We start from the raw sequence: 121,896 nt of genomic DNA on the forward strand, positions 1-121,896 counted from the left end.
TAGTCAAAAATATTTTATCATCTTCAATCATGACTTTGTCTTCAATAGCTTTCTTCTTCTATTCAATCACCTCACATAGCAGTATAGCTTGTGACTCTTGCTCTAACATGAGAATTCTAATTTCTTTAGCTTGGGCTCTATTCTTATCCATGAGATCTACAATGTTGCATCAAATTCATTTTAGTCTCCATCTGCAAATAACTTATTAATGTCTATCTCTTTGTATTGTGTGTCATTATCCTCAATAGCAATTTCCTTCCTTCTCTTCAAAGAATACTTTAGGTCTTCTCTTACTTGATTTAGTTGATGTAGAATGAGATTTATTTCAATCTCCTAGTTCTCAATAGTCTTTCCCAGCTTGTAGACTTCCATTTAAAGATCTTTCCTCAAAGTTTCAAAGTTTCTCTTTTAGAGAATAAGGCTCTGATACCAATTGTTGGAATTACAATAGGAAAGGTAAACTTCTGAGAGGTGAGAAGTGGGGGTGAATTAGTAGTTTAAACTTGGACCCATAAAACTTTTACCACATATCCATCTCATGCATTCAATTAGTAAATTGAAATAACATCTAAATCATGTAAACATATAAGCAATCACACACATATGACACCAGATATGATTAATTAGAAACCCTCCAATGAGAAGGTAAAATTGGGGTGGGGATGACACCCACAAATCTTCACTACTACAGTAATAAAGTGTATCCAATTAAGGTTACAATGTTTTGACCATGAGACATGATCTACCCTATGAAAGGTCTACCCTGTTAAAGGATTACAAATGCTATTAGATCTCACCCTATTAAAGGATTTCAACACCCTATTAGAAGCATGCCTTGTTAAAGGACTAACTCACAATTAAGTAAGCACCTTGTTAGATGATTTCATACAGCCTGTTAGGACTACTCTAGTAAGAGATTTTTACTAAAATCACCTATTAGAATGTCTCAACATTGATCCTGTGATTAGCACTTGCTTTCTTGATAATAGATCACCTCTAAATTGATGTTTCTTCAATCCTTCTTGATCAAATGTCTATTTTCTATATACTCTTCTCTTTCCTTTATTTTTCTCTAACTGATTTTGCACTGTAGTCTCAGATCATAACTCCTTAGCCACCATGAATGCTCTATTTGCACATGCAAACTACTCTCTTCACTCCTTCAACATTCATAAAACTTTTAGTGTTCGTCATCCTTAAGAAGACTTAGGTGACTTAGGCTTAGGTATGAATCAACAGTTGTGATTCATCCATTTTGCTACTTAAACCTTCCCTTTTCTTATTGGTTGCATGTAATTGCATAGGGATCCAACTTCAAATTTGACCTTATCTCCAAAATATCATAATTCAATCTTAAGTTGGCTCGAAAATGGCTTGCATAGTTGTTTGTGCCATTACAAACAAGTATGTCAAAACTGTCTTACTCGACATATGAAGTCTCTAATGCTTGACATATAGTAATCTTTCTACTGTAACTTAGCATCTGTATCACTTGGCATCTATTGTTTACTCAGCTCCTGAATCACTTGGCATACACTATCTACTCGGCACATGAGTGGCTCAAAACTCACTATGAACTTGGCATGCTCTATATATACATGTTGTGCTTGACATGTACTACTTGTTTGGCATGAGCTAAGTAAATAATTTAAGTGTATTGACACTCACTTGTCAAAACCAATATGAGATCAACAAAGTAGATCATGATATTTTAACATTGCAAGTATTTCGTATGATATTTCTTAGAAAGGAAAATTTAATTGAAAATTAATTAATATGCAAACTAAATGTTGAATTCAATTATGTAATTGATCTGTTGTACATATATATTTTTTATATGATTTTTCCTTGGACTATTGATGCTCGAGTTTAGTGTGGAGGGAATCAAACATTGAATTTAATTGGAGAACCAAGGCCTAAACTTATGTAAACATAGTAAAGCCAAGGTTGAATCTATTAGAAAGATTCAAACCTCCTTATTATGTACTTTATTTTGTAAACATGAATTGTATGTGTGTATTAGATTAAATCTATTTTGTAACTAGAGACATGTGCCTCAAAGTGTCACTTGACACTTGTAATGTCCATGTGTGGATGACATGTAAATTAGGGTTTTGGAAAGAAGTCATTTAACCTAAAAGTAACTCCAATGAAGTACCTAATATAACCCCACTTGAAAGAGCTGTTAGGAGAAGTCTCCATCAAGTTGAATTTCGAATTCAAACTTCCTAGTGAGTTTAGAGGACTTAAAAGTGGTCCTAAGGTGTCATTTTAGTAAAAATTAGGTACCCATATGATAGTACTATAAGTTAGGGGTCTAATTTTCACCATTATAAGGTCTATATAACTTTGGAGACCCTCCAAATAAGACATTTTCTTAGAATTGCGAAAATGGAGTTGTCCCCATGACATTTCCCTCACCCTCACACTTGGCCAAGCTTACATTTTTGGAGGGGACAATAGTGTAAGAGAAAAGGGTCTTATGTTATTGCCATATTGAGATAATAGGTGGGTTAAAGGTTTTAGAGGCCTTTTTAGAGGATCTTGGGTAACTTAGTTGATGTTCATCCACTCTCTAATTTTAGAGACACCTGGGGTTTTGGAAGATTGGAAGCTAAGGGAAAGGATAGATCTGCTCAAAAATTTATTTCCATTTTGCATAGGACCAAGGTTTGTGCTTCTTTCCACAAAATTTTATCTTCATTTGAATCTTGTATAATGGTGTTGCAAATATCAACATGTAGGAATGTGATTTCATATTATAAGTAGATTTGTTGTTATGTTGTGTTGAGATGAGTATGAAGGATTGTTAAAGAAAATTATGTTTCCTGGTTTTATTTTTGGATTTGAGTGTTGTTTTGGGTGTGAAGGCTTCACTTGCCCTTGGGAGAGAAGAGAAGCCTTGGGCGAAGGGGTTAGTTGGGCTTGACAATGTAGTTACGAGTGTCTTCTCATAGAGAAGAGAGGAATTTTATGGAGTATGGGCTCGATGAAGCCATGGTTATTGACATTGTGTTTTTGGGGTGATAAGGAAAGTTATTATGGAGAGAAAGATGTGTTATGTAAGCCTTGTAGAGGCATGGTAATTTTCATGTTATGTTATTTGTAATAGTATGGAAAATCTCCTTTTAAAAAGCCTACCCTCACCCTTTGTTCATGGTTCCATTTGTGATCCATTGTGAAGTCAAGGTTGGGGATGTTAAATGTTAGAATTGTGATGTTTATGCATTTATAAACTTGTATGTTTGTAATCCGTTTGAGCCTTGGTTCTTCTACCTTGGTGGGTGGCCTCATTAAGGCCTAGGTTGGGAGGTGAGCCTCCATGGTTTTGTTCTTAAAGGATCAATAGGAGAAGTTTTGATTTGGTAATCACATTGGTGTAGTGTGAAAGAAAAAGAGACTTGATATGTTGCATTGTATATTGCAATGGATAACTCTCCATTTTTTTCATCTTTTTGTATTGCATGATTGCAAAGTAGAAGTGAAATATTGTATAAAAAATTTGTATGTTTTGTATCATCATTGCATTGAATTGCAATTGTATATCAATAAATTGAAGTATTTTAGTATCATGATAGGAGAACTTGTAATGTTTTTAATGTTCAAGTATCAGTTCAAAGAGTTAATTAATTGTACTCAATATCCATTGTAGACAAATAAGTGTGTGTTTGAGTTGTTTCAACATTGATTTATGAAATGTTAAGAGAAATTGCATCCCAGATATGCTTGAAATAGTGAGTGGATTATCAATGTAATTTGATTCAATATGTAAATATATATATATATATATATATATATATATATATATATATATATATATATAGTTTCATTTGTATTTGTGATGAAATGAACAAATTTATTGCACAAATTGTACTTGTTAATGGGCAAGTATTATATAGATTTCTTAGTCCCTAAGTAGATAGTGTTGGAAATTTGTTCAGTGCTCCCCTTGAGATTTGTGACAAGGGCTTAACTGCCTCCTGTGTACTATAAGTTGAGTGGTTGTATCGAGAATTGATAGATCAATCTTTTAGTACAATGGTAACCCCACTCTAACAAGTGGTATCAGAGCTTGGTCATAGATTCAAATCCTTAGACCCTTTGGTAACACTGAGGGGGAGACTGTTGAATATTTGTTCAGCGATCCCCTTAGAATTTGTGACAAGGGCTTAACTGCCTCTTGTGTACTATAAGTTGAGTGGTTGTATCAGGAATTGATAGATTAGTCTTTGAGTGTAATGATGGCTAACCAAATCAAAAGCATAACCATAACAACATTATAGAAGTTAGTTATTTCATAAAACTAAGGCCTTATTTATTTAGATCGTGAATATAATATATACATTAGATGTCAATCTGAGGCATATAGAAAATAAAATGGTTGAGAAAAAAGGGAATTAGAACGATGGCACTCTCCAAAAAATGTATGAAGAGTGAGATTCAATTTCACTGTCAAATCTCCAATACAATCCTATTACAATAATCCTAGAGAATATTCCTAGAAATTCTCCTACACAGAAGACAAATAATATAAACTAATCAATTAATCTAATATGAAAATATAGAGAGCCCAAGAAGGTCATGTGACTATGTTTGACATTTACTAGGATTCCTTATAACAAAACAAACAAACATGTATATATATATATATAATCTCTACCATCCTAAGTACCTATCATAGGAGAAAACAAGGGTATACTATGCCTATCATGAAGAAACTTAAAAAAAATAAGTGATTAGTGATAAGAGTGGGCCCCTTTAGGTCAGAGTTCCCACTCATCTCTCCCACCATCAACGGCTTCACTCCTCCCCATGTACTGCTCCACACCTTCCAACCCATGGCATGCATACATAAAAGGGATGCCAAGGCATGGTTGCCACCTTGGAGCTCTGACTGACACCCTTCTTGACCACACAAGTATGGGAAGGGGATTGGTGGATGGGTAAGGGGAAGGGTGTAGAAAATTTTAGGGTTCAGGTGTAGGGAGATTAGGTAGGGAGTAAAACCATAGGGTTAAAAATAAAGGATTAGTAGTTAGTGAAAATAAGTTACTTAATTAGTTAGTTAGGGGAGATTAGTAGAGAGATAGGTGGTGAGGGTAGGAGAAAGTAAGGGGTGGATAGTGTAGGTTAGGTTAAATATTATTTTTGTTATATTTTATAATTTATTAGATATATTAAATAATATTCATAGTACAGTTTAATTGTTTATTATGTATAATTTATTTTAATTTAATTTATTACATATATTAATAATAGTTTTATATATATATATATATATATATATAATATTTAAGATTTAGTAATTAGTATGTGTATATGTTATATATTATAAAATACAAAATCGTACCTAAGGCTTAGATTTATGTATATATCAATGTCAACCTAGTAATATATATATATATATATATAGAGTACATTCTAGAAATATTGCTTCAAGCCTTACATTTTAAGCTACCCTTGCCCTTATATATACCATTAGATATACAAAGAAAAAAATAGAGTATTAACACTCTAATAGTACTAGCACCCACCCATACATTATCCAATCTTTATAGAAAAAAGAAGTGCCACCACCTCCTCTGTCAGCTACTCCTTGAACTAGTTTGCCACTTCCTTGTGAGTAAATTTTGGGGTTGCATGATCATCCTCCATTGATAATTCTTGACCCATCCTGTGGTGCTTTCCACTATCTTTTCCCTCCTCTAGAAGCAAAGAAGAATCGACCCACATTCCTTCTATTATGGGTGCCCCCTCCTTTAGCTAATGTTTCTACACAATATAATGGTTAAGTTGTTGTCCAGGGGCCAAGGTGCTCTTCCTTAGTGTAGCCTTCATAAACTCTTGCCCCTCCTCCTTCGTCAATCAAATGTTCTTAGCTAGGTATTCCATAATTATTTTTCATCCCTATTCAAATTTGGGGACGTGAACGCCCTGTGAATTTGAAGATGTCCACACCACCAATAGTTGAATGGAGGATTCCCCACCACCAATTAGCCGCCAAGGTTTAGTACCCATTTCAATTCGCTCACCCAAAATAGCTCTCTCAATGATTTCATCCAGTCCCAAGAGCCATTTTATGTTGATTCTTGCAGCCACAACCCATCAAACCTCATCTTTTGATCCCCCCACCATCAAACCAAGTGCTGCAAACAACAATGTTACATCCAAATATGACCTTCTCTTCCAGAAATCATCTAGATACTCTAGCTTGAATAATTGTTGAACTCCTTTCAGAAAGCTTGGGTCATTGATAACAAAAATGTGCTTTAGGAACCATGTAGATATTTGGCCTTCATAGGTCTGTATTTGCCAATCTGAACCAAGAGCAAAATTTGCCTCCATTTCTATCTTTGAGAAAAACAATGACCTTTCCCTACCTTCCACCTAAATTTAACATCCTTAGAACTCTTTGGAATAAGGTACCAAAGCAAACCAAACACTCCTTTGACATGCACGAGGGATACCTTGGTATCATGGAAATCTCTGCTTACCCTAGGATGATTAATGTCCTCATGAGTCAAAATCATAATGCCATTACTTTTAGACTTCAAATTGAGGTACCATGAGTGGATTATTAAATATAATGGCCATCAAATTTCCTCTATTTATTTACTCTCCAAGGTGACAAAAGTCCTCAAAATTTTCATATTAAGGACCCAATGTTGAATTGGCTAGTTGATCTGCCACTCTATTTGCTTCCCTGAAGCAATGTGAAATTTTGAAATCCTTGAAGTCCAAAAGCAACTCCTTGATTTTTCATATACTTTGGTCCAAATGGCATGCCTCCATCTTTCCTTTCTTAATACCATTGATAATGATTTCTAAGTCTCCTTCCAAATGTATATGTTGACATCCAATTGTAAGTCTTAACCCCAAAGCTTCCTTGGCAGAAATTTTTTTTGTAATGTTATTTGTACCATACAAAAATCATTTGGTTGTAAATGAAATTATATTGCCTTTGTGATCTCTTCCCACACATCCACACCTTGATACACTTAGGTTACCCCTTGTCATCGAGTCGTCAAAATTAATTTTGATCCATCCCTCCTCTAGAGGTATCCATAATGTCTTTTCCCTTTTCGAGATTGGATTAATCCCAATACACCCATGAAAGGGCACCTATGAATATATTATCTATAAGTGCATGTTTCTTATTAATTTGAATAGAGAGTAGGTTGGTATGAAGAAGCTTGAGTAGATATAATATAATTTTGTAAGAAGGGAATATTTTAACTAACATTATAAATGAAGTAAAATAAACCTATGCATATTGGTGTCTTAGTAAACATAATATTGAACTTGGCTAGGATATGTATCCTATGTAGTAAGACTTATTAGCAAACTAGGATTGTGATAAAGGCTAGGTTACTGAACTTGTTGGGTATTAACAATCTAGTGTAAAGAGAGATAATAAATAAGCTATTTACTAAAGAGAGAATGTTAATTAGTATAATATAATATTAAGGTGGTGCCTTCATAATGACATTAGAGAGAAATGAAATTAGATTCATAAACGTTAAGAAAAATTGATTAGGAGGCTAGCACAGTCATTAACGAAGTCTACCCTAGCTTATTATTTAAACACCACATTTGAAAATTTTATAAAACCTTCAACCCCTTTGTTAAGGTGCAAGCATGAAGACATTTTTTCTCACTTAAAAAATTTCACAATTACCTTAGAGACCGTGAGTATGCACATATTGAACATTCAACTTAATAACAACCTAATTACAAAATGATGATTTCAATGTGTAAATAACCTACTTATTTTTAAAAACCAATTGTTTGTGTGTTTTGCCCCTGGATTTTGGGCGTGACATTCTAGTATCAAAGCTTAGTTTCAACACTAGGAGCCTAAACCATTACGTTTCAGCTTATGCAAACTTCAACTTTGTGTAGGATACCTATCATCACCCACAATGATCATCGAAGGGATAGAGGAGTTGCATGTGTAGTGCATGTAGAGGTAGAATAAGAAGTTGAGGCACCACAACCTAATCAACCTTATAAACTTAACTAGGATATCTTGAATGTTATTCAAAACCTCATTGGGGTAGTCCAGTAGAGGCTACCACCTATAGCCCCACAATTAGAGCAATAGGATTTAAAGGGGCATATGAATTTTATTAGAGAGAGGAGTAGTAGTCCCCCACCCAGTCATGTAGAGGATTAGGATGATCATGAGGTAGCATTAGTGCACCAAATGAAGCCACCACCTATTCTAGAGCCATGACCAGTGGGGAAAGCACCCAAAGGCATAGGAGATGAGATTAGGGAGTTATTCCAACTCCAACAACCCATATTCACAAGAGCTATATATGGTACATAGGCAGAGGCATGGTTGTAGAGCTTAAAATGATGTTTTGGATTGTGCCCCTATGGGAGAAATCTAAAGGCATGACTTTACATCCACCTATTATGTGATAATGCTTCTAACTGGTGGCATTAGGAGGAGGCCATAGGTGGAGTGGGTGTACACACACTAACTTAGGAGGTATCCATGGGAAGATTTAGAGATAGGTACCTCTCAAATAATTTTAGGTAGTGACAGATAGAGGAGTTCCATAATCTCCAACATAGAGGTCTTACGATGGCATAGTACGAGTACAGGTTTCTTGAGCTCCTTCCCTATGTTGATTACATGAAGGACAAGAAACTATGTATTCATCATTTCATCAAGGGTCTTAATATGTCTCTTCAGGGAATAGTTTTCTTAACATTTCCTACCACATTTAGAGAGGTAGTTGAGATGACATTGGTTGTTGAAGATATTCCTAGCAGACAAGAGTCCTAGGATCGATCTCAGAACCAAAACCCCTCTCATCAATCAAGGCAGTAGAGACCCTCTTGGAAGGGGAATCAAGGACACTCAACAAGGTCCTTCAAGGCCCTACAAACACAACAAAGATCTCAATAGGACACTAGATAGAGCTTTTCACAAGGCTACTAGGCTCTAAGCCCAAGCTATGGTAGTCATAGGGTTCTAGGTGTGATCAAATGGTATAGACCCCATATGCATAACCAACTAGGACTCAACAATCCTCTAGGGAGGGATAAAGTGGATCTAGTAGGAATAGAAGTCAGTTTTAGTCTAGACCACATGGGGTTCAAATTCAAACTCATGGGTCATGTTATACTTGAGGTGGTATGGGCCACATAGCAAGAGAGTGCCCATAGGGTCCAACAACAAGTAGCTAGTGTGGGACACTTCAAAGCCCCTAGTGGGAGATATGGGTAGGTCCTACAGAGTATTTACAATAGTTGATAACCACCAAGAAGAGAATCAGGCCAAAGTTATTGAGGCCACAAGTATGATCTGAGGTAGTAGTGTTACCATTATGTTTGATTCTAGAGCTAAAAATTCCTTTATATCCCCTTTTGTAGTGGAGCGTTGTAGGTTAGTGGTAGCTAGACAAAATGTTGATTGGGAGGTTGAGTTAGCCCCAAGGGCTAGGATGTTAGTTAATTCCTTGGTCCATAGTTTTCATATTCATATTGGAGACATGATCACAATATCTAACATACACATTACCCCTCTAGGTTCTTATGATGTAGTTCTTGGCATGGATTGGTAATGTGCCCACAATGCCAAGATGGGTTATTGATAGAGGAGGGTAGAGTGTATATAGATGAGCATGGTACTCCTATGGTGATATTAGGGGTATAGAGACTTTTATCTCTTCATATGATTTCAGCTATGCAACTTAAGCAGTACAAGCAAAAGGGGTGTTAGTTGTTTGTCATCACCATTAGTGATAGAGAGGATGATGCAAAGAGGGAGCCTTCTCTCGATGATTTTCCAATATTGTAGGAGTTTGTAGATGTTTTTTCCTTAGACCTTCCTAGTATGCTATCACTTAGGGTAGTTGACTTCCACATAGACCTGGTACCAAGAGTTGAGCCTATATCTAAAGCACCTTATAGGATGACTACACATGATCTTAGTGAGCTCAAGATTCAGTTAGAGGAGCTTAGAGAGAAAAGATGCATCCATCCTAGTGTGTCACCATGGTGAGCACCAGTGATATTTGTGAAGAAGAAGGATGGATCACTCAGATTGTGCATTGATTATCAACAGTTGAATAAAGTAATTATTAATAACTAATACCGGCTTCCTAGGATTAATGACCTATTTGATCAACTACAGGGTGCCCAAGTATTATCAAAGATAGATATGAAGTCAAGGTATCATCAGTTGCAAATTATGGAGAGCGATATTCATAAGACCATATTTTGTACGAAGTATGGCCACTATGAGTTCATTGTGGTACCATTTAGCCTCGCAAATTCTCTAGTTGTATTCATGAGTTTTATGAAAGGAGTATTTTGTACATTTTTGGATAATTTTGTGGTAGTTTCCCTTGATGACATATTGATATATTCTCGTGATGAGAAGAAACATGAGGAGCACTTGAGATAGGTTTTGTAGTGCTTGAGGGAGAATTAGTTATATGGAAGCTTATCAAAGTGTGCTTTCTTTAGGTGTGAGGTACATTAATTAGGTCATGTTATATTAGGAGATGGGATCTCAATGGACCCATCCAAGATTAGAGCCATCATGTATTGGCTAGCACCCACGAGTGTCACATAGGTACAAAGTTTCATAGGATTGGTAGGATATTACATATGATTTGTGGGAGGATTCTCTAGAGTAGCTTATCCTATCACATACCTTCAGAGAAAGAAAAATAAGTTTGAATGTACAGAGAAGTGTGAGATGTATTTTTAGGAGCTCGAGAGAGCACTCACTAGTACACCAATATTGGTAATACCAGACCCTACATAAAATTTTGTGGTATGCATAGATGCTTCATTTGAGTTTTATGTGCATTACTTCAAAGGGAAAGAGAACATAGTTACAAATGCCTTGAGTAGGAGACATTATGAGATTTCATCTATGACCATAGGTATAGACTTGAGAGAGAATATTTTACACCATCTACCAAAGGATGGATTTTATGCAGAGGTTTGTCAGTTAGTCTATTCCCAGAGATCCCTTGAGGGAAGATTCTTTAATTATTCATTAGATTTCAATGGACTATTACACCAAAAGGGGTGCATCTATGTACCCTCAACTAATCATTTGCATGATTTTAGTGTTCTAGAGGATCACAAAGCACCCTGTGCGGTACATCTAGGAGTCAAGAAGCAACATGCCAACTTGAAACAGTTATATCATTGGTCAGGCATGAGGTTACAGATTGCAAATGTGGTTTCTAAATTCTTAGAGTGTCAAAGGGTGAAGGTGGAACACATACATCTAGGTGGACTCTTGTAGCCACATGAGATAACTGAGTGGAAGTGGAAAATTATCTCCATGGACTTCATTGTTGGTCTCCCAATGTCTTCTCACTGCCATGATGTCATCATGGCAATAATTGACACATTAACCAAAGTCACCCACTTCTCAACCATTCATACCACCTAGTTAATTAGTTAGTTGGGGGAGATTAGTAGAGAGATAAGCGATGAGGGTAGGAGAAAGTAAGGGTCGGTAGTGTAGATTAGGTTAAATATTAATTTTGTTATATTTAATAATTTATCACATATATTAAATAAGTTTTGTAGTAAAGTTTAATTATTAATTATGTATAATTTATTTTTATTTAAATTATTATATATAAATAATAATTTATATATATATATAGATATAATATTTAAGATTTAGTGATTAGTATGTATATAATGTTATATATTATAAAACTTAAAATCAATATAACCTTTAAATGTATATAGAATACCTAAGGCTTGGTTATATATATACATACATATATATATATATATATATATACATATATATATATATATATATATATATATACATACATACATATATATATATATATACATATATATATATATATATACATATATATATATATACATATATATATATATATACATATATATATATATACATATATATATATATATACATATATATATATATATACATATATATATATATATACATATATATATATATATATATATATATATATATATATATATATATATATATATATATATATAGTTAGTTAGTTGGGGGAGATTAGTAGAGAGATAAGCGATGAGGGTAGGAGAAAGTAAGGGTCGGTAGTGTAGATTAGGTTAAATATTAATTTTGTTATATTTAATAATTTATCACATATATTAAATAAGTTTTGTAGTAAAGTTTAATTATTAATTGTGTATAATTTATTTTTATTTAAATTATTATATATAAATAATAATTTATTTTTATTTAAATTATTATATATAAATAATTATTTATATATATATATATATATATATATATATATATATATATATATATATATATATATATATATATATATATATATATATATATATATATATATATATATATATATATATATATATATATATAATATTTAAGATTTAGTGATTAGTATGTGTATAATGTTATATATTATAAAACTTAAAATCAATATAACCTTTAAATGTATATAGAATACCTAAGGCTTGGTGATATATATATATATATATATATATCAATGTCAACCTAGGAATATATTATTATTATAAGTGCACGTTTCCTATGAATTTTAATAGAGAGCAATTTGGTATGAAGAAGCATGAGTAGATATACTATAAGTTTGTAAGAAGGGAATATTTTAACTAATATTATCAATGAAGTTGAATAAACCTAGGCATATTATTGTCTTAGTAAACATAATATTGAACATGGCTAGGATATTGATGCAAGAGCATCCTAGGATAGTCGGCTATCCTACATGATTAGGGGATTTTGGTGGGGTTAAGTGGACCTATTTGGGTCTTAGGTAGTTAATTTTGATGTATTTAATTAGTGTTGTAAGCCTTTAAAGGCATTTGGTATTTAATTCCTGTTAGAGGCTGACTTGTGGCTCTTCAAGTAGTTAATGTAAGGGATATTTAATATGTAGCATATTGGGCTGACTTGTGGCTTAGATTGGTATAAGTAGGGGTTGTGCTGAAGCCTTTAGTCATTATTCATCCATCTTGGAGAAGAGGAGGTGGGAGAGGAAGAAATTTTTTGAGAAGGCTAATAGCTGTGATTTAGAAACAAGGAGATTGCTCGGTGGGCTTGCGAGTACCTGTTGGATCTTCCTTAGAGGTTTCTACCAGAGTGTGGATCTAGACTAGCTATGGTTTGGATTGGATCTTGAGGGATCTTGTAGAACTATTACTTTTTTTTTATTTGGTTGTAACTAGGAAGACCTTACAGCTTGGCACATCGCATGAAATCAGTTATATCTATGAACAAATTATTATGATTTGGCTTCAAATCTTGCATTGTTTTTTATCTTCCATTGTATAGTTATTTTCTAGGGGCTAGGACATGTTCTTTGGGGATTCTCCTACCTTGCACTACATCAAGTGGTACCAGAGAGAAGGTTTTTCTTGAGTGTGTAGACCAAGCGCCGAAGTTGAGGCAGTTTGCACCAGGGTTTTGTGAAGTGGATTTATTAGGGTTTGTAAAAAAAAATTCTTGGAAGATGCCTCCAAGAAGATTGGAACCTAGGGTGATTGATGATTTTAGTGATGCTATGGAAGAAAGGATCTCAGAGAGGGTTAAAGTAGATTTTAGGTCTGAAATAAAGGAGGTTAAAGCCACTTTTAGATTTGAGATGGCATTGATGAAGAGTGATATGATCATTGAGATCATATGTACCATAGGTGGTGCACCTCAGCATATGGGTACTAAAGATGGTTATGAGGAAGTTGTTGAAGACTTTGAATTTTTTGGATCAAGTGGTGAGGCCAAAATTGATCATGTGGAGAGACCTATAGGAAATAGGGTTGGCCAATTTGCTAGACCTAGATCTCAGTTGAAGTTGAAGTATACAATGGAGGTTTCTAATTTCTTAGGCACTTTTAATCCTAAAGACTTGATTGATTGAATTGGTGAATTGGAAAACTATTTGAGCTTAAGGATATTAAGGATCCACTCAGAGTGAGGTTGGCACAAACTAAGCTAAAGGGACATGCTACTCTTTGGTGGAAGGAACTATAAAGAGACAGAGAAGAGGAAGGTGAAATGAAGATCACTAGATGGAGATTGATGGTGACTAAGTTGAAGGCTAAGTTCATTCCTACTAATTATCGACTTGAGTTGTTTAAGAGGTTACAGAATCTAAAGTAGGAGGATATGGTTGTGAAATATTATACTGAGGGGTTCTACAAGTTGACTATTTAGTCTGGGCATAGAGAATTGTCAAAGGAGAAGGTAGCATGGTACATTAATGGTTTGAGATTTAATATTCAGGATGAGGTTGGTATGTTGAATATTTCTTTGGTTGAGGATGCTTCTCAGTATGCTTTGAGAGTGGAGGAGAAGTTGAAGAGGAAGAATCAAGGTAGTTCTTGAGGGAAAGAGATGCAATACTACTCGACAAAGGGTAAACCAAGTATAGAAGATTAACCTAAACCTATTGATCAGAAGACAAGGATAGGTAGAGGTGAGTTTAAGGGTACTTGTTTTAGATGTCATGAAGAAGGACATAGATCTTATGAATGTATGCAAAAGACTAGTGATAAAAGAACTATTGTTGTGAATGAAGTTGAAGACCATGAACCTAAGCAAGGGGAGAGTTTATTGGCTTGGTGAGTACTAGTCATTTGGAGGACACTGGAATCTTGTCAATGGAGTAATTTGTTTAGGACTCATTGTAAGTTTGATGGTAAAATCTGCAATGTGATTGTGGATGGTGGTAGTATTGATAACCTTGTTGCTGAGGAGATGGTTCAAAAACTTGGTTTGAAAAGAGTGAGACATACTTATCCTTATAAGATTGGCTAGTTGTGAGGTGAGCATGCTTTGGAATTGAAGGAGAAATGCCTTATTGATTTCCAGATTGGGCAGTATAAGGATCAAGAGTTGTGTGATATTGTGGACATGAATAGTTGTCATGTGTTTCCTGGTAGACCTTGGCAGTATGATTGCAAGGCTATGCATGATTGTGTCAAGAATATGTTTACAATTGAGAAAGGTGATAGGAAGCATTCCCTAATTCCTTTATAGAATGAAGATGTTGGTAGAAGGAACTTGAGTATTGACAGTTGAGTTGAGTTGGTAGATTCTGGAAGGGTTAACAATCACCATAAACAGAAAACCTATGGAACACCAAGGATGGAGGTGAAGAAATAGAAGAAGAGCAAAGGAAAGATTTTACAAGTTGAATACTTTAAGGACATGTATGTGAAGAACCAATTTGGGATTTGTGTGTTGGATCTCGAAAGATGTTCTTCCAGCTACTAAGAACATCTTTTTCACACTTGGGGAGTTTGATGTAGGAGCATCCTGGGGTAGTTGGCTATCCTACATGATTAATGGATTTTTGTGGGGTTGAGTGAACCTATTTGGGTCTTAGGTAGTTATTTTTGATGTATTTGATAAGTGTTGTAAGCCTTTAAAGGTATTTGGTATTTAATTCTTATTAGAGCCTGACTTGTGGCTCTTCAAGTAGTTAGTGTAAGGGATATTTAATTTGTATCATATTGGGCCTACTTGTGGCTTAGATTGGTATAAGTAGGGGTTTCACTAAAGCCTTTAATAATTATTCATTCATCTTGGAGAAGAGGAGGTGATTAGAGGAAGCAAAATTTGGAGAAGGCTAGTAGTTGCAATTTAGAAACAAGGAGATTGCTTGGTGGGCTTGTGAGTACCAGTTGGATCTTCCTTGGAGGTTTCTATCAGAGTGTGGATTTGGACTAGATAGGGTTTGGATTAGATCATGAGGGATCTTGTAGAACTATTACTTTCTTTTTATTTGGTTGTAATTGGGAAAGCCTTACAACCCAACACATTGCATGTAATTAGTTATATCTATAAATAAATTATTGTGACTTGGTTTCAAATCTTGTGTTGTCATTTATCTTCCATTATGTAGTTATTTGCTAGGGGGTAGGACATATCCTTTGGGGATTCTCCTACCTTGCACTACATCAGATATGTATCTTATGTAGTAAGAATTATTGACGGACTAGGATTGTGATAAATACTAGGTTATTGAACTTGTTGGCTATTAACATTCTAGTGTTAAGAAAGATAACCAATAAGGTATTTAATAAAGAGAGAATGTTAATTAATATAATATAATATTAAGGTGGTTCCTTAAAATAAGATAATGACATTAGAGAGAAATGAAATTAGATTCATAAATGTTAAGACAATGTGATTAGGAGGCTAGCATAGTCATTAATGAAGTCTACCCTGGCATAATAATTAAATAACACATTTGGAAACATTAGCAAACCTTCAACCTCTTTGTTAAGGTTTAAGCATCAAGAGATTTTTTTCCACTTAATGAAATTCATAATTACCTCAGAGATCGTGAGTATGCACATCTTGAACACTCAACTTACCAACAACCTAATTACAAAATGTTGATGTCAATGTGTAAATAACCTAAGTTTCCTTTTTTTTTTTAATACTTTGTGTGTTTTGCCCCTAGATTTTAGGCATGAAAAGTGAGAAAATTCTCATGGAAAGCATTTTTCTCAACCACAAGGTAGTTAGAAGTAACAACAGTGCATTCCTTCAAAGCATGAACTTGCTCCTGTGATTGATCCTGGGCAGTGAAAACCTTTTCATAATGGTGAACAAAGGCTTGAAGAATGTTAGGAAGGGAATAAATAATCTAGTACCCTTCCTTAATTTTTTTAATCCCAACCAAAGTATGTCAAACTTTGAGAGCTTGAAATAATTCCTTCAAGGCTTGGTTGCCAACCTCAAGTTAGTGGATATGGGCTTTGATATGGCTCCCCTGGTGACATAATTTTTAGTAACCTACTTCTAATGGTAGAGGTTGGAAAGCCAAAGTTGTAGATCTGGATCAAATAGATTCAAGGCTAAAGCCTTTGAAGCTACACACATAGCTTTGGTGGTGGTGTCATAGGATGACTTGCAATAAAGAGCAAGTTACCTATCATAGATCTGAAACAATATTTTTGTGTGGGTGATGGAATCATTCCACCATTTAATCCAGCCAAAATGAGCGTGGAGCCAATGCTATAAATTCTAAACATGCAATATGTGAGCCATAGTGGGTTCATGACTCAGCAACGATGTGTTGAGAAAAAAATGATTTTTGGAAGGATGCAACTAAGCTATTTACCAAGTGACAGTAAAGAGAATGGGAAAATGATATGACAAAGTCACATCTGGTGGAGGAATGATAGGCAATTCTCTTTCTTCAGAAAAAGAGAAAAAACATTGTGCAGATATCATCACACGATCAAGTTTGTTAAAAACCTTGTCAAAGCTAATGCTAAAATTAGACCAAGTATGCTAATTCCCTCCAAAATGACGATGATGGGAATTGAGATAAAAAGGCCTAATTTATTACACATGTAGTACCCAACTTCTCTCTCTCCAGCTATCCACTGGAATAGTAGAATACCTTCTTCACTAGAGGCCAAATCAATCATATTGAAGTCCCCACAAACAACCCAAGTGACAGGTGGAAAAGAAGTTGTCATCCAATGCCACAGCTGGGATCACTCAACAACATCATTGGGAGAATAAACATAACTATCCCAAAAGAATGATTATGAAAGGACAAAAAAATCCACAAAATCTTGTGCATGGGGTCAAATTCATGAGAAATAATAGAAGAAGATAAATGAGGTGAAATGAGAGTGACTACACCACCTTGACCAGCTTCATGTTGGGAAGAAAAACCACACTGTCTGGCCAAATAACATAGCAAAGTAGCATTGAGCAAAAATCTTGAAATATTAACTTCCTATAGACAAAGGATGTCTAGGATACCAAGATGATGTCTAGTATCTTGCACATAATATCTGTGAGGGAGGTATGTGAGACCCCATACATTCCATGAGAGAAAATTCATGGAAATAGTTCTTGCATGTCATCCTAATCCCTAAGAGAGGAGAAACTATTATGCAAAAATGAACCAGAGGTGAAAGTAAGAGAAGAGTCACCACTAGAGATAATTCTTCTCTTCTCCAAACTACTATCATGATTTTCTCCATGACCATCTAGGCTATGAGATCATTGTATGAGCTAAGACCCAAGTGGGACCACCATAGATGTTTCCTAGAGAGTTCAAAAAAATGAAAGACAAAAAGCACTCATAGACAAAGTCATCCCCTAGTGAATAGGGTTTGAAATGGGTGGTGAAATCACTAGTGTGATTGGAATCATGGTAGAAGTAACAAGGACAATATCTAGTGAAGGCTAGGTGGAGGAGGACCCTTATTTCTTGGATGACAAAGAAATCTTACCCTTGTGCACTACAGTTGTCCATTCATCTATCTTGACATTTTTAGTAGGCTTGATCTAGGTCTCTTTGACAAGATCCAAATTGTGAAAGACAACCAAAGGGTAGTCCTCGATCTTGTGTTTAGCCAATTGACATCGATAACAGTTGTTTAGTAGGTTCAAATATAATGCCTTTTGAGTGAAGTTGTGTGCCTTGACCTAAATGACAATGGTTTCTTTGAGATTCCAAGAGAGGATCACTTCAATGCAAACCCTCCTTTGAGGACGTTCATTGAAGAACTTCTCCAGTTCCATACAAACCACTTTTCCAAGTGTTTGAGAAATAGCATGGATAAACTTCCAACAAGGTACAAGGAGACACAAAAAATAGATCCTGATAGGGACTTTTAGTTTCTTATCATCTGAGATAGAGAAATCTTGAGACCGCTGTTGGAAAACCAACAACGAAGACATAAATGACCAGGCTCATGGATGTAGACTGTGTTAGCCTAGGAAGGATTAGAAAAACAAAATTTAAAAAAAAATTCCTTAGTAAGGCTTTAGATGCCCTTGAGTTGTACTCCATGAGGAGTCCAGTTCTTGGAAACCCATTCTTTGAGCATGCTTTTAGGAGGAGACTGACCCACAAAGTATGCTTCCCTAACTAACTACATGCATCATCAAACTCCTAAATATTATCAATAATATCAAGGGAGGGCTTGTTGGAAATATAAGGTAGGCTAGGTTATTCAGAGGGGAGGGGTGAATCAAGAACCAATAAAACTTTAAACTTACTTCACCAATTAATCCTTCATATATTATTTTGTTCTAAATGCATGAAAGAATGAAATAAATAACATTCATAACACCTTGACACAAGATATGGTGATCCATAAACCTTCCAAATAGAAAATAAAATTGGGGTGGGGATGATACCCACAAGCTTTAGTACTACAATATAAAGTTGGCTTGTTAAGGCTTACAATTGACCACTTCTAGTGATCTGCCCTGTTAGGAGTAATAAGGACTATTAGGTCCACTTGTTAAAGGATTTACAGATATACAGTGAAGTATGCACTTTGTTAGGAGATTTAGAAAAAGACTATTAAGTCCACCTAGTTAAAGGATTTGATTGATGCACCTATTAGGATGAATTGATGGCTGATCTCGGATCTGCAACTTTGATTTTCTGAATGAGATTTATTGAACTATAATGATCACCTAACTGTGATAGATAAGTCTACTATACCATATATTTCTTGTAGCCTTCTTCAATTCACACTCATCTGCTTCTTCCTTCTTCACATACTCATACTTTATTACATTTGGATATGATACATTACATTACATATATATCAATTCAATTAATTACCTTCTGGAATCAGCTACAATACCAAATTCATCATAATTCACAAAGTTGGCCCATTTTTATAACTCAAGTTCTAAAGATAAACTCGGTGAGGTTCTTACACTGGGAAAACACTGTCAACACTCAAAAAACTCTAGCACTCAGTTGAAGTTAAAGCTTGGTCCATACTAATCACTTCGAGTAGCATGAACTCAGTTGGCACTATATGACTCAATGAACATTGAGAAACTTAGTAGATATCAAATCACTTAGTTGACACTGCATGACTCAATCAACACTAAATTCTTTTTGTTAACACTATGATCTTGGTAGACACTGATATACTTGGTTAACACTACAGAGCTTCGTTAACACTAAGATCTTCATTGCTTTTACTGGAAAGATCTATAGACTATGCTACACTCAGCCAATACTATAAATTGTCTAAGATGCTTGGTCGATATTATAGAACTCGACAAGAACTTTAATCTAATTGTTTATCTTGGTAGCAACTAAAACACTTGGTTATCACAGCTAGATGAATGATAAGATTGGTAACAACTATAGAGCTTAGTACCAATGAAACCAACTGACTAAGTGTTAAGTCACTAAGACAAATTGGTCCCTTAATGTCAACAATCTCCCCCTTTGGCATTAGTGACAAAAACACTTATCATACCAAAATTTTGATTTCTCAAAACTTTCCTTATCAACAATTTGGATCTTCAACTTGGTTCTTATTGTTGTCTATCATTGTAGCTTGGTTACCTATTACTTTGTTTTGCACTATTTTTTTATTTATCAAAATTACTTTTGTAAATATATTTTATGCTTATCTATACATCTTCTTATTTGTACATATTACTACTCCCCCATACATAAATCTAGAGTATGATAATCTTCTCCCCCTATATCAATTATAACCTCCCCCTTTTGACATAAATGCCAAAGGTGTAAAAATTTTAAAAGTTAATACCAAAATGTGAGAAGAAACTATGTACCTTCAAAATTATTGTCATGGTCTTACCCCAATTCTCTTGCAATACCTTAGATGCATGCAAGGCTATTTGTACCTCTATTGAAAGTTCCATTATATGGTCAGCTATGGAGAAGTTATTGTCATGGATGAGTGTCTTTGCATGTACAATGTACTTTTGCAATGCATCCATGTTTGGAAGAATTATACCTTAGATTTTTCCAAGTGTGGTCCTAATCCTAGTTTCTTCCCTTAGTAATTCTACTTGGAGATATGTCGAGTACTTGATCTTTGTAAAATGTGAAGAACTACAACTAGGATCAAGTGACAATTGTTGTACACTTGCCTTCAAGTCCTCATCTATCTTGGATAGTTTATCTTTATTCTCCTTAGTAAAGATAGATGTGTCACACAACTTAACAAATAAAAAACAACATTATTTACATATATTTCCAATGTAGCAAGAATATTAGATGATTCTACTTGATCTATAGCTATCTTTTGTGCTACTTTCTCCAAAACTTTGTTTTCAAATTTTATCTCTATCTTTTGTAGAAGTTTTTCTTCTCCATTTAGCTCTTTATTGTATTTGTGGAAAATTTCAACCAATTGATCCAAAATAGGTTGTTTCTCATCAACCTCAATATTCAAAGCATCAAAAAATATGCTCTTTATGTCTTCAAGTACTTGGTTTTTTTCTTTTTCCTTTCCTCTCTGAGCTTTTGTTGTCTTGCTCTCTTCTTCCAAAGTTCTCCAAGGGTATCCATCTCTTTAAGAGTGAGGTTTGAGGTATCCCAATTTGGAATAACAATGTCCTCATCTAGATTAATTTCTTCCTCTTTACTCTTATCTATTGGAATAATAAATAAAACAATTTCTTTTCCCTTTTTCAAAACTTCAATGCTCAATTTAGATTGAGTCTCAACTATCATTGCACTAGCCATGTTGGAAACAACAATGGAAATAGTAGAAACATAAAAAAATATAGTAATAGTATAAATAACACTAACAATAGAAATACCTTTTTGTTTCTCGATCAAGCTTGATGCTAGAATATTCAGAGCTTGTTGCTTGATAGATGAAGTGTTAAACACTTCACTCGTTCAAGTACTCAGCAAAGTGACTCCAAATATTGGTTGGGCACTTGTTGATCCAATTTTAACCTCAACCAACTCAATAGAAGATTTCTCAGATCTAGAGTTCACTAAGGCTTTTCTTGGAGAATGAGGAAGGGAAGTCATAATCTCTGCTGCTATCTTTTATGCATTAGTGTCCTCAATATTCTAAATATCTGGAAGACTTCCTCTAGTAGCTTCTTGTTCTTCTTCCTCATCAACATCATTAATGTCCACATTTTCTATTTCCTCATCTTCTATTTCTACATGTTCATTATCTTTTGCCACATCTTCTTCTTCACCATCCTTATCATCTATTTGCACAACATTATCACTAGGTTTGTGCAGCCCATAGATGTTTTTCCATGCAATACTATTAGACTTCACCATATATTCTATATCCTTAGATAGGATCAATAATGTATTGAACTTTGGTGTCAATTTTGTTTCATTCTCTTTAATGGTTTCTTCACATCTTTTTCACTAAGACTCGACATGGATTGTCTCAAGGTCCATTCTCTAAAGTGTATAGCAACATTTTCTACATTTTCACATATTGGTGAAACTGCCTCAAGAATTGCATCAGGAACTCATTTTACTAGTTCATTAGGAGAATACTTCTATTTTTCCATCTATGTGACTAGGGCATCTTCAATCTATTTCTTCTCTGTTGCACTCCCATTGTCATACTTAAGTGTTTTGAAGGATTCCACACCTCCTCCTTCTTTTAGTCTTTTTAGCCTCTCTTCAAAAGTAGGAGCAATCTTCTGAAATTTGATCTGCTCAGCTTAATTTTCTTCATCACCCAATTTTAGTTTCCTTCTAGATTTGGTGGATCTCCTTATGAACACATCAGGGGAAGACTTTGTAGGTTTTATTATTATAACCTTCATTTTATTCTTATGATGCTCATCTTCATCAGGTTCTTCCTCTTCATTCTCCTCTTCATCTTCATCTATGTCATTTCCTTTACCTTCACTAAGCATGAGAGGAGAGCTTGATAATTTGGTGTTCTTCATGATTTTCTCTATCCTCTTTCTTCCTCTTCTTACTGCCTAGGGAAAATTGATTTCAAGTTCATTCCTAGCTTTTGCCTCCTCATATGTTCCAAATTATGTTTCCTTGGGATCCATAGGATCATTCAGGAGAACCTCAATTATATATTTGGTGTCATCAATGTTCACCTCATAACCCAAAGGTTTTACCCATGCCACTCTTGGCTTGACTACTTGGATGTGAACTTTATCACAATCTACTAGAAAAAAAATGTCCTTCTCATAGTCTTCTATTAATTTCTTAAGAATCCTATACCTTCTTTGCATCTTCCATTTGAATATTTCAAAGTATACATCCGTTATACTCTTAAATTTTTCTCCCATTTTAGCTATGAAATCATTAATTTGATATGTACAGGTACATCTTTCCTCCATACCACAGTTCCTTCAAAAGGGAAAAACTTTTGAACATAGAAGAATAAATAGGTTAAAAGGGAACCAAACTTGCATGGATCGTTCTTGGAGACTCTGACACTCTCCATGTTTTTTTCCCAATTTACTCAACAGTAGCTCGACAAGGTCAAAAGATAAATTAGTTCTCACCACCTTTAACACTAGGTCAATTGCTTCATAGGCAATGATGTTTTGCCTGCTCAAGCTATATATCTTGTGAGCAATCAAATGTATCCCAAACTTGATTTTCATGCTTGTCACACTATTAAGCTTCATTCCTCTTCCATCCTACTCGACAAGAGTTCTCTCGTTAGTTCAACCTGACCTAGGGTTTTTGTTCTCTTAGCTTTATTCAACATAGGAGACCTGGTAATCATGTGTATCATCTTCATTTTGATTTGGATAGGGTGATCCAACCACAAATGCATCCTGTGAACTCTGATTAGGATATATTTGATCCATTTCCCTTTAAAATCTCATGGCATATGCATAATGTGTGTCAAACCCTTCATCTCCAAATGTGTATCCTTGAGTTTCAAAACACCATCCACACAAAGTTCATTGAATGCCTCGTTCATTTCTAAGGTTCCAAGTTCTTGAATTGAATAGTGATAAAATGACATGATATCCTATATAAGAAGTACCTTCAAAGGGATTTGGGACTGTGCTCCAATTGGGTCAAGTGCCTCTATAATTGCTAGTGCCAATTTGAATGTAGGAGCTTTGAAATCCACTCCATGAATCAACATCTCTGAACCCTTTTCACTTTGTTGCTTGAAGATGCCATTCACTCAATAAATTATTCAACACAAAAATAATCTTCACTAATTACTATTTCAAATTTCTTAGGGGCTCTAAAATTTCTCTTCACTCTTAGATCTAAAAATTCACAATGAAATGATTTGATGAATTTTCACCTTTTAATAAAATTTTGTCTTTACGATCGCCATTAATGCTCTATATAAATGTTTTCTTGGTGACAAGTTGTCCTCCACTCAGTTTTATCTTTATTTCTTAAACAACACCTTTAACTTGGTAAGAACTTTGTACTTGGTAAGATTACCTTTGCTTGATATGGACTTGGTACTTAGTAGAGTCATCAACTTGACATCTGCATCTAGAACTTGGTAAGTCTAGTGCATCTCGACCTTGCTCGATAAGGTCTTGAACTTCTATCATCACTTGGTGATCCTTGTGCATCTTGAATGTTGATATGGATCTTCTACTTGTTGACTAGAACTGGTCTTAGATGACTTCTTATGAATCATAGTTCCTATGATCTACATTAGGGAGCTAAGTCAAAGTGATAGTGCCATCCAACTCATTGACTTTGGTGTCAACAACTTCATGAATTTGGCTTGCATTCTCTGGATATTTTTGCACCCATTGTTTCTTCATTTTTTTTCTAATGTTGTTAGCTTTTTCTTTCTTTTTGTCTTCAACTCTACCTTGGTTTATATAGTTCTTGGTAAGATGTCCAAGTTCTGTACATACAAAACATCTTTTTGTAGTGTGTCTCTTCCCCATGTGATTTTTTACACACTTTGCTCCAATGTGCCCAAAATCACCATAGTAGTGACACCTACACCATGTATTATAATCAATCCAAATATTGCTTTCACAATTTTCTCTGTTGGGTTCCACTTCTTGGTTTTGTACTTTGAAGATTTATGTCCTTGTTTGTTACAATTATGACACTTTCCTTCAAACTTAGGTTTCTTTGTGCATTCACTTTCTCTATGACTATGCTATTATAGTTGTAACACTTTCCATTAAATTTTTTTTTACCATTTCTCCAACACTTATTTGATGTATGACCTAACTTATCACAATGATTGCAAGTAGGTCTTTTATTCTTTTGAGGTCCTTATTGAGATGATTCACCTTCATTTGCATATCCTAATCCATCTTTTCCTTTGTATCTATATTGACTTTTCTCATTCAATTGATTCATGCTTTCTTGAGATTTCATCGTTCTCTCATTGGTTTGATTTTCAATGCTAAGATAATTTTGTAGTCTTTCATTCTCTATCCTTAGCTCTTGATTTATGTCATTGAGCTTATCAATAAAGTTTGTTTGCTAAAGGGATAGTTGATTGATTTCATTGTCTTTTTCTTCTATATCTTATTTGGCTTTGTCCTTTCATTCCATGACTTCACATAATGTGATTGATTGGATTTCTTGTTCTCTTTTCAGCTTTTTGACTTCTTCTTGAAGAATGGGATTATTTTCAAGTAGATCTTTGATTACTACATTAGCTTCATCTGAATTTCTTTATGGACATAAGTCTTCAATTCTTTCTTCAATGTAGAGATTGCCATCCATCTGTGTTGTAAGATCTTTCTTTCTCTGCAAGGATTGAGAGATTTTCTCCTTTTCTTTCTTGAGTTGTCCAATGGCTAATTCCAAATCCAACTTTTCACTCTCAATAGCCTTTTCTAGCTTGTATACCTCCATTGCCTCTGATCTTTTCTCAAGCTACAAAACTTTTGATGTGAGAACCAAAGCTCTAATACCAATTGTTGGAAATATAAGGTAGGCTAGGTTACTAAGAGGGGAGAGGTGAATCAAGAACCAATAAAAATTTAAACTTACTTCACCAATTAATCCTTCATATATTATTCTGATCTAAATTCATAAAAGAATGAAACCAATAACATTCATAACACTTTGACACAAGATATGATGACCCAAAAACCTTCCAAATAGAAAGTAAAACTGGGGTGGGGATGATACCTACAAGCTTTAGTACTGCAATATAAATTTGGCCTATTAAGGCTTAAAACTAACCGCTTCTAGTTATCTGCCATATTAGGAGTAATAAGGACTATTAGGTCCTTCTTGTTAAAGGATTTATAAAAATATAGTGAAGTATGCACTTTGTTAGGAGATTTAGCAAAAGCCTATTAAGTCCACCTAGTAAAGGTTTTTCCTGATGCACCTATTAGGAGGAATCAATGGCTAATCTCTGATCTACAACTTTGATTTATTGAATGAGATTCCTTGAATTGCAATGATCAACTCATTGTGATAGATAAGTCTCTGCCATACTATATATGGCTTATAGCCTTCTTCAATTCGCACTCATCTACTTCTTCCTTCTTCACATACTCATAATTTATTAACTTTTTATATGATACAATACATTGCATATATATCAATCCAATTGATTACCTTCTAGATTTGACTACAATACCAAATTCATCATAATTCACAAAGTTGGCCCATTGTTGTAACTAAGGTTCTAAAGACAAACTCGATGATGTTCTGACACTCAGCAAATACTATCAACACTTAGCCAACTCTAGCACTCAGTTGAATTTAAATTTCAATCCATACTGATCACTTCGATTAGCATGAATTAGGTTATCACTGTAGGACTTAGTGAACATTGAGAAACTTGGTAAATACTAAATCACTCGGCTGACACTACATCACTCGATCGGCTGAATTCTCTTTGTTAATACTATGAGCTCAGCTGATACTGATATACTTGGTTAACACTACATAGCTTAGTTAACACTAAGATGCTTGGTGGACATTATACACTTGATCAATATTGTAAACTATCTCAGATGCTTGGTAGACATTATAGAACTTGGAAAGAATTGTAATATGTTTGTTTAGCTTGGTAGCAACTAAAACACTTGGTTATCACTATTAGATGAATGATAAGCTCAATAGCAACTATAGATCTCAATAGCAATGAAACCAATTAACTAAGTTTTAAGTCACTAATAAACAAATTGACCTTAATCTCAACAAGGCTTAACTCATGAAACACTTTTGGAACAAACTTTCATGGTTGTTTGTTTAGAGGAGGCGTCATGATCATCTATCACAATAACTCTAACACCAATATCACCTACTAGGATAAAGTTGGTCGGAGTCATAAAAAAAACCCCTAGTGCTCCCACAATTAATGTGGTATGAGAGGTGCAAAACCAAAGATGAATTCAAAAAAAAGAAAAAAAATTGTATTGCATGCAAAACCCTAGCAGAGCGATTTTGCATCATCTCGATTCACATAAAACCTATGAATATAATCATCATAAGAAATTTTCATGATAAAAATAAAATATCTCACACTTCAAACCTACAAAAAATGGGTCACATACACAACACAACTAATATTGGATCTAATGGTATTATTCATGGCAGAAGAAAGGTTTCTCGGTTTGGGCTTTATGGTGATTATTTATTTGTTGGTTGTAAGCGGATAACATTAAAATATAAATTTTTATTTAGAGTTTAGATTTTCTCTCATAAATTTATGATTTATTTTTATTTTTGGAAACAAAAAATTTATCGTAATGATTTTGATAATATAAAATGCCCTAGATGGATTAAGATCCCTAATCTACTAGTCAAACTTCTACATATAATTACTTTGACTAAAATTGGACACAAGTTAGGAGGGTTTATTTGTTTAGACCAAAAATTTTTTGGTTATTCTAGCAATATTGAACTCAAAGAAAATTATATAACTATAATAGAATTAATCACATGTCAGTTAATATATCTTTTAAAACCTGAACTTTATTATAGGAGAATTGGTAACTTGGTAATGCCAAAGTGAAATATGAGCATATCTCAATAAGATATATTTATGGATCAAATGGAAAATATGAACACATACTCCAACATAAAGAAGATGTGGTTGGTAGCAAATGGAAGAAAACAAGTGATCTTGTTAAAGGCTTGACTCACAAGGGTCCTGAGTATTATTTACTATATTATGACTATATGTATAATAAATTCATTTAGAACTTAAGATAAATACATATTTCCTCAAACATTAATTTTCTTTATGTCAAATTCCATGTTTGGAAGTTCAATATTCATGGTAGAATATGAATAAGAGTTACATAAATTCTAATAGATTGGTAGATTTTGATATGTATTTAGATGAAGTTTACCATAGATTAGATCTTATTTTGATTGGTAAGACCTTTTTTAAGTAAAAATATGGTTGAAAAATGTTGAGCTAAAGACAATTATTTTTTGTTTTAATAAAAAATCACATGACTATATGCAATAAAATTTGAGACTCTAAAGATAAGATCCTACAACACAATGGTCAATTGGGAGCCTTTGGCCTCTTACTGATCAAATAAAAATAAATATGAGAGTCTAAAATATGTTTAACATTGTGGTTACCCTCATATTTCCTTTTGAGCCCTACTAAAATATGCAACCTTCAATAAAAAACTAGAGAAACCATAATTTTTTAAATACGATAAAAATAAAAAATCTAAACTTTGACATAAATGTGTATTTTTTTAATATTTATTAGAATAAAATTAAGTTTCTTTATTGAGATGAAAACAATGATCTCATCATCTATATGAGGAGGGACTATTGACTTGAAGCAAATGATTAGATAAATGTTTTCTTATCTTTTCAATTGGCATGAGATTGATCTTCATTCATGACATGGAGTTGTGACTCTCTTGATTTATCGATTAGGTCAAGCTTACTAGCTATCCATCAAAGCATTCATATATGTGGTTTCATTTTCTTAAAATTTTATGAAATTGATTCAACAAATCTAAAATTCCACAACATCATATTTCATTAAAAAATCACTCTTCAAAGTTTCTATCAATTTTTTAATTAATAGGATTTTATGAAATATTTTGTATGTATCTTATTGTACTTATTATGTGCACAATTAGTGAATTGTTTTGATTAAGTAAAGCAAGAAAGGTTTGAACCCATTACATTAAAATAACATCAAGTCCAAAGATAACAAAAATAAGGTCACAAAAAGTGACACCTACTATATAGAGCCCAAACCAGAACAAATAGTTACAACCAAGCAAAAAAAAAAAACCAACCAAGCTAGGACCAAAGCAAAAAGCAACCAACAAACCTAACAGGCCCAAGAAATAGATCAAGTCACAATTAGAAAAACCTAAAAAAACAAAAAATAACAGTCATCTACTACACTAAACCAACAACCAAAACAATCACACCAAACTAATCCAGCAACCAACACCATCATGAACTAGTACACAATAGGGACCCAACACACACCACCCAAAGGAAATAGAACACAACCGAACCCATCACCTTTGCAGCTCCTTAAGTTGATCAAATAAGGAGATCTTGGGGGAACAAAAAGTTCTGGACTCACTCTATCCCTAGGAGGCCTCAAGAATGCCTTCAACCTTTTTTTGGAGTCTCCTCCTTGGGCTTCCTCTTTGTATATTTTTTGTCCAGTTGAGCCTTTAGACTACCAATGTCCTTCTCCAATTTAGCCCAAACCAAATTGTTAATTTGTTCTCCAAGTTAATCATGTGTTTTCTTTATGGACACCATAGCCTTCAATATTTCATCTCTCTCTTCCTCTATGAGCAATATTTTCTTGATGTCATCCACCTACTCCTCCATCGTAGCTCTAAAGCTTATCATGTTGGCAATTTGGCTAAGGTAGATATTTGATATTGTCATTTATGGCAACATATATTCAGTATGAAGAGGGAAAATTATAAAGAATAAGTTATGGCATTCATACTTAGAAAATTGTCAAAGTATCACCTAACTTATTTGGTAGAACATATAGAGTTTTGATCAGCGTAGTTTATTTAGAAAACATAGGCATGTACAAAGTTGGGTATGGATACTTGAGACACTGAGGATCACATGTTCAAGTCTGTAGGTCAATATAGATATTACGACAAGAGTTATGCATAGTTTACCAATTACAACAATATACAAGAAGAAGAAACCATAATAGAGAATTGGATATTTTGGGTTAACTTAACTAATTGGTGACAAAATCCTAGATTTTAACCCTAGGTCAAAAAAAGATAATAATGAATTTTTTAAAGTATATGAAGCATGAATGTTGATTGGGCAGTAATTGTAATTGTAAAGGTATAAAGGAAAGATTGCAAATGTGAAGTTTGATGATGCATGTATGTTTTATGTGATGTGAAAAATATGATGTTTGATTAGAGGAATGCAAATCTTGTGAGCAACAAGGTAGTATCAGATATTGAAGATATCAGCAACAATGTAAAGAGGTTTTTGTATCTATCTCTTTATATTGAAGAACTACATTGTATATTACATGTTTGGGTAGTGGGATCATCTTGCATACATTTTTTATTTGTATACAACAACTCCTAACAGGGTTTCTATCAAGGCTTAAGTCCTCTAACAAGGATTGAGACAATATAGAGATGTAATGGACTCCTAACAAGGTCAATATCTTTCATAAGATACTTTTGATTAGTAGATCATTGTGTGGATACCATTCCCACTAGGGTTTTCTTTTGGCTAGAGTTTCCCTAGTTAACAAAATATGGTGTTATGAGTTCTCTTATTGCATGGTTATGTTTACTATTCAACATAGTTAGTTTACTTTCATATGCAAGCTATAAGATTTTTAATAATATCTAGTTTTGGGCTAAAATTTGTAAAATATTGATTCACCCTACCCCTCTCAATGTTTCCTATTTCTAATAATTGGTATCAAAGCACAATTACTCTAAAAGAGGCTTAAAAACTTGAGTAAGATCCCTATGGATATGGAACAATTACAAAATAACCTAGAAGAAGCTCTTGAGTAGATTGATATTCTTACTAAAGAAAGAGATGCTTTGAAAGAAAGATATGAATATGCAAAAGACTACATTGGAAAGTTGAAAGAAAAGATTGATCATCTCAAGTCCAAGAAAGACCCTAAGGATCAAATCAAGGACATCGATTAAGTTCTAAGAGCAAAGAAAGAAAATAAGATCCTGAAGTACGAACTAAAAATCACTAATCTAGAATAGAGACTGAAGAAAGATGATAGCAAAGTTGAGTCAAATTTGAAATCTGAGAATGTAGATCTAAGATCCAACCTTTAAAAAATTACATCTAAACTTGAATCCACCAAGTTGCAGTATGCAAAACTTGAGAAATATAATACTATTGTGAAAGGAGAGTTAACCTATTCTAAGTAACAACTTGAGAGATTATATTCTAATAGTGAAAAGATTGATGAACGAATGTCTTTTTAGAGACATTCTTATGACAAGACTAGCCTTGGATATTTCATTAGAGAGAAGTCGGCTAAGAAATATGAAGCTAGAAAGGACCCAGATCTTGAAATTCATAAGTCTATGCAAGACAAGGAACATTTGAACAAAATTGAGTCAAATCAATCTATTGATGCACCTAATGAGATTGATCAAGTTAATCAACCTAAAAAAGTTGATGAACCTAAGCAATCTAAGAAAATTGAATCCCCTAAGGAAGTAAGATATGAATTTAAGGGTAGATGTTATGTATGTAATAAAGTTGGTCATATGAAAAGAAATTGCACAAGTAAGTCATTTAAACCAGTTACTAATTTTTATTGTTATAATTGTCATGGTTTTGGTCATAGAATAGTAAATTTTAAGAAACCTAAGTTTGATAACAATAATTGCAATAGTAGAATGTTTAGAGGTACTAACCCTACAGGAAGAAGCTCTAAAGAAGGAAACAATGGAGAAAGGAACAACATTGTATGTTGCAAGTGCAATAACTTTGGACATATAGCCAGGAATTGCAAAGCACCTGTAAACTAGCCTAGATCTAGATTTGGAAACAATGCACTAGTATGCTAGTTATGTAACAACTTTGGCCATATAGAAAGATTACATAGAATGGACATGAGGAACAACAAGAAGAATCCAAACTTCAGAAATATGAACAGGAATGCTAGAAGAATAGATAGCAACAATGAAAATCAAAAAGACAACATAAAGGAATATGTAGAAGAATTTAAAGAGGTATTTGTCAAAGCTAAAGATCCATCCAGTTCACATGTGGTGTTATAAGAATAGTCAAAAGAAACATTTGAAGGAAGATTGAAATAAGAAATTGTATTTCATTCATCCTATTTGAATTAAGCATTTTCCATAAGAGATCAAGCATCAGAGAGGTAGAAGTGATGTTAGAAAGTGAATTAAAGTTTGTACAATTAGTATGAGGTACACTATGACATGTTAAATGCATGGTTAAGAGCACAAATGATCTGGAGATTATATGTGAGTGCATGCAAGAAATCAAGTTGCATGGTAACTAGAAACAACTTTTGTTGATTGCATACTTATGTAATTAATGCAATTATAAATTGAAAGTGATTAAAAGGTTGAGATCAAGTTGTTGATCACCATTCAGTTATGCAAGAGTCAAATGAGAGTTTTGGAGTGAATTTAAAGAAAAATTGAAGTGTTCTAAAATGATAATTGAAGCAAGCCCTAGTTTTGCATAATCAAGGTATTTATTGCTTGCACAATTAGAATTTGAAGTTTTAATTTGAAAAAATGGTGAATCCTACTATATGAGATGTGAGTGAGAGGCCCAAGTACAAGTTTAAGAAGCACCCACATATTTTGATGGAGGATGATCCCCTAGGAGCATTTTTGCAAGTATCACATAACGTACTACATGTCAAGGATGTTAGGGCATACATTCATTTCAAATTGAAAAGCATTGGTGATAATTATATCCACAAAGACCTAGATTTAGTTTGCAACAATGACCTATCACTGAAGTAAGGGTTTGGGAACTTAAATGAATTGAACATTATTAGATATATGTTTTACACCAAGTTTGATAATCACGAATGGACCATAATTATACTAAAAAAATTTGATGAAGGCATATTTTGGGTAGGAGTTACCCCTATCATGATTGATAATGATATGATTCACAAACTCACTAGTCTCAACAATGAGGGTTGTAATCTTGTTAATGAGAAGAATGTGAAGAAGTTAGTGGAAGAAAATATGAAAACCAAGTCTAGTTGTGGGAACATGAGAATTGACCTAACAACTAAAATTGATGTAAGAGTTATTAGCAAGATCATTGGATATAAAATGAATTATAGTTCTAGAGTGAACTCTATGCCTACTAGATTTATCCATGTAGCTTATCGTATGATAGTTAAGAAGGAGAAAGTTAACATGTGTTAGATTGTGAAATAACAGTTGCTCAATAACATTGAGAAATTGAAGAAAATAAAGAATTTTGTATTCAAATTTGAGTCTTTAATGACACATGTATTCTTCCAAGTGATTAGAAGTTTCCTTGGTATGCTTGATCATGAGTGGGATAGTGATAAGTGCACAATGTGTATGATAACTCATAATTACAAAAAGTAATCAAAGGAAAGGATACTTGATGATATAACAAGGATGATGAAGAATTTCTAGTCAACTATGAAATAAAGATTCAGAATTCCACCTGCTTTAGTTGAGAAGTACAAAAATGATGTTCGCTTTATGGTAGAAACAAATGTTACCTGTATGGAAGCAATGGAGCCTAGAGTCAAATTCATTAACCCTATGGGTTATCAAATGATAGAAGAATTGATTTAAAGTTATTCAAAGATAATTTTGGAATCTAACAGAGATGAGGAATGTCCTAGATGGGGCACTTATGAGGAAAAGGTTAAGGAAGTTCATAGTGAACTTCATAACAAAGATATCAAGAAGAAAGTTGAAAAGAAAATCGATGCACTATTGAAGGAATCAGAAATGACAAGGAAGAATATAAAGAGGCAATGGGAATAGCTATGGAAATGAGGGCTAGTGGTTAGATAGAAGTGTTAATGGCTAAAACCCTAGTAGTTGAAGTTGGGTCTTCGAAAGGAGTTACAGTAGCAGGCAAACAATAAATACACTGTATATTGCTATATCCCAAGTACAACCTACTATCATATGACTAGTATAGAAGGACAAAGATGAAATAAGTATAAATAAGTATAAAATAATTTTAGACAATAACCCCTCCTAGTACCAAGAGGTCAGCAAGATTGACATAAGTAAAGCAAGAACAAGAAAAACTACATCCCAAGAAGAGAATAAAGCAAATGTCTAGTGGACCGGGTAAAAGAAGAAAAAAATTGTAGATAGTTGAATCAGATGAGTTTGATGAAGAGGAATTAGAGGAAAAACTAGTAGAGAAAGTAGAAATAGAGATAAAGAAATCTTTTGGCAAGAAACCATGGAAACCAAAAGTTGAGAATTTAAATGTTCAAATTATTGATAAAAATAATTTTATACAATTGGAAAAATACTATGATTTGTTCAATAATATGCATAAACTAAAGTTAGAGAATGTAGTATTTAGACATATGATATTGGCAAATAAGAAATTTAAAGACATACAAAAGGATATACTAGAATACTTATTTAATAGATTGATAAATAGAAGAAGAAGAGTAGAAGATGAAGATAAAATAATTAGAGAAAATCTAATCAGAAAACTTTGTGAGATAAATAGTGACAGTGGCATGGAGAGGATAATGAAGGGTATTCAGCTCTTGCTAAGGAAAAATAAGAGAGAAATTCTTTTGATGGGTCATAATAATGAAGAAGTGAACAATGAGATGGAACAAGCAATTATAAAATTCATGACTTCTACACCCAATGTTGTGTAGACAAGCAAAGTTTTAGGGGGATTAATCCCAATGGGAGAAGAAAAGAAGACACTAACTAAGTCCACAACAACAATAGAGAAGTCTATACAGACTTTACTAGCAATTACATCAATGGGAGAAGTAGTAAAATATATATTAATGATAGAATCTACTCCACAAGTAATCATTGGTACTAATACTATGCATGTGGGCAATACAAAGATAACCTTAGATGATAAAGAAGACCCTTTCAAGGATTCGGGATCAGCCACTATTGACATTTTGGTTAACTACAGTAGCTTTGAAGATGAGGAAGAGAAAAAGAGAAAGGGAGAGGAGGACAAACGAAAGAAAGATGAGTAGAAAAGAAAGAGACTAAAAGAAAGAAGAAGAGAAGAAAAGGAAAATAAAAGGAAAGATCAAGAATAAAAGAGGAGAATAAAAGAAAAGAAAAAGGAGGAGGAAGATAGAAGGTAAGATGAAGAAGACAAAAGGAAAAAGGAAGAAGAATTGAAGAGAGTAGAAGAAGACAAAAGGAAATGAGGAGAAGAAGAGAAAAGAAGAGGCAAGAAGACGAAGAAAGGAACATACTTGAGAATGTAGCCAAGAGGGATTGGTAGATAATAATGCAAGAATCTTCATTCTTACCTTAGCTTAAGCATACAAAGATTGAGTTTGACAAAGTAGAATTCCAACATGAGGAAGATATTTTGTTGAAGACACCTGAGAAAGGTAAGACACCTTTAGAATCAGATTTGGAGAATTTATCTGGGGATGAAGATGATCAGCTAGGTTTGATATCATCTTTGAGAATGCTATTTAAAAAGAATAAGAAAGTAAAAAGCTTGGAGAAAACCTTGGGAGAAGTATCTGATAAGTTACACAAAGTTGTATCTATTAGAATAGTAGAAACTAATCCCCAAAAGAGAATAGTTGAGCTAATGAGTGAATTTGATAGTGAACTGACTCAGTTAGCAAAGGTAGCAATAAGTCAAGCATAAATAAAATATGATGCACAACTATTTGATCTTATGTGTACTAATGTGAGAAATGATTTGTAGACACTTGATGCTTGCATCAAGGAGATAAGGAGATGTCTAGAGGAGGGAAGAAAATTGTATGGACAATGTACTTTGTCTTACAATTATATAAAAGGCATAAATGATGAATTCGGTGCTAAGTTGAAGGAATTACAAGTTTTGACAAGCATACATTAGCAAATGAATACCTAGGTAGAAGATCTCGAGGAAAAAATTGCAAAAATTAGTGATGACGTAAAAATTATTGAACTAAAAAAAGAGAAAGTAATAAAGAGGTTCTCTTTGCTAAGAGAACATCTAACTTTGAAGATAAGAAATGTGTAGAAGCAGCTTGAGGAATGTCTTGCAGGAAAGACATCATATAAAAAGTTTGTATATACATATTTGAATGTAGTACAGGTGGAATCCTATGGCCTAAGTGTACTACTCAATATATTAGAGGTAGTCAAGGACACCTACTAGAAGGAATTTGAGAAGTTGAAAACAAGATTTGCAGATTATGTTTTAAGAATTGCAAATTTAGCATGACAAAAAGGTAACACAAATTGTACATAAAGTTTGGAACCTTTTTCATTGATGTCAAAGTGGGATAGAAGGATAAGGAAGATTATAGAGAAGGTTAAATGGGAGAGAAGGACAATTGTATAGATGCATATGTATATAAGGATAAAAAATATATATAATATATTATATACATATGTATGAAAGGGAGAATAATCAAATGAGGAGTTCTATAAGGTAATTAGGAGATATAAGGAAATATGGTTAAAATGTAATGATCCACAATTTTGAAAAAAATTTAAGGCCAAGTTTTGTAAACTTTTAAAGTTGTCAATTTTGGGGATTTAGCCAATTTCCCCATATGTTGCCATCAATTCCAAAGGGTGAGATTTTTGGAAATTTGGCTAATGTAGACATTGGATGTTGTCATTAATGTTAACATATCTTTAATATGAAGAGAGAAGACTATAAACAATGAGTTATGGCATTCATACTTAGAAAATTGTCTAAGTATCACCTAGCTTATTTGATAGAACAAGACTATAAACAATGACTTATGGCATTCATGCTTAGAAAATTGTTTGAGTATCACCTAGCTTATCTGATAGAACAGATAGATTTTTGACCAACATGGTTTACTAAGGAAATATTTACACGTGAAAAGTTGGGTACAGACATCCAAGATAGAAAGGATGAGATGTTCAAGTCCATATGTCATTACCACAATAGTTATGGACAGTTTACCAATTGTAGCAGTATATAGAGCATAATGAAAAAATGGATATTTTGGGTTAAGGAATTATTTTATTTACAAAATAATTAGTTAATTACTTAAATAATTAGGGATGACATCTTGTTAGAGCTTATAATTTTTGTCGCATCCTAGCATGTTTCGGTCCCAAGTCTTCCTGTTGAAGTTGAACTTGAAGTTGTAGTTTACTTCAACTTCAGGTTCAAGGTCTCGTTAGCCTGTCATGTGATAAGCGCACTTTGTTTTCTCAAGTTGACCTTTGTAAACTTGGAGTCAAAGTTTATGTTGAAGCCCAATCTCACAACACTTCAACTTCAAGTTCAGTGTTGGCTTTGCCCACTAACCATTTTTGTATGCAGATCAAAGATTGCCGAGCCATTCCAAGGTAGGTCCCAGCATAATATTTTCCCAAAGCATCTGAAGTTATAAGCAGAGAAATTTAAGGTAGTATGTGTTTGGGTCTGGCAAGATTTGATGGAGTATTAACAATGTCATTTCATGATTACTTGTTATGGGAAAATATGTGCAGATTTGATAGGGTATTTAAAACAGAACACCAGCGGTGCCTTTTCCAATGAATGTCACATGAACGAGTAATGATGGCATTTACTTGCTAAATCTGTCCTACGATTCTCTGTGCAAATCATTCCTTAAATACATTCATTTTACCCTTTCCCACTCATCTCATCTTCTCCAGAGAAATCTTGGCACTTTTGGGTAAGAAAGGCAAAATTTGGGTTGTGTCTTTGCCAAACTGTAAGTGAATCTCCATCCCCCTTTGCATTTTGATTGTGCTTTGCTTTGTTTTGAAAGTATTTCAAGCCTTGTCCTATAGACTCATTTTTTTATAGCAATCATGACACTTTTCTGGCCAAAAATGCCCAAGTTAGAGAAGTCATCATTGATCAGTTCCTTGCCTGAAATTCCTGATACGTTTTTGGTTAATAAAAATTTATCTGAGGTTGTTGAAAGAACCAAAAACACCTAGTCAAGTCCCATCTATCAAAGGCTAGCTGATAGTGGTTTATTAGAAGCCGTTGCCTTTCCCGCTGCAATTCCATACCCAGAACTCATCCTCGAATGTGTAAACCATTATGACCCTATTTCAAGATGCATTAAGAAAGCCTCGGGGGAAGTTGTTGTCAAAATCAATAGAACCAGTGTCAATTCCACCCTCAAGATCCCTCATAAAGAACCCTATGAGCCATGCACATAGTATGGAAAGATGGGCAAGATAAGCAAGAAATGAAGGAAATAATAAAGAATATAGTGTAATACATTAACATTATCTTGCATCCTGAAGCAAAGCTAATCCGTGAGATATCAGCCATTATTGATGTATCCTCTGCGACCAATCAGAAATCATTGGAGAATCTGCATAAGTGCAAAGTTGTAGCCAAAGTAGCAGGTGAATGGGTCCAAGATGTTCTGCTTAACACTGCAAAACACATTGGACATTTAGATCATGCTTCAAAGGAGATATCAAACATTGTTAAAAAAGTGGAGGTAAGTAATGAAGGATACAAAAAGGAGAGGAATAACTAGGCAAAAGAAGTAATATCGCTAGAGGATGTGCAAGAATTTGGTTTGCAAAAATTCCAAGCTAAATGCCCTATAGCTGGTCTTGATGAAAAAGTCTTGTACATCATCAAAGATTGCATTGAATGGTGGAATAAAGCACTGGCACAAGGGGTATCTGAAATCAAAGAAGCATTACAAGAACTTAAGGTTATACATCAAATTATTCAAAATGACCTTAAGTGGTTTGTAAAACAGTTCATGGAAAGAGAAGATGACTCTGTTGCCCAATCAGACAAGATAATCAAAGAAGTCCAAAAGAAGTTTCAAGAATGGCAGGACAAGAAGACACCAGCTAAGTAGGATTTCTCCAATGTGGCGCACACCGAAGCTATGTTGATTATCAATCTGAAGCACTTGGAAATGCATGAGGAAAAGGCTGTTGAACTAAAGAAGATGAAAGAGATTTGGAAGCAATGGCTTGCCTACATTGGTCTTCCACATCAATTCGTTATTTTTACCTTTTCAACTGCCTACGAAACGTGGAAGATGGCGAAAGGTGTAGTTAGTGGAGACAGTGCAACCTAATCAAGAATTTCTTAGCTTCAATTTCTTTGCCATTTTATTTTCTTGCAATTTCAGTTATCAGTTATTTTAAAAGACAATTAACTTATGGCGGGGTAATTTTGGCTTGAGTCTAGCCCCATGCTTATAAATGTAATAGTTAGTATTGTTTAAGGGGTTAGAATTTCTCCAGTAGATCGATAGATAGAACTACTTTTGTTTATGGTTTTATTTCCAGTTTAGAAGTAACATTTTAGAATTTTAGTAGATACATGAAACTCTACAGTTTGATTTTGGGTTGAAAGCTTTGTAAGTGGATACTATTATCTGCTTATTTTTCGGTATTTCTATAGATACTATTTAAGCTTTTAGCTGTGCTTGTTATTGATTTTGAAATTGTCAACTCTGAATTTGGAAATTTTGTGAGAAATTGGTTTATGAAATTTTCCTGCTCGATGATTTAATTTTCAGTTATGTGGAACATTTTGATAATTAAAATCGAGTGGTTCTTTTGCATTAAAGTTCGTTTCGTATTGATGAGATGAAATAAGTTGTTTCAACACCTCTAGCAAATTACATTCTTGGAAAGTTATTCTGTTGAGTTTATTTGGTTAAAACTTTCGCTGCAATAAAGGTAGTTGTGCCTGTTTCCATTGAAGAAATTTTAAGCAGAGAATTCCTAAGTTCCTCGGATAGGAATTCATTTGTTAGTTTACATTATTTTCTTTGTTCTGATATATGAACATTTATGGGAAAAACTGTTCACTAACAATTTTTGGCGACTCTACTGGGGAACAATAAAATGGTTTTACAGCATCATGAAGTTTTCCCAGTACTTCAACCAGGCTTAGGGTTTGATAACACACAAGAAGATATCATTTTCGACTTAAGTGCACAAGCCTAGAAACTCAGAACAAGCCTAGAGCAATTTTCACAAGTTAATCAAGTGCTTGAAAGGGAAGAAGAAAGGGTTGAACTCATTAGGGGTGTACCTATTGCTAATGAAGAAGCAATAGTGGATAGACTAGTCCCAAGGCCATTCTGAGTATTGCATAATTATCTATATAGTGGTAAGCTGGCTAGCAAAAGGTATACTCAAAGTGAAGAAAGGAAGGGGTTCATTGATGAGTCTTATGAGTTTGTAAAAAACCTCAATTTTGCCCCTGATCTCTGCTAGAAGCAAAAGAAGTCAGTCAAGATTAAAAGTAGGCCAACTTCTCCTAGGAAATCTACCCCTATAGCTGTAAACCTTCAAGCCTTAATTCAACCAGGGACATTAATACCTTCTCATTTAAACATCCTGCCTTTGAACCTCATTTTCCCTAGGATGGCTGCTAACCCTTGGGGTGCACAAGTGGGCCCCTTGGCTCTTGGAGGTAATCTACATCCACTTCCTAAAGGTGCTAGAGATGTGTTACCCAAATTTTATGGTGATGGAAAGAAATCAACTAATGAGCACCTTAATGCCTTTAATACCTCATGTGTTGTCCTTGTTGTGGCACATGAAGATGTAGCTGTGAGATTATTTGTGCAGACTCTGATTGATGATGCGGCAGACTAGTTTCATCATCTACCTCAAGGTTCTATTACTGACTGGAATCATATGCATACCACTTTTGAAGATAGATTTAAATCCTTTGATGATGAACATACTTTTTTACTTCAACTAACTCAATTGAAAAAGGAGGTACAGGAGCCCATGAGAGATTTTGTAGCAAAATTCAATAAGATAATTCATAAAATTCCTGCTACCAAGAGACCCAATGATGAAAACCGTAAAGGATTCTTTGTTAATGCAATGCCTCTGGACATTAGTTTTCATTTGAGAAGAAATAGAGTAGCAGATGTTGAGGCAGCTCAGGGACTAGCCATTGAACTAGAAGATGATCTTTTAGCTATAGGAAAATGGAAGAAAGAAATGCAAGGTTCTAAAACTCAATCACCTTCCTCAAAAAAATCAGACCCATTGGTTCAAAAGCTAATCAATGATGTGATGATTCTCAAGAAACAACTTCCTAAAATGAACACTCCATACCAAGATATCCAAAGAAAATATCCAGGCCAAAGTAGTTTTCAGGGAAAACAACTTACTTTACCCTCAAGCCAAAAAAGATTACAAATTGAAGCTCCACCTAACAAAAATAACATGTGAGTTTTTCATCTCACCAATGATCATGAGGGAACTTCCTGCACTGAAAATATTAGATATCAGCAGCTTGAAGCAGAAAAAGTGGCTTCTACTAATGTAATAATAGAAGAAGAATCTTCTGAGGAACCTGGCGACTCCGTAAATTATTACCTTGAGTATGAATCTGATTCTGACAGAGGTAATGACATCTTATTAACCTTAGAAGAGGCTTCCTGTTCAGTCTTGACCTGAGGGCAAAAGACTAGAGTAGCTAAAACTCACAATAAGAATAAATCAAATCCTACACTAGCCAAGGATCAAAGGGAGAAAAGAGAAAGTGAAGGTAAGTCATCACTTGTTGTAACAACTGTTCCTCAGATCCTAAAGAAGGTTGTTGATTCAGATTCCACATTTGACATTGTTGAGTTTTGTAAGACATCAAGGATACAAATTTCTCCTGCAGAATATTTAAGAATGAATCTTGGTGAACTTAATAAGCTGATTGAATATGTCAATCAGTCATCTCCTGAAAAAATAGCCAAACAGATCCATGAAGTTAAAGTATCGGAAGGCAACGAAACAGTTGCTCAACAAAAGAAGGAATCCTCAAAAGGTAAGAAAATAGAAACACAAAAATCATATAGTCAGGAAGAGGTAGTCCAACCAGACCCCATCAATCCTGAACCCTCTTATAACCACAAGCCTGATCCGTTTTATGTTTCTCTTTTTCTACATGGCTTTAAGTTGAGTAACTGCATTATAGATTCAGGGGCTTCTGATAACATAATGCCTTTAGACCTTCCTTTAACCAAAACATTTGGCAAATGTTATTCCATGGATTCAAAACATGTACCCTTGGTGGGTCAGATAAAAGATGCCCAAGTGGCATTAGCTGCTTACCCTGAGAAAAGAATTAAACTCACCATTTTGGTAGCAAATATCCCCACAAGCTATGGCATGCTTCTTAGTCAGACTTTCTGTCAAGACCTAGGAGGGGAAGTAAAGATGGATTGGTCTCAAGCTGTGGTACCTATTGGGAAGGAGAAAGTAACCCTATTACCTGAACCAAAATCCAAATATATAGTCTTCCCATCTGATGACCCCAAATCTCAAATCCTTTATCAAGAGACAAATTTTGCTAACTATTTAATTCGGTCTGAAGATGAGAAAATAGGTGAGAAGCCATTGGGCGAAGATCTGCTATGGACTCTTGAGTTTGACGGAAGTTGTTGTTCAAATGGATCTAGAGCTAGTGTAGTTCTCATATCCCCTGATGATCAAAAATTCTCTTTTTCTTATAAGCTAGCCTTTGAAAATACTAACAATATAGCTGAGTATGAGGCCCTACTTCTAGGCATAGAGGAAGCAAAAAGAATGAACATCAAGCCATTAAAAGTGAAAGGAGATGCTGAGTTGATAGTGAAATAGGTTAAAGGCTTATTTTCAGTCAAAAACTCAAGGCTCAAGCATTATATAAATTGAGTATGGGAAAAAATCAAAGATTTAGATGCTTTTGGAATTGAAGCAATTCCCCGGGAACTGAATGATAGGGCAAACTCTTTGGCAGTATCAGCTTCTTTGTTAATTCCCCATTCTGATTTCATGAACAAGAAATATTCAATGGAAATCATTCACAGACCAAGTGTCCCTGATAATAATAACTCTTGGAAAGTATTTAAAGATGATGCTCATATTAATGCTTTCTTTTAGAATGTTGAGAAGTTCTCTATGAACTATTTTGAAGGTTCAAATGTGGAATGCAGAGAATTTTGTCCTGATCCACCTGATAAAAGTGATGTGTTACAATTAAAAGGGAATGTTATACCTAAAGGTTTAGTCGAACTTGAAAAGCTTTTTGATAGGAAAGATACCTTCCTAGCTCAAGATTTAACATCTAGAGAAGATCCAAATGTTGATTATGAGAAGGTGAATCTAGGTGATAAGCATAATCCCAAAATCATTAATCTAGGAACCTGTTGTGATGAAAGTGAGAAAGCTAGATTCATAAAGCTCCTATCTAAATATATAGATATCTTTGATTGGTCTTATGATGATTTGAAGACTTTTAGAAATGGTAAATACAAGCACCATATTACTCTAAAACCAGGAACTTCTCCTTTTAGGCAAAAATTGAGAACGTATAATCCAAAGTTTTCTAATGCAATATTCAGAGAAATAGACAAGATGCTTAAAGCTTGCATTATTTTCCCAATCCATCATTCCACATGGGTGGCAAACATAGTGCCAATCAGAAAGAAAAATGAAGAAATAAGGATTTGTGTTGATTTCAGAAACCTTAATCAAGCAAGTTTGAAAGATAACTTTGCTTTACCAATAATGGATCAAATCCTTCAAACAATTGTTGGTTCAGAAATGATGTCTTTCCTAGATGGCTTCTTAAGTTATAATCAGTTAGAAGTTGCTGAAGAAGATCAACACAAAACAGCGTTTACAACACCATGGGGAACCTTTGCTTACAAAAGAATGCCTTTTGGCTTAATAAATGCTGGTGCCACTTTCCAACGAGCTATGAGTTCAACCTTTGGTAATTTATTGGATAGATGTATCACAGTATACCTTGATGATATGACAGTGTTCTCTAGGAGATGGAAGAAATACCTGAAAGACTTGAGGAAAGTGCTCCAGAAATGCAGAGATCATGGAATCTCATTAAACCCCAAGAAATCAATTTTTGTTGTGACTGAAGGGAAGTTACTTGGACACATGGTCTCTAAAGAAGTAATTAGAATTGACCCAGAGAGAGTGAAAGCTATTCAGCAATTATGTCTCCCTATCAATAGAAATGGTATCAAATCCTTCTTTGGGCAGATCAATTTCTTGAGAAAGTTCGTGCCAAATTTTGCAAAAGTCGTTAAACCTATGGCTAGGTTACTTAGTGAGAAGCAAAGTTTCAAATGGGATGAACCAACATCAAAAGCATTCACAGAGGTAAAATAAGCTATTGCTAAAGCTCCATCCTTATTTCATCCTGATTTCAAAAGGGACTTTATAATGTATTGTTATGCATCTGAGCATACCATGTTTGGTATTTTGCTTCAAAAGAATGACCAAGGGGAAGAGATGCCTATCTCTTTTATGAGTGTACCTCTGAAGAAACATGAGCTCAACTATTCTTTATCTAAAAAACAAGCTTTTGCTATTGTAAAAGCAGTAAAGTACTTTAGGTACTATATTTTGCACTCTCATTCTATAGTGTATGTACCATCCACTACTGTCAAGAGTATTCTCACGCAGCAAGATGTGGCAGTCAACAATCGAGCAACGTGGGTAGCAAATGTTCAAGAATTTGACTTAGACATCCGACTGACTAAATTGATTCAAGGGCAAGGCCTGTGTAAGCTTATTGCAAAAGGTGAAAAAGAAGAGTCAAATCCCACTTGCTTGTTTGTAGGTCTCCAAGATGAATGGTATTCAGATATTTCTTATTTCCTGACTTACGGAAGATGTCCTGATCACCTGAAAGGAAAAGACCAGAGAACTCTCCAACTTAGAGTAGCTAAGTTTTTTATAATTGATGATATCTTATACAAAAGAGGCTTAGATGGTATGTTTTTGAGATGTGTTGATATTGATCAGCAGGATAAGTTATTGAGAACCTTCCATGATGGAGCCTGTGGGGGTCATTTTTCATCAACGGTGATAGCACTTAAAATACTGAGAAGTGGTTACTATTGGCCAGGTATGTTTAAGGCTGCTTACCATTGGGTTAGAAATTGTGAAAAGTGTCAATTGTTTACTGGGAAACCACAGTTAGTTGCCCTGCCTTTGAAACCAATAATCATAGAAGAACCATTTCAACAGTGGGGGTTAGATTTTATAGGACCCATTAATCCAATTTCAAGTGCGGGACATACACACATCCTCACTGCTACAGATTATTTTACTAAGTGGGTAGAAGCAGTTCCTGTTAAAGTAACAACCTCGCAAGAAGTGTGCAGATTCTTGACAAAAAACATTTTGACCTATTTTGGTACTCCAAGTAAAATAGTGATAGATAATGCACAGAATTTTTCATCCAGGGAAATTCAATTGTATTGCTACAATCATGGTGTCCATTTGTCTCACTCTTCAAATTACTTCCCTCAAGGCAATGGACAGGCAGAATCCACGAATAAAAACTTAGTTAATATTATGAAAAAATTGGTGGATGAAAAAGGAAGGGATTGGCACAAAAGATTGTATGAAGCTATGTGGGCTGACAGAACTTCTCCCAAAAGAGCCATAGGTATGACACCTTTTGAGTTGGTATACGGAGTTGAAGCACAATTGTCTTTGCCTTTAGAATTGGCTACATTGAATTTGCAAAAAGTAAATGAAGATGAAGTGTTTCAATCTTCCATTGAAAAGAGAATATTGTACCTCCAAAGAATTGAGGAAGAAAGAAGGGAGTTAGTGGATCACATCACCCACCATCAGGCAAGAGTTAAAAGGATCTTCGATCAAAAGGAAAGGCCTCAAAAATTCATGAAAGGAGATCAATTACTGTTATGGGATAAGAGGAGGGAACCCAAAGGAGCTCATTCTAAATTTGAAAGTTTATGGAAAGGCCCATTTGTAATATCTAAAGAACTAGGTTCCAATGCCTTCAAGCTATAGTATCTTAATGGAGATGAACTTCCCCTTTCCTTCAATAGACAAGATCTCAAGTTGTACCATTTTTTAGTATGTTTCTTGCCTCATTGTAAATACCACCCTTTTGGCTTTTCTTTCCTTTCTTATTTCATTCTATGTGTTGTGTCATCGTCTTTTGCGTCAGTCTGCAGTCCTAAGTCCCTGGGTTCATCCATGATCCTTTTAATCTCATGCCCCAATAGGAGCCAATTGTTAGAGCTTATAATTTTTGTCGCATCCTAGCATGTTTCGGTCCCAAGTCTTCCTGTTGAAGTTGAACTTGAAGTTGTAGTTTACTTCAACTTTAGGTTCAAGGTCTCATTAGCCTGCCATGTGATAAGTGCACTTTGTTTTCTCGAGTCGACCTTTGTAAGCTTGGAGTCAAAGTTGATGTCGAAGCCCCGATCTCGCAACACTTCAACTTCACGTTCAGTGTTGGCTTTGCCCGCTAACGATTTTTGTATGCAGATCAAAGATTGTCGAGCCATTCCAAGGTGGGTCCCAACATAATATTTTCCCAAAGAATATGAAGTCATAAGCAGAGAAATTTAAGGTAGTACATGTACGGGTCTAGCAAGATTTGATGGAGTATTAACAATGTCATTTCATGATTACTTGTTATGGGAAAATATGTGCGGATTTGATAGGGTATTTAAAACAAAACACCCGCGGTGCCTTTTCCAATGAATGTCACATGAACGAGTAATGATGGCATTTACTTGCTAAATCTATCCTGCAATCCTCTATGCAAATCATTCCTTAAATACATTCATTTTACCCTTTCCCACTCATCTCATCCTCTCCAGAGAAATCTTGGCACTTTTGGGTAAGAAAGGAAAATTTCAAGCTGTGTCTTTGCCAAACTGTAAGTGCATCTCCATCCCCCTTTGCATTTTGATTGTGCTTTGCTTTGTTTTGAAAGTATTTCAAGCCATGTCCTATAGACTCATTTTTTATAGTGATCATGACACATTTACAGCCAAAAATGCCCAAGTTAGAGAAGTTGCCATTGCTCAGTTCCTTGCCTAAAATTTGTGATACGTTTTTGGTTAGTAAAAATTTATCTGAGGTTGTTGAACGAACCAAAAACACCCAGTCAAGTCCCATCTACCAAAGGCTATTTGATAGTGGTTTATTAGAAGCTGTCACCTTTCCCACTGCAATTCCATACCCAGAACTCATCCTCAAATGTGCAAACCATTATGACTCTATTTCCAGATGCATTAAGAAACCCTTAGGGGAAGTTGTCAAAATCAATAGAACTAGTGTCAATTCTTCCCTTAGGATCCCTCATAAAGAATCCTACAAGCCATGGATGTTTGAAGAAGCTGAGCACCTATATGCCACAAACAAAACTAGCTACGACACTAAGATTGCTTAGTCCTGGCTCTTGAAGCCTGCAGAGGGAGGTTCTAGGTTACCTAAACCATTGACCATCGAGCATTTCATCAAGGAGATTACAGACATTGTACTCCTGCTAAATAGAATTAAGGGAAATGAACATGCTTTCCACTGGGAGTCTTGGATGTACTTCTTCATACAGAAGATAGTTGAAGGTGTCAAATTCATTGACTGGTCAGACCTAATGGCTGAGAACTTGCATAAGGGCTTGATAGATGTTACCAACTGTGGTCCATTTTTCTTGTCCTCTTATTTGATTTACACCCTAGCGGCATCTAAAGATTGGGACTATCTTCCACATATACCTTGGGTAGATGACATGCCTATCTACCAATATTATAGAGATCTCTAGGAAGACACAGCATGTAAAGAGGTTAAGAAGGTCAATGATGTTTTTTTAGAGAAATTGGTATTTGAACTACGAGGTCGAGAAAATGATAGGATGTCAGAAGAAGCCATGCAAGTTGTGCAAATTTATGGTTGTTATTTCATTCAATTTCCCAAATTTACATATATCAAAGTGGGTGGTTTTCCTGGTGAACCTTTGAAATTACCACGCTATTGTTCAAATTTTATAGTGTTGTCAAAGATGTGTAGGCAGTTTGCTTCTCCTGTTGAGTCCTTTCAAATTTCCAAAAAATCCTCTTCAGTATTCTTCCCAATTGAAATTGGACATTATAGATGCCCCAGTTTGAAAGAAGCCATATTGTCAGCTAAATCATTAAATTTCTTATGTCTTGAGCCTTTCACCTCTCGGTTAGATTTTGACTACACCAGATTTATTAGAAATAATGACAAAAATGCGGCCTCTCTCTTTCATTCCCTGCAATTAGAGGATTTTTGGCCGAACTGTCATAATGAACTTGAAGTGAGGAAGAGGCTATGGTCACACTTGACCATTAAATAGGTCATCATGTTTAATGTGGAGTTAGATACCTATGGGCTAAAAGATGATGATTATGAAGATGTACTTGATCAATTTTACATGGACCAGATTGAATACATGCCTATCCCTGAGATCGATTAGGAGAAAAGGGAATAAAATGATGTATATGCCCGTACCAAAGATGTAATAGTTAGAACTGCCAAATGGATAAAATCAAAGGCAGGGGCTACTCCAAGCTTTTCTGAGAAGTCTTCAAGAAGCAGAGATAAAAGGATTGCCCATAAGCAAACTAATCGAAGTGTCCCTGATTCTGTTGCAGGTCCACTTGAAGTTGAACTTGAAGCAGTTCTAGAAACACTTCAACTTCAAGTTCAAGAAGAAACTCCAAAAGGAAGGAGAGTAACCCGCTCAAGCACGAAGAAGGCATTAGCTGTCAAAAGTAAGAACACCATAACCGTGGACTTGGAGATAGCAGAAGACCTATGTATGGTGGATAATGTACCTAAATCCCAAAATTTTCCAATGGCTACCGAGAATTAGGAAAGTAATCTCCCCTTAGTTAAATGTTCCCCTGCTACCATAAAGGATCAAACTACTCCTAAATGGCTGGAGACATCAATGGAGAAGAAGAGAAGTATAGTCCCAATATCTATGCTTATTGACGATCTGGTCAGTAAGTGCCTTGGTAAGGCACCCAAAGTAAAAAAATCAAGGACCGAAGCAAGAATCAATTTTGACAAAATTTTAGGTCAATGGGCAACAGAGATAGCTACACCACCTGATGGAAGATCTTGTGATTCTGTAGTGCCTCAAGATTTCCAAATAACAAAGGTTGATTTGGGAAAAGGAAACCATGAAGTAGATATAGAATTCTTTGAAGTTTCTAACAAAAAGATCGTGCATAGAGTATGGAAAGATGGGCAAGATAAGCAAGAAATGAAGGAAACAATAAAGAATATGGTGCAGTACATTAACGCTATCTTTTATCCTTAAGCAAAGCAATCTGTGAGATGTTAGCCATTATTGATGTATCCTCCGTGACCAATCAGCAATCATTGGAGAATCTGCATAAGTGCAAAGCAGTAGCAAAAGTAGAAGGTGAATGGGTCCAAGATGTTCTGCTTAACACCGTAAAACACATTGGATATTTAGATCATGCTTCAAAGGAGATATCAAACATTGCTAAAAAAGTGGAGGTAAGTAATGAAGGATACAAAAAGGAGAGGAATAATTGGGAAAAAGTGGTAATATCGCTAGAGGATGTGCAAGAATTTGGTTTGCAGAAACTCCAAGCTGAATGCCCTGTAGCTAATCTTGATGAAAAAGTCTTGTACATCATCAAAGATTGCATTGAATGGCAGAATGAAGCACTAGCACAAGGGGTATCTAAAATCAAAGAAGCATTACAAGAACTTAAGGTTATGCATCAGATTATTCAAAATGAGCTTAAGTGGCTTGTAAAATAGTTCATGGAAAAAGAAGATGACTCCATTGCGCAATCAGACAAGATAATCAAAGAAGTCCAAAAGAAGTTTCAAGAATGGCAGGACAAGAAGACACTAGCTAAGTAGGATTTCTCCAACGTGGTGCACACTGAAGCTATGTTGATTATCAATCTGAAGCACTTGGAAATGCACGAGGAAAAGGCTGCTGAACTGAAGAAGATGAAAGAAATTTGGAAGCAATGGCTCGCCTACATTGGTCTTCCACATTAATCTGTTATTTTTGCTTTTTCAACTACCTATGAAACATGGGAGATGGTGAAAGGTGTGGTTGGTGGAGACGGCGCAACCTGATCAAGAATTGCTTAGCTACAGTTTCTTTGTTGTTTTATTTTCTTGCAATTTTAGTTATCAGTTATTTTAAAAGACAATTAACTCCTGGCGAGGTAATTTTGGCTTGAGCCTAGCCCCATGCCTATAAATGTAATAGTTAGTATTGTTTAAGGGGTTAGAATTTCTCCAGTAGACCGATAGACAGAACTACTTTTGTTTATGGTTTTATTTCCAGTTTAGAAGTAACATTTCAGAATTTTAGTAGATACATGAAACTCTATAGTTTGATTTTGGGTTGAAAGCTTTGTAAGTGGATACTATTATCTGCTTATTTTTTGATATTTCTATAGATACTATTTAAGCTTTTAGCTACGCTTATTATTGATTTTGAAATTATCAACTCTAAATTTGGAAATTCTGTGAGAAATTGGTTTATGAAATTTGCCTACTCAATGATTTAATTTTCAGTTATGTGGATCATTTTGATAATTAAAATTGAGTGGTTCTTTTGCATTAAAGTTTGTTTTGTATTGATGAGATGAAATAATTTATTTCAACACCTCCAGCAGATTACATTCTTGGAAAGTTATTCTGTTGAGTTTATTTGGTTAAAACTTTCACTGCAATAAATGTAGCTACGCTTGTTTCCATTAAAGAAATTTTAAGCAGAGAATTCCTAAGTTCCTCGAATAGGAATTCATTTCTTATTTTACATTCTTTTCTCTATTTTGATATATGAACATTTATGGGAAAAAAATTTCACTAACACATCTTAGATGTTAACCCTAATTCAATGAAAGATAATAATGTATTTTGTAAAGTGTATGAAACATGAAGGCTGACTAGGTAGTAATATTGCAATTGTAAAGGTATAAAGGAAAGATTATGAATGTGAAGTTTTGATGATGCATGTATGTTTAATGTGATGTGTGAAATCTAATTTTTGACTAGAGGAATGCAAATTTTGTGAGAAACAAAGTTAGTATCAGATATTGAAGATATTAGTAGCAATGTAAAGAGGCTTTTGTATCTATCTTTTTATATTAAAGAAGTACATTGTATATTGCATGTTTGGGCAGTGGGATCGTCTTGCATACATTTTGTATTTGTATATAACAACTCCTAATAGGTTTGAGGCTTCTAAAAAGGACTAATTCCATTAACAAGCATCAAGACACTATACATATGTAATATACTCCTAATAGGGTCAATATCTTTCACAAGACACTTTTGATTAGTGGAACATTTTGTGGGTACCATCCCCACCAGAGTTTTCTCTTGGCTAGGGTTTCCCTACTTTAAAAAAATATGGTGTTATGAGTTCTCTTATTGCATGGTTATGCTTACTATTTAGTATAGTTAGTTTACTTTCATATGCAAGTTATAAGATTGTTAATAATATCTAGTTTTGGGCTAAACTTTGTTAAATATTGATTCATTCCCCCTCTTAGTGTTTCCTATTTGTTAATTTTTTCCCCAAGATATGGACACCATAGCCTTCAACATTTATTCTCTCTCTTCCTTTGTGACCAAATTTTTCTTGATGTCATCCACCTTCTCCTCTATATGTTTACAACTCTAAAGCTTATCACCCAACTCTCTGCCAACATTCCACCACACTTCATCCCTGCAACCCAGCATCTAGTTCATGAAATTTTTCTCTTCCTCCGCAATGGCTTCAAACCTATTGATCTTCCTTCATGCAATGTGCACCTGGAAAAGTAACCACCTAGCCACCACTTTAAACCTATTGTAACAAGAGGTAATGTTTTTCAATTGTAGGGTAAGACAATCAAAATCAATGGTACCATCATCTTTTTTTTGGCACAGGGCTAGGAAAGGGTTCTGTAAATGCTTGAGGGTGTCCCAGGTAGCTTAAATCAGTGTTGGGGGAGGGTGGATAGTGCAGGAGCACCTAAGGTAACATAAAGACCAAAGCTTAATTCTGGTTTGTAGATGGTATAACCAACTATTGGGGTAATAAGGACTATTTATAAAGTCCCAAGGTGATTTTAGGTGGTTTTGTTTGATAGGTTTTGGATTGGGAGTCTAATCTTATCATTTAGGTCCTAATAGGAGCAAATTTGCAAAAGTTGCTCTAAGTGGAAAAATGTGGAAAAATTTAATAAAAGGAGGAAAAGAGTGTGTAATGGTGGTCCTTAGATGTCCTAAAGTCATCCTATAATATTTGATAACATTCTAACCAAGTTTGAGGAGTCTAGGAGCAAAATTACAAAAGTTGTCAAAAGGTTGCATTGACAACTTTGCAATTTTTGCAAAATTGCTTAACAACTTTTAGGTAGTTTTGGAAAAGCCAATGAATTGGGTAGTTATGGTTAAAACTATAGGCTATAATGGAGCATGAATTATGTTTAAGACTTTTCCAACTCATTTCCAAGGGTTGAATAGTTGAGTGTATAGATCACACCTGTAGTAGGACAATTTTGTGCATTGAAGTGTAGTTTTTGAAGTTTGAACATAATTTTTGGATTGAAAAATGAACTATTTTGTATGTAATATTATCTCATGTTCATGATTTGAATCTATGTGTGGTTATTTTGGTTTTAGTGATCCTATTGTTTAGTTGTGGTGTAAGCATGAAATGGGATATGGCTTGAGTGTCCTTGGCCAAAACACCATGGCTCTTGAAGACCAAGAAATAGCCTCTATATATAGTTTAAATAATTTTTGTGGAGGTTTTGGAAGGCCAAATTCTATTTTTACAAGTGAGCCCTAGGCAAGCTGGAAAAGCTTGGAAAGGTGTGAAGGAAATGCTTGTAAAGAATTTTTGTGATGAATAGATGATTGACATGGGTCAATCTTGAGTTTTCAATGTAGGATTAGTGTATAAAGGGACAAAAGCTCAAAGGAGGAGGTTGGGAATGGATTTTGACACCTGTGGAGGAGAAAATACAAACTGTGCCTTTAAAACCCTTAAAAAGAGGGTTTTCTGAAGTCATATTGTACAGACAATACTGGAGCCCAAGACCTGCAAAATCTCCAAGGTTAGGTTATAGGGAAAAAAAGTGTAGAATAAAATAAGGGGCCTTATTAAGGTTTTTTTTTTGAATTATAGCACTTTCCTTGTTTCTAGGAGGGTTAATAGGGGTTCTTAGGGCTACAAGGCCTAACTAGTCAAATTGGTGATTTGTGTGTGGGAAATTTAAAATAATGGTACAAAATCATGGGAAATGGGTCAAGAACCTCAATAGGAAGGTTCAACCTTGATTTTTGGTCATTTGGTGCATCTAGAGAAGTTATGGCAATCCAAGCCAAAGAATGCATATTTGGTGAATTGGGGGAATGGCATGGAAATTTGAATTGTTGGGAGAGTTTCTTGGAGAAAAGGGATTATAGCGGGATCCTCTAGGTTAGGGTCAGGAGAGAAAACCCTTAGTGATGAAGGTCCACTTTGCTACCACTAACAAAGGTATGCTCTGATACCAGTAATGACCGTACCAACTCACAACCAAGCTCACAACAAGATGGAGACAAAGAGATGACAAAAATGCTTCATAAAGTATCCATTAATACTTGCAATTCATTGCAATATTCTCCAAATGGAAAAACTCCAAACTCTTATAATATAAGAGAGATTCCTCGCTAAGGGCTTCCAACTAGAAGAGCTTACAACAAAAGAGCTTGTTGCTACACCTTGAGAGCTTCCTTACAAGAGATTATATTCGAAGAGCTTGATTACAAATGAACATAAGCCTTCCTCAAATAGGCACTTACCACCCAATGGATGATTTATCCACAACATTCTAGAATATCCACAACCTTCTAGAATATCCACAACTTTCTAGAATTTCCACCTAAATACAACTACGCACCACCATGTGGCCCAATTAGAAAATTACATTTCCTTTATGGATCATAACAAATATTAAATGCATGATTTAAGGAACTTTCCACAAACTTCTTAAGATGCCACCTACACACCTCGATAAATGGAATGACACTATTTTTTATTTTATTTTCTATTTACACCACCTATGCACCTTAAAAATAGAAATTCCTCTTTTCTCCCTTGTTTTCCATTTTCTTTTTTGTTTTTCTTTTTTTCTTTCTTTTTTCATCACTTTCTCTCTCCCCCATTTTTTTTTTTTAATTTTTTTTTTTTTTTTCATTTTTAATAATTTAATTTTCCCATGCAAGATCAATAAATCTCTTAGTTGAAGAAGTTCCCCATCAAAGTGGTAGCAAAGCCATAAGATCAAGCTTGTCGTGGCATATTGTATTCTACTGAGTAAAGTGGATCTTCCAAGATGGTTACTAATGTAGAGTTGGCAATGGAGGTAGATGAGAAAAAGAATCTCTTAGAAGAGAACACTAGGGTTCTAGATGAGGCCCTAGAAGAGGTGAAAGATAAGTTGAAAGAGATAGAGGGTGCAACCCAAGCTAAGGAAGATGAAGACTTTGGCAAGGATAAATAAAATGTAAGTTTGAAGGATGAGATCCCTAAACCAAATCCTCCACTTGGTGAGCAAGAACCATTCCTCAAGGCCCTCAAGGCATTTGGAGGGAAGATCCTAGAGAATGTTTCCCTATTTCATGGCAAGATGGATGTAGAGGTATTCCTAGAATGGCTTAAGAGAATTGAGAACTACTTTGAGTGTAAAGGGACAACAAAGGCCTAAAAGGTGACGTTTAAAAAATCCAGGTTGAAAGGTCAAGCTTTGACATGGTAGAATTTTATGCAAGAGGAAAGAGAGAGTGAAGGGAAGAAGCCTATAGCTAATTAGAAAGCTATGGTGGCAAAGATCAAGGAAACATACCTAGCAAAGGATTATGAGATTCAGATCCACAAGTAGAGGTAGAATCTTAGGCAGAAAGATCTTGATGTGGCTACCTATACTGAGGAGTTTTAGAAGTTGGCACTAAGATCAAGGTTGTAAGAAGAAGAGAGCATCAAGGTGGCTAGATACCTAAATGGCCTTAAATGGTCCATCTACGATGAGTTGAGCTTGTTTAGCCTCACCACTCTACAAAGTTTTTTTCAAATGGCTAGAAAGGTGGAAGAAAAATTGAGGAAGAAAGGGGATTAAAGTTCCAAGAATAGGGCCAAAGGTGAAGACTTTAGAGGTGGCTCAAGGGGAGGCTCTAGTGGCAGGAATAATGAGCAGAGAAGCTATGGAGACTCTAAGTGGAATGAGCAGGCCAATAAGACCAATCAAAGGGTAGGATCTAGCAAAGGTAGAGGGTCTAATAGTGGTGGTGGAGGTAGATACAGAAATAGCAATAGATGCTCACACTTTAGTAACATGAAGTGTTATAACTATGGAAAGTTGGAACACACTACTTACAGATGTCCAGAAAAGGCATCATCTTCTTATGGGGAAAATAAAATCACATATGTCTAAGAAGAGGATAATCAGAAGATAGGAGAAGTAGACCTTGATGTTGAGAAGGGTGAGAACATCATGTTGAGGAGAGTATTGATTAAGGAGCCAGTTAAAGATGAGCCAAAGAAAAGAAGAGCATTGTTTAGGGCAGCATGAAAAATACTAGGCAAGAAATGCAAGGTGATCATAGACTTAGGGTCTACTGATAATGTCTTGTTAGAGGAGGTAGTACAAAAGCTTGGTTTGACCAAGATTCCACATGTGTGTAATTATAGGGTGACTTGGTTGAATAAGGGGCAGAACATCCTAGTAAATGAACAAGTGCAAGCATACATCACCATTGGCAAGTATCAGGACAAAATCTTGTGTGATGTGCTTCCCATGGATTCTTGTCACCTATTGTTGGGAAAACCTTTTCAATATGATAGGGAGGAAACACATCATGGGAAGGAGAACAAGTATTCCTTTAAGAAGGATGGGGTCACTTATAGGATCCATTCTATAGTGGAAGAAGACAAGGTGGAAAATTCTACTATTAAAGCATTTCTCATGAGTGGGAAAGAGGGAAAGAATTCCTTAAGGACTTGAAGGAGGGTGAAGGATTAGGATATGACATTATGTTAAAACCTAAGGAGGATAAGACATCTTCATCTACACCTATACCTATAGAAGTTTGAGAGTTATTGGATCGATTTAAAGATATCATTTGTGATGGAGCACCATCAACCCTACCACCTATGAGGGCCATAAGTCATCAAATTGAATTCATACTAGGAGCATCACTACCAAAAAAAGTTTCTAATAAGATGACTCCAGAGAAAAACAAGGAGATTGCAAGGCAAGTTCAAGATTTTTTTGATCAGGGGATGATCAAGAAGAGAATCAATTGTACCAATGGACTTAGTACCCAAAAAAGGAGGTAAGTGGAGAATGTGTATTGATTCTATGGAAAATAATAGAATCACAATTAGGTACAGATTTCCTATTCCTAGGATAGAAGACTTGATGGACTATCTAGGTGGAGCTAGATACTTCTCCAAAATTGATCTCAAAAGGGGATACTATAAAATTAGGATGAAAGAAGGGGATGAATGGAAGTCTGCATTTAAGACTACTATGGGTCTCTATGAGTGGTTGGCAATTCCATTTGGCCTTACCCATGCACTAAGTACCTTCATCAGAGACATGACTGAGGTTTTGAAAGACTATATAGGGGTATTTGTTGTAGTAGACCTAGATGACATCATCATCTTCAACAAGACCAAGGAAAAGAGTGAGTTCATGAAAGAGGAACTAGTGCATTTGGGGTTTGTAGTATCCCAAGGAAGTCTTAAGATGGGAAAAGACCAGGTAGATGCTATTTTGAGTTAGCCTACACATAGATCTACTATTGAGGTTAGGATTTTTCATGGATTGGCACAATTTTATAGGAATTTTGTAAGGTTTAGTGAAATTTGTGCACCTATGGTGGATACAATCAAAGGGGGCATGAAGACCAAATTCATGTGGACCAAGTTTTTAGATCAAAGTTTTGAGAGATTGAAGAAAGAGGTAGCAACCCAACCTAACTTGGTTATACCTAGTTTTGAGAAACCATTTGTGGTGGATTGTGATGCTAGCAATATAGTAGTTGGGGCATTTTTGAGCCAAGAGGGCAGACTAATAGCATTTTTTAGTGAGAGGCTTAATGAAGCCAAGACAAGGTACCCAACATATGACCTAGAGCTCTATGCACTTGTCCAAGCCCTCAAGAAGTGGAGGTATTACCTCTTTCCTAAGGAGTTTTTTGAACCAAGATTTGAGTTTCATTAACTCACAAGAGAAACTAAGTCTAAGACACATGAAATGGATGGAGTTCTTGTAGTCCTACACTTTCACTATCAAGCATTTAAAGGGGACAAACAATAACATAGCATATGCTTTGAGTAGGAGGTTTCTGACAGTACAAGAAGTCAAGTTGTAGAGCATTGGTTTGAATGGTTTCAAAGATCTGTATGAGGAGGACACTGATTTCTCAAAGATTTGCAAGGTATATATTGAATTTTCTAACTATTTCCATGGTGATTTTGCTGAATACACCTTGCAAAATGGACTATTGTTCAAAGGTCAATAGTTGTGCATCCCAAGGGGATCCATGAGGGAGGATCTCATACAAAAGAAGCACAATGGGAACATGAGTGGGCACTTTGTTCTGAACAAGACCTTGGACCTTGTGGAAAGGTTCTAGTATTGGCCCAAAATGCAAAGAGATGTTAGGAGGTATGTGGGGAAATGTAACATATGTTAGAAGGCCAAGGAAACTTCATTAAATGCAGGGATCTACCAACCTCTCCCCATTCCTAATAAGCTTTGGGAGTGCATTAGCATGGACTTTATAATGGGCTTACTAAGGACTGGGACAGGGATGGATAGTGTATTTGTGGTAGTAGAAAGGTTCAACAAGATGAGCCACTTCATACCATACAAGACAAAACATGATGCATGTAATGTTTCCAACCTATTGTTTAGGGAGGTTTTTAGGATACATGGCTTGCCAAGGAGCATAGTAGTTGATAAGGATGTCAAGTTTATGGGGTACTTTTGGAAGACCCTATGGAAGAGGCTTGGAACAAACCTAGCACATAGCTCTACCTACCATCCTCAATATTATGGTTAGATAGAGGTGATAAATAGGGTATTGATAACATATTAAGGTTCCTCACCAAACAGTATGGACAAAGTTGGGAGCAAGTCATTCTCCAAGCTAAATTTGCATAAAATGATAGCAAGAATAGGATAATAGGGTTAATCCCTTTACAAGTGGTGTATGGCACTCACCCAAGAGGTATCATGGAGTTAATGGACCTACCTTCACATGACAAGATCAATGGGCAAGTTGATGACTTTGTTCAATCAATGAAGGAGGTACATGATCAAGTGAAACAAACTTTGATAGAAGCCAATCAAAAGTTAAAGGAGAAGAAGGATGAGGGGAGAAGAGAGTTGAAGTTTCAAGTAGGAGACTTGGTGATGGTGTATCTCAACAAGGCTAGGTTACAAAAGGGAGTCCCTTGAAAATTACAGATGAGGAGGATTGGGCCATGCAAAATCCTTGAAAATCATGGACCCAATGCCTACAAGATAGATCTACCAAAGGACATGGCTCTCTCTCCAATTTTTAATGTGAAATACCTAATACCATAAAAAGGTCCTAAGATGGATGACATAGAGTATCAATAAGAACTAAACAAGGATGTAGTAGACCTGAAGGTACCTGAAAAAGAAGCAACCATAGGTTGAGAAAATCTTGGATTCTAGGGTGAAAAAGAGCACAAAAAAAAAAGTCTACAAGGAACATTTGGTGAAATGGATGGATTTACCTAAGGCACAGGAAAATTGGATTTTTGAGATTGATTTAAAGAATCTTAGCATCAAAAAGGAGTTCTTATCTCCAACAGTACCTTAGACTTCTTCATGCAAGGGGAGAATGGTGCAGGAGCACCTAGGGTAAGGTAAAGCCCAAAGCTTAATTTTGGTTTGTAGATGATATAACCAACCATTTGGGTAATAAGGACTGGTTATAAAGTACCAAGGTGAGTTTAGATGGTTTGATTTGATAGTTTTTCGATTGGGAGTCTAATCTTATCATTTAGGTCCTGATAGGAGCAAAATTGCAAAAGTTGCTCTAAGTGTCAAAATGAGGTAAAATGCCATAAAATTGGGAAAATGGTGTGTAAGGGTTTCTTCAATTTCCTAAGTTCATCTTAGAAGTTATTACTATTTTATAACCAATTTTGAGGAGTCTAGGAGAAAAATTGCAAAAGTTGTCATAAAGTTGCATTCACAACTTTGTAATTTTTGCAAAATTGCTTGACAATTTTTAGGCAATTTTGGAAAAGCCAATGAATTGGGAAGTTATGGTTTGAACTATAGGCTATAATGGAGCATGAATTCTATTTAAAACTTTTCCAACTCATTTCCAAGGTTTGGATAGTTGAGTGTAGGGATCAAACCTATAGCAAGACAGTTTTGTGCATTGAAGCGTAGTTTTTGAAGTTTGAACAGAATTTTTGGATTGAACAATGAACTATTCTTTATGTAATAGTATCTTGTGTTAATTTTTTTAATCTATGTGTGGTTTTTTTGGTTTTAAGTGAGCTTTTGATAGGGTTTAGAAAATTATTTGGTTTTAGTGATCCTGTTGTCCAATTTTGTGGTGCAAGCATGAAATGGCCTATGGCTTGAGTGTCCTTGGTAAAAACACCATGGCTCTTAGAGACCAAGTAGTAGCCTCTGTATATAGAGTAAATAATTTTTTTGGAGGTTGTGGAAGGCCAAATTCTATTTTTACAAGCAAGCCTGAGGCAAGTAGACAAGCTTGGCAAGGTGCAAGGAAATGCTTGTAAAGAAGTTTTGCGATGAACAAATGATTGACATGGGTCAATCTAGAGTTGGAAATGTAGGAGTAGTGTATGAAGAGATCAAAACTCAAATGATGAGTTTGGGAATGTATTTTTACACATGTGGAGGAGAAAACACAAACATTGCCTTTAAAATCGTTAAAATAAGGATTTTCTAAAGTCGTATTGTATGAACAATATTAGAGCCCAAGACCTACAAAATCTTCAAGGTTAGGTCATAGGGGAAAAAAAGTCTAGAATACACCAAGGGGCCTTATTAAGTGTTTTTGTGTATTATAGCACTTTCCTTATTTCTATTGTGGTTTCACAATGCACAGCCCATTTCTCCAAGAAATGAGGACCCCTTAGTAATTTTTTTGTTTTCCTAGACCCCTAATCCAAGGCCTGCATCATTTTTGGGACTCATACTAGAATTTGGGTCCTACCTAGTCCTCTAAGTAAGAAACCTAGATGTAAGAATAGAAAAACATGAGTGATAGGGTGAATTTTGTGCTAAAAGGTGCACTAGCTCACCTAGAGCACATGTGCACCTATCCAAGGTGCGCAAGTGCACACTTTTCTCCTTTGGAGATGCATGCCTACATAGGAGTGTACCTCCAAAGGGTGCACATTTTCCTAGGCCTATAAAAGCCTGAGACCCCCCTACTCTCTTCTCATTATCTTCTTTGAGCTCCTTGAGACTGCACATCTGCACTTATTAAGGTGTGCCAACCTGCACCTGCACACATAAAACAAAAAGATCAAAGGTGCACACATGCACACCTATTCAAGATGCACACTTTATTTCTTGCTAAAAAGCTAAAAAACACTTAAAAGAACCTAAGGAAACCCTAGGAAAGGTGCACATGTGCGCACCTTTCTCCGCAAACTATGAACACATAGATAATGATGCATAGATGTGCACCATTTTTGTACCCTAAGAAAAACACTAAGTATAAGGGTGTGCACATGCGTACCCAATCAAAATGTGCATGTGCACACTCTTAGTTGAAGTATAAACCAACTTAAAATTCCCCCTTTGCACATAGAATATGGATGTGTGCACTCCATAAGGGTGCACACCTTCAAATGAAATGACTTTTTAAAGGTTATTAAGCACACCTAGTGCACCTACCAAGGTGTGCAAGGTGTGTTAAATTTTATACCAGAGCTATTACGGGAGATTTTAAGTGGTTTTACTAGGTTTTGGTGTTCCAAGTTTGATTTTTTGGCAATTAGGGTTTGTTTAGGGTTTAATTTTCACTTCTATGGACTAATGATTATTTATTTTGTGTAGATGAAATGGTTTCCTCATCATCTTCACTTGCTAAAATGATTGCTCTGAAACCTATTATCTTCAAGTTACAATGTGCACCAAAGAAATCATGTTTTCAGGATAATCATTCAAAGATTAGAGATACTAAGTTGGGACACATAGACTGGAACGTATTCCTTGTACTCTGCAATAAGCCTAAAGATAGGTCCTCAATGGTGTCAGCACCTATCAAATCAAGATTGGTGAATGTTGCATCACATCCCACATCAATGCAGTCTTTTGAGCTCATTATGACTTTGGCCAAGAACTATGTCCGAAGAAAGAGTTGTCAAAAGTATCATAGGGGAGATAGTCTTGGACCTAAGACCAAGGAATGTTGAGAAAGTTTTTCATCTCCAAAGAGCTAATCAATATGTGAAGATAAATTATCATCAAGCAGAAAGATGGTATAGGGAGAATGACAAGAAGGCCATAGAGATCATATAATCATCATTTTTTACTAATAGAATATCGATGGGAAACTGAGCCGAAAAGGTAGACATGACTAGGGGATATATGAAAGATGATAATAGATATGCCATTGTACTTTTAAGAAAAATTATGGTTCTACTAGTAGCTAGGCATCTTCACATCTAAATGGTCCATTTCATAGAGACAATAAGAACAACCAAAATGCTAATTGATTAGGCCACAATACTAAGTGAAAAATTAGATGAACAAATAGTAGGAGTTAAAGTTGATCCCAAGTTTTACATGATATCATATTTGGTGTACTTATTGGTGAAAAAAACAACTAACTATCCAGGACTGTACAAGAAGGGAAGCATGCAAGATGAAGAAGCTCTCAAATCAAAGTAAGGAATTCTAGATACTGAATGATGCTTTTATATTTGCAATCATCTAATTCATAGAGGGTGATTATGCTAAGAGGATATCAGTAGAGGCAACAACAAGGATCATAGAGATTAGCACCTATTACATTCAATTTAAAAAATTCACTTACCTAAGGGTAGTTGGTACAATAATGAACCTAAAGAAACTCTTGAGATATCCATCGGATAAACTCATTTTATTGGAGATTGCAAGGCAACTCACATCTGCATATGACAGAGTGAGAAAACAACATAAGAAGACATGGGTATGGCCTATTACTATAGGTTCATTTGAGGTAAAGAAGAAGGATATCATGACTTTTGATTACAAGTGGGATCAATATCCCTTGGAAGATTATAATTTCCCTTGTCCCTATTTTGACATTATTGACAGAGTCCAACATTTGGCAGGCAAGCAGTTTGTTCATAAAGATGTCATAAAAGATCATTAGATGAATGTAAGAGATGACTATGATATCTAAATAAAGGATTATTATAGGATGACTCTATATCTAGCAAGGAGCTCCTTAAAGATAAAGGTCCCACTCAAGGTTGTTTAACAAGACACTCAAGATGTCTTGGATCCCTTGTATAAATGAGAGAAGATATATGATAGGTTGATTATGAACATAGAGATTGATAGTGATGAAAATATAGATATTAACCACAGAGCTAGGCACATAATTCAGTTGACAAGGGATTGGATCAAGAATCCTTTTAACCTCAACCCTGTTCCATGGATTGATACCTCTCAAGCCATAGCATGCCCAGTTAAGGATAAAGGTGCAAAAGATACAGTACCAAATTTTCCTACTCAATCTCCAGTTGGGCTAGAAATGGTATATCAACATGATAGGGATGTTGGATACTTTAGAGTAGATAAAGGCAAGAATAAGAGGAAAAGAGATTCCCTAAAGTAAGCTAAGCCTGAAGCTAAAGAGCCTCAAGATGACGAGGCAGCTCAAACCCAAGATCTAACACAAGTGCTTTCGTAAGAATAGAAACAGGAGCAGGAAGCACAAGAGGTGTCACCTCCTGCACAAGAGGAAGAGGTCATTCCTTTATCTTCTAAGAAGGATAAGGTTGGACCTATTATGAAAAGGACATGAAGGGGGAGATTACAAAAGAAATGTATTCCCAATCTTTTAGTTCTTGAAACCATCCCTAAGGTAGAAGATGAAGAAGATGAAGAAGATAATCTCCCCTTGAGTCAAAGGACTCATTTAACTAGGGCTACTCAAAAAGAGATAAGAAGAAACTCCACTATGATGTCACCATCCATTCCTAAAGAACCTAATAAGGTTACCATTTCTAAAGATGAGTAGCTGCAGTGAATTGATGCTTAGGAAGGGCAAGAAATAGATATTTGTCACATTTTTTATTTCAATTTTATGCCCGTAGGAACTAAAATTGTGGGTGACAAGATATGAGTTACACCCACGAACCAACCTTTGGGAAAGAATTGGAACCAAATGCCACATCTACCACAAGGTTCTCTAGGTATATCACCACCATCATTTTAGGACTTGTCTTTCTTAGACAAAGGCTCAAACACTCCTCTTCCTCCTATCACCAAAGGACAAGAACAAGTAGTTCCTAAAGAAGAGTTAGAACAAAGGCTAGTTGATAAAGTATCAGAGAAGGGATAGCTACCTAAAGAACCTCAAAAAAATTCTCAAGATATAGACACAATGACTTTAGGTAAAATAGATACAATGACTCCCAATGTAGATCTCTCTCAGAAGGAGAAGACTCTAGAAAGGAGTGATAAGGGTAAAGGGCTAGTAATACAAGCCTCCTCTTTAGCTAAATATATGTCTCACATGCACACTACACCAATATGGATGAAGAGGTAGGTTATGATTTGGAAAAATAAGTAGTTGGATATAACACTTGAGAAGAGTATGGATGAGCTGGTAAAAGTAATCAAGAAGCCTGAGCCACCTACAGGTGATGTACAACAATTGGCCTTCATAATGAAGAATAAAGACCAGGACTTACTTGCCCATATAGCCATCCCTCCTCTACATGTGGATACCAAAGATTTGACTCCTAAGTAATATCATATTAAAGAAGTCCTATTAGGAAATCCCATAGTAGACACAACTAAATTCATGATCACTACGAGCGTTAGGGAGGTGTTCAGGAAATTAGATGGAAATGAGTCTAAATTGGTGATGTTGTGCAAATAGAATGAGCTTCTAAGAGGCTATCTACATGAGATTTTAGGCCCTTTAGACCAAAATCACCTAGAACTTACTCTTGCTACAACATTGGAAAAGAAAGAAGGGAATGTGTAGGTTGATTCATTTTTGGGAGCATGTGTACAATGGCATGACAATTTTGAGCAAAAAGGTGTAGAGATAATACAGCGTAATCTAAACACACTACATTACACTCAATCTAGTGTGAGAAGCTAGTATCTATAGTGAACTAGGATTTTTGTTTGATGGATGAAGTGCAAGCTTGGGCCAAGGACCTTAAAGTTTTGACAGCAATAAAGGGTCAAAGATATCACACTCTCATGGATGTATATAAGGTAGAAGAGTTGGATAAACTAGAAGATTGGATTGATAAGATAGATGTAGGAAATAACGTCATAGAAGGACTTTATGAAGATATTCATAAGTTAAAAGACTCAAGAAAGTTAGTGCAATCAATGGTTGAACAATTCTGAAGAACTTTCAAGGATGCTTCGTCTAATGAAGATATTAGGCAAGCATTCAAGACTGAAAAGGTATTGTTAGAACTAGACACTGGACTCGACGATTTTGTGGAGAGTCAAATGGATGTCAGTAATTATCAGAAAATGATCAAGCATAAATATGAGGCTTTATATTTTTTGGATGTTACCCAAGTGACAAAGATTATAGAGAAATTCAAGAGCAACATCTAGAAATAGCATTTGCATAAAAGGGAAGAAAACCCAGAAGCTAGAATTTCAATTTTGACCCTTGGGAAAAAATTGGATTTTTTGAACCTGCCACCAAGGTGCGCAAGGTGCACTATTCCAAAAGTGCATCGACAATTTTGAAGAAGTGACAATGCACTGACAGTTAATTATTAGTTGCTAATTTAGAGCTTTCCATGCACCGAAAACATATTATGACGATAGTTTAACTCCTACAAATGATTAGAGAAGGTCAAGCTTCTATTTTTAGAGCCTCCAGTGACTCTCATATCCTCTTATAGCTTCCTTCTTCCTATCTAATTCTTCTTTCTTTATTTTTAGACATTTAAAGGCTCAGGCACCCATTAATTGACATAAACAAGGGTGGAATCCTTCTTAACACCATTTAGCGAGTTAGTTTGCACATAATTAGATTTGTCTTATTCATTTAGAAGCATATGTTTGCATTAAGAGATCACTCACTTTCAACACAAATTAAGGAGATGATTTCTTATAAATTTAGGAATGTAACATGTATTCTAGGCCATTATTTTGATGTAATAATATATGTTATTGATGCTCTCATTCTAAGTGTAGTTATTCTTGCTAGAGTTTGTTATCTTTGTGAATTCTTGTTCATGATAATAATGGATCCAATGGTTTTGTTGTGTTGATTTGATTGTGCAATATTTTAGTTTTGGTGTTTTTTGTGTGTTGATAAATTTTTCTGACATGTCAAGTTGGAGAAGAGATCACCCTATTGTTCCTACATAGCTACTTGTCTCACATGAGTGCACTTTCTATGGCCTTGTGATTCGATGAGAAGTGATGAGAAGTGAAACATCTTTCAATTTTTACTAAGTTTCCATTGATGATTGCATTAGTGGATTTCAGGAAGCATTGCTCCTATTTTCATTGATTTCTTACCTAATATTTTTGATGATTTAAGTCACAAATGTGTTGTTACTATGGTTTATGTCCCTTATGAATTTCCTTTTCATGTTATTTTCTTTCATCTCTCATTACCTTATCTTTATTATTTTCTTTACTAACACTTGGTTAAATTAGGAATTCATATAGTTGCATTGTTAGATTGCATTTCATTTTAAAAAACTAAAAATACCAAAAATGTATCTCTTTGGTGGTTATTTTGAAACAATGAGTAGATTGAACATCTTATCCAAAATTGGTTAGAACTAGCAAAGGCCTCCTTGTGAACAAACATATTTATCTTCAATTAAGCGGATTCCAGTAGGTCACAAGATTGCCCGGAACCTTGGAGTTGATTCTAGATTAGATTTTCAAGAGAGGAATTCAAAGGGATTCAAGCCATTAAGCATCATGCAAAAAAAACTTTAAAATTCAAAATTCTACATTTTTTACAAGTTCAGAAAAAATTGCATTCGTCACCAGCCGAAGGTGCACAAGGTGCACCATATTTTTTGAAAAAGTGTGCTTCTACAAAGGTGCATTTTTTCCAGAATTGACACAAACTAGAAGATCCCTATCCAACATCCTCATTTTAGTGAGCTTTAAGATCTTTAGATAGTGAGCTAGAGTTCTTGGAACTTAGTCATTTTCGTAAGTCTCATAGTGACAAAGGATTCCCCAAAATTATATCACTTCTATTCTATTGGAATATATAGTCCATTGATATAACTAAGAGGGGGGGTGAATCAATTATACAACTATCATAGCAATCATTAATTTTAAACAAACTTAACCATATGAGTAATTTTATATGAAACCAAAACAAGATACTCATACACAATTAACACAAGATATATTAACTAGGGAAACCCTTGATCAGAGGGAAAACCCTGGTGGGGACGGTACCAATAAGATGATGTACTAATATAAATATTCCTTGTTAGAGGATAGACCCTACTAGGAGTCTATTACAAAATTCAATACATATGAGTCCCTGTTAGGAGACTTTGAATCTATGTTAGGAGATTCCAACCCTATTAGGAGTTGTGGAAGATAGTTGGACCCACTGCCCAAACAACTTCAAGGTTAAGATAAAAGAACCCACTGTCCAAATGATCTTTTTATTATTCCTTATAGAATAATAGAATTGAAATGTACTTCCTTCCTCTATCTCTTTCCTATCAACCAAACTTCTACTCCTTCAGATCTTGTAACCAGATCTCATAGCGTACATCCAATGATCCTTTGGATCACTTACACACATTCAGTAAGCATTATGCTCCTTCTCATATTGTACACTAATATTTTGCATTTCACTTTATCTTATTCCTCAAGATACATTAAAAATAAGGAAAATAACTCTCCTTTATACTGTATCTTCATAATAATTCCTTGAGTTAGCCTTGAGGCTTTCCTAATTAATTAAATTAAGATAATTAATTCACAATTACAACAACACTATCTACTCATAGTCTATACAAAATTTCACACATGTGAAACCATGTCTTGTGCACATGTTGGTGTCATCACATGACTATCCTCTATCACTATGTAATTTCACATCTCTTGATTACATCTCAGATGAAAGATAGCAATAGATCATCAAAACCCTATTTTCCAATGCTTTGTTTCTGTACTACTTTCAATAAATCAAGAGTAACTTTTGTACACCATTGACTCAGACTTATTCCTCTTAACCATGTCATCAAGACAACCTTAGGAACATGTCCTCCATTGCACATCATTTAAAACTTCCTCAGCTTTTGTGCATCACAAGATTACTGATTGTTATTCTTCTAGGCTTGACAAAATTACTTCTATGTTGACATCAATGACAAATACAGTCATGAATGCAACATATCAATACTTTCCAATGCTTAGGATACTCCCCCAATGCATCATCAACATTCATGCTAACACATTCAACATTTCATCATCTTCCTCAGTTTTGCCTCCAAACCAACCACCCATCATTCCACCAAATCCTCCACCAATGGTCTTTTTCACAAATGTTGTAGATTCACCAATCAACTTGACAGGGGTACTCAATGACCTTCCTAAGAATCTTGAGAAATTTTTCCCAAGGTTCATCTATGGAGAGACAAGAACAGTTGAATATAACGTCAAGGTTTTCTACGAAATTCTTAACTGAAAGAAAATTGCTAATGATAATATGGTTCTTCACTTATTCCCATACTCATTAAGAGAAGTTTCCTTTAATTGGTATGTCAATTTATAGCCAAGATGCATCAGAGACTGGGATGCTTTTGAAAAACTATTCTTGGAACAATTCAAAACTTTCATCAACCTAGCTATGATACATCATCAATTCATATCAATAAAAAGGGACCCAGCTGAAATGGTTTCATGTTTCAATCATCACTTTCATATGGCATATCGCAAGTTGGAAATGCCATAAATTATATTGATTGAAGCTATGATTTAGATTTATCTAAATTCTATTGACCATCTTACAGGTATTTTCCTAAGAAGACTTCCTGCTACAAATATCAACACATTGGAGAGTCTTCTCGGAAGCAATTACCTTTACAAAGCAAGCCAATCCTAATGGAGGAGAATTGATGCCCCCAGCTCAAGCTATTACCACAATACTAACATATCTTGTTGGAGCACTAGTGATACCTCAAAAATTCATACCAATGAATCCAACTCCACTGTAGCAAGCACCTGCTCCACAAGTTCCATCTATAACATATCTAGGATATGAACCTCCAAAAGTTGCTTTCTTTGAGCAAAAGGCAACAGCATCTATTGAAATAGAGAATAATATTGCATCTAAGCTTGGTCAAATAAAGAAAACCATGTCTCAAATTACCAATGAGCTGGCCTGTTTGAGGTTTTCACAAAGATAGAATAGCAACTCTCACATAACTAATGTTGGTCCCTACAACAACAACAATTACGGTCAGGATTACACTAGGAATTTCAATGAAAACAATAATGCAAGAAATAAAAATGTGTGAAATAACAATGGAGGAAACAATTTTAATCCTCCTAATTGCAATATCAGTTTCCAAAGATAGAATCAACAATGGAACACTCGTCTAAACAATGGAAGCATTCCTACAGATAATAACAACAACAATGCCCAATATGTGGACATCAATCAGTATGACAATAATCAAAATATACCTAACAATGATGGCTCATATTACAATGGAAATAAGAAAGTAAATAAAAATTCACATAGTAATAGTAATGAGCCCCCTATGTAATTCAATACCATGCTGCTAGAATCATATGATTCTTCACAGAATACAAGAATAGAACACCAAGCCAATGAAGAATTTTATTTTCCATTCAGTCAAGAGCCAGATACTCAACCTAAACAAGTGTTTGTTTTCTGGAATGATAATTGAAGTACTTATAATTTGCAAAGTCAAAAGGAACCCATGACCGATGGTATTCCTCCTACATTACAACCAACTCCTCTAGATCTAAGAGAAAGTAACAATCCAGTACCTATCAAACCTCTATATGGAGGGAAAAAAAAATAAAAACCAAGGAAATGTGCCTACAATCTTAAAAAATCCCACATGTCTACTAAAAACTATATTGCAGTAGAATATTTGAAACAAACAAAGGCCAACATGTCCATGTTTACCATTCTACAAAATTGTCCTAATCAATGTGAAGCACTAATAAAAGCTCTTGATCATACAAAGGCGACCCCTAATGTGAATATTGTCCCTCAAAAGTTGATGTTGCAACAATTTAATGCTTTGGAGGCCATGCTAACTATGTTTAAAGACTAGGTTGAGGTGCCTCCCTTTTTACTTAGCATCTAAATATATAGGAGGAATCTTCACAATTCCTTAATTGATTCAAGAGCTTCTTGTAATGTTATGCCACTTTCGATAGCACAAAGGTTGGGAGTCACTCCTCAACCATCTAATTGAATAGTGATATAACTCAACAAAATAGAACTAAAGGTTATTAGTGTTTTGAAATATGTTTGAATACAATTAATAGTTGACCTTCAAATTCATGACATCATAGATATTCATGTGGTTGAAATTCTTGAAACATATGGATTTCTACTAAGTAGAGAGTGGACAAAATGCTTAAGAGGATGGTTTTCAACTGATTTTACTCAACTATGGCTACCTTGGAAGGGATTGAATAATTAGATCAAGATTGATGCTGAGCCAAAATTAAAAATGATGATTACAGAATACAATGCACCAAACAAGGTGGCATTTCTACAATCTAATTTAGGCTACTCCAATATAGTCATGAATGCAACATATCAATACTCTCCAATGCTTAGGATACTCCCTCAATGTATCACTAGCTTTCATGCTAACACATTCAACATTTCATCATCTTCCTTAGTTCTGCCTCCAGACCAACCACCCATCATTCCACCAAATCCTCCACCAATGGCCTTTTTTGCAAATGTTGTAGACTCACCAATCAACTTGACAGAGGTGCTCAATGACCTTCCTAAGAATCCTAAGAAATTTTTCCCAAGGTTCATCTATGGAGAGACAAGAATAGTTGAATATCACATCAAGGTTTTCAAAGAAATTTGTAACCGAAAGAAAATTGCTAATGAGAATATGGTTCTTTTCTTATTCCCATACTCATTGGGAGAAGTTTCCTTTAATTGGTATGTCAATTTAATCCTAGGATGCGTCAGAGACTAGGACACTTTCAAAAAATTGTTCTTGGAACAATTCAAAACTTTCATCAACCCAGTTGTGATACATCATCAATTCATATCAATAAAAAGGGACCCAACCGAATGGTCTCATGCTTTAATCATTTCTTTCATATGGCATATCGCAAGCTAGAAATGCCATACATTATACCAGTTGAAGTCGTGATTTAGATTTATTTGAATTCTATGGACCATCTTACAACTATTTTCCTAAGAAGACTTCCTGTTACAAATATCAACACATTGGAGAGTCTTCTCAAAAGCAATTACCTTCACAAAACAAGCCAATCCTAATGGAGGAGAATTGATGCTCCTAGCTCAAGCTATTGCCACAATACCAACATATCCTATTGGAGCACCAATAATGCCTATCCAATTCATACCAATGAATCCAACTCCATTGCAAAGAGTAGCCACTCCACAAGTTCCATCTATAACATACCCAAGATATGAACCTCCAAAAGTTGCTTTCTTTGAGCAAAAGACAGCAACATCCATTGAAATAGAGAATAATGTTGCATCTGAGCTTGGTCAAATGAAGAAAACCATATCTTAAATTACCAATGAGCTAGCCTATTTAAGGTTGTTGCAAGGATAGAATAATAACTTTCATAGAACCAATGATGGTCCCTACAACAACAACAATTACGATCAGGATTACACTAGGAATTTCAACGAAAACAATAATGTAGGAAATAACAATGTGGGAAATAATAATGGAGGAAAAAATTTTAATCCTCCTGATCACAACATTGGTTTCCAAAGATAGAATCAACAATTGAACACTCGTCCAAACAATGAAAGCATTCCTACAGATAATAACAACAACAATGCCCAATATGTGGACATCAATCAGTATGACAATAATCAAAATGTACCTAATGATGATGGCTCATATTACAATGGAAGTCAGCAAGTGAATCAAAATTCATAGAGTAATAGTAATGAGCCCCCTATGTAATTCAATTCCATGCTACTAGAATCTTATGATTCTTCATAGAACACAGGAATGGAACAACAAGCCAATGAAGAATTTTACTTTCCATTCAGTCAAGAGCCGAATACTCAACCTAAAGAAGTGTTTTTTTTTTGGAATGATAATCAAAATACTTATAATTTGCAAAGTCAAAAGGAACCCATGACTGATGATATTCCTCCTGCATTACAACCAACTCCTCTAGATCTAAGAGAAAGTAACAATCTAGTACCTATCAGACCCCCATATGGAGGACAACAAAATCAAAACCAAGGAAATGTGCCTACAATATTGAAAAACCCCACATGGTCTGCTTAAAAGTATCATGTAGTGGAATATTTGAAATGAACAATGGCCAACATGTCCATGTTCGACATGCTACAAAATTGTCCTAATCAACATGAAGCATTAATGAAAACTCTCGATCATACAAAGGCAACCCCTAATGTGAATATTGTCCCTCAAATGACAATATCACAACAAGTTAATGCTTTAGAGGCCATGCCAACTATGTTTAAAGACAAGATTGAGGTACCTCCCTTTTTACTTAGCATCAAAATATATAGGAGGAATCTTCACAATTGCTTAATTGACTTAGAAGCTTCTTGTAATGTTGTGCCACTTTCGATAGCACAAAGGTTGGGAGTCACTCCTCAACCATCTAATTGAATAGTGATACAACTTGAAAAAATAGAAGTGAAGGTTATTAGTGTTTTGAAATATATTCGGATACAGTTAACAGTTGATCCTCAAATTCAAGACATCATAAACATACATGTGGTTGAAATTCCTGAAACATATGGATCGCTACTAAGTAGAGAGTGGAAAAAATGCTTAAGAGGATGGTTTTAAACAAATTTTACTCAATTGTGGCTACCTTGGAAGGGGTTGAATAATCAGATCAAGATTGATGTTGAGCCAAAATTGAAAACGATGATTACAGAATACAATGCACCAAACAAGGTGGCATTTCTACATTCCGATTTAAGATTTTACAAAGTGATGACTTTTGATACAACTTCAACCAAAGCATTAGATGATTGAAATGAAAGGATCATGATTCCAAGCCCAAAAGAAGAGATTGTGACACAATTTATAGATAGCATGGTGGCAAACTTACAATGCCTAGGTGAAGAAGTAGACCCGAGTGTTTTGCTCCTTCCTAGATTTTATAGATTGCACAAAGTTAGTCATTCAAAGTTCGAATGGTCACATTACCAAAAAGTGGTTTCTTGGGTATTAACTCAGATAATGGAAATAAAGATGACCACATTCCAAAAGAAGTACCCATGAAAAATCAAAGTTCCACATACATATCTGAAGTTGTGGGGAAAGATGGAGAAGAGATAGAAGATCTCAATGCATCATATAGTGATACCTCTTCAAATGGTGGAGGTTTATCTTCTCCTCCACTAGGAATAATTAAGATCCAGAGAAGGAGACATTTCATAAAAGGTCAAGATTTGACTTCGATAGTCGTTCATCATAAGCCTAAAGTTCAAAAAATTACAAAATTGATTGGGGAAATTCAAGATCAACAAGAGAGACATATGCCCCTCATATCAAAGATAAACAATGAAAAATCATCAAGTCCAACACGTGAGAGATTATAATGGATCCCAAAGAAACAATCCTTTAAGGTTCAAGTAAAAGAAAAGCTATGGATGAACAAGCATAAGTCCAGGTTGCCCAAAGAAGAACCAATCTAAACACTTAGGTTCGACGACTCTAAATGCAAATTAGGAGCCAATGCAAGTATTGAATTAATCAACCCAAAAGGTAGGTCTTTTTATGTAGCATATTGATTATAGTTTAGATGTACTAATAATGTTTCAGAATATGAAGCCTTGATTCGTGGACTTCTCTTTGCATTAGAGAAGGAAGTCAAAGCTCTCATAATCAAAGGAGACTCCCAATTGGTGACTAGATAAGTGAAATAAATTTATTCTTGCAATAATAGGAGATTTCCTACTTATAGAAAAAGAGTATGGGATCTAATAGATGACTTCAAAACTTTGAACATAAAGTCCATCCCCAGAAGGAGAAACATTGTTGTAGATGCCCTCACAATTTTAGCTAGTGCATTACAAATCATCGAGAGAACAAAATTGAAAATATTATTAGTAGAATTGGTTGTTGCCCCATATATCCTAGACAACATTATGAACTTCCAAATTTTCCAGGATGACCAACACATAGTTGAGTTTATCGTGTGCAATGACCATTTTAAAGGGCAAGGAATTGATGATACTCTAGCTGATAAACCTGAAGATGAAGAACTTGAAGATGAAGATGGGATCCTCAATTTGAAGACCAACACTATCCCTAAGGGGATGGATATGTTTGAGCACACATTTGATCATGATGAATCAATGGTTAGCAAGAGAACGATCAAAGAAAAAGGGATCGAGGAATGTGATTCATATAATCTGGGTACTGATCAAGATCCTAAAATGGTAAGGGTTGGATAGGTGTGCAACACTCAAGAAAGGGAAGATATGCTCCAATTACTTGGGGAGTACAAAGATTTCATTGCTTGGAGTTATGAAGAACTCAAAATGTATGATCCTGATATCATCACACGACATTCTATTGAAACTAGATGCCAAACCTTTTCGACAAAGACAAAGACATGTTAATCCCATTATTGAACCATAAATAATGAAAGAACTTAAGAAATTGCTCAATACTAAGATCATCTTCCCCATTTTCCATTCTGCATGGGTGGCTAACTTGGTTCCAATGAGGAAAAAGATTGGAGAAATTTGCCTTTGTGTGGATTTTTGCAATTTGAACCTAGTATCTCAAAAGGATAACTACCCTTTGCCTTCACTTGATGAAGTATTACAAATTGTAAATGGATCTAAAATGATGTCTTTCTTAGATTTATATTCTAGATAAAACCAGGTGATGGTTGATGAAGAAGACAAACTGAAGACTTCTTTCATGACAAAATGGGGGACTTTTTCCTACAAAAGAATGCCCTTTGGGTTGATCGATGTAGGGGGCACATTTCAACCAACCATGGGTGAAGCTCTCTAGGGAGTAATAAACAAATTTATAGTCATCTACATGGATGACTTAACTATCTTTTCAAATGATCGAAGCACTCATTGTTGATTTAAGATAGGTGTTCAATAGATGTTCAAAATATGGCATATCACTTAATCCCATGAAGTGTTCATTTGGGGTCACTAAAGGAAAGCTCCTAGGTCGCATTATCTCTGAAGCTAAATCTCCATTGATCATGAGAGAATTGAAGTCATTCTAAAGTTGTCACCTCCATATAGTCATAAAGAACTCAAGTCTTTCTTGAAGAAGTTGAATTTTGTGCAAAATTTTATAAGTGGATTTGTTGAGATAGTGTTCCCCCTTAATGATTTACTCAAGAAAGAAGCGAAAATAGAATGGGTTCTAGAAATCAATAAATCACTTGAGGACATCAAAGTGGCTATTTTCATAGCCCTAGTACTTGTCAGTCTCGATTATGATTTGTTATTTAAAATATACTCTTTTGCTTCAGAACATTCATGTGTTGGGATTCTTACACAAAAGAAAGACAAAGAAGATGAAAGACCCACTACTTTCATGAGTTGTCCTCTGAAGAATGTTGAGTTGAACTATTCTAATCTCAAAAAATAATCTTTTTCTTTGATAAAGGAAGTCAAGAAATTCCACCATTATATACTAAGGAGAAAGGTGTATGCAATTGTGCCTGATGCTACAGTTAAGACATTACTGATGCAAAATGACAGCTCAATAGGCATACCAACTAATGTAAAAAATATATTGGTTAACACATGGGGGACAAAAGTATGCAACTATAAACACCTTATGAAATAAAATGGAGCAAAAAAGTGGGTTTGAAAATCATTAGAAAACATAGAATTGGACCCTAAAGAAAGGAAGACTTTAGAGGATATTCTTCAAAAGAGAAAGTTTAATCATAAAAATAGAAGAGACAAAATCATATAGGGAGTATCTAAAGATGGAAGATACAGTGTCAGAAAAGGAGATAATCTAATAATACAGTTACAAAGATGGGAAGTGATTAATATGCCCCTTAAACTCTATTGGGACTCAGCTTGTCTACCGAAAGCAAGAATTTTCCTCTAGGCAACACTTCAAAATAAAATATTAACAATAGATAGACTTAGGAAAATAGGTATTGAAAGACCCTTGAGATGATATTTATGTAAAGAAGAAAGTGAGTCAACATAACATCTATTATTTCAATGTTCGTATGTAAAGGAATTTTGGGAATGGCTCTGACAAAAGCTTTGTTGGACATCACCACAATCAGGAAACCTAGAGAACCATTTGACAGGTTGGCCTATGGTAGCTCAATTAATATTTACAAAAAACTTTAGAACATTAGCCCATCCATTCTGATGTGGAAAATCTGGAAAGAAAGGAATAGGAGGATTTTTTGTAAGTTGGAGATGAGTATAACAACATTGCTTAACAAAACGGAAGCAAGTATTATAGAAGTCATTAATATTTACCTAAGGACAATAGTAAAAGAGGAAGGATCCTTCACAGAATGGGATGGTAAAATGAAAATAAATTGCAAAAATCTTATTAATCCACCATTAGTATATAACAAGAGCAATCAAGAAGCAAGGAAAAATTGCAAATGAGATTCGCCACTAAAAGGATGGTCAAAGTTGAACTTCGATGTAGCATCGAGGGGGAACCCAAGAAATCAGGAATAAGATGTATCATTAATATGGATTCTAGAAAATATATCACTAAAAGAGACAAACTGACGGGGATTATTATGAATAATTTAGCAAAATTGGAAGCCCTTCAAGAGGGACTACAACTAAGTATTAGTCTAGGAATAAAGAAACTAATAGTAGAAAGGGATTACCAAATCGTTCTCAATGCCTTGAGAAAAAGGAAAACTCCAAATTGGGTGTTGAATTTGAAATTAGAAGAAGTTCTTAAACTATATGATATTATAGAAGAAGCTAGAATTCAACATATATTCAAAGAAGGTAATCAAAAAGTAGATTATTTGGAAAACAAAGGAGCAGATGGTGAGGATATACTAATATATCAAACCCTATAAACTCTTGAACTAACATTATCCTTTATCATTAGTATATTTTTATCAATCATTCTTGGAGCATTATAATCAACTGTCCCTAGTAGTTTAATTAATAATCATTTCTAAAATCATAAAAGTAAGTGCCAATCTTGCTGGCAAAAGGTCATATTCGACTATGCATTTTAATCATAACATTTTTTAGCTCTTCTAGATCCTTCAATCCTGAGTTTTTAAATGCTCGGTTTTGTGTCATTTATGACCACTTTTGCTTAGAGTTTTTAATTTTTTGTATAGCTTTAGAGTTGGGATGAACACAAACATTTGCATGTTTCATGCATTAGAGGTTCGCACTTCTTATTATACATGGTTTTTCTCCCTTAGGCTATCTTAATGTATTCCCAAGGATCTATTGTAACCTTCCTTTTTTCCCTCAGTTCCTTCCCCAATCCCCATTTTACATTTTGGGCTTCATAGATCATAGTATATTCACTAGATAGCACACATTAAGTAGTGAAAAGTGCTATCTAACTTTATCAAGAAGAAAGAGTTTATTTGTCAATGTTCTAGAGGCCTCCATTTATTAGATATCTCATCCCTCAAATTGGCCAGAAATTGAGTCTTGTCCTTTGATCACTCCTTTGAATCTATGGCCAAATGTTAGTTAGAGAACATGTGTCCTAAATTTGGGCATATGTCAGCTTTTTGTTTTAATATTTGGTCTACAACTAAATCTAAACCTTCTATTCTTTCATCAATGGTCTTGATTCATTTCAAACCTTTGGTACCTAGTTTCAACTGTCAGATTAATGAAAGAGGATTACAGGTTACTTGTCATAATTTGATACATTTTAGGGCTTTATGAAACTAAGTATCCAAAAAGTGGAAGGACAACTCGAAAATAGGACACCTATCCTTCTATTGTTGTATTTTTTTTGTCACTTGCCTTTTATTCTTGTTCATTTAGCATATGGGTCCCATTGTCCAAGTGGCCCTGTTGCTTTTTGTAATTGTTTATGGGACATCCACATGGCATGATCCACCTCATTTTAGGCTCATTTTTATTCCACATCTAAAACTTGTAGGTAAGCTACAGAAATTTGCCTCTTGTCCATCTCTGTTTACATCAAGTGTCATCCTTCATATTTCTTCTGTGCCACATTCAATCCCTAGGTTCCACTGTGCAAGTGGCCTCGTATTTTTCCCCACCACTTTTGCTTCTTCCACTTGTCTTGGTCCCGAGGGCTTTCCCTAATTGTAGCCTACTTTCCCACAGACCCCTAGATTGGTGACATGTGTCACCTTTCCGGGAGTCTTGCCCAATTTATCATGATTTCTCTAAGGAGCTTCCGTATTGGTGACACGTGTTTCTCTTTCATTCCCTTGGTAGTCTTAGAGCTCCAGAATGGTGACATGTGCCATTGTTCCAAGAGTTTGTCTTTTTGTAGGCTCTGGGTCCTTAAGGTGTCCCGAGATGGTGACATGTGTCATATAGGTTCCCTTTTATTTACTAAGTTCATTTCATGTAATTATTAATTCTCAAGACATTGGCAATAATAAACCATGGAATACATGCTGGTGTCTTTCATTTTCTCTAGTTTTTTAATTATGCTCTTTAGCCCCATCAATTTTTATTGTTCCTCATGTTTATTTCATAGCCTTGGCTCTATATTTATTTTTTGTCATAATGTTATTTCCCTCCCTCTGGTTGTAGGGTTCCTTAAATGTTATGGTCATAGGTTTTCCTCTCTATCTTTTCATCGTTTTGATTAACTTTTCTTCAATATGATGCTAGGTATCACTATGATTTTCTGGCTAGTCCCTTGGTTATGTTTTAATCTTTATTCATATTAATTAATTATACATTTTTTTGGCACTAACTACTAACACCCAAATAGAAGTTAGCTATGTTTTACCATCTAGATTTTAGCAAGATCTTTCTCTCGATGTAGCTCATTCGATGCAAGGAGTTTGGGATTCTAAGGTCTTCCTTGACCTCACAACAAACAAAATATTCAAGCATAAGATATATTGTAAAAGAGAACAAATCAATTAATGTATAATTTTGGAAGAAAATATTTTATAAATACCTATGCTGGGGTATGCCCCTTTTACATTTGTATTTTATATAGGACCTTGTTCTCAAGCAAGACTAGAGGTTTTCTTACTCCATTCTTTCTTACCAGTGCTCGTTTGAACAATGGACTTTGTATCTTCTCATTTATTCTTACTAGTATAATATACAAGGCTCTGGTCATTTACCGATAATAATAATAAAACATTTGTATTATAAATTAGTATTTATTTTTAATAATAAATATTTATATTAAAATATGAAATAATTGTTAAAAATAAAATGACATTTTTTAACTCAAAAAATGAATATTAAATTTTTTATATCTAAGATATTTTGAAAAATATTAAATATATCATTAATATGAAATAAATCGATTCTTTTATAATTATTAATGATTAAATTTAATTAAACCAATTGTTAAGTTAATTTTCGATCGAAAAATTGTCAACCTGACCAGAAAATTGACATTGTCAGGCCTAGTCTAAAAAATATTTTGATTATGAAAAAACAAAAAACAAATAGAAATTACTAATATAAGTTAGTTCATTGTGGCTACTACTAATTTAAATTCCACAATTTATGGTCTTTTGGTTTGCCTGTGAGCTTTCTTTTAACTTGCATATTAATTGTATTATTACCTTTGAAAATATGTTTTTTCTTGATTTCTTCCCATAATCATTTCACCCTCCAAACTTCATTTATCAAATTTGTTTTACAATTTTTAAAGTCATTCATCATGAAAATGTTTATTTATTATTTGTAGATGAATAGAGAGATTCATTTATTTTTATAGATTCATTTATTTTTATTGTACAATTTAGTTTGAGAACAAGTAGATCTATTTTAAAATTATATTTTTGTAAATTTGCAAATAATTTGATAGTCAACTATTACAAAAAGGGATTTGAGATTAAGTACAAAAAAATTATAATCGTTTTATGAGTTTTCTCCTCAAAATGTACATTGTTGCTCTCTAACATTTTAATCGTTCTAAACTGAAAATGATGAGTACATTAAGGTTGAGGTTTAGATCTCTTATGAAATTATATATTTATAAATAATATTGTTGAAGGGTTTTTTTTTTCCTTAAATCTCTCATTATATTTTTATTTTGTTGTGGTTGATTCATTTTTAAGGATTGAACTATTTTGTTATTTTCTTTTACTTATCCACAGTAATGCAACAATGTACTAATTTCTATCATTATCACTTATTTGTTATTTATATTTTGTTAAGGTAAACATCATTAAAGATTGTATTTTTTCTCTTTTTATAATTTATTATCTATTTTTTTCCAAACCTTTGTTCGAAGTATAATAATAAATTAAAAGCATAGCCTAAACTTCTAATTGCCCACCTAAACCATAGTTGTATATTATGTTTTAAAAAATAAAAGAAATTTATAAAGGAGTAAGCTGTATAATTTTTAATTTAATAAATTAAATAAATTATTTGTCTACAAGAGAGTTAGCTATAAAACATCAGTTTTATTTTGTACTACTTTGTTTTTTTAAGTAAGAAAATAATAGAAAATTTTATATATTAAATATAATTATTTTAAATTATTTATTGTTATTTAAAATTTAATAATTGAATTATAATTTTTTATTTTTTATTAAAATAATTAAAATTTAGTACACTTAAATCTTTTTTTTTATAGGTAACATTATTGGTAATATTAAATAGAGATTACAATATTTGAGGTATGGTCATATACCTTACTACCATAAATCTACCTGTCCTACAGCCATATATTTAACATTTAACATTACAAAAAAGTGTAGAGTATGAACACCTTGCCAAAAGCATAGACTGCCCAAACCATATACAAAAAATTAAAGACAAAACAAAACAAAGGATGCTTGCAAGCTAACATCATTGTCTCCACCATCATCTTGTTGCTACTCCTTAAACTAGCATGTTGCTCCTCATGTGTGAATGTTGGCATAAACCGATCATCCAACACTGAAAACTCCTACCTCACTTGACGGTGCTTGCTACTGTCATCCCCTTCCTCTTCAAGCAGTGAGGCATCCACCCAAACACCTTTTGTCATGGAAGCCCCCCCTCCTGTTGATTCTTCTTCATGAGTTAGTGGCACAATGGTTGCCATGGAGAGAGTGTGGTCTTTCTCAGTATAGCCTTCATGAAACCTTGCTTGTTCTCATTTGATACCCAAATTTTTGCAAGCAAAAAATCCACAATCTTTCTCCAACCCTGTTCTACCTTTGGGAGATGCACTCCTTGTGGATTTGCAGAGGACCACACTACTACTAGCTGAACAGACAATTCCCCACTACCATTTAGTCTACAAAGCTCCTCTCCCATCTCTACACCCACACCCAAAATAGCTTGTTTAATTATGTTCTCCAACCCCAAAGCCACTGCATATCCACAAAAGTTGTGATTACACTACAAACATCCTCCTTCATTTCCCCCACCATTAGTGTCAGCAAACACAAATATGTTCTTAAGGTGTCGAGAAATGATCTCACCCTCATAAGTCTATGTCTGATTATCAGAGCCAAAAGTAATATTTGTCTCCATTTATGTCACCTATGAAAAAATCTGGGTTTGGCTTGTCTTCTGCTTGAATTTAACATGCTTGGAACTCTCTGGAAACAAGTAAATGCCAAAGTACTGAGAAGTAATTTCACACAAGTTGACATGCGCGAAGGATTGGGATCTCTGCATGCCATTAAATGATAAATACCATCGGGGTAGGAGTCATGATGCCTTCCCCAAGAAATCAGCCAAGATGTAAATGCTTTAATTTGTGAAGTTTTCCAAGGAAAAATATTTTCTCTCTCTTTAATCTAGTACAAGGTGTCTTAGGTCCTCAATAATTTCATTTTTAGTTCCCATTGTTGCATTTGTACCCTTGTTAGCCAACATGTCCACCACCCTGTTCGCTTCTTAGAATGTATGGGAGACCTTGAAGTCTTCAAATTCCATTAGCAAACCTTTGATTTGCTGAATATATTTATTGAGGTGCCAAGCCTCCATCTTCCCTTTCTTTATGTCATTTATGATTATCTCTAAGTCTCCTTCCAAATGGACTCTTTTAATGCCCAGTTTGGATCCTAATACAAGAGCCCCTTTTGGTGCATAATATTTAGCCACATTATTCGTGCCATCATGCAGATTTTTTGCCACGAAGGCTAGAGTATTGCCCTTGTAATCTCTTGCTACACAACCACACCCTAAGACCCCTCAGGTTTCCCTAGTTGTCCTGTCGAAATTGATTTTAACCCATCTTTCCTCTGGTGCTATCCAACAAACCTTTACCCTTTTTTGAATAGAATTAACCCTATCAAGCCCATAAATAGGCTAATACACTTAAATCTTATTTTTAAGGAATTCTTGATAATAAAAAATTATTCAATGAAAGTTTCCTTTATTTTGTTTTAAATTTTTAGCATTTTCAAATTTATTTATTTTTTGATCAGTAAAAGGTTGAAGCTATTTGATTATATATATAACAAAAAGTTAATACATTAAGAAGTGCTTCGTTCAAACGGGCACTAGTAGGAAAGAACAGAGAAGAAAACCTCAAGTCTTTCCTAGGACTTAGGTCCTATAATTTACATATTAAAAGGGACATGCCCCAGTTTACATAGAGTTATGATGAGATGCATATTATATTTTTCATCATGCTGCATTTATGAAAATTTCAAGAGTAATACTCCATCAATTGTTAGAGTTGGGTAGTGCTTGTCCTCCTTTCTATCATAAACTTCAAAACTCATTGAAATTGTTAGTGAAATAAAAATATATATAATATTTCTTTAATAAGTTTGTGTAATGTGTTTCTTTTTCTCCAATAGCTATTGTTTAGCCCCATGGATACGTTTATGTTAAGGGTTAAAGATATAGTGCTAAGAATATAAACCTAATCAGTAACAATTCATAGTAATATGAACCATATAGGAGCCCTAATATGAAAGTTTCTATAAGGAATCGTGAGAAAACCATGAATAAGAACACTTAGATTGAACTCTTAAAAATTATAGAAGCACAATTATAACTTAAATCCAAAACATTCATCTTTTGATGCAAGTTCAGAATGGGAAAAATGAGGGTACTAATCACTTTGAAGCAACCATTGTAGTGCTTTTATAAGACTGCTTTGAAGTGTTAGAAAAGTGAGGAAAGAATACAAAAAGCAACCAAGTATCTGGTAGTTATGAAGTGTAGTACTTAGGTATCATTATCTAGGTTTGAGTTATAGTGGAATAAAATAAATTGCCGATAAACCTATCCACATTTGATGATTCTAAGAAGCCTTAATTGTGTAGTTATGATTCTAAATGTTCTTAGTTTTCAACTTCCAAAAAAATTAGTTTAATATAATAGGGCAGTTCAAACAAGAATAGGTGCTAGCAATATCAACTGAAGTGGAAAATAAGGATAGTTTCCAGACTAAAGATCAATGCAAGTGCCCAAAAAGAAGACATAATCCATCACAGATCAAGACCCAAAAACAAGGGACCAAGGCCACATCAGATCTGAAATAAAATTGAAATCTTACTAAATTCAAAGTATTGTATAGGATTAAATCTACAAAACCAAGAAGACGACAAGCCAAAAAGGAATATACCAAGCTAAAAATGAGGATAACAGTTGAGAAGCCAAACAATATACATTTGAGAAGTTGGGTGGATTTGGGTAAGAGCTACATTAGAGGGTTGCATCTCTTACCCATTATAGTGTAGATGAAGATTCATTAGAGTTAAATATAATGAAATTTTGACCATCGGCTTCTGAATTTACTAAGGCATCTACTATATTGTTACTTTCTCTATATATATGTTGAAACCTAATTTCTTCAAATTTGTCCACCATGTTTAGAGCTATTTTGAGTTTTGATTTTAGTGACCAATTTGGCATGCTTCTTTTTCGTATTGCATTAAGAATGATTTGTGAGTCTCCTTCTATAATTAGTTTTGAAATCCCTACTTCCAAGCTTAGTCTAAGCCCTTTTGAAAGTGCTTCTACTTTAACTAGATTATTAGTTATCCTCCCTAGTGGTTTAGCCTGTTTAAGGATCCATTTGTCAAAGTTGGTGATGTAGCACCCTAAACTAGCTTTACTCAAGTTACCCCTTGATGCACCATCAAAATTTACCTTTTCCCAACCTAACGATGGGGGTAGCCATTTACAGTTCTCTTGGGCTAGTTTGTCAATTTTGGTGTAAACCCTAGGAGGGTTAATTAGGTTATTCCAACTCTTTTTCATTAGAGCATCCTATTCTGAGAACACTCCTTCTTCCATGTTGCAATTTATTAGGTAGTTATTAATAACCTTTGTGATGCTAGATTCTACTTTTTTTAGGAAAGATTTAAGTTGCAACCCCTCATTGTTAAAAATTCTCCTATTTCTTTCCTTCCAAATCTCCCATAAGAGGATGGATGGTGAAATTTTCCAAAGGTTGTTATAAATTATAGATTGTCCATCTTTTGACCAGCTTATAAGGTGCTCCCAAAGGTTGAAATAGAGAGCTAAAGACTAGTTCAATTTCTTGCATAGTCAATACTAGCATGATTTAGCAAAGCTACATTGGTAGAGAAGATGATCTACCATCTCTGATGCCTTTTTGCATAGAGGACACCTCATGAGACCTTCAAAACTAATTTTGGTGAATCAATTTTTCGTAAAGATTTTGTTTTTTGATGCTACCCACAAAAAATCCCTACTTTAGGGAGGCATGCAGGATCCCAACAAAGAAAAAGGGGGATTTCAAATTGCTCCCATCTTTGGAAATTAATAATGAGATCGCATCCTAATTTAACTTTGTAGGTCCCTTCCTTCAAAGCCCCCCATGTTAATTTGTCATGCTAATCAATGTGTTTGACTAGTCTTTGCTCAATATATTGCTTAAAATGAAGTCTTTCTTGTTCTGTAAGGTCATTGATTTCCACTATCTTCCACTTCCATGCTTCTATTTGGTTAATTGTCTCTCTATATTTATAATCTTTAACAAATTCTCCCCATTGATTTATCAATTTGAGTTTTATGGAATCTAGGAGATAAGCATAACTGGGATGGGGAAGCCCTTCCCAAGAATCTTCCCAAGATAATGCTTTATCTCCCCTTCCTATATCCCAAGTTAAATAATTGGCTATTAAAGGCCTGCAGTATAACATGAAGTTTTAGGTGTTTGACCCTTGTGGGGGATTAATAGTGTGAAAAAGATATATAGGATTGTTGGGATTGATGTATTTATGATATAATATTTTTGCTCATTTATCATCTTTATTCGTATACATTCTCCATATAAGTTTGGCTCCAAAGGCTTCATTCTACCAGTCGAGGTTTTAATTCCCAACCCTCCTTGATTCTTAGGTTTGCAAATATTATCCCATTTGATTAACGCTAGTTTTTTATGCTCTTCCATCCCTTTCCAAAATAAATCCCTTAGTTTTTTGTCTATTTTGTTCTTAATACATTTAGGTAATGGGAGACATGAAATGTGATAAGAAGGTATTGTTGATAATACATATTTGACCTTAGTTACCCAACCTACCTTAGTGAGCCATCTACTTTTCCAGTTATTAGTTTTCTTTTTAAGTTTTTCTAAAATAGATTACCAAGTTTTTCCAATCCTAGGCCCTTTTCTCTATTTGGATTCCTATATACTTACAAGGGAAGTTACCCTTCCTATATCCCATTGTTTGACAAATGCTATTTTCCATATCTATTTTGGTGTTTCAGAAGAATATTTCTAATTTTTCCTCATTTACCTTTTGTCATGATGCTCTCATATAGGTGGCTATGATTTCTTTGTACTTTCTAGCTTTGTCTAGAGTAATAATTCCTACTGCTATGGTATCAGCAATAAATTGTTGGTGTGTGATATTACTGACCTCTTCTATAACAGCTACTCCAATGATCTTTTTTTTTCCTTAAGCCTTTTTAATAGCCCTACCAAAGGTTTATGCCATAATAATGAAGAGAAAGGGTAAGATTGGATCCCCTTCTTTAATCCCTCTAGATGAGCTAAAGAATCCCTTTGGAGTTCCATTGATAAGAATAGAGAATTTCAGCATTGAGATGCAATTATAAATTAGGTTAATCCATTAGCACAAGAAGCCAAAGGCTTCTAATGTTTTGTAGAGGAATCGCCAGTCTACTTTGTCGTAAGCTTTTTGAATATCTAATTTCATAAGCATGCATGTTGATTTACAGGTTTGAACCAAGTGGATTAATTCTTGAATGATTATTATACCATAAAAATAGATCTATTGTTATAAAGCTAGTTTTCTCCTTGTTGACTAATTTGGGAAGGACTAGTTTAATCCTATTAGTTATTGTTTTAGATAAAAAAAATTATAGATGGTGTTACATAGAGCAATCAAGAAAAAGTCTCTAGGTTCCATGTGTTCATTTTTGTTGGGGATAAGCGATATGAAGGTAATAGTAGTTTCTCATAATATAGATCTAGAGTTTCTTTTTGCTTCTTTGATAGTGCATAAGTCCTCTCCTAGAATATGCCAACATTTTTGGAAGTAGAATGCTTGAAAGCCATTAGGTCCTAGAGATTTACTAGGATTCATGCTAAATAAGGCATCTTTTATTTCTTCTTTTGTGAATACTTTATTTAACATCTTATTGCCCACTTTAGTTATTAGTTTAGGTATTGATTCTAGCATCAAATTTTGACCAGTGAGGTTTGAGTGTTCATAGTTGTTTAAAATGTCTATGTAATAATTTACAATTTTTTCAACTATTTGTGTTGGTCCATCTATTATAGAGCCTAAAATATTCTTGCACTTGGATATTCTGTTAATATTTCGATTCCATATTGTGTTGTTATGAAAGAATTTGGTGTCGCGATCTCCTTCATGAAGCCATGTTTCTTGTGATTTTTGTCTTCAAAACATTTCTTCTTTGTTCAAGATGTCTTCATGTTTGTGTGTAAGTTCTTTTTCTTTTTCAAATTTGTCATTATCCATTCCATGTTGGATGAAATTTTTTTTTAGCTTTTCTAGTTCTTCTTCTATCTCTATTTTTTCTTTAAATATGTTTTTGAAGTGAATTTGTTTCCATCTTATAATGTGTTGTTTTAGTAGTTTAAGTTTAGAGATGAAGCAAAACATCTTGGATCCTTCTGTTTCTTCTTCTAGCCACCATTTGCTAATGTTTTTCATGAAACTTTCATCCATAAACCACATTTTTTCATTTTTGAATGGATTTCTAGTGGGTTTATGGGGTTCAGATATTTCAAGGTTGACAAAGAAATTATCTGAGCCAGCATGGGGAAATATTGAAGAGTGATATGTAAAGTTGAAGGTTTGCATATTCAGTTTAAATAAAAAACTATCTAGTCTTTCTACTATCTGATGTAAGTCCCTTCTCCTATTGAGCCATGTGAACTGCTTGTTCATGGGTAAGATGTCTATGAGATTCTCTTGCTGAACCCACTCTCTAAAGTCCAAATAGTTTGTGTTGTTGATTATGAACCCCCTCTTTTCTCTTTTAAATCTAGAATGGTGTTAAAATCTCTGCCCACCCATACATTCTCTACTTGGATGAGGTTAATGAAGTTGTTGATTTCATTCCATAGCTTTTTCTTTTTTGTCATTTGTACTTGGACCATGGACATTTATAATTATGAACTATATGTCTATTGTACAGCCTTTGACTCTTCCCCTAATCCAATTTTTGTTTACTGACATTTCTTCAACTTCTATTTTCCACAGATCCCAAATCAATCCTAGTCCCCCTAAAGAACCATCTAATTCTTTTAATGGAGTCTTCCAATTACCAAGTTTTTTAGTAAGTTTTTCACCTTCTTCTTTTTTTAGTTTTGTTTCCTGTATCAATGTTAATTTTGAGTTAAACAGGGTAAGATTATGCTTGAGTAAGTACTTTTTGTTAGGGACATTTAGTCCCTTGACATTCCATGATGTAATTTTCATTGTTCAATGAGAAGGGTCTTCCCCTCCCCACCTTTCAAAGTATCCTATATTTTCCTCTTGTTTTCTACTTTCCCAATTTCTGCCCTTAACTCTGCTAGAGTTTTTCTACCTCTCTTCTTTTTTCTAGTTCCTCACATCTTGGTATAGAAATCTCGTCTGTAGCTAGGGCTATCCCTAGTTTTTCCTTGTGGGGTGTGCTTGTTGATTAGAATGACCACCTATTTCTTTCATTATTTTCCTTTTGTTCTAGTCTAAATTCTTCCAATAATCTTTCCTTAATGGAACTCACCTCTTTTTCCATTGTATTCTCTGCCTTAGCCATTTTCCTACTCACATTCTCTTTTTTAGATTTATGCCCTTCCTCTAACTGATCCATTACTCTAAATTCTTCCCAAAATTCTTTTGTGAGCCTCTCTTCATTCTCTGTGCTATCCATATTCCCAAGATTATCTATTCAAATTTTATTTTTTTAGATTTATGCCCTTCCTCTAATTGATCCATTACTCTGAATTCATCCCAGAATTCTTTTGTGAGCCTCTCTTCATTCTCTATGCTATCCATATTCCTAAGATTATCTATTCCAATTTTGTTTAACAGGGTTGCTACTTCCCTAGGTGCTTCATTAAGACCCTTCTATTGAACATTTTCTATATCAGTTCAAAAACCAAAGATTACTATTTTGGTGACATAATTTGCTTAGATCTTGATGATTCTGGCTTCAAATGATTGCCCTTGCCTGCTGGTGAGAATGGATTCCTTCCATTCTCTAAAGTCTGCCAGAATTTTAGTTTATGTTTGTTGTCATGTCTAGGGCTCTCTTGTAAAAAAATTATGCCTTTCTATGGTATTTTTTTGATGGGACACAACCCAAGCACAGAATAGACACCACAGGAAAGGGAAAATTTTATTAACTATAAAAATATGCTAGTACACTTAATACAGAGAAACAGACTCCAAAACATGCCCTATGAGCTTAGAATGGCATAAATCTAGAGATAATTTCTTCTCCCAGTACCTTCTCTCAAACTCCACTCTGAACTGTCTTTTACAATGCCAGAAATGTTCTTAAATAGACCTCAGAGGGTTAAGGATTAGGAATACATTCTAGAAAGTGCTAGTAGGCATCCACCAACCAAATAGAAGGCTCTAGAAGTCACATTAAAAGTTGGCGTAAAATTAGAAGAATCTAGAAACGGTAACCAAACTTTCAGGAGGCATAACTTTTGAACCGTAGCTACGATTGACGAACCATTTACATTTTTGAAAAGCTCTCGAAGCACTCTATAGCCCTACAAAATAGCTTTGCTCATCCCCCTTTTTTGGCCCTGTTCAAAGTCATTTAATGCCCCTAACCTAACTTTGAAGCATTCTTAGGATGTCTCCAAAAACTGAAAAACTGCAATAACTTTCAAACCGTGGGGCCTTTTGACATGATTCTTTTTTTGGAATGCTCTAAATTAGGATGAAAATCTTTCGACCAATTTACACCTTCTAGTTCACCAAAATGATGGCTCAATTACATACTCCTATTTTTTCGGCATTTACATGTATCCCAAGGTGATTAAAACCTCTAACCTAGAACACTGATAGTGGAATTGTGAGAGTTGGAACCTTTATTTGACCCAAATGGGTATCCAAAAATGAAAACACATGAAACAAAAACTAAGTCTAAGTACATTTTTTTTGGGTGACACGGGATTGCCCGTATACCTCTGGATGCTCCTACATCAGACACCCAAGGTGGATTGAAAAGTGACCCTATCACTTTATGAATGGTAGAGGAAATCCCAAATGGGAAACCTCAATTGCTAAAATCCAAGTTGAGTCCTCTATTGGTCGTCCTTTCCACTTGACCAAATACTCTTCGTACTACCTATTTCTAGTACTCCTACCCACACGATGATCTAGAATGTCTTCTATCTCCTCCTTCGTAGAAGTAGGAATTGGACATGGCTCTAACATTGGCTCCTCATCTGCACCATCATCATGATACTTTGTTAAGCCTGCAATGTTGAAAATAGGAGAAATGTGAATTCCATCTGGTAACTCCACCTCATATGCATTTTTTGAGTCATGTTTCTTCAAAATTTTGCAGGGGCCAAGTTTCTTCATTTTCAGCTTGTTGTAAGTACTGGCTGGAAATCTTTCTTTTCATAAGTGTACCATGACTAGATCCCCTACTTGGAATTCCTTATGTCTTCTCCTTTGATCAGCCCTAGCTTTATACTCTTGATTCATCTTGGTAATGTGTGCTTGAATCTCCCCATGTAGACACTTGATATGTTCAGCAAATTTTTCAACTTCAGCACTTGTCCTCTCCCCTTGCTCTATCTTCCTCAATTCTAGTGCAGTCCTTGGGCTACTTCCATATACAATTTGGAATGGTGCTCTACCAGTACTCCTATTTATAGAGTTATTGTAGGCAAACTCTTCTTATGGTAGAATCAAATCCCATCCCTTGGGCTTATCCCCAACTAAACATCTCAGCAAATTGCCTAGACTTCTATTTACCACTTCTGTTTGGCCATCAGTTTGCGGGTGATGTGTGGAACTGAATTTCAAGTCTGTTCTCAACTTCTTCCACAATGTCCTCCAGAAATACCCCACAAATTTAGTATCTCTGTCAGAAACTATACTCCTTGGGAGACCATGTAGTCTTACCACCTCTCTGAAAAACAAGTTTGCAATATGGACAATATCATGAGTTTTGTGGCATGGAATGAACTATGCCATTTTGGAGAACCTATCAACCACCACAAATACTGAGTCATTACCCCTTTGTGTCCTCAGCAATCCAAGAACAAAATCCATACTTATGTCCTCCCATGGCTTTGATGGAACAAGCAATGGATGATATAGTCCAGTATTGTGACTAAATCCCTTGGCAACTTGACAAATCTGACAATTCTGTGCAAACTTCTTCACATCCTATGAAATCTGAGGCCAAAAATAATGTTCTCTAAGAATGGAAATGGTCTCATCTCGACCAAAATGACCTGCCATCCCTCCACTATGTTTCTCCTTAATCAAATTTTCCCTCATGGAACTCCTTGGAATGCATAATTGACTGCCCTTGAATAACATACCATCTTGAATCAGATAGTCTAACCACTTAGTTCTGTCTACAACAACAGGCTCTTTACAAGCTTTCCATGCTTCAGCAAAATTAGGATCCTCAGGGTACAAATTCTTGAGTTCATCAAATCCAACTATTTCAACCTACATTACTGTAAGCAACAACTGTCTTCTACTTAGTGCATCTGCAACCCTGTTAGAATTTTCACTTCTATGCTTCAACACAAATGTATAGCTCTGCAAGAACTCTACCCACTTCATATGCCTCTGATTCAATTTACCTTGGCTATTTAGGTACTGTAATGCCTGATGATCAATATATAAAACAAATTTCTTTGGAAATAAATAATGCCTCCATTTCTTTAAGGCCTGAACTATTGCATAGAGCTCTTGATCATAAACAGAATACTTCTTTTTCGCATCATTCAATTTTTCACTAAAATATGTAATAGGCTTAATACAGCCCCAATAGCGCTGCCACTAGCATCACAATCCACCTAGAACACCTTTCTAAAATTTGGAAGTGCCAACACAGGTTGTTTTGTCACCTTCTTCTTTAGCAATTCAAAACTTCTTGCAGCTGGCGCAGTCCATTTGAACTCTTTTCTATCCCCTCTTATTGTGTCAGTCAAGGGTGCACATATGCCACTGAAATTCTTAATGAACTTCTTGTAAAAACTAACCAGACCATGAAATGATCTTACCTCAGTAGCAGACCTTGGAGTAAGCCATTCCAAGATGGCTTTTACCTTCTTGGGATACATTTTGAGACCTTCAGGTGATATAACAAACCCTAAGTAGGCTAACTCCCTTTTTGCAAAGATACGCTTCTTCAAATTAATTAAGAGTTTCTCTTCCCTTAACCTTTCAAGGACGCTACGAATATGAAATAAATGTTCTTCCAAAGTCTTGCTGAAAATTAAAATATCATCCAAATAGACAATAACAAATTTTCCCAAGAACTTCTTAAGTACCTCATTCATAAGCCGCATGAAGGTGCTTGGGGCGTCTGTCAATCCAAAGGGCATGACTAACCACTCATAAAGACCCTCCTTGGTCTTGAAGGCTATTTTCCACTCATCTCCTTCTTGTATCTATATCTGATGATAGCCACTCTTAAGATCTATCTTTGTGATGTACTGAGCTCCACTCAAGCAGTCCATAAGATCATCCGTTCTTGGCAAAGGAAAGCGATACTTGATGGTTATCCTATTTATAGCTCGAGAGTCTGTACACATCCTCCACTCTCCATCCTTCTTTGGTGCTAGTACTACAGGTACTACACGTGGACTCAAGCTCTCCCGAATCAAGCCCTTCCTCAATAGTTCCTGCACCTATCTATTTAGCTCCTCAGTTTTAGTAGGAGTCATCCTGTGAGCAGCCTTGTTAGGAAAACTAGCTCCTGGGATTAAATCTATCTAATGACTAATTTTTCTTACCAGTGGCAATCCTTTTGGAACATTATCAGAGATGATATCTCCAAACTCACCTAGTAAATCTGAAACTTCAAGTGGTATTTCACTACTACCTTCTTTATCTTTCTTTGGAATCAAAGCATAGCACATACGCTGATGTTTCATTCCATCTAAAAACTTCCTTCCATCAACAAGACAAATCCTAGCATTGCTACATACCTTTTCGCCTTCTTTTTTCATGGGCTTTAGTTTGTGGCAAACTCCATCCTTTGTTAGAGAGTATGTGTTTGCATGACCATCATCATGTACTGCATGCCTATCAAACTACCACGGTCTACCCAAAAATAGATGGCAAACATCCATTGGAATAATATCACAGAGTACTTCATCATGGTAACTACCAATTTTGAACTTCACTAAACATTGTTCACTTACCAAGACCTTATGATCATCCTTTACCCAAGCAATCCGATAGGGTTGGGGGTGTTTCTCCCTCTTGAGCTTCAGTTTAGAGACCATCTCCTCTGAGACCAAGTTATCAGTGCTACCACCATCAATGATCACATCACAACATTTATCCTCACACTTGCACCTGGTACGAAATAAACTCCTCCTTTGTCCTGGTTCAATCTCGCCACTTAGTAGGACCCTTTCATTTACTAAAGTTTCTCCTCTTTCTGCATCTTCTGAATGTGATGATTGTGCATCCTCATCCACATGAGCAACTCTTGCTTGACCCTCAGCTCTCCTATTTGTCCTTCCTTGTTGTTGAGGGCATTCAAAGGCATGATGAGCTTCTTCATTGCAATGGAAATAGGTACCACAGAAGTCTCCTCTTCCTTGTCCATGTCCTCTACCTCTTCCTCTCTGATTTTCAAAGTCTTGATCACAGGAACGGTTGAAACCCTCGTTCCTCTAGTTCCTGCTAGTACCCACATCTTCATTTTTCTTTTGGGTTTCATTTCGACCTCCATATGACCTACCACTACCCCTTCCTCCTTGACCACACCCTCTTTGTCTCCCTTCATACCTCTTATTTAGCTTCTCTTCAACTCGTAGAGCAAACTGGTATGCCTCTTCAACGTTGGTCATTCTTACCAGACTTAATTCCTCCTGGATGCTAGGTCGCAATCCACTGATATAATGAGCAACCTTCTCCTTATTTGCTTCTACATGCCCTACTCTAATCAAAAGTCGATAAAACTCCTCTATATATATTCCTAGATTGATTTTCCTGCTTGCTTTAACCCATGCATCTTCTTAAACAAATGAAGCTCCTAGTCAACAAGAATGAACTGCTTCTTCAATTTGTCCACCATGCGATCCCACCTTGTGATCTTATCCTTTCCTCTTCTATTTCTTTCCAATTGAACCTTTTGACACCAAATTTTGGCATGGCCTTTCAGTTTGGCCTTTGCAAACTTAACCCTATCTGGATCCCTGATATCCTCATACTCAAAGTACTCTTCCAGTTCATTGATCCAATTGATCAACTCATCTGGTTACAAATTTTCTGAAAATACACCCACATCAATTGTAGGTCTTTTCCCAAACTTGGTAATGGCCCTAAAAAGCCTTTCCTCTACTTGATTTAGAACTTCCTCGTCAAATTCCCCTTCTGGTCCAATTTCTTCTTCTTCATTGTCGTCCTCACTTTCGTCACTTGCGGTAACATTTGTTCCTCTACGGAGCTCTTCCTGCAATGCTTGTACCTGCCTTTGGAGGGTTCTAACCTCCTCAAGATTAATAGCTCTGGCCCTTCCACCACGCTCTCTTCATGGAGGCATCTTCTTAACTCAAACCCACAACCACACAGTCTTGGTGCAAACTGCCTCACAGTCGGCGCTCTATCTACACACTCAAGAAAACTCGCTCTAATACCACTTGATGGGGACACAACTCAGGCATAGAATGGACACCATAGGAAAGGGAAAATTTTATTAACTTTGAAAATATGCTAGTACACTTAGTACAGAGAAACAGACTCCAAAACATGCCTATGAGCTTACAATAGCATAAATCTAGAGATAATTTCTTCTCCCAGTACCTTCTCTCAAACTCCACTCCAAACTGCCTTTTACAATGCTAGAAATGTTCTTAAATAGACCCCAGAGGGTTAAGGATTAGGAATACATTCTAGAAAGTGCTAGTAGGCATCCACTAACCAAATATAAGGCTCTAGAAGTTGCATTAGAAGTCGGCGCAAAATTAGAAGAATCCAGAAACAGTAATCAAACTTTCGGGAGGCATAACTTTTGAAACGTAGCTCCGATTGACGAACCGTTTACATTTTCGAAAAGCTCTCGAAGCGCTTTATAGCCTTATGGACCAGATTTTATTATCCCTAATTTTTCAACCCTGTTCAAGGTCATTTAATTCCCCTAACTTGACTTTGAAGTATTCTTAGGATGTCTCCAGAAACTGAAAAACTGTGATAACTTTCAAACCGTGGGGCCTGTTGACCTAATTCTTTTTCTGGAATGCTCTAAATTAGGATGAAAATATTTCAACCAATTTACACCTTCTAGTTCACCAAAATGATGGCTCAATTACATACTCCTATTTTTTTGGCATTTACACATATCCCAAGGTGATTAAAAACTCTAACCTAGAACACTGATAGTGGAACTGTGAGAGTTGGAACCTTTATTTGACCCAAATGGGTATCCAGAAATGAAAACACATGAAACAGAAACTAAGTCTAAGTACATTTTTTTTGGGTGACACAGGATTGCCCTTATACCTCTGGATGCTCCTGCATCATTTTTTCCTTCTAATTCTTTAGTCTTATATACAATCTTAATATTCTAGTTCTCGGTTACTACTTCTTCATTTTTTACTAGAATCTTATATTTTAATGAAGAGAGAGATTCCATGTTTTGAGTTCTAAGTACCTCAGTCTCCTTGGTAAGGATTAACTATTCTTTTCTTAATTTCATGTGCATTTCGTTACCAATTTTTCCTCTTGATTCCTATCCATTTCTCTTTCTAGGAATGTGCCTAAAATATGTTGACTATTTTATAATAAAGAATTATTACAACTTAATTCCTTATCTATTTTTACCCTTCCATTTTTTTTTCCAAGTCCAAATCTTCCATATTGTCTTTTTGATGGGGTGTGTGTGCCTTTTCCCAAATTTCTATCTCATCTATAATATCATTATGAATCAGGATAAACTCATTTATAATCTGATTGTATGTTTTTAGGTTTTCTTTTATATCCTCAATTGATATGTTGTGTACAACACATTTTTCACATATATGACTCTTTTTAATTTCCTCCACATGCTTATAGCTTATTATCCTAAGACTCTTCTCCAGGTTTTGATCACTAATTTATGTCATGTTGTTGCTATTGTCTGATGTTTTTATTTTTTGAATTTTGAAGTTTAGCTATGATCCCTGTTAGTGTAAATAATTAATTATTATTACACTTTACTTAAGTTTACTTAGGTTAATGCATTGTTTTATTATTTATTAGTTAGAGACCTAGGAGTATGTGTACTCATATGAATTGTCTTGTTGACAACACAAGAGTTAGCAACTCATTTTAGCACATGGTGTCTACAACACAGGAGTTTGCATAATCAACTGAGTTGTCATGTGGACAACATAGTTGTTTGCACTCTAGTTAAGCACATGGTGTCTACAACATCTTTTTATGTGACACATTTATTTTAAGCTTTTCCTCTCATCATCACACTAACTTATGTGCTTAGCGGAGGATAATCCACTTTTAGTAGACATGTGCTTAGTTGTAAGGCTTATCACTTTGCTGACTCCTAGTCATTCTAGCGGCCTTTATCTATAAGCACTCCTAGTATGTATGATCATCAATTCAATTTTCATATTGTTACTCTAATCATACTTTATTGGTCTATATTGTGTTAGTGCTTGAGCTTCTTGACCTTGGGTGATTTTACCCTAAGGCAAATTCTTAAATGGTATCAAAGCTGAGGGAGCTTCTCTTCACATAGCCATTGGAGACCACTTTTGCTCCACTTCTTGTAGGACCACAATTCAGATCCAAAGTATCTATAGTTATTAGGAGCATCTAGAGCCAAAGCAGACCTCACCATTGCATCTAGAGGATTGATTCAATGAATTTTGACTATAAATTTGCCTACTTTAGGCCATAGTCAAATTTGAGGCAAAAAAATTTTGCAAATCAGAACCTGAAGGCCCGATTTGTGAAACTGGTATGATCTCTTTAGATCTGTGCAATTAATTTTTTAGATCTCAATATTTTTGCATCTCTACATTTTTTCTTTTTGGATTTGCATTTTATTTCCAAAATTTTGCGAAAAATTTGGCCTTTTAGGCCGGTATGAGAGATTTTTTGCAGGGCAAGATTAGAGCTTGCTAGTGCAAATCAAATGTTGGCATCATATTCAGAAGGTCAAAAAACCCCCAAATAGACTTTTGTTTCATCAAAATTAGATATCTGAGGTGAAATCTAGAGTTAATTGATTTTTGAAGATGCGACAATAGTGATTCAGGAAAAATAATTAAAGAGGTGATTTTCAAACAATGATATCTCCCCCATACAAACTCCTTTTTCTGAGCAATTTTTTTTGTTTTGGGGTAAAATTTTGTGATCTACACATTGGTGTAGGATAGTTGAGATCGTTGTTCCTAATTTTTTTTTGCAAATCACAAATCCCAATTTTTGCAACCTCAAAGGCTTAGTATGGGCTCATCTAGACACATTTTTAGGTTTCATTTTTTTTTGAAAGTGAATAATTTTTTGTGTACTTTCCAAATCTGCAATCAAATTATAGGCTTGTGTGCATAGAAATACCACTTTTAGAAATAGGTCTTTTTTTTCAGAGTATTGCTTTGATCAAACTTCAAAATTGTTGTACATCTGAGCTACATTGCTAAGTACCAGATTTGAACTCCAAAAGGAGTTTATAAACAACAAAATAAAAAGCCCACTTTTGTCCATTTTGACAAGTGGCCTATTGTAAATGCACTACATATAAAGTGCCAAAAGCATCATTTTTGGGGGGGTTCTTTGATTGAGTGAAAAGGGGGGGGGGGGGGGGGTGTCTTGTGTTCTTGTGTCTCTCTTTCTCTCTTGTGCTCTTTTAATTTTTTGCATCATGGGTTCACCTACAGCTCCACTTTTTACTTCACACAATTATACTACATGGAAAGATATTATATGGAGTAGACTAATGGAAAAAGGCTTAAATCTATATGATGATGGTACAATTGTAAAACCCATTGATGCTACACACAAGTTAATTGGCAACTTAAAGACAAATGAGCTTTAGGAATTATTAGGAGTTGTGTTCATAAAGATCTCTTCTTTGACATTTCTAGCTTTAAGGATGAAAAGGGTGCTTGGGAGAAACTTGAAGGTTTGTATGGTAAGGTGGATGAGGAAAAGGGATTCCAAATTGAGGATGATTTGCTTCTATTGGATCCTAAGAATTTTGACACAATTCAAGACTATGTCAACAAAGACAATTAATTGAGAGCACTACTTAAGGATTATGGTAATCCCATGAAGAATGATAGATTGATTCATCACATATTGAAGAGGCTACCTTCAGAGTATGCATCATTTGTTTCAAGTTACAACACTCATAGGTTGACCATGGGAAGTGCCTTCAATAAGCCTACAAGTGATACATTTGCAGAAATATTGTTGTTGGAACAATCCAAGTTGATGGATATAGGAATTCTCAAGTCATCCAAGTCTACAGCATTGGTGGCTAGTAATGAGACCCAATCAAATCAAGGCGGCAAAAGTTTCACCAAAAACAAGAAAAAGTAGTGGAAGCAAAAATCACAATCAGAGACACAACAATCTTCCCCCTCGCAACAAGGCAATTCTTCTTCCAACAAGAAGGGAAACAACAATAAGAAGGATAAACTATTTTGTGCATACTTCAAGAAACCAAATCTTGATGAGCATCATTGCAAGACTAAGAGAATAGATGAGTTGGAAAACTTACTTAGGAAGAACGAAATCAATGTGCCAAATGCTTTCAAGGATTGAAATCCATCCACTTCATAGGGAAAAGGGCAAGCATTTATGACAAGTTCAAGTTCTTTAGGCAAATGGATTCTTGACTTAGGTGCCTCATATCATATGGGTTCTTGAAAAGGACACTTTTCTTCATTGAAGTAGTCTAAGGTACCTCACATTTTTGTAGGGAATGATATACAAGTGGAAGTTGAAGGGAAAAGACAAGTTGAGATGGAAAATGGAGAGTTCAAAGATGTTCTCTATGTTCCTAACCTTAGCACTAATCTCCTTTCAATTTACCAAATCACTCACTATGGAGGTGGCAATAAAGTTGAGTTCCTTCTTGATTCAGTAATGGTGCAAAATCTTAAGGATGATTCATTGGTTGCAGTCGGTAAAGTTAATCATGACACAAGGCTTTATTCTTTCAACAACTTTGTACCTAAGTCTCCTTCACATGCATTGTTGACACATTCACAATCACAAAGTAAATTATGGTATGAGCGGTATGGACATCTTGCCTTCCACTATCTTCATCAACTTAGCTCAAAAAATATGGTCAAAGGTCTACCTACAATCAAATTTTCTACAGGTTAATGTTCAACTTGTTCAATGGATATTCATCTAGAAGAGAATATTGATAAAGGGAAGTCTTGGCGAGCATCAGTTGTTCTTGAGTTGGTTCACATGATTCTAGCAAGACCTTTTTTAGTAACATCAGTTAGCAAGGGTTGCTATGTCCTCACTTTCATTGATTACTTTTCACACTATACATGGGTCTACTTTCTTAATCACAAGAATGAAGTGTTTGATAAGTTTTTAGACTTCAAGAGTCATGTTGAGAAGTAATCAAGTAAAGCCATCAAGGTTCTTCATATGGACAATGAAAGTAAGATATGTGAACTCAAGACTTAGAGACTTTGTGAACTTGAGGGTATTGATCTTTAGAATCTTGTAGCATTTAGTGAACAAAAGGAAAGTGTTACAGAAATGAGGATTATAACTCTTAAGTCAATGGAAAGTTGCATGATTCAAGCTAAGTCTCTTGAACCATCACTTAAAGTAGAAGCTATAAGTAGTGCCAATCACATCCTTAATAGGTCTCCTCATAATGTCTTAGATGGAATGACTCATTTTGAGGCATGGTGCAAAAGAAAACCAGTTGTGAAACACTTAAGAGTTTTTCGTTGTCTAACATGGGCACATATATCTTCAAGGGAATGCAAGGCACCACCACCAAGTCCTTGTACTTTCATTGGATATGACAAAAGTGTTAAGACATATAGACTGATGGATCTTAAGACTCAAGAGATATTCATAGAGAGGAATGTTCACTTGAAAAAAGTTCACCTAGCTTGTCTTCTAATCCTCTCCATACTCATACATTGTGGAAACTGATAGTGACAACTTTGATAGTGATTCAACAGGTTCACTTGTGGGGAACCCTTTTGACAAAAGCATAACAAAGTCACAACATCAGAACATTCCACATGCATACATTTCTATAGTGATAGTTCCATTTAATTCTGTACAATTGGGTACACCTTGTCTTCCAGTTCCAGAATCAGGGGATGACTACATGACAGATATTTTAGGTTTGTTTGTGGAGTCCTTCATAGTAGATTTGGGAGACATCATTGATGATATACATCTTCTCTTTGATGAAGAAGATCCTTCTTCAATTGTTGCGAGGGAACACTCTAACCCTCTTGTCCATTCTCTACAAGATTAGTCTTACAAGGTTGATATGATTGCAGATGCTTATGTACAACAGTTGCAGGAGGTATCTTTCTCATTTGAGGATACACACGGTTCTTTGGGATATGTTCTAGATCCATCCCTACTAGATCTGAACTTGTTCTTTTCAGCAGTGTTGGAAGGGGTGACCATCAGTATCGACATAGGGACAGTTGAGTAGTTTTCAGAGACACCATTCATCTTTAGGATTCTTTCTACACATTGGGGAAGCATCTAATATGTACCTATGACATTGTTTCTTCCTAAAGGGAAGAACATTATTCAACAGTCATGGATCAACTTCTACATTCATCTTATAGTTCCTCTTCAGGGGTTTTGTCTTTCTCATACTTCTCTATTGTATATACATGATGTATGTTGTAATGGGAGGGTCTTAATTACTCCATCCATCCATGCATCTTGTTTTTTCATCTCTCTTTTTGGGGGAAGGTTTTTCCCATGAGGTTTTCCCTCTTTCTTCATTTTCAGAGAGATTGCATTGTATTTGTACATGGTACCTAGCATGGCCTAGTAGCCAAGACCCATCATGCATTTTCATTATAGCTTTCATAAGCTTAAGTGCATTCCCCTAAGTTGCACTTCAAGGGGGGGGGGGGGGGATGTTAGTGTAAATAATTAATTATTATTATACTTTACTTAAGTTTACTTAGGTTAATGCATTATTTATTATTTATTAGTTAGACACCTAGGAGTATTCGTACTCATATGAGTTGTCTTGTTGACAACACAAGAGTTAGTAACTCATTTTAGCACATGGTGTCTACAACAGAGGAGTTTGCATAATCAACTAAGTTGTCATGTAGACAACATAGTTGTTCGCACTCTAATTAAGCAGATGGTGTCTATAACATCTTTTTACGTGACACACCTATGTTAAGCTTATCCGCTCATCATTGCACTAACTTTTGTGCTCAATGGAGGATAATCCACTTTTAGTGGACATGTGCTTAGTTGCGAGGCTTATCACTTTGTTGACTCCTAGTCATTCTAGAGGCCTTTATATATAGACACTCCTAGTGTGTATGAACATCAATTCAATTTTCATATTATTATTTTGATCATACTTTATTGGTCCATATTGTGCTAGTGCTTGACCTTCTTGATCTTGGGTGATTTTTCCCTAAGGAAAATTCTTATAATCCCCTTATATCCTTGTTGTCTTGAATTTCTCCTTCTTCTATGATATCTTTATTTGGAATGATTATGCTCTGTAGTTTGGGCTCCTCTCTACTATATTGTCTCAAGTGTTCACCTTCCAAATATTCCTCAACGTTTGTTGTAGCCTACTTGATGATTAGTTTTTTAAGATTTTTATTTCTCTTTATAGGTATGAATTTGAAGTTTTTTGGTTCGATTGATGATGGATTATTGACGAGTGATATATCTCTAATTTTTCCTTCATATTTTTCATATTGTAAATCATAGATTGATTTGTTTGTTATGATTATGATGCATCCATTCACTTCATTTTCTAATTTTAGGTTAACTAGTAATTTTCTTGTACTATAGTTTTTTTATCCACCTCTATAGCTAATAGATTACCAAGATTCGATCCTATTTTAGCTAGGTTTGAGAATGCAATATTTCTATTGGGATTTTTTTGATAATTAACCATTTTAGAAAAATAAAATGATGAATTGATGTCTCGGTGAAATTAGGTCACCAATTAATAAAGTTGATTAAGTAACCTTTAAAGAAACATGGTGAACTAGATAAAAATTATTTTCTAACTAATTTAGAGTTGCAATGTATATAAATTAATCTATTAGATAGGAGATGTATACTTAGCTATCTTGGATTGAAAGTTTGAAACCAGTCCCCCGAGCTCTCTTCTTTGTCTTTTGGGGCATCCCAATATGCATACAAGCATTTCTTTTGGCTTTCATGTTATCTTTCTTCCAGGATTTCATTGCTAATGATAATAGTGTTTTTGGATTTTTCTCTATAGGTGTTGGTTGTTTTTAGATTAAGGTTTTTGTGGGATGGTGAGGGGTTTTTTTGATGTGGAGGAACATATGATTTATGAGAGATATGTGAGGGTTCAGACTTCTTTGTAATTTCCTTAAAAATGAGATTCTGATAGTTATTAAAGCTTAGGAGGGATTTGGTCGGGGCAAACTTTGAATAGAGATGCTAATGAGGTGGAGATAGGAGCCTCCACAATTTAGGGTTTATTCCTAATGGTATATTATTCGTTGCTGAAATAACTTGATTAATTTTAGCAGTCTGAGCTTGGTTGTTTAAGCCGGATCTACTTTTTCCTATCTAATTTTGTACTTTATTTTCTTTGGCTCTATTAAAATGCTTTCGTTGAATGTTTCCTTTATTTGAAGCCTATGATTTTTAATAAATGCCTCTTCGACGCTTCTTATTTCACACCATTTTCCAATTTGTGCTTTGATCAGTAATTGCATTTGGAGTTGATTCTATTGCCTTCTACTTTACAATTTCTTTTCTCCTTTCTTTATGAAGCTTTAGGAATGTGGAAAAAAAAAATTGTTGCCTATTGGGATTGGTTTCGTTTGTTCAATGCTAGGTTTAGTCCATTGTTCATCATTTTGAACACTTCACAAGGCTTCAAAGTGATTAGAGGTATTTAGGGTAAACTAGGGTTTTGAAGAATAACAATTTGTTTTCTGCTTATTCACAGTGCCAAATTTATTATGCAGAGCCATCTTACTCTTGTGAATAATAACTAGGAAGACTTGTGGATCTCGTCTATGTATCCTCCTTTGATTTAACTAGCAAGCAATTAGAATGGCAATCTCCAACAATTTTTGTAACTCACACTCATGAACAAACTCTCAATTAAAGGGTTTCAACTTCTTCGTTGAATGCCCACAGAGGAGTTCCTTAATGGAAATGTTACATAGTCTACACATTATTTTTAATACCAACCAGCAAACTTGATAAAGGTTATTGATAATGAATAAAATCTGCCCAAGACAATTTCTATAATTGTAGAATCTGCATGCTAGGTTACATGCTACAAATTAAAATCTCACAATCTTACAGTGACTCTAGACTGGACTAGCGATACAAAAAAGTAAGTAAATGAGGATATTTTGTGACCAACCCAGTGAATAAATTCCTCTGCACCAAGTAGAGAGGTTATTGTGTCACAATATTTCTAGAATATGAAGATGGAAAAGTTTTATTCAATGTCTGACATGCCTTAACTTGGGGATTTTGTTGCTACAGATCTATAAACATCCAATTGTTAATATTTCCCAATATTGTGCTTTTTTGAGACTCTATAGTTGTCTTCTCACATTTTTAATTTTAGTTATAGAAGCAAGTTTCTAATTTTTGTTAGGACTATAATTTTTAGAATTTGGATGATAAAATTGCCCTATTGTAGAGATTTAATTTGAAATATATTATTCTTGTAATTATATAATAATATTTTTATAAAATTTGTGATTCTTGAAAAGTTTTTGGTTTATTTGTATTTTAATTTATTTTTTAATTTCAATAAAAATTTTGTTTTATCATATTTTATTCTTCTTAATTTATGGTTCTTGGTAATAAATTATAGAATGAGATATAAAGAATAGATTTTTAAAAATATATATAAATGAATTTTGTTCTTAAATATAATTAATATTTTTTAAATTTTTTTTCTAAACATCTACTTGTCATTTGAATTTAGAAATATTTTAAAATTATATTAAAATTTATAGTGGTTATTTTATATCATTACTTATTAGTTACTATTTTGTTTCGTTATATCTTTGAATATTATGAACATATTTTTAAAATTATATGAAATCGTATTGATAGATTTCCAATAATTCCATATTGTTTTTAATAAGAAATGTGATATTTTTAATATTCGTAAGAGTTTTTTTTATCTAGCTTATGAGATTTGAACACTACCTACTTTATTAAAAAGCAAGACAATATTTATAATTTATAATTTAATTAAATAGCATTCATAGTAGCTACTTTATGTTATGTTTAACTAGTGCAATGATGCCAAGTAATTACATTGATGAAGATTGGTACAAATTTGATGACAGATGAATTAATTCTTAGATTGTCATTGATATCAATTGATTGACTTAGTGTTTTCAGTATGTTACTAGATATTGTGTAACTAAATAATGAGTTACGATATGTTTCTAAAGTTGTTATTCCAAAGCAAGACAATGTTATGTGTCATGATGTTACATTTAAGCTCCCAACTTTCGATATGAAGATTTCAGTCAATTATGTTTGATGAGATCGAACTAGGTTCTAAAACAATCATAAGTGATTTGAATGTTATTTGAATAAAAAATATATAGATGCACAATAAAAAAATTAGAATAACTAATTCGAACATGTATCTTGTATTTATTGTATCAACAAAATATCCAAATTCAATTCAGATTGATATTAGATGTTACACGTTTTATTTGGGATGATCTTTTAGGCTACCTATGACAAATTTAATACCATATCTTTTTTAGCTATCTTCTTCATAGTACAAGAAATATTACTGTTAGAATTTTTACAAAACAAATATAACTAGAATATAATGAAATACATATAATAATAAAGAGGAAATGAAATTGTTAGAATAACAATACAAGAACAATCTTTGATGTAAATGCTCAAAGGCATAATAGCATTAATATTTCCTAACGTGTGATACATAAGAGCTAGTTTGTTTATATAGGCAAGAGCTAGGAGGATATTTGGACAAGGGTTGTTAGAATTCTTTAAAATAACTAAGAGGGGGGTGAATCAATTATTCAAGGTCTTGTAATGTCCAATTCAAATTTTCTAATAAAATGAGAGTGAATCAGAAGTACTATCCTTTTTACTTTCTTATCATGCATGCAATTAAACATTAAACAATCATGAAAAGTAAACATGCATCACACCATAGCACAAAGGATTTTGGTGACCCATAAACCCTCCAGGAATAAGAAAGTAAAACTGGGGTGGGGATGACACCCACAAAATAACTGCACAATTGATTTCAACCACTTCTGATGGTTTGCCCTGTTAAAGGCTACAGCACACTGTTAAATGTGACCCTGTTAAAGGATTTCTACAACCTGTTAGGAGTGTGTCTTGTTAGAGGACTTAAGAACATTCCACCTTATTAAAGGATTTACATAAGGTTGTTAAACCCACCCAAGTTCGTAGGATTTATAGTCAGCTTCTCAAAAGAATCTTTTATCCCTCTCTAAGGATCTCTCATCCTTCTCCTAAGGATCTCTTATCCTCCTCCGGAGGATCTCTTATACTTCTCTTGGGGATCTTCTATCCTTTTCCTAAGGCTTATCCACCTAGCTATTAAGATAACCTAGCAATGTAGGATTTCAACGTCTAATACAATGGTAAGAAAGTATTAGAAGGGTTTTGACCTGATAAAGATTGGAACTTTAACCTTGCAGATTTCATATCACTCTTCAGTTCTTTTCTTTCCTTGGCTTTTCTCCCTTGCAGTGCTGACAACTTGTTCACCCTTCAAGATCTATCTCCTTGAGTTCTTCCACTCATTATGCCAATGCACTCTATGGTCACTCGATCAACTCAGAGTCTTGATGCTCTGTGCTTACTCCTCACTGTGTCCTCTTCTTGATACTTCACACAAGCCTTCTCTTGGCTTCTTCGCATGACCACACTTATGACCAACTCCCTCTCACTCACATGCTTGATCTCTGACCTATAACTCCTTATAAAGAAGTTATGTTCTTCATTTTCTGCTAAAATCTTGAGAAAACGATATTATTTTCGCTCCAAATTGTTTCTTCCATAAACTTCATTAGTATTTTCCTCGAATTGGTTTGCATGGTTTTCATAAAATTCTGGGACATCTACTCATCATCCTTATCATCCAACTAATTCACAAAATTTGATGTAACAAACTTATCGTCACTGATCTGGTGAATCTTTTGACTTAACAAATAATGCAGCAACTCGGCATCATTGGTTTACTGATGCTCGACTCCTTCTATATTACTTGGCTTCTACTACATTTGCTGATGCTCGACACCTGAAGAAATTTGTTTGGCATCCATTACCTTTTTTTGATGCTCGGCACCTGAACAATCCTATGTTACTTGGCACCTGAAAATTTTTGTGTTACTTGACACCTGAAAAATTATGTGTTACTCGGCACTTGAAGGATTGCTCGGCACACACTGAAGTTGAACTTGTTCGGCTTCAACTAAGAATTTGCTCGGTTCTAACTAGCTAGCTCGGCTCTCTCAAATGAACTTAGTTAGGCTTTACAAATTACTTAGTTAAACCTTACATCTTTGATGTGTCTCAGTGTATCCATCCTCTTTGAGTATGTCATCAATACACTATTTCATCAATGGCTTAGCTGATCCTTATACTTCATTACAACATCATAACTTCAACCTTTCTCTAGGTGCTCTAGTTACATCTTATTGATTGCCTCCTCCTTGTCAATCAACCAATTGATAGTATTTGGATCACTAAAGCAATTGTCATTCCTGCAAGTAGTAAGTTTGACATCAATGACAAAACAATGATTGAAAACATTCTTTACCAGTTCCATTATTTTGCATTCATAATCTTTTCAATCATTTCCAACAATCTCCCTCTTTGGCATTGATGGCAAACCAAACTGATCAATTGATTGAGCTGATCAACTTAGTTACCACCAAAATTATATACCAAACATAAAACTTGTTTTCATTACATATCTTCCTCTTTGTATCATGTCTCCCTCTTTTGCTAATACAAACTGAATCCTCTATTCTGCTTCTCCCTCTTGACTGATGCATCCTTACTCTGTATTCCTGATCTTTCATAGCTACTTACTGATCAATTTCTTATCTTTTTTGAATCTTCCTCTTTCATCTCTCCTTTCATACATTCTCATATATCTCCATATCTTTACCTTTCATTGATCAGTTTCTCATAAATCTCCCTCTTTGACATAAATGCCAAAGATGTAGCATCTGCAACATGCTAAATATAAGCTTTGCATCTCATGTTTTCTCCCTTCTGTCACCATGCTTGTGACTAATCTAGAGTTTTTGCTCCTGTTGTCATCCTCTGCATCACTCTTCTGATATTTCAATGATCTGTTCCTGTTGATGCAGGGCAGCTTCTTTGTTGCTTTAGACTGCTTGAGTTAGGGGCATTACCCCCAACTCGCCTCTAAGATATTCATAAGTATCCTTGGGCAATGGTTTGGTGAAAATATCTGCAATTTGTTCCTTTGTGTGAATGTACTCCATCGTCACTTGTTTGTCTTCCACCAATTCTCTAACATAATGATACTTGATTGCAATATGCTTGATTTTTGCATGCATTACTGGATTCTTGGATATGTTTATAGCACTTGTATTATCACAATACAATATCACAGGTTTGGTTACCTCTTCTTTCATTCCTTTCAATAAATGTTTGAGCCACACAATGTTTGTGTAATTGACTGTTGCTGCCACATATTCTGCTTCTACAATGGACTGAGATGTGCATGTTTGTTTTTTGCTAGTCCAAGTAACTAGCCTTTTACCTAAGAATAATGCTCCTCCACTTGTGCTTTTCCTGTCATCAATATTGCCTCCCCAATCTGTGTCTATGTATGCATTGAGCTCAAACTTCTCATTCTTTTTGTAATATAGGCCAAAATCATTAGTTCCTTTGAGATACCTCATTATCCTTTTTACTGCCATGAGATGATTTTCTCTAGGATTAGTAGAGAATCTAGCCACTATTCCAACTGCTAATGCTATGTCTGGTCTACTATGTACAACATATTGTAGTTTTCCAATCATGGATCTATACATTGTTTGATTGACTTTAGTTGATTCATCATTTTTGGATAGCTTATATCTTGTTACCATTGGTGTGCTGACTAGTTTGGAGACTTCCAATCCAAACGTCTTGAGTATCTCTTTGATGTACTTTGATTGTGTCACGAATATATCATGTTTTAGTTGATGTACTTGCAATCCAACAAAGAACTTGATTTCTCCAAACATAAAAATCTCAAACTCATGTTTGATTTTTTCAGAAAAACTTTTGCAAAGCGCTTCCTTTCCACAAAGATTTCAGATACAAGGATATCCTTACCTTCTTCTGATTTGATGTACATGTTGTTGTTATCATTAGTTCTTTCAAATCCTATTTGCACTAGATACTTGTGAAGTCTCTCATACCAAGCTCTAGGGGCTTTCTTTAATCCATATAGAGCCTTATGCAATTTACATACCTTATTTTTGTTATTTTCATCAACAAAACCTTCTGGTTGCTCTATGTAAACTTCCTCTTCAACTATACCATTCAGAAATGTAGACTTAACATCCATTTGATAGACTTTAAATCCTTTGAAGGTTGCATATGCCAGTAAGGTCCTTACTCCTTCCATTCTGGCAACTGGAGCAAAAGTTTCTCCATAGTCTAGTCCTTCTTCTTGTGCATACCCTTTATAGACTAGTCTTGCCTTTTTCCTTGTGATTTCACCATTCTCATCTAACTTGTTTCTAAACACCCATTTGGTTCCAATTACATTCTTGTCACCTGGTCTTGAGACTAAGGTCCATGTCTTGTTCTTCTCAAATTGTTCTATTTCTTCTTTCATAGCATTGTACTAGTCATCATCTTTTATGGCTTCAATTGCTATTTTTGGTTCCATTTTGCTGAGCAGACATGTCTCACTTCTAAGTCTATTCCTTGTCATTGGTCCTGCCTCTTTGTTTCCAATAATTTGGTCTATAGGGTGATGTCTTCTTACATACTTTGCCAATATTGGTTCTTTCCTTGTTTGCATGTTGTCATTTTCAGAATCTGAATCTTCATGTGTATTTTTGTTAGATATTTCTTCATTTCCTTCCTGTTGATAGTTCTGAGAATCAGAATGAACATTCTCTGTATTTTGCAGCTCGGCTTCTGAATGTGTCTGTTGCTTGTCATTCACTGTCTGTGATTCGGTAGATACTAGATTTTGTTGTTGATTGTCATTCTAAGTTGCAACTTCACCATTATTAGGTATACCTTCATAAAAGTATACAAAGGTCTTGTATTCTTCTACTTTCTTGGTGTTCTCAACACTTTGAACTTCTGCAAGCTCATCAAATTTCAAATTTGTGCTTTCTATTACTTTGTTAGTGTTAACATTCAAGCATTTATAAGCTTTGCTTCTAGTAGAATAACCAAGAAATGTGCCTTCCTCACTCTTTGCATCAAACTTTCCATTTCTAGACTCTTTATATATATAGCATTTGCATCCAAATATTTTGAAATGTTTTACATTAGGAGAATGCCCATACCATAATTCAAAAGGTGTTACATTTGTACCTTTCTTGACTTGAACTCTGTTGAGTGTGTAGACTATAGTACTTACAGATTCTCTCCAGTACTTGAGTGCAACATTTTTCTCCATCATTAAGGTCTTGGCACAGTCAATAATTGATCCATTCCTTCTTTCTGCTATACCATTCTGAGGTGGAGTCCTAGGTGTTGATGTCTGCCTTTTGATTCCTCTTTCATTGCAGAATTCTTCAAATTCTCTTGATGTGAATTCTCCTCCTCTATCAGATCTGAGACATTTTAGGCTCTTTCCAGTCTCTTTCTCAACTCTAGCCAAGTACCATTTGAACATTTGGAATGCATTTGATTTTTGTTTCAGGAACATGAATGTCATCATCCTTGAATAGTCATCTACAAATAGCATTATGTATATGTCACCTTTGTAGCTTTGTACTTTAATAGGACCACACAAATTAGTATGAACTAGCTCTAATACTTCATTAGAAGTATAAGCCTTGCTTTTGAAAGTTGACTTGGTCATCTTCCCTAGTTGGCATTGTTTGCACATGGTGTTGTCAGGTTTCTTCAACTTTGGTAGACCTCTGACTTTCTTCATTTTGCTGATGCTTATCAGATTGTCAAAATTTACATGACATAGCCTCTTGTGCCATAACCATACATCATTAGTTTGAACAATGAGACAAGAAGCATCTTCCATGTCTAGGTAGAACAAATTACTCCTAGTCTAGTCATCTTTTCCTATTAGACTTCCTTGAGAATCATAGATCTTGGCAACTCTATTTTCAAATTCAACCTTGCATCCTATGTTGCCTAACTGTGAGACACTTAACAAGTTATAATTTAGGCCTTCAACATAGTATGCATTATCACATGATATCTTTTTATTAAGCTTGATACTAACTTTCCCTTTGATCTGACATGGTGCATTGTTACCAAATCTAACACTATTTCCTTCATATTGAGTAAAGGAAATGAACTTACTTTTGTCTCCAGTCATGTGATGAGAGCATCTATTGTCTATGATCCATTTGTTATTCTTGTTCATGCAGGTTACCAGGGCAGTTGCTTCATCTTCATCTAATTCATCTTTCATAGCCACATAGACTACTTCATCATCATTCTCGTCAAAGTCTTCTTCAACAATATAGCATCTTTTGCCTTTACCTCTATAGTCCTTGTTGTCCTCTTTCTTGTTCTTAAAGTTGCCTCCATCCTTGTAATTTTTCTTTTGTGTGCATTTGGCTACAATGTGACCAACTTCATTACAATTGAAACAAATGATTGGAAACTTACCTTTGAATTTGCCTCTTCCTCTGTGAAATCTTCTTGCTAGTAATGCCTCCAATTGGTCTACATCATCTTCATCAGTGTTGTTGTCACTAGATAAATACTTTCCTTTTCCACTCTTTTTCTTTGTTTGCACCTCCTCATTGTCTTTTATTATCATCTTGGCTTTGAATGTAGATTCAAAGTTTTCCGGCTTGTAGTTGTCAAAGTTGGATAGCTCAAAGGTAGTGAGTCTTCCAATTATTCCTTCAAATGATAATGTGTTGTCTGGTACACACCTTAGCTCTTGGATGGCTGATACTCTTATAGTATAGATGGGAAGAAAAATTCTCAAGTATTTGCTACATATTGTTTCTTCTGCTAACTGTCCTCCTAGGCTTATTATGGCACTTACCACTTCTTTCATCCTTGCACCGTATTGAGCAACATTCTCTCATTCTTCCATTTTCATGTCATCAAACTTTCCTCTTAAGCTCTCTCTTTTGGCTCTCTTGACATTATCATCTCCTCCATGGATTCTTGATAATGTTTCCCACATATGATGTTCAGTACCACATTCTTTGATGTCATCATACTCGGCATAGCTTAGTGCTGAAGCAATATCTAACATCGCTTGATTGTGCTCCTTCTTCTTGCTCATGTCATCTGCGGTGAGGGGTCCTACAGGGTCTACATGATCAACTGTGATTGAGGTGTGTGCATAGTCACCTATTGATCTAAGATGCAGATTCATCAGACTTTTCCATGCAACAAAGTTGTCTTTGTTTAGCTTGGGAACTTCTCTCTTGGACATCTTGATCTTCCTGTTGCTAGTACCTTGAAACAAATCAGCAATGGGCTCTGATACCAATTGTTAGAATTCTTTAGAATAACTGAGGAGGGTGGGGGGGGGTGAATCAGTTATTCAAATTCTTTTAATGTCCAATTCAATTTTTCTAATAAAATGAGAGTGAATCAGAAGTACTATCCTTTTTACTTTCTTATCATGAATGCAATTAAACATTAAATAATCATGAAAAGTAAACATGCATCACACCATAACACAAAGGATTTTGGTGACCCAGAAACCGTCCAAGAATAAGAAGGTAAAACTGGGGTGGGGATGACACCCACAAAATAACTGCACAATTGATTTCAACCACTTCTAATGGTTTGCCCTATTAAAGGCCTGCCTTGTTAAAGGCTACAACACACTATTAAATGTGACCCTGTTAAAGGATTTCTACACCTTGTTAGGAGTGTGCCTTGTTAGAGGACTTAAGAACATTCAACTTAGAATGCCACCCTATTAAAGGATTTACATAAGGCTGTTAAACCCACCCAAGTCCATGGGATTTATAGTCACCTTCTCAAAAGAATCTTTTATCCCTCTTTAGGGATCTCCTATCCTTCTCCTAAGGATCTCTTATCCTCATCTTGAGGATCTCTTATCCTCCTCCTGGGGATCTTATATCCTTTTCCTGAGGCTTATCCACCTAGCTATTAAGCTAACCTAGCTATGTAGGATTTCAATGTCTAATACAATGGTAAGAAAGTATTAGAAGGGTTTTGACCTGATAAAGATTGTAACTTTAACCTTGCAGATTTCAGATCACTCTTCAGTTCTTTTCTTTGCTTGGCTTTTCTCCCTTGCAGTGCTGATAGCTTGTTCACCCTTATAGATCTGTCTCCTTGAGTTCTTCCACTCATTATGCCAATGCACTCTATGGTCACTTGATCAACTTAGAGTCTTGATGCTCTATGCTTACTCCTCATTGTGTCCTCTTCTTGACACTTCACACAAGCCTTCTCTTGACTTCTTCGCATGACCACACTTATATAATGACCAAGTCCCTCTCACTCGCATGCTTGATCTTTGACCTGTAACTCCTTATAAAGAAGTTATGTTCTTCATTTCCCACTCAAATCTTGAGAAAACGATATTGTTTTCCCTCCAAATCGTTTCTTCCAAAAACTTCATCAGTATTCGCCTTGAATTGGTTTGCATGGTTTTCATAAAATTCGGTGACATCTACTCATAATCCTTATCATTCAACTAATTCACAAAATTCAATGTAGCAAACTTATTGTCATTGATTTGGCAAATCTTTTGACTTAACAAATAATGCAACAACTCGACATCATTGGTTTACTGATGCTCGGCTCCTTCTGTGTTACTTGGCTTCTACTGCATTTGCTGATGCTCAGCACCTAAAGAAATTTGCTCGGCATCCATTACCTTTTTCTGATGCTTGACACCTAAACAATGTTGTGTTACTCGACACCTAAAAAATTCTATGTTACTTGGCACCTGAACAATTATGTGTTACTTGGTACTTGAACAATTCTGTGTTACTCGACACTTGAAGGATTGCTCGGCACATACTGAAGTTGAACTTGCTCTGTTGAAATATCTTAATGGAAAGAATGCTTCTAAGAGGGGGGTGAATCAAAAGTACTAGCTTTTAACCTATTTTTTACAAATCCTTCATAATATTGAAATGTACTTGCATGCATATCAACATTAAGTAATTATGAAAAGCACATGTACATCACCACATAACACTAGAAATTTTGGGTAACCCAGAAACCCTCCAAGAATAAGAAGGTAAAACTAGGGTGGGGATGATACCCACAAAAATTACTGCAGCAATAATGTTTAACCACTTCTGATGGTCGGCCCTGTTAAAGACTTGCCCTGTTAAAGGCTTTACACTGTACCAATAGTGACCTGGTTAAAGGATTTACAAACACTTTACAAGAAGTGTTACCCTGTTAAAGGATTTAATCACCTATTTAAAGGATCTACAAAATAGCTATTAAGCTAACCTATCACCATAGGGTTTCCTTTCTAATATAGTTGCTAGAGAGTATTAGGTATAATAAACCTGATAGTTTACAATCTTTTGATTTTTGAATATAGGCACTTGATCTGCTTTCTCTGATCTTGATCCTCTGAGATCTGATATTCTTCACTCTGAAAAATAGTTTCCCTTACATATCTTTGTCCATCTGCATACAATGAGACTTAGTCTTTCTTATAAAGACATTTGAAGACTTAGGGTTAGATGTGGATCTACGATCCATATTGAATCTCTATTTCTCGCTCATTCCTTGCAATTTTATTATTGGTTGCATGCCTTCTCCATTTTTCTTATTGGTTGCATGTAGATTGCATAGGAAATACAAAAGATTTGATCTTATTATTTAATCCTTTGAGATTCCTCATATGTCAACCATGAAAATGGTTTATATTTGAATTTGTAAAGTTATAGACTCATATATGTATTCTGTGTTACTTGGCACTTACTGATCCAGATGCTCGGCATATGTAACAAACTAGCTTACTCGGCTCCTGTTGCATTTTTGTATTGCTCAGCATCATTTATGACTCGACACTCAAATATCACTCGACACTTGTATCATGCTTGGCACCTAAAGTCATTCGGCACTTGATCTTCACTTGGCACCTGATCCTCACTTGGCACCTGAAAGCTACTCTGCACCTGAAGATCACTCGGCACCTGTTGGATTTCCTGACTCGGCTTATGTTGTGGCTCGGCATACATAGTGTGCTTGGCTCCAATGTAGAAAATGGTTAAGTGTGCTGGCACTCAAATGTTAAAACCATTTTGAGACTAACATGCTCAACTTCAACTAAGAATTTTCTCGGCTCTAACTAGCTAGCTCGGCTCTCTCAAATGAACTTAGTTAGGCTTTACAAATGAATTAGTTAAACCTTACATCTTTGATGTGTCTCAGTGTGTCCATACTCTTTGAGTATGTCATCAATACACTATTTCATCAATGGCTTAGTTGATCCTTATACTTCATTACAACATCATAACTTCAACCTTTCTCTAGCTGCTCTAGTTACATCTTATTGATTGCCTCCTCCTTGTCAATCAACCAATTGATAGTATTTGGATCACTAAAGCAATTTTCATTCCTGCAAGTAGCAAGTTTGACATCAATGACAAAACAATGATTGAAAACATTCTTTACCAGTTCCATTATTCTTCATTCATGATCTTTTCAATCATTTCCAACAAGGGTGAGACAAGTGTCTCAACCTAGAGGAAGTAGAGTCATGGTGGAATCAACCACCTACCATCCACCTATCATCTACAAGGGTGGTGTCTGAATTGGAATTAACCACATGTGATATCTTAGGGGTAGTTGGAGTCAAAAGGATGACTCACAATATCCTCCTAATAATAATGTATAAGAATATATAATTCCTCCTAATTTATGATCTCACCTAAGTAAACTTAACATAAGAGTTAAAGGAAAAGAACCATTTACTCTAACACCCCCCATAAGTGCAACTCAGAGAGTACTAAAATGCAATATATAGCTAATGGGTCCTAGCATTGAAGCCATATTAGGTACCCATGCACAACTAAAAAGCATCCTCTCATAACCAAAAAAAAAGGAGAAAACTCAGTGGGACAAAACTCCTCTCCAAAAGAGAGTAGAAATGAAGCTAAACAACTCTAGAAAAGACACCTATCACACCCAAGTAAGGCACTTAAGTGAATGACCTTGCTCTTAGTGAAGGGTTTGGTGAAGATGTTTGCAGTCTGATTAGATGTCTGGCAGTACTAAAGGTTAAGGACATTCTCATGAATGAGCTCCTAGATATAGTGTGTGTGAATCTCAATATGCATGTTCCTTTGATGATGGACTGGATTGTGAGAAATCTGAATAGCACTTTGATTGTCACAGAAGATGACTGTTGGCTTTTGGAAAGAAATTCCAAAATTGGTAAGGATGTGTTGAAGCCAAATAGCCTCAGTGGCTGAATTAATTACTCCTTGATACTTAGCCTTAGTGGATGAAAGAGAAATAATAGACTACTTTTTGCTCAACCAAGAAACTAGACCAGAACTAATACAGAAGCAATACCCAAAAGAAGACTTGCAATCAGAAGAATCACCTGCCTAATCTGAATCTACATATCCCACTAAGTCAATATCCACACCCATTACATAATGAATCCCATAACTATGAGTATCCTTCATGTAATGAAGAATTTGCTTAGCTTCTTTCCAATGCAACTCATGTGATTCTTGCATAAACCTAGAGACCATGCCCACAACATATGAAATGTTAGGCCTTGTGTGAGTCAAGTTTACGAGGCTACCAAGCAATTGATGATACAAGGTAGCATCAACCAATGATGAAGAACAAGAAGCCTCAAGTTTGACCCCTAACATAAATGGAGTCAGTGTAGACTTGCAGTCAACCATGTGAAATCTAGAGAGCATATCAAGAGCATACTTAGGCTAGCCAATATATATACTTAAAGGTGATTGAGTATCTCAATCTATAAGAAGCAATGAAGGCCTAAGTCATACATTAAGAACCGATCATGAAGGGAAATTTTGAGTGTTGTGATGTGAGATGAGTGACTCCCTGTAATCAACAAATCATCAATATAGAGGACAAGGAAGGTAGGAGTATCATCCTGCTGCAAGATGTAAACATTCAAATTAGAATTGCACTGAGTGAACCCAGATGATAAAAGGAAGGACTCCATCTTGGCATATCAAGCTCCTAGAGCTTGTTTAAGGCCATAAAGGGACTTTCAAAGTCAGAAGACAAGTGTACGATCCTCAATGAACCCTTGTGGCTACTCCATATAGATCTCTTCCTGAAGGTCATCATTAGAAATGCACTCTTCACATCCATCTGATGTACTTCCCAATGACGGGATATAGTGATGGCAAGGACAAGTTTGATAGAATTCATCTTTGCAATTGGTGCAAAGGTTTCAGAGAAGTCAATTCTAGGAACCTGGGAGAATCCTTCGGCGACTAGGTGAGCCTTATACTTATCAACTGACCCATGTGCTACAATTTTTTTTTGATAGATCCACTTGCACTGAACAAGTTTTCTTCCCTTTGAAAGAGAGACTAAATTCCAACTATGATTCCTTTCTAAGGAACTAAACTCTTCTTTCATAGCAGTATCCCCCTCAAGAACACCAGAAGATTCTCAAAATGTTTGTGGATTAGAAACTGTAGCAATAAAGAGATGTGGAGTGTGCTCAAACTAAGACATCATTCTTCTCTCATCTAAAGGATCACCAATCCAATTGCTTGCTGATTCTAATGTATGTCAAGCCCAACAAGGCCCAATATCTAGAGCATGTGGAGAATCTGGAGGAGAATCATTCTCTAAATGATGACTAGAGGAAGATGGATCCTCATCATTTGAAGTAGAAGAATGTTCCTTATCTGGATCAGGAGTATTGAGAACTTCAAAAGAACTATCATCATGTAGTCACAATGTATCCATAGGAATGAATGATGGATAAGTGATAGAAGAACTGGAGGTATTTTCCTCAAAGTGGACACTCCTCTCAAGGAAAAGCTCATGTATGGTGGGATGGAGAAGCCTATAGCCTTTGACACCATCTAGATACCCAACAAATATACAAGGTCTGCTTTGTGGATCCATTGCCTTGCGTTTCTTGGCTGGACTATGGGCCCGTACAGGAGACCCAAACACTCGAAAGTGTTTGATTGTAGGTTTTCAACTAGTCCATGCTTCAAAAGGAGTTACCCTTTGTATGGCTTGATAAGGAACCTAATTCTGAATGTAACATGCACAATTGATGGCCTATACCAAATATTGAGGTGACAATAATTTTGAATGGATCATACTATTGGCCATTTCCTTTAAGGACCTATTCTTCCTTTTGTCAACTCCATTTTGTTGTGGATTATAGGGAACTATGTGTTGAAGATCGATTCCTATGGAGATACAAAATTGCTCAAACCTTTGGTTGACATATTCCCCCACCCCCCCCAAAAATTTTTTTTTATATGTGTGCCAGACCTTGATGAACTTCCTAGTGTTCTCTGCAAAAGCTTTGAACTCTTGGAAATACTCAAAGACTTCAAACTTCTATTTGAGAAAATCTACAAATGTGTATTAGGAAAGATCATCAATGACTATTAAAAAATATTTGGCTTTGCTAAAAGAAGGATGTGGAAATGGTCTTGTCAAATCACTATGTCCTTGGTCCAAAAGTTGAGTGGCTCTTCATGCTTTGCCCCTATCAATTTTTTTTTCAAGATGCTTGCCAAGAATGCATCCTTAACAAACTCCATTAGAAAATTGAATTGAAGGCAACCCTGTGACCATATCATGTTGACTAAGTTGTTGTAAGCAGCGATAGTTCAAGTGGCCAAACCATTTATGCCACAAATGACTCACCTCATTAGAGTGAGTGAGCAATACAGGTGAAGGTGAATCAAGAACAAAGTGAGAGAAGTGATACAATTTTGATTCATTTTTTGCCTTTCCCACTACAATTGTATATCCATTGCTCATCTCACTAATAACCATTGTATCTGGAGTAAACTCAACTCGCTTGCCAAAGCCTGTGTGAGTTATCTGATAAATAGATAGGAGATTAGTTGACAAAGATGGAACACAAAGAACATCATGAAATATCCCTTCACTCACATCAACAAACCCTCTCTCATGCACTTTAGGAGGAGTGTCATCACCCAAAATAATGGATGGCATAGAACATGACTCTAATGAGGAAAAACACTCTTTTGATGAAGTCATGTGGTGTGATGCACATGAATCAATAATCCATGAATTCATTTATGAGACAATAGCTATTGGGGCCTTACCTTTTCCTTTTCCTTTACTTGATTCCTTGGAAGATTCTTGGGAAGAATTTGTCTTGATTGAATTAAGTACTTTGATATTGTTCGTCTCAAGAAGATGGGACAAGTGATCAATTTGCTTCTTCAAAAATTTATGTTCATCATGACCAAGTTTCTTATAATAGGGAAAATTTGTTCTCTCCTTCTTGCGCTTGTTGCTTTTTGAAGAAGATGCATCATTTACTACTCTTGGAGTAGATAATTTCTTTTCTTGATTCTTTTCTACTTGGTACTTTTGTTTCTTTTGTTTCTTAAGAGGCCCTCTTTGTTCTCTTGTGCCCTGATTTGTAGTCAAGGCATGAGACTTAGATGGCTTGATCATGCCCATATGGATCAACTTATCCTACTCCTTTGTTAGTTAATTTGCAAACTCATCAACATAAGGCATTATGTAGTTGTTTCCTAAGGCACTTTTAGTAGCATAGAAGATAGAAACAAACATAGAATATGTAGGAACCAGCTTGGAAAGAATACTTAGGATCAGTTGTGAATCTTTCCTTTCAATTTTACATTCTTTTAACTGCAATCTTAAAGCATTCAACTTAGTGAATAAGTCTTGAATAGTATCAAAGTTGCATGGATTTAATCCTATCAATTCATTCTCTAATTAATGCCCTCTCAATTCATATTGCTTTCCAAATAATCTTTTTAATGTTGTCCATACATTATTAGGAGTTATAGATGATTCCACATGAAAGAGAAGCTCTGGAGATATAGCCATGCATAAGGTACCATATGCTTCATCATATTTGTTGTGCCATTTAGGATTTGATCCATTGTTACTCTATAAAACCCTAACTTCTTAAGATAGATTGGCATTTTAGACTTCCACTTATAGTAGTTGTAGGGTGTGAGTAATGGTATTGTTGAGTGATCCATTTTAGTGCAGAAATAAAGATTGTCTTGTAGAATGAAAGAGAAGCAAGGTTAACATAAGAGAGTAATTAGACCATGAGAGGGTACATGCAAGACTATCCCCCTTTTCACTAATGATTTTGGCACTTTATACATCAGTGCATGTACAATTGCCACTTTTGCAAAATATGGAACACAGTGGACCTCTAATTTTTTATAATTACAACTTCAAATACGAAGCAATAAGAGACTCGTACAATTAGGATACTAGATCACTCAAGGATATAATAGAGTACAAGTGCCAAATAAGGCCAATTTTGACCAAATTCTTAACGTACTATGTCTACCCACAATATCTCAAAATTGATACTAAAGCTGAGAAGTACACAAAATAACACACTTAAAAAAATTGCACCTAAAAAAGTGTTTGTATGAGCTCAAACGATGCCTCTGAAGTTGCAAAATTCAATATTGTACAAGGACTATCATCAAGAACTATAAGAAGGACCCATAATAGGTGGGCCCCACAAGAAGATTGACATTGCTAGAGGTGGGCCCTGTTTAATGTGGGAAAGGTGGTGGTGGGTCCTTCTTGATGTGGGCCTTGCTGAATGTGGACCCCGCTTTGTTTGGGCCTCACTAGATGTGGACCCCACTTGGTGTGGGCCCCACTTGAAGTGGGACTCATTGGAGGTGGACCCCACTTGGAGTGGGCCCCATTGGAGGTGGGCCCCGTACATAGGTGGTCCAAATTGAATGGTGTGCCCCTACTGACAACAAAATGCTCTATTTGCACGTTGTCCTCAAGATTTAAATCCTTCACAGTGTTGCAATCACCATATCAATAAAAACAACATATATGCACAAGAGATTAATGGGTCTTCATAAATCCTTTCTGATTCTCCAATTTGTTTAGAAATGTAAGAGAAGAGTGTACATGATTTCACAAGACCTCCAATAAAAATAATCTACTCTTTAAAATTTGCTCTAATACCATGTTAGAATTTGTATAAAACAAATATAACCAGAATCTAATGAAAGACAAAGATTAATAAAGAGGAAATGAAATTGTTAGAACAACAATACAAGAACAATCTTTGATGTAAATGCTCAAAGGCATAATAGCATCAATATTTCCTAATGTGTAATACATAAGAGCTAGCTTGTTTATACAGGCAAGAGTTAGGAGGATACTTGGATAAGAGTGAGACAAGTGTCTCAACTTGGAGGAAGTAGAGTCGTAGTGGAATCAACCACCTACCATCTAGAAGGGTGATGTCCAAATTGGAATTAACCACATGTGATATCTTAGGAGTAGTTGGAATCAAAAGGATGACTCACAATATCCTCTTAATAATAATATCCAAGAATATATAATTCCTCCTAATTAATGAGCTCACCTAAGTAAACTTGCCATTAGAGTTAAATGAAAAAGAACTATTTACTCTAACAATTACTCCTATTGATTAATCATTACATGTACATAAATGCGCCTAATATACTATTCTATCTAAATAAACTATTAGGGCCTGTTTGGCAAGTGAAATATGGCTAGAATAGGCATCTATCTATTCTTAAAATCTCTAAATTCTCTATTCAAGTGCAGTAACTAGAAATTGGGAATAGACATACAATGGGAATACGTATTCCATTTATGCCCAAAAAAATGAGTATCTCAATTCCACCTAAATAGGTGGAATTGGAATACTTATTCCTATTCCACTTTTTTACTTTGTTAAAAAATTTAAAAAATTGGGTCCATGAAAAATCTGCCCACTCATTTTTGGTGCTCAAGTTTTTATTAGAATGCAGCATCTTTAGTTTTTCATCACTAGTTCGTAGCTCATTTCTATAGGTTCAACTTCTAAGCAGGTGGGAGTAACAAGTTTAGGTATGTGTTCTGCATCATCTCTTTTCTGTTGTTGATACAATCACAGAGTAGGTTTGTTATGCACTCCAATCCATGCCACACATCCTTCTTCTTCCCAAACTTTAATCATCGCCCTAATAACCCTAGTGGGAGATGTAGTGATGCAACCTTCCAGTGAAGGGTATGCCATAATAGTAAGTGGGTCATCACCTAGAAGTATAGGTCATCTTATGTATGGAAACCCCATCAGGCTGGTCCAACCCTTCAACCACAAATCCTCTATTTCTTTTTCCTCCTACTTTTCCTTTTCAATGTCCTTTAGTAATGGGGATGGCCTCGCATTTGTGATTTTACCAAGTGGGTATCCCTCTAGACGCTTAGATAGGCAATGGTTTGGATTGTTTTCACAAAACAATGGACCCAAATCTATTTCCCATATACCAAATTTATTTGCTATGGAGTTTGACTCTACTCTCAACAAGGAGGTCATGGATGTGAATGTTAACCATGTGGGTATTGATATAGAGAGCTTAATTTCCAAAAAGAGTGCTAATGTCTCTGAGATTGAACTAATTCTCAATGATGGCCCCAACTAATCTCCCATCTTGTCAATCTCTCTAGCCCTTGGAAGGATGAAATGTATATTGGATTAGTTCCTCCAGTGGGGACCCCTCTTAGACTAATCTTGTTTATTCATGGAACTTCACTAGTAACCCTTTTTGTTGGCCTCAACACTCATTTCTTGCAAATCCTCATTCAATCTCTATGCAAGATGGACCAAATTCTTCACGTCAAGGATCTAATGATCTTTTGGGCATTCTTTTCTCTTTGTTGTTTGGATTAGTGCCTCTATTCTTTGTACTTAAAACTTCTGTGTTAGTGCCTCTCTTCCTCAAGCTAAATTAATGGGTTTTTTCTCCCAAAAGGGTTTACTCGATGATATATCGTGCTATGGTATAATCTTTATGAATTTTTATAATCTCTTTGTCAATGTGTTTCTAATTATGTAATAATGAAGATTCTTGAAGAAAATTTGCACTATTTCCTCGAGTAGATTAGTGTTGGGAAGCATTATCTGCACTGTAAGCTTCATTTCATATTGAATACAATAATATTATTGAGAAATTGTGGAATATTCATATGACTTGTCTCAAGAAGGAAATTATTATCACTGGGCAAGATATTGATAACTGTATCTACTAAATCAATTGGCTCTAATTATCACATTATTGGGAAAGACACTCCAATCATATCTAGGTGACTGCGGCTACAGTAAAGACGTAAACGATAAGTTTTTCATGGGAAGGATTAAATATCTTCCAAAATCTTCTTGGTATATTATTATTTGGTCTATATTCCAAGGTTTTCATAGGTTAAAGGGTCAAAATATTTTTAGTGATTATCATTTCTTGGAGCCGTGATAATAAGGAGTATCAAGTATGTTTCTTTTTCTTTGCATAACACACATAAAAGTTTTATCAATTGGATATAAACCTTACTAGAGGCACAAGATAATGTTTAGTGTTTGGGGCACATGACTGCAAACTGTTTTACTTGGACAGTGTGGCAAAACTAGGAGCCTCTGTGTTAAAGGGATGTTGGAAGCTATTT

At 35.0% G+C, this 121,896-nt stretch overlaps 1 pseudogene; it reads left to right on the forward strand.

Moving 5' to 3' along the window:
* Positions 1-49,552: 49,552 nt before the first annotated feature.
* On the forward strand, positions 49,553-121,191 carry LOC149559250 (lectin-like; annotated as a pseudogene).
* Positions 121,192-121,896: the final 705 nt, after the last annotated feature.

This window comes from Cupressus sempervirens, chromosome 5 (genome assembly GCF_028749045.1).
Source record: "Cupressus sempervirens isolate cs-2001-9-10 chromosome 5, ASM2874904v1, whole genome shotgun sequence".
NCBI classification, from domain to species: Eukaryota; Viridiplantae; Streptophyta; class Pinopsida; order Cupressales; family Cupressaceae; genus Cupressus; species Cupressus sempervirens.